This window comes from Marmota monax, unplaced genomic scaffold (assembly GCF_021218885.2).
Source record: "Marmota monax isolate L192 unplaced genomic scaffold, Marmota_monax_Labrador192_F-V1.1 WCK01_AAM20220418_F8-fsc00427, whole genome shotgun sequence".
Taxonomy (NCBI): domain Eukaryota; kingdom Metazoa; phylum Chordata; class Mammalia; order Rodentia; family Sciuridae; genus Marmota; species Marmota monax.
The window spans coordinates 160,472-304,650 of record NW_026693630.1 but is presented as its reverse complement, the minus strand read 5'-3'; the positions used below and the strand labels follow the sequence as shown (position 1 = coordinate 304,650).

The 144,179-nt window shown below is 37.0% G+C and overlaps 3 protein-coding genes and 1 long non-coding RNA gene across 8 annotated transcripts; 2 read left to right on the top strand and 2 right to left on the bottom strand.

Annotated features, from left to right (window-relative positions):
- The first annotated feature begins 29,764 nt into the window (after positions 1-29,764).
- Positions 29,765-30,641, top strand: Zfp42 (ZFP42 zinc finger protein). Its single transcript, XM_046459709.1, has one exon. The coding sequence runs from the start codon at positions 29,871-29,873 to the stop codon at positions 30,639-30,641; it is 771 nt and encodes a 256-aa protein (XP_046315665.1). The 5' UTR covers positions 29,765-29,870.
- A 5,921-nt stretch (positions 30,642-36,562) lies between these two features.
- LOC124103210 (uncharacterized) lies at positions 36,563-119,717 on the bottom strand. 5 transcript variants are annotated; one of them, XR_009228245.1, is made up of 6 exons: positions 119,573-119,717; positions 115,991-116,154; positions 88,693-88,816; positions 61,250-61,345; positions 55,317-55,387; positions 36,563-38,177 (listed from the first exon to the last, which is right to left on the bottom strand). It is a non-coding gene; the product is annotated as an uncharacterized LOC124103210 (long non-coding RNA). The 5 variants fall into 5 exon arrangements; XR_009228246.1 differs by lacking the exon at positions 88,693-88,816 and adding an exon at positions 61,739-61,795; XR_009228247.1 differs by lacking the exon at positions 55,317-55,387.
- LOC124103208 (nuclear transcription factor Y subunit alpha-like) lies at positions 112,042-115,728 on the top strand. Its single transcript, XM_046459708.2, has one exon. The coding sequence runs from the start codon at positions 112,239-112,241 to the stop codon at positions 113,193-113,195; it is 957 nt and encodes a 318-aa protein (XP_046315664.1). The 5' UTR covers positions 112,042-112,238; the 3' UTR covers positions 113,196-115,728.
- A 9,862-nt stretch (positions 119,718-129,579) lies between the features above and the next one.
- Triml2 (tripartite motif family like 2) lies at positions 129,580-140,235 on the bottom strand. Its single transcript, XM_046459710.1, has 7 exons — positions 140,047-140,235; positions 139,337-139,432; positions 137,324-137,518; positions 135,926-136,066; positions 134,654-134,676; positions 134,364-134,464; positions 129,580-130,124 (listed from the first exon to the last, which is right to left on the bottom strand). The coding sequence occupies exons 1-7, from the start codon at positions 140,233-140,235 to the stop codon at positions 129,580-129,582; spliced, it is 1,290 nt and encodes a 429-aa protein (XP_046315666.1).
- Between the last annotated feature and the right edge of the window lie 3,944 nt (positions 140,236-144,179).

The following is a 144,179-nucleotide window of genomic DNA, read 5'->3' as shown; positions in this document are numbered from 1 at the left end:
TCCTCCTCCTCCTCCTCCTCCCACTCCCCCCTCCCCATCCTCCTGCTCCTCTCCCTCTTCCACCCTGTCCTCCCCCTCCTCCTCCCCATCCTCCTCCTACTACTTCTCCCCCTACTCCTCCCCCTTCTCCTCCCCCTACTCCTCCCCATCCTCCCCTTCTTTTCCTTTCTTTCTGTACCAGGAATTGAACCCAGGGACACTTAACTACTGAGTCACATCCCCAGCCCTTTTTTTCTGTATTTTATTTAGAGACAGGGTCTTGCTGAGTTGCTTAGGAACTTGCCAAATTGCTGAGGCTGGCTTTGAACTTGCAATCCTCCTGCCTCAGACTACCGAGCAGCTGGCATTACAGACATGTTCCACAGCACAGGGCTAAGCTTTCCTCCTTTAAGTTCTATGGTCAAGTATTTTGGTCACAGTGACAAAAAGGTGACAAACACGTGTGATTTTCATGTTTAAGCCTACATTTTGTTTGTCTCAGTATCCCAGAACAAATTGAGGCACAATGTTTCATTAGGCTAGACAGAGATATTACTGAACATATAAAATATCAAAGATCAATCTATAGTTTTAGAAAATAAGATGAATATTAGGTTTTGTAAATTTGTATAAAAATGCTTTTTTACATCATGGCTATGTTTTTTGAAATAAGACTCATTCTAAAAATACCTAAAATGAATGTATTATTTATTTTAAAGAGGTGCATTTTAAAGTATTGTTTTTCATAAGAGCTTTAATATTTATAGTCATTAGATTTACAGAAAAGAAGGTTCACTCTGTGGCTGACAAAATACATGTCAGAGATGGGTTCTGATTAGTTCTAACAACAGTTAAGTCATCAATTACTTATTAAGTGGCATGCAATTGAGTGACAGTAAAGTATCTGGGATAGAAATTCTTCCCAAGTACTCTTCATTATCTACCATTACAGAAGTTCATTCACCACAGAGAATGTAAAGGTTTATGTGGCTCTTCCAGGAAGGAAACCTAGATATTCCATGTAAACATTAATCATAACAAACTGAGGTAGCTGTGTTAATATCAGATAAAGTAGGCTTCAGAACAAGCGATATTACCAGGGACAAAAATAAACATTATGTAATGATAAAAGGTTCAGTTTCATCAAGAAAATGTAGCAACCCTAAATCTATATGAAACAAAAGCTGATAAAAATGAAAGAAGCAAAAAAGTACACAGTTATTGTGGGGCTTCAATACTCATCTTAGTAATTAATAGAGCAGAAAGAAAATCCATAAGGATATAGACTTGAAGAGCAGTGTCTACCAACTTGACCGCATTGGTCCATACGGAAGTCTCCATTCAACACCAAAACACACATTTTGTTTCAAATGCACATGTGACATTCACCAAGATAGATTAGTAGATTCTGTCTAACTTTAGCTGGTTATTTAACACTGGCGTAAAAGGTTATTTTTTCACTGAACAGCACCTGGTGATCAATACCCTTGGATTCTATTAATCTTTCCCTTGACTATCTCATTTTCAAGTAGTATATTATAAGAAAAGCAAGTTTCAGACATGGCTCTATTGACCCTATAAATATCTAATAGCAAGGAGGCGTAAAAATAGCCTGTTGGACAATCTTAGTCCTAGAAGCCTTAATGAGTACTTCATGCAAAAGACAGAGGCAGTGACATTGGCTGATAGGTCAGTAGCCTTCCTAGTCATATCATGTTATGTAGTTCTCCTCCAGTGAGGATGGGATCACAGGATCCAAGAGACCCCTAGACTTAAGTGGCTACTCTGCCATGATTAAGATGTAGGTCTTAAGGAGTTCTTACATCTCCTTTGTTCAAAGCTTGTAAAAACCACATATTTTAAACACTGCTCATTATATCAATGAAATCATTTCCCCTAAATTCTTTATGCTACTTCAAAAATTTTTGTGGTTTAGATTTAGAAATTAATATTTGAAATCTTGACATGTCCAGTGCTCAAGGGAAGAATGCCAAAGGAAGGCAGTTTAAATGCTACCCAGCCATCCCTAAGGTGTAAAGTTCATTTACACTTACATATGTCACACTGTATACCGATTATGTTATATTAACTCTCATGAACCAAAAGCATATAAATCGATATATTTTAAAAGATAATAAATATTTTAAGTATTACTAATTTTTTTTAATCTCAGAATAGAATTAGGTAGGAGGGTAGGATCTCAGAGCAGTTAAATAAGTTTAAGATGTCAAAAGCAAATAAAAATTATATGATTTTAGGTAAACCACCATTGGGGAAAAAAATCAAACTTTTCCTTGACATTTTTTCCATCATCCCTTAATAACCATTCTCTAACTACCATTCTAGTTTTCCTGAGAACAAAGAGCAAACTGGCTGCCTGTAGTTAACACGACTTACCTCTTTTTTTTTAACATCTATTAAAATGCTGTGTTTGATAAAGGTTATGATGATTTTAAAATCAACATTGGTTCCACAGTAGAATTTAAATGATCTTAATTTTAGAAGAACTGAAAAAAATATTCTCATTGCATCATGTATTTGAAAAATCCTACTAACAAAAGACACATTCTTAGCTGCAATTGGGATCATCAATGTTTTCTCATTTAAGTCATGAAAAGTTACATCATTAAATTGTATTCACTTGACTGAGGCATTGACGAACTGTTCATCTCCCACATCCCAATTTAAACACCCACTCTCTGCTCTTCATTTTGTATATGCCAAGTTTAGTTCATCATTCAACTTCCATAAAGATTTATCTATTTATAAGGCTTGCCAAACTTTTCCAAGGATTTCCTATAGTGCTACAGACATATTTTTTTTGAAGGCTTCAATTTTACCTTAGAAATTCATATGAATTTAGTATTTAAATATACAATATACCAATGTTAATTTTGCTACAAGTGTTATTATTTAAAACTCAGATGACGTAAATCACCTTTATTGTGTGGCTTCAAACTCGCTGTTTCCCTGTGTGCACATAACCTAATTTGGAATCAGAAACTTAAGCAGATACACCTAAAAACAACTATTAGAGGTCATTGTCAAGGGTGAGACTGTCTCATAAACCTGCTATTTTTTACTTAAAGAGCCATATCATTCCATATCATTCTATTTCAGAAAGCCTATTTTAGCATACGAACTTTGGAAATGAACATTTGCTGCATCAATATAATTAGGAATAATTCCATATGGAAAACCCAATGCAAACAAGACTCTCTGGAGTTTCCTTCATTCCTAAAAAGCCAAACTATAAGAATCATCTCCCAGGTTTATACTAGAGGAGCCTGGGAAGTCATGAAAATAACCTCTGAATTAAAGAATCCATTGTGAAAAAGAAATGATCATTTAATGTAGCTTATTGTTCTATTAGGATAAGTAGCTTTCTTGGAAGTGGAAGCAAGAAATAACCGACAACCATGGGCTACAAAAGCTGCAGAACACATTGCAACACTATGTACCCATTATGCTGGAGATCAGGAGGGGAAAGAGGTTTCACATTATGGCTTTCCTTGTTTCCTTTTACTGTTTGTGCCATGTACATGAACGGTCCCTTTTAGAAAAAAAAAATTCACAAGAATTTTGTGACATCAGGAAAGAAGTAAATGTCTATTTTGTCTCATTTGTTATAATTTTAGTTTGGAGAGTCTCTCTCAGAAAACTCTGAAAAAGCTCTAAGTCACACTAAATCAAACTTCTTTGCCAGACGCTGCTTCATAAGTGGGCACCTACGTGCTTAGTCTTTGCAGTTGAAATGAGTGAAGTTATTCAACCATTGAAAGCTGTTAAGCTACCTACAATAGTGCATGAACTCCGTCTTATGAAAAAGGGAGGAAGAACAACACATGTCTTTATACATATATGCAGAAGCAATCTTGTGAAACCATGAATGCTGAAGACCTACAATGACCAGTATTATATTTATTGCACAAAATAGCAATGGAAATTGCAATGAAAACCCATGATAAGTTGCTTTCAATTTATTTACATCTTTTTATTCTAATTTGTTATACATGGCAGCAGAATGCATTACAATTCATATTATACATATAGAGTATAATTTTTCATATCTCTAGTTGTACACAAAAGTAGAGTCATACCATCCATGTCTTCATACATGTACTTAGGGTAATAATGTCCATCTCATTCTACTCTTTTCTACCCCCATGCACTCTCCCTTCCCCTCCCCTTTGCTCTATCTAGACTTCATCTAATACTCCCATGCTCCCTTCCACCCCCATTATGAATCAGCATCCTTATATCAGAGAAAACATTCAACACTTGTTTTGGGGGGATTGGCTAACTTCACTTAGCATTATATTCTCCAACTTTATCCATTTACCTGCAAATGCCATGATTTCATTCTCTTTTAATGCTGAATAGTATCCCATTGTGTATATATACCACATTTTCTTTATCCATTCATCAACTGATAGGCATCCAGGTTGGTTCCACAGTTGAACCATTGTGAATCATGCTGCTATAAACATTAATGTGGCTGTGTCCCTGTAGTATGCTGTTTTTAAGTCCTTTGGGTATAGACCGAGGATAATTCTTCACAAAATTTCATACAGATCTGTGGTACTTTGTTATGGCAACCCTGGCTGCCTGAAGCACCTTATGTTTGGAGACCTTGATATTTTTAGGGAAAGTCAGAGGAAAAGGATCGAGGAGAGGGATAGTTGGGTCAAATGGCAGTTCCATTCCTAGTTTTTCAAGGAATCTCCATACTGCTTTCCATATTGGCTGCACCAACTTGCAGTCCCACCAGCAATGTATAGCAGTGCCTTTTTCCCCACATCCTCACCAACACTTATTGTTGTTTGTATTCTTAATAACTGCCATTCTGACTGGAATGAGATGAAATCTCAGAGTAGTTTTGATTTGAATTTAATTTATTTACATTTGTTTTAGAATTATTCCAACTAATTTTAAAATGCATCCAATACTAAACAAATCAATCTAAACTAAACTTTTTTGGGGGCTGGGGATGTGGCTCAAGCGGTAGCACACTTGCTTGGCATGCGTGCGGCCCGGGTTCGATCCTCAGCACCACATACAAACAAAGATGTTGTGTCCGCCGAAAACTAAAAAATAAATATTAAAATTCTCTCTAAAAAAAATTATTAAACTAAACTTTTCTATCAGTATATACTGCACACACACATATTGTTTGAGGTAGATATAAGGCCATGGTACTATAACTTGTAGGGGAAGACTTGCAAAGGTCCTTTTGTCCTCTTGTAGAAATGGATTAAATATTTATTGTACAAGGACATTCATCAAAGTGAGTTCCAGTGCCTCCAAACAGACATTCAATCTTAAAATATTTCTAAATTTTAAATATTAAGAGAAAAGTAAGATAGCATTATCTCTCCCAATATAAACACATACACATACTACCACCTCCTAAGGTGCTGAGAGCCACTGCCAAGTCTGTATGGCCCCTGGCATTTTGCCAACAGTATTGATTGACAGGTGAGGCATTATTGTCCACCTCTGCCGCAACTTTTGAGTTCTCGCACTATTTTGGAGTTCTCGTGGGGATTTCCGGGGATTCCCCGAGAGTTCCCATTGGTTGGGGAAGTGCAGGAGGAGGGATTTCCGGGAGAGATATTTCCGGCTGGGGGTTCCTGGACAAGCCTCTTGGCGTTCGGGAGGATTCCCCTGGAGCTGTGTGAAGTGTTTTCCTGCAGTTTAAAAATAAAGTTTGTTCCTGCTTCAGTGGCTCGTGATTTGTGCCCAGCCAGACTGCGGCACTAAGGGAGCAAGAACTACCAAACTATAACAGTAAGTCACCTTATACTCTTAGTTTATTTGTTGGTATTGTTATTACACACTTACCCCCATTAGATGTATGCAACGAGGCTAGTGAAAACTTTTGTGCTGATCTTAAATATGAATAATATACCCTATGGCACTATCAACTTGACTGTGTGGATGTAAGTTTTATGGATGTGTAAGTCAAGCCTCTAATGATACAGGTGCTGATATAAGATGTATTTAGTCTGCCTTCCCACATTGGTATAAGATGCAACAGCTGAAACTTAGATTCACAATTTTCACATTCATGAATTGACTACATACAATCTGAATTTTTGTATATACACAAATCACCTGGATTTTGTTAAAATGAGGATTCAGATTCACCAGGTGTAGAATAGGATCCTAGATTCTACATTCTGATGCTGCTCAGTCTTGGACTACAATTTTAGAGCAAAGTTTTGGGTTCCTGAAGACTTATGACTTTATGGTCGCTCATACATTTCAAATTTCAAACGTAGGATTTTAAAATCTTGAGTACAGGTAACTGCATTGCCTATTCAAAATATGTTATGAAATGAGCAAAATGCTCTTAACAAAGCACAAGTAGAAACTACAGATAGAAACCACAGTCAGGCAGCCATGTAGAAACCACAAGCCTCTTTAGAAACCCTGACTTTGGGTAGAGAGGTTTTTGGTTTTTTTTGTTTTTTTAATCACACTCACCATGAAAATTTCATCTTCTGTCCCATATCTTCACAAACCCACTTGAAGCTTCATTGAGAATGGTTTTCTAGAATTTTCTTAACAATTTTTTTTCTTTTTTAGATGCCTTACATCCAGAAGGCAAAAGAGAAACAAAGCAAATCTCTAAGAATAGTCTACATGATGATGTAGTGAGAATATTAAAGTAGGTCTCCTTTGTGTAGGCTTGGTAGAAAGAGTGCATTCTCTGGATAGATGAATGCATGGCACCTCATGGAAAGTGAAAGGTGCTCTTTCATCACAGGTATAACTGACTCACAGCTTGAAGAGCTTGGTTAGATCTGAGAGGGATACAGTTGACCATCATCAGGGAAGTCTGTCAAACCTTTTCAGGTCCAACACTCTAGTGGGGCTCATACCAACAAGGAAATCCCATAAAAAGTGGACAGTAAATTAGAAAAAATTGTTCATAGGAAATAGTGTTGGGAAGTGAAGGCTATGACAGTGTTTGCTTATGGAGCTCCATTTCTCATAATTCTGCTTGGAAAATCTGTTCCTGGGTTCTTTACACCTGATAAACTATTGGCCTTGTGTTATGGGACAAATTGTGTTCTCACCTCCACCAAAATTCTAATTTGTTAAAGTCCTAATCCCCGATACTTCAGAATGTGGCTGTATTTTGCAGTAAGATATGTGAAGAAGAAATTAAGTTAAAATGAGGTCATGAAGAAGAAATACAGTCAACAAATATATAGAAAATGTTCAACATCACTAGTGATTAGAGAAATGCAAATTAAAACTACATTGAGATTTCATCTCACTCTAGTCAGAATGGCAATTATCAAGAGTATAAGTAACAATAAATGTTGGCGAGGATGTGGGGGAAATGGTAAACTCATGCATTGTTGGTGGGACTGCAAATTGGTGCAACCACTCTGGAAAGCAATATGAAGATTCCTCAGAAAACTTGGCATGGAACCACTATTTAACCCAGTTATCCCACTTCTCAGCATAATATTCAAAGGACTGGGCTGGGATGTAGCTCAGTGGCAAAGCATCTGCTTTGCATTCTCTAGTTCCAAAAAAAAAAGAATCCCACCAAAGGACTTCAAATCAGCATACTACAGTAATGCAGTAATACTTATAGCAGCTAAATTCACAACAGTTATGGAACGAATCTAGGTGCCCTTCAACAGATGAATGGATGAAGAAAATGTGGTACATATATTCACAACAAAATATTACTTAGCCATAAAGAAGAATGAAATTATGGTATTTGCCAGTAAATGAATGGAACCGGAAACTATCATGTTAAGTGAAGTAAGCCAATCCCAATAAACAAAGGCCAAATGTTCTCTCTGATATACAGTTGCTAACTCACAATAGTCAGGGGAGGGAGGAATAGAGGATCTCCAAATTGTACATTGGTGAGTGAGGGGAAGGGAGACAGAATGGGAATGGGAAAGACAGTAGAATGAATTAGACAGAACTTTTCTATGTTCATATATAAATACACGACCGGTGTAACTCCACATCAAGTACAATCACAAAAATGGGAATTTATACTCCATGTATGTATAATGTGTCAAAATACACTCTACTGTCAGGTACAACTAAGAATAAATAAATTTTTTTTAAAAAATGAGGTCATGAGGGTGGATTTTAACCCCATCTGGATGGTGTTCTTATTAGAAGAGGCAATGTGGGCATAGAAAAGGAAGAGCATGTGAAGACACACTGAGAAGACCAGACCTACAAGCAAGAAAGTGCCAGGAAAAAAGAAATAATCCTATTGACATCTTGATCTCAGACTTCTTCTAGCCTTCAGAATTGTGAGAAAATGAATTTCTGTTGTTTAAGCTGGAATCAATCTGTGGTACTTTTTTTTTAATTGCTTTTATTTTTTAAATAGATGACAACAGAATGCATCACAATTCTTATTACCCATAAGAACACAATTTTTCGTATCTCTATTTGTATATACAGTATGTTCTCACCAATTCGTGTCTTCACACATGTACTTTGGATAATGATGTCCATCACATTCCACCATCATTGCTAACCTCCTGCCCCCTGTCTTCCCCTCCCACCCCTCTGCCCTATCTAAAGCTCATCTATTCCTCCCATGCTCCCCCTCCCTACCCCACCATGAGTCAGTCACCTTATATCAGAGAAAACATTTGCCATTTGTTTTGGGGGGGCATTGGCTAATTTCACTTAGCATTATATTTTCCAACTGCATCTATTTACCTGCAGATGCCATGATTTTATTTTCTTTTATTGCTGAGTAAAATTCCATTGTATATATATGCCACATTTTTAATCCCTTCATCTACTGAAGGGCATCTCGGTTGGCTCCACAATTTTAGCTATTGTGAATTGTGCTACTATAAACATTGATGTGGCTGTCCCTATAGTATGTTGTTTTTAAGTCCTTTGGGTATAGAATGAGGAGAGGGATAGCTGGGTCAATGGTGGTTCCATTCCCAGTTTTCCAAGGAATCTCCATACTGCTTTCCAGATTGGCTGCACCAATTTGCAGTCCCACCAGCAATGTATGAGTGTGCCTTTCCCCCCCACATCCTCGCCAGCACTTATTATTGTGTGTCTTCACAAAATTTCATACACATCTGTGGTACTTTGTTACGGCAACCCTGGCTGCCTGAAGCACCTTATGTTCAGAGACCTTGATATTTTTAGGGAAAGTCAGAGGCAAAGTCTGGTGAGATCATCTGGTGAGTATGCAAGATACTTATACCCAAGAAAGGTCCTCTGTTCTCTCCTAGCCAAATTAACAAAGATTAATAGCAGTGGGATTGAAGTGAACAATCTGAAGCTTGCCCTTCTCACTTGTTATTTTCCATCCTTTGATTCAAAGACTATGGTCACTGAATGGGCTGAACAGTAAAGAAATGTCTTGCTGAATACAAAGCCCTATATTGGGGTTTATGTCAAGCAGGTTCTTAAACAGAAGGGATCTGGGAAATGGAGTATCAAATTCTATTTCTCCAACCTCTGCTTCAGAAAAGTTTTCAATATGCAGGGAGTGGCTACTTCTCCTTGGTCAATCTGGGATATCTGGAGAGGAGGGCAATACTCATTATTCATTTTTTATTTCTCAGCCGTTTAAGTCCATTGCTGCCAAGGAGAAGAGGGACTGACTAAATGACTTCTAATTAAAAATATAGGAAAGCTTAAAGTGACTTCATAAAGATGTCATGGCAATATACTACCTTAGTAAATCAGCCTAGCTCCCCAGATCTAAGCAAATAAGCACAATCTATTTCTTCTTGAATTTTTATGTTAGGATACGGGTTCCCCATCCACTCTAAAGGTCTACTAGAACACAATTTCAGTTCACACAATTTCAGTTCTTTTCTTCTTTCCCAAATAACATAATAATGTAAAACAATTTAAGTTTCTCCCCAGCAAGGGCAAAGCAAATCCCTTTTTATATATAAAGACATATAAGAATCTGACACTGTTTCAACAATCCTCATTCCGTGAAGCCTCCATTCAAGCGACCCTTTTTTCTTCCTTTCGCTGGGTATTTTCTTTGGTTCTCTTTGTGACAAAAAATTGACCTATTGCACGGAACCAAATCTGTCACTTTCTGACTCACCTTCTCCCTCAAAGTTACTAAAAAGTTTTGAGAAAATTCACAAAGCATCATTAAGCACTGAATTAAAACTCTCAATGAGGAAAAATGTGTTTTATTATAATCAAGTCAGAAAATAGATTTGTCCTCTACTTTCTATGTAATGCCAGACACCTGTGCTATCTTAGACTCATCACTAGACTCAGTGACGTCTGACTTCATCCAAGCTGCTTATTTTCACAAGGTGAAAATGAATACCACTGAAGCCCTGTTTGGATAATTCATCCCCTTAACTGGCTGCTCAGACTCCTCCTCCACCCTTACTCTCTGTCTTTACCTGATATCCACCCTGGTTATCCATGTTAGAATCAGCCATTAGTTATTTCTTCATTGGATCCAGCTTATGATTCATAGACATGATTCCTATGACACTGCTCCTGAAACTCAAATAGGTATATGAGTTATCTGGGCATTTTAAGAAAATTTAGATCAGTCTGGGTGCAGCCTGAAATTCTGCTTTTCTGACAAGCTCCCAGGGGATGCTGATGTTGCTAATCTGAGGTCACACATCATTTTAAAATATGCTGTTGGAGCCATCTCTGTAGTGTTTTGTGGGCTCCAAATAAAACTCTGGAGGTTAAATTATACTGACTACTTATGTACTATTTCCACCAAATGAATGGCCAAATCGGTCCACCAGAGAACATTTGTTGAATACTTTTCTTCTCCCATACTGGGGATTGAATCCAGGGCCACTCTACCCATGAACTATGACCCCAAACTTTAGATTTGTTTGAGAGAGGGTTTCACTAAATATCTGAGACAGGTCTTGAATTTGCTATCCTCCTGCCTCAGCCTCCAGAGTCACTGAAATTACAGGTGTGCACGACCACATGCAATTTGTTGAATTATTACAAAGCCCCTAGTAAGATATATTCATTCATCTTAGATTTGTAGATATTTTGTAAATCATTTGTCAATTAGAGACCTGGAAGACTTCTCTACATGCCTTTCATTGACTGGCAGTTGCCCATCAAAGTAATTACTGTCCCTCTCCATATCTCCTTATCATTAAGTTTTTTTGGGGGGAGGGGCAGGGGAGGGTGGGTACCAGGAATTGAACTCAGAGGCACTTCACCACTGAGCATCCACATCCCCAGCCCTATTTTTGTATTTTATTGAGAGACCGGGCCTCACTGACTTGATCAGTACCTCCCTTTTGCTGAGGTTGGCTTTGAACTCAAGATCCTTCTGCCTCAGCCTCCCCAGTGACTGAGATTAGAGGCATCCCCTCCACATCCAGCTCACCAAGTTTTACTATATGAGTTTTACAGTTCTCTGTAGGTGGGTTTCAGGGCCAAAGAGCTCTTTCAGTGTTCTCAGCCTCTAATTTATTCTGCTGGGGCAAGCTCAGAAATGGCTGTAGCTAGGCTCCCTCTTTCCGGCAGGCTATGCTATTGTTTTAACATGTAGTCAGGGCAGAGAACCGACCATGTTATGGTTAGTCAAGGCCAGAAACCCTCTGATTCAGCCTGTATACCCAAGGTCATAAACATGACCTTGTGAGTATGTGCCCCCTTATGTAACCTGTTGTCAGTGTGTCTTCTTTATTGACCTGCAAATAAAAAGGGTCTATGGAAAAGATTCAGGACAGAAGGGACTAATGGGGACAAAATGAGGACTAAAATGGAACTGGCTAGAGGCTAGAGGCTGTGGCCACCACTGAATAAAGCATGTCTACTATCCGAACTGCGTCTTCCCCCTTCTTCCACCTGTAGAACCCTGAATCTGTTTCCTGGGTCAGAGCCCCCTGCACAACATATTGATTCAACAGATATTTCTGGAGCATGTACCATGTGGCAGTTTACTGGCCTGGCCTGGGCACTGTTCGTGGACCTCCACAGAACAGAAGGCAAGTGTGGTTCACATTCCATAAAGGTAGCAGATAAGCAATGAAATCATAAAAGCAAATGATTTCAGAGAGACATGAGCAAATGTGAAAACAAAACAGCATAACTGGATAGAATCTGACTGAAAAGTACACTTCAGAAAGGGTGACGAGAGACGGCCTCTCTAGGAGTCAACCATGGGAAAACCCAAAAGAGCATTCTAACCATCTGATTTCCATGGTTTGCTATGTAGATGGCCTCCTTTCAAGTTGTACCTGTGTAGATGTCACTAATTGGGCCTGGAAATGCCACTTTGCAAATCCAGGGGTCCTCAATGATCTCCTCTCATCCACATTTTTAGCTCTTTACAAAAACAGGTTGATGGAGCAGGGGACAGTGGTGCAACCATGATCCCAGCTACTCAGGAGGCTGAGGCAAGGGGATTGCTAATTTGAAGCTTGTCTGGGAAACTTAGTGAGATACTGTCTCAATATAAAGATTAAAAAAGGCTCAAGTGGTAGCTGAGTGGTAAACACTCCTGGGTTCTATCCCCAGCACCCAAAACAAAACCAAAAACAAAAGATGAGCTGCCTGCTGGTTGACTTGTCAGAGACAAAAAGGGATTTCCATAACCTAGGAGAATACTGTATATAGAATATTTAAGCCCATTATGCATTCCTAGAAGTGAGAAAAAAAATTCTCTTTGATAAGCACTTACAGAGCACTTGTCACCCAAGAAACCATATAGGGAGAGAGATGAGATATGGAATATAGAGATGTATATGATATCCATTTTGTCATCAAGCTTACAAAGAAACTATAAAGTAAAATTGAAAAAGTGAGAAACTAGAAGTGCAAAGTGATAGGAATAATCACTTTGAAGAAAGAGTGATTCATTTCTCCTAGGAGAATCTGTACAACGTTCCAGTGAGAAGTTAACTATATGCCCTAAGCCTTGAAATATGAGACAGGAGATGCCATATTCATAGATGGCATTAAAAGCCATGGAACTGACTGAGATCAGTTAGGGAATAACCGAGGAAAGAAAGAGGCCCAAGGACTGAGCCCCTGCACAACCACATTAATGGCCTTGAAAATGAGGATGCATAAGAAATGCGAATTTTAACCATATCAAATGATGCATAGATCCAGTAAAATGAGAAGTGAAAACTGACCTTTGTGTTTAACCTTGTGGAGGTAATTGGTGACCTTAAAAAGAGCTGTTTCAGTAAAGAGGAGAATGGAAAGATTTATTGAAGTGGATTGAAGGGGGAAAAAATGCAAGAATTGAAAATTGGCGTGACAGATCAGGGCTTTTCAAACTTTAATGTCATAGTGAATCTTGGCAATCCTGCTGAAGGACAATTTTTGATTCAGTAGGTACAAGGTGAGACCTGAGAGACGGCACTTCTACTAAGCTTTCAGATGATGCTATGGTGCCAGTGGATTATAATTTTAGTAGCAAAAGGAGAGAATCTTTCAGGAGTTTACTATAAAAAAAGCATCAATGAAAGGAGGTGAGAGGGCAAAGAAACTGGAGGAGAATATGGGGGTCAAAAGAATTCGGTGTTTTTTTTTTAACTTTATAGTTATACATAGTAGCTGTATAACTACTATAATATAGTAGTTGGGTTCATTGCACAAAATCATACATGCATGGAATTGGATTTCAGTTCATAATCCCCCCCTTTCCTCTTCTGTCCTTCCGCTCCTCCCCCATTCTCCTTCTTCTACCCTATTAGACTTCCTTTTGCTATTTTTTAATTTTTATCTATTTATATGCTCATTTATTTATGTTTGATTGGTTCCACCTATGCATAAAGCTAAGGGAATCCGTTTTAAGATTCATTCTATCACCACAAGTGTGCTGATATGCCCATTAGAGCAACTAAGTTGAGAGGGAAAAAATAGTAGAAGATGGAGAGAGGAAAAACAATTCTTTAAACAATACCCTGAGTCGTCAAGAGAAAACGGTATTCAGTAATTCACAAATAGGAAGCCTAGGAGGGAAGCAGGCACTTCACCCTTATTACCAAGAGGTACTGCAAAGTTTCTGGCTACAGATGTAGATGAGGTGGAAGATAGAAAGCACAGAGGTTCTCTTCCAATTATTTTTTTATTTCTCAGTGCAATAAGATACTTAGCTGATAGGACTAGGAAGAACATAAGAGAACTTTAGAAAAGAGAGGGCAGTATAGCATTATTGTGAGAAAGTAAATGGACTAGGGAAGTTGTCCTCGACCCTATCAAACCCAATGGCCCCTTTCATAACACATTTTTTTTTCTTTTTCTTTTCTCCCCCATCTACTTTATTTATCTACATTTTGTTTTTTGGTGTGTGTGTGTGTGTGTGTGCGCTGTGTGGATTGAAGGCAGGGCCTTATGCTTTCAAAGCACATGTTCCACCACTGAGCTGTATCCTCAATGCATATTTTAAACATGCTTTGGATAATTGTGAAAATAAAATGATAGCTAACATAATTTGCCTACACACATATTTTTAAATTACTTCATCATAATATGGAGAAATAAACATAAAATGATTAATAATAAAATGACATATTACCATATTCAAATGTTCAGTGTGAGTATACTAAGAAAGCAAAAAGCAAAATAAAACAAAAGAAACTCTACATTTTCATGCCCCCTAGAGGGCGGTACTGCCCTTATTGAGAATCATACTCCTTGAAAAGATGGAGGAACCAGTGGAGATTAGTGACTGTGACTCCATGGAAAACTCCTTAGTACAGTTATGTTTTGTTCAGTTGCTTGGATGCAAACTCAGAGGAGGTAGAGTTAACTTTAACCAGTTACTTTATTGGCCAATAAAAAGACAGAAAATGGAGCAAGGAAATTTTGGTCCAGATTGACCATTCCCATGTGCATTTCCAAAATCCCAAAAGAGCTTTCAAAAGAGAGTCCTTTTCCCCTCTCTCTCTTTATATATATATAATCTTATCTCCTCTCTCTCTCTCTCTCTCTCTCTCTCTCTCTCTCTCTAATTTTTAATAAGATCATTTAAATTCATCTTTCAGTAAAACTTAACCTGAATAGACACAAAGATATTTAGAGCCTTTATTGATCCTATTTCTTGGGGAATAATCATCACTTTTACTGTGGATGGTACTATACAATATGGTATAGGAAGTGTTCTACCTTCATAAGATTAAAAAGAAATCTGATTTTGGAAACATATCTGACTGCAGGCATTTGAGATCCAGGGTTGTGATCTGTATATGTAAAGGAACCAATCAAATAATGAGCCACGGGATGTCAAAGATGGAGTCACTGGATTGAATTGAGCTGTGTGGCCGATTATTGAAGGAGAAGTGCTAAATATGAGCCAGAAAGATTGGAAGTGATGATCACAGAATTAAATGATTTTAATTGCAAATCTGAATGAGGAGCCAGTTATAGGTAATGACAAGTTCAGACCACGTAGAAGCTGACTGTGAAGGCCAGGCTATTGGAAGAATCATCCATGGAGATATCAGAATTAAGATTAGTCCTGGGGTACTTAGATATGAAAGCATCAAAGAGTAGTGGTGGTCAGTTTAGTCTGATAGCTTAAGCTTCAAAAGAGCTGTTTGATATGGAGTAGAGGAAGGAAAAAGAGGTCTGGAGTGAACAGTGGAGAAAAAGGACAATCCTTGCCCCATGGAGTAGGGTGATGCATGGGAACAGAGAGCGGCTGACCTGAGTGGACTCCACGGGAAGCCACATCTTCCAGTTTCTTAGAACTAAATTATGAAGAGTTTGAAGATTAAAAACATTTTGCAGCCAGGCATGGTGGTGTACACCTATGGCCCTAGAGGCTCCGGAGGCTGAGGCAGGAGGATCATGAGTTCAAAACCAGCCTCAGCAATTTACCGAGGCCCTACACAATTTAGTGAGATCCTGTCTCTAAATAAATATAAAAAGGGTGGGGGATGTGGCTAAGTGGTTAACCACCCCTGAGTTCAATTCCCAGTACCAAAAAAGAAAAAAAAAGAAAGAAAGAAAAAGAAAAACTTTGTAGATAATAGCTAAAATATGAGGCATAGAGGAGGAAAGATTTGGGAGTTCTGGAAATTCCTGAGATTCAGTAATCTAAGGAGATGTACATCTAAGGAGAAAGAAAGTTCAGTGTAGGGGGAATGGCTGGAGAGTTTCTCCCATGTGTAGTGACTGTGGTAAAATGGAATAATTGCTAAACTACCAATTACTATGCAAATGAGAGTAGAATTTTGCAAAAAGAACTAACCCTACTCTCAACTAGGGTTGAATAGTTAAGGGGCCAGTAAACTTTTTCCGTAAAAGGTCAGATAACAAATATTTTAGTTTCCATGTAAGAATTCCTCAGCTCTGGCACTAAAGAATAGTGCAAATAGTCATATTCAATAGGATTGAAACTGAATGGTTCAGTTTCAACCACATTTTATCTAGGGTTATGGGCCTTCTAATTTCAGACAATTTTCAATATCAAGAATTTTTAAAAATTTTTTGTTCAATCATTTAAAAATGTAAAAAGCTTTCCTAGCTCATGGCAGGCAGTAGGTCAGATATGAAAAAGAGCCATAATTTGACTACGTCTGGAATAGATTCATAAGTAGAGGGTAAAATGGAAGGAGAGGTTGGAACCAGATTAGTGAGTCAAGAGTTTGTACTTTAGAGGGATGGGGTAGTAAGCTTTAGAATCTATTCATGGGGCTGGGGATGTGGCTCAAGTGGTAGCATGCTCGCCTGGCATGCGTGCGGCTCGGGTTCTATCCTCAGCACCACATACAAACAAAGATGTTGTGTCCGCTGAAAACTAAAAAATAAATATTAAAAAATTCTCTCTCTCTCTCTCTCTTTAAAAAAAAAAAAAAAGAATCTATTCAAAATCAGAGGCAAAGGATAAGATCTCATCAGTGTTTCAAGAAGATAAGTGGTTAGTTGGGCACACTGGTGCATACCTGTAATACCAGCAACTCAGGAGACTGAGACAGGAAGACTGCATGTTCAGAACCAGCCTCAGCAACTTAGTGAAACCCTGATTCTAAATAAAAAACTAAAAGGTCTTGGAATGTAGCTTAGTGGTAAAGTGCCCCTGGTTCAATCCCTAGTACAAAAAAAAAAAAAGCTATCCCAAAACTCACTGCTAACCTTCACCCCACAGCCTCTATTAAAACGTCAAGACAAAAAAGCCTGATCAAATTATATTTCCTATCTTTCCTATTCTCTATACTACTAACAACAATCATCATATTCTATTTCCATGTGTAATTTCAATAACAATGAAAATACTAAGAAAAAGAAGAAAGGAAGGAAGGAAGGAAGGAAGGAAGGAAGGAAATGGTTGAAGTAGGAAGGAGGGATTGGAAAGAGATTTGGTGCCAAGTGTCAGTTTTAAGTGGCACTTCTATAGAGGAGTATAAATGCCCAGGGACTCCTTTGTTTGAGAAACTATAAGTGATCATATTGAAAAAAAAATATTAATATACAATTTTAGTTTCTTTCTGAACATACTGTGAGGAAGGAAAATATATCAACTTAACAAAAAGAGCAGTCCAATATCCTGAAATAGAACTGTGAAAACGCTTGCAGGCAGAGGAAACAACACTTGGAGGCCACAGAGACAGAAAGGAAAAGAGTATCAGGATCATTAAGGAGCCTTAACCAGCAGAGCTCAGACTTCAAGAACACGACCCAGGGATGCTGGTACAGAAACTACGTGTGTGGGCAGGGGGCGCAGGGCTCACACCAGCAAACAGCAGGGAGTACAAAGTCCAAGAGCATGATTCCGTGTAGAACCAAGGTAAACTTATTTTCTCTTGGATTTTGAGAATTGTTCTCTATGACAATTTCATAAAACAGAATTTTTCTTTGACTTTTATGACTGACCGTTCCAGGTGAAACCCCAGGGACCGAGGGAAGGAGTATCCCCATCCTAGAGGTTCCAAGCAATTCACACACAGCAAGGCACAGCTGAGACCCATTCCTAGGATTCCTGGGATTGAGCCAGCTAGAAACACTGCCAGTGCCCTACTGACCACAGTAGTTGTTCTTGGCTCCCTTCTAAGGTGAATATAGACACACCCAGAAACCTGCCATTGGGCGTCTAGTCCAGATTGTGTTCATCAGAAGGAAAACTTCCAGCAAAAGAAAGTCGATCAGATCAGTGCCTAGCAGAAAATTCACTAAAGCCTGGCTCCTTCCCTGTTAGGGGTAGACACAGTCCTTCAACAGTACTCTTCTCTTGAATTATTTACAGCCAGCTCCTCATTTAAATCCTACTTTAGCTTTTCCTCTTCAAATACTGCACTTCTAAATTGGAGCATTCAAATTTTGGGCCCTCTTTTCTATCTGTACCCTCCTGAAGCACTCAGCTCTTAAAACCATCTATAGTGAAAAAGGTCATGTTTCTGCACATGAAAATAATAAATACACCTTGGAGGTTTTTTAAGAACTCAACTGAGGAAACTCATGTACTTACAACTTAAACTGAGATTGGAACAAAGCAAAGCCAAGTTTGTAATAATCTGTGGCAAAGAATTGCAGAGAGAAGAAAGACATGCAAAAGTCTTGTCAATGCCTCTAGCATCACTGTGGAACAAGAGAATGGCTTGGCTTGAGCAGAAAAAGGAGCCAACTGAGGCTGAAGGGGGAGGCTAAGGCCAGATCGCCTGGTACTTTCTAAGACAGAAAGGCAAGTAAATTTCTTCTAAGGGAAATGGGAAGCCATTGGAGAAAATGGCATCACATCTGTCTTTCTAAAAGATCACTTTTACACTTTTTCATTCTATCAGTGGTGTTTCTTTCAGGTTTTTTTTTTTTTTTTTTTGGTACTGGGGACTGAACCCAGGGGCACTTTACCACTGTGCTACATTCCCAGTTGCTTTTTTTTTTTTTAATTTTAATTTTTTATTTTGAGGCAGGGTCTTACTAGGTTGCTTAGGCTCTCGCTAAATTGCTGAGGCTGGCTTCCAATTTATGATCCTCCTGTCTCAGCCTCCTGAGTTGCTGGGATTATAGGCATACACCACTGTGTCCAGCCCTATTCATAATTTTAATATCATTCAATTTATTTTTTTCCTTTGTATTCAGTACTTTTGGGTATTGCTGAAGAAATCTCTCCTAGCTCTTAATGTAAGATACTCTCCCAGTTTCCTTCTAAAAGTAGTACTTTTTACCTTTTACAATTATATCTAAAATGTATCTGGAACTTACCTTTTTGTGTATGGTGTGAGTTAGGGGTCAAGATTCCTTTCTCCCCCACTTGGAGAGCCGGTTGACTCAGCATTGTTTATGGAAACACCTGCCTTTTCCCACTGCTCCTTCAGATTGCTTTGTCATATCAGGTTACCTGTAGATATGTTTCTGGGCTCTATTTTATGATCTATCTGTCCTTCCATCATTTTAACAAACTTTATTTAAAAAGTTAAATGCTGCAAATTTAGAAAGATGGATGTTGCTAGAAAACAATTCTTACATAATTAATCTCAGCTTCACCGCTTCATTTTCTTGGTACAGGAGAATAAAACCCACCTTGAGTAAATCCACCTTGAAACCAGAAGGGCTACACCTTTTATTTATACATAAGGTAGATCACTTAAACAAACCTTCTCTAAAGCAGATTTGGTGGATTTTTTTTACGACTCAATAATATAAAATATTTATGTTAAAAAAAAAGACTGAGTGATTCATGTTCCCATATTTACCCTTTTAGATCCATTTCTAACCATACACATTAGCAAATTATATTTCTCACACTTTTTTGACTATAACAAAATGCTGATTGCTACCCATTAATTAGTTCCAACTCAGTTTGAGAAATGTCTTTAGATTCTAAAATTCCATAAAAGAAAAGAAACAAGCTAAGAAACAAAACCAATGGCTATAAAGGCTACACATAACTATGTGCCCCAGAGCTATTTATTTTATACATTTTTCTTTGCTGAAATAAGACCGGATCAGTATTACTTACAAGTTGATGTTCACAATTTATTCTCACCACTTCAAACATAATACTAACCTGAAACCCACCTGTTCTACAGTTTCCCTATGTGGAGCAAATAGACTTTATAAAATCTGGAGAATCCAATATGCCAGTGATTTTCTCCTGCAGAGATGTGCACTCTATTAGTTCTCCACTTAATTGCATCTAAAAGTAATGTTAAATAACTGGTTATGTGACATAAAATAAAATCCTTAAAGCCAGAGTAATTCAACATAGGGAGAGAGAGCATTGGGTTTCCAAAAAAAAAGTCTCTTTGAAAGATGCTATTTTCAACCTGAATCTTGAAAAAGGTATAAACCTGGAATCCTGAGATGGGGGTGAATTTAAGAGGGGGAGTGTTACAGGGAAGGATATTCCAAGGCGTACATTACATTTTCTGAGTTAGAACTGAGATTGGATTGTGCAGTTTATGTCTACAATTTAACTCGGTCCTAAATGTAAAATGATATCCTGGAACAGGTAAAAAGTACACAAGTAGAAAAACTGTTGAAATTCAAAATAGAGTCTAGAGTTTAGTTAGTAGTACAGTACATTTGTTAAACTCCTAGTTTTAATGAATGTATATAGGGGAAGCTGGGTGAATTATATATAGGAACGCTCTATAATATCTTTTTAATCATCTATAAATTAAAAAGGGGGTGGAGTATGAGAGATGATCTTAAGTTAGAACAAGCTCAGAAAATTACTCCAGATGAGCCTAATTTTAGCAGGTTCTTTAACTAAAAGGCAAGGAATATTTAGAGGAAAGGAAGCTACACAAATAGTTGACTTAGACCTTTCAGGCTGCTATAATGAAGTAGACAGGGTAACTTATGAGCAACAAAAATGTATTGTTCACAGTTCTAGAGTCTGGAAAGATCAAGGCACCAGGCGATTTGGTATCTGCTGAGAGCCTACCTCCTAAAGACAATACCTTCTATGTGTATATAGTATAGTAGAAGGGCAAAAAGCTTTTCTCAGGCACCTTTTATAAGGGCAGTGATTCTATTCATGAGATCTGAACCCTCATGACCTAATCACTTCCCAAGGCCATATGTCATTTTACTACCATCACACTGGGGGTTAGATTTCCATGCATGAATTTTGAAGGACACAGACATTCAGACAGAGCAAAAGTTTACTTTTTTTTTTTTTTTTTTTTTTTGGTACCAGGGATTGAACTCAGGGGCCACTAAGCCATATCCCCAGCCCTATTTTGTATTTTTTATTTAGAGACAGGGTCTCACTGAGTTGCTTAGCACCTCACTTTTGCAGAGGCTGGCTTTGAACTCAGGATCCTCCTGCTTCAGCCTTCTGAGCTGCTGGGATTACAGGCTTTCGTCACTGTACCCAACTATAGTTCACTCTTAAGAGGAAAAAAGAATCTTATGAAGTTGACAACAAAACAGCATTAAGAAATCAAAGTCTGAGAAGAATCTGACATAAAAACCTGTGTACTTAGGCCCACCACTAAACCCTCATAGAGAAGATGAAACATGATGATATTTGTGTGGCCATAGTTTTCACCTAAATAGCACAAACATTTGTGAAAAGGTGTGACAGTATGATAACAAAGTTCATTCATCTCAGTGTTAAGTAACAAACATCTTCCATTTAGATTTTTTAAAAAATTAAAAATAAATAACAAACAAATGTGCCTTAGCATGCCCTTTTAAAAACCATATTCGACTATCAAATTCCATGTAGAAATATATATTATTGACTGTGGGGTTCCTCTCATCCGGTGGAAACTCTAAAACTGAAGCCAGAATTAGACAGGCAGTCACTATAGATATGTAAATCGCATCCAGGAGGTCGCATCCAGGAGGCCAATTTTGAGTGAGTCCAGCAAGTTGGAGACTGTCCCCTGAGGCATTGAGATGTTAATTCCTTTAGAGCCCTTCCTCCATCCTTATCAAGAACCTCCCCCTGCTCATACCAGTTGCTAAGGTAACTTGTCCCAGGAATTGCCCCCCCACCCCCCAGAGAGCTATAAAGTTGTTAATTAATGTGTCCTGGGCTGCACCATCCTGCCCTTCCCCCTTCAGCTCATCTGTTCCTCACCCTTTGTTGGCCCTCCCACGGAGCATTTCCTAGGCCTGGTCAAATGCCTGGTCCACATAGGCAGTGAGGAGAAAGATAAGGGGGAGGAGGTAGAAGAACAAAGAAAACATAGAACATATAAAAAGGGTAGAACTAGGACACCAGCTATGGCCCCCTTCTCCCTCCTGAGAGAAGTCTAGGTTACCCCTTTATAAATAAACCCTCCTTTATATGCTTGCCTCAGCGAGCTTCTCTAATGTTCAGACTTCAACATGTGAGGGAGCAGAACTCGTATCAATACCACATTAATAAACTCTTTAAACAATTGACCGAACTTGGAAAAATTAACTTTATATTTAAATTTTGTTTGAGGATAGCAAGATTTGGGGTCTAAAGTCTGCTGCATAAATTTAATACTTGTGTGGTTTTGAATAAGGCATTTATCATAACTGACTTTCCATTTCCTCATTCATAAAGTGGATAATAACAATTCATAAGGTTGCTATCGGGATCAAACAAGTTTGAAAAAGTATTATAAATCACAGCAAATAATGGGAAGGATTTTTTAATGAAAAATACAACTGTGGAGTTTGTGAAATACTATACTAGACCACAATGACACATCTCAAAGAATTAAGCATACTAGGGCTCTAATCTGAGTTTAGCCAGTAAAATTTCGTTGTACCTCAGGGCTATCATTTGAAAATGCCAATGAAATTATAACAGTAAAGTAATAATAACCATTTTGAAAACACGATTTCAAGATAAAATGAGACTGTGCATGTAAAGCAATCAATTAATATTAGCTAAATCAAATGGAAATAGACTGAGTCCCGGTAATGAAATGATATTTTTCAAGTTTAAGGTCAATAAGCATTTGTGGATGATGCATTTTTTTACTCCCCCATTCCCATTCATCTTGGGGTACAGATATAAATTTTTATCATGTCTCCTAGGCTCTGGAGCTGGACTTGCTCCTCCTCTCCATACTGCCTCACTCTTCCCACTTCCATACCTAAATTTCCTTTCTATTGTCAGGGAGATTATGCCCTCCAAACTGTCCTGCTTCAGATCACAGCAGGGAAACCTTCCCAGAATCTCAGGATTTTCTCCTATTAGTGCTTCACATTACACCAAAGCCTTAGGCTCCTGGTATCAATGGATAGGTACATTTTGATATTTAAAACCTTGGTTAATTGACTGGGATCCTCTGACTGTCTTTATTTAAAATTTGGATATTTTGTTCATCAGGGACTTTTGCACTAATTTTAATTGTAGAAAATATGGAATTAGCCAGACATAGTGGTACATGCCTGTATAATCCCAGTGACTCAGAAGGCTGAGGAGGGAGGACCCCAAATTCAAAGCTAGCCTCAGCAATTTAGCAAGGCCCTAAGCACGCTTTCTTACTTTCTTTTTCTTTTTTTTTATGGTATTGAACCTAGGGCCTTTTGCATGGGAGGCAAGCACTCTACCAACTGAGCTACATCCCCTTCCTGGCCCTAGGCATCTTAAGGAGATCCTGTCTCAAAAAATAGAAAGGGCTGGGGATATGGCTCAGTGGATAAGCTCTTCTGGGTTCAATCCTCAGTACCAAAAAATAAAATAATTTTAAATGTGAAATTAAAATATGGTTAATTTTGATTACTGAGTTTTTTGGCATCCCTTAAATTTGCTGTGGATCAGCAAGTTACTGGCTTCATCTTACATTTGGTCCTACCAGTTTGGCCTGCAAACTCTAGGAGGCCAGGTATCATATCCCCAGGGCCTAGAACAGTGACCCACCTACAGAAGAAACTCAAATCTATGTAAAGTGAATTAATACCTACGTATAATTTTTTGTTTTCTAAATCTGAAAATATTAGTTTATAATACACATAAATTCTCAAAAATACAATTTTTTAAAAAAATGACCATGATGTTATTGGTAGAAGAATTACAATGGTTAATATTTGAGCAATTCAAAAACTTCTCAACTCTCTATACCACCCTTTGTGGTCAGTTTCAAAAAGCAGTATGCTTTTCTTTCACATTTAATTGGTCCCTAACTCATTTTGAAGAAACTAAATTTCCCTTGAGCTGATTTCATATGGTAGATGAGTTAATTCATTTTGTTTACTTTTTTTTTTTTTTTTTACCAGGGATTGATCTCAGTGGCACTGGACAACTGAGCCACATCACCAGTCCTATTTTGTATTTTTTATTTAGAGACAGGGTCTCACTGAGTTGCTTAGTGCCTTGCGTTGCTGAGGCTGGCTTTGAACTTGCTATCGTCCTGTCTCAGGCTCAGATTACAGGTGTACACCATTGCACCTGGCTCTGTCTTTACTTTTTAAGAGCCACAGAAAGTAGAGTCATATCATAATGGGATGAAAACTAATGTATGCATTACATTAGTAGGTGGATATAAGATGTAATTTTAGATTATCTAAAGGTGAGCCATGTCCTAAATAAACCAAGTGAGCAGAGAGGTTGTGGTAGGGAGAGGAGATTATAAATTATTCTGATTTTTGTGTGTACTATGGCAATAGTTAAGGAAGTGATAACAAAAGGGTGTGGTTCTAATGAAGTAGGCTGAAGAGAGGAGTGTTTCTGTTTGAGTAAGCCTGTCCATCCAGTAAAGAAAGGGACTTAGTGTCATTGCATTGAAAATCATGGAAAGAATGCTTTGCTCAAGATTCTTGGGTTCATTGAAGTTGTATTTCTTTCTTTCTTTTTTTTATTGGTGCATAACAATTATACAGAATAGTGCATTTCATTGTAGTATATTTTTAAAGGCATATAACATATTTTGATCAATTTTATTCCTGGTACTTTCTCTTGCCCCGCTCTCCTAACTCCTGGCCCCCTTTTCCTACCCTCCTGGTCTCCCTTCTATTTTCATGAGATCCCTTTCTTTCCTTTTTTCCTCTAGCTTCCACACATGAGAGAAAAATATTAAAACCCAGGCATTTATATTTTTATCACCAAAAAAGGGGGGGGGCTGGTGCCCACCTATGTGAGAATTTGGCCTGTGTGGTTTCTAAAATAACCATTGCGAGAAATCAAGAGACCAGAAGAGAGGTGGTTTTTTGTTGTTGTTTTTGTTTTGTTTTATTTTATTTGTTTTGTTTAATATTTCTGCCTTCAATCTTCGTAGTGACCCATGTCTATAATCCCAGCCAATCAAAGATTGATGCAGTCCCCGCAGCTCTGGAGGCTGAGGCAAGAGGATCGAAAGTTCAAATTCAGCCTCAGTAAATTAGGCTATCTCACAATTAAAAATAGAAAGGGCTGGGTTAAGCTCAGTGTTTAAGTGCACCTGGGTTCAATCAGCAGCATAACAAGGATTAAAAAAAGGATGATGCAGGAGAATCCCAAGCTCCAAGAAGGGGCTAATTTTGGCAATTTAGCAAGACATCTCAAAGTAAAACAGAAAAGGCTGGAATGTAGATCAGTGGTGGACCCCTTGCCTAGAATGTGCAAGGCCCTGGGTTCCCTTCCTACTAGGAGGGCTAGGTGGGGAGATGAATATATATACACACATGCATTTCTGCCTTCAGAAATTCACCTGTGAATACAATGTTTTCAGGTAAGGAGCTAAGGAAGTTTTATCTAAACTTTGATTTAAATGCACAGGATGCCTGTTTACTTAGTGGGGGATACTGTAACAGGGGTTCATGTTCATTTGATGCTTTTACTATATCCCTTGTGGCTTTGAAACTTACTTTTTTTCCCCCCAATCTTTTTTCCCCTAAACTACTTCTTCCTGATCTCTCATCTCTAACATCATTTTCTCTGGATCACTTCTTTAAAAGCCCCCTGTTAACTGTGAATGGGCAGAATCACAGCCTTTGGGACAGGAGTCCCCCGTGTTTCTCCTTTGCTAGCAAAACAATAAAGCTTCTTTTTCCTTTTTCTCCAAACCGTGTTATCGTTATTGGAATAGTATGGGGACAAGGACTGAACTTTGGGCAACAATACCAGCCAATAATAAATAGAAATTTCAAATACATCCCCATTGGAAAATCTTTTCTTTTGCAATCTCACAATTGAAATTGGTTCAAAAACAGAGAGCACAGGACTGCTGCCAGATAGGTGAACCACAGAGAAGCTTTACGTCAAAATTTAAGAGGTTTTAAATATTGATTTGGTTTTTGTTTTAATAGTGTGAGTGTATTTATACGAACTGTTAAATTTCAGTAGACCCTATCCAATGGTGAACATTGATTGACCTAAGCTTCCAAGTGAATTACTTCAAGGGATATAAAAGCCACTGGAATAGCTAAGGAAAAAAGAGATGGACAGAGACAGTCAGTTTATTTAGGACTGTTGGAGGAGAAGTGGAGATGGGGAGAGTGCAGGGAGACTTGTGGGTATTAGAGCAAACTTCCATTTCCAGGAATCAAAATTCCTCCTACGCTTGATTTGTATTCATTGATACCTAAAAGCTTAAATTTCATTTCACCTACGTTCACTCGTTCAATAGACACCTATTGAGTACGTACTGCGTGCTAAAGCCAGGCGATTGGGATTCAAAGGCTTTTTGGTGCCTGGCTGAGGCCGGGCCACCCGCAGCCACCCGGAAGAAGCGCTTTAACCCCTCCCGCCCCGCTGAAGATGACGGTGCTCTGGCGGGAGCCAGCGGGTATTTACCTGCAGGCCAGGTGCGGAGCCACACCCATCTCCCCGCCCTCCGTGTCTGGTTGGTGCTTTTCCTCGGAAATTCCAAACTAATGGGCTACACCTACTTTTCAGCCCTGTGGGTGTAGCCCATTTCACTGTGTCCACCTAAAGGAGGTCTAAGGGGTCTGAGAAGCAGAGCACGTGGCATAGTAGACTATGGTTGAGCAGGCAGCAGCAATTCCTTCTTTCTCTTACCTTTGAAAGGAAATGGAATAGAAACTCTTGGGAGCGCATCCTAGTTGCATGGGTAAGTCTTGTTTCACGAAACTTTTTTTTTTTTTTTTTCTGATATGGGTGCAGGGAAGGGGGATGTATTATAATGTACGAATGAATCGGGTTTATCTAAGTCCAAGCCTGTTTTGATCACTCAACTTCTACGGCTTAGACTGTTGACCGCTAGCTGTTTGGGGGACACTGGTCCTATACACTTTTACAAGAGATTTAAGGGAAATAAATACACTTAGAAGGAAGCCAATGAATGCCTGGTTGAAATTTCCTTGAAGTTGCGGTTTGTTTGTTTGTTTTAATTTTGTTTCATTTAATGTAAATATTTTATTCCATTATGGCGAGGTTTATTTTATATTAAAATGTTTAAGTTATTGATAAGACAGTAGGTCTATCTTTTCCTTTCTTTCCCTCCCCACTGATTTTGAGAAATAGCACTACCATCCACCTCAATCAATTACTTTAGCAACCAAAAAAACAAAGAAAAAAAAACCCCGCGACAACAATAAAACCTAGGACAGCTCATTTTCGATTCTTGTTTCTCTTACGCCCTTTATCCAATCCACCAACAAGCTTAAAAGGTCCTAAAACGGGCACACGTGGTGGCTCCCGCCGGTAATCCCAGGGACTCTGGGGGCTGAGGCAGGAGGGTCGCAAGTTGTAGACCAGCCTCTGCAATTTAGTCCCTCCCTATCTCAAAATTAAAAAAAAAAAAAAAAAAAATTAATAAAAAGGACTGAGGATAGAGCTCAGTGGTAAAGCGCCCCAGAAGAGATTGTTCTATTTTCCCACCCTTCCTGCGTTTCAGACCCACCTCCACCCAAACACCCAGCATCAGTTAGATGATTGAATTTCTTAATAAATTATTCTTCCACTCTTGTCCATTCTCCATACCGCAGCCAAAAGTAAACGGTTAACCTAAGCAATGGTTCTTGGTGTGAAACCCCTTAAGGGTTTTCTTTGGTTTTGATATGCATTGCAAATTGCTTCCCACAAGGTTCTGCACTCTCCTTCCCAACCTTAGCTCTGACCACCACCTTCTTTGCCCACCGGATTCTACAGCAAACACAGCTTCCTTTCTCCTCCACCCTGCTGCGTCCTGGGCTGAATACTCTTCCAACCTGTCTCACGGGACCGGGACCACCGACACCTTCTTTCTTTTTCAGGTCTCACTCTAATGTCTCATTCTTGGAAGTTTTTCCAGACAAAGTTACTTTTTTTTTTTTTTTTTTAAATCATTTTGATTGATTACTGGGGATTGAACCCAGGGGCACTTTACCACTGAGCCACATCCCCAACGCTTAGGGCATCACTGATTTACTTGGACTGGCTTCAAACTTGTGATCCTTCTGTAACCTACCAAGTCACTGAAATTACAGGTGTGCACCACTATGCCCACTCTGGTGGGTGGTTTTTGTTTTTTGTTGTTGTTGTTGTTGTTTTTGTGTGTGTGTGTGTGGGTGGGGGTTTCCATACCATTTTTTTTCTCAATTTTTAGCTTGTTTCATTTACCATTGGCTGCCTTTTATCCTTCCCACACGGATAAGAGGAAAGTGCTATGATGACCATGGACTTAATATCCTTTTCAATTCTGAGTTCAGCACTTAGAAAGATATTGAGTTCTAAATATATGTGAATTGACAACATCTTGTGAAGTTTTCGGGTCATTAAGTATTAATGTTTGGTATTCAAATTTTGTCCTCATCTCATGTTTACCCAGTAAGTTTTTCCTATAGTTATTTCCCCTACCTAGAAGTGGATGCTTGCCATAGTAACCATTTTTGATAATACATTGGTAAATTACCATTTCAATTTTATGTCATGCTCACAATCATGCGTGTTTTTGTGAAACCAGTGTAATGCTCAGAGACATGACAAATAATAATTAGCCCAGAAAAAAGTAAGGTCTATTCTTGGATGCTGGTAAATTTATAAAATACCTCTCTGATCTCTCATTAGATGTCTTTCTAGTTAACAGCTTGCTTCATTGATAGCCAACTTTTTTAAACTAATGCATTATGTGTCTAAAGCTCTGAATAAGTTTCTAGTAAATTAATTTTCTCAGATGAAAATTAACTCACCAATGCAATATCTAATGAATATTTATAAACTCATATTTTTTTTTTTTTAGTACAGTGCTGGAACAAGACCAAAGAGGCCTTTGCTCTCACAGAGCTTACAGTCTAGCAGGTAAGACAGACCTTAAATAAACACCTGCTTCCTGTAGCAGGAAGTAATCAACAGATAATCCATAAAGGAATGAGATTGGCTGAATAAAACAAAGAGAGTCTTGAGTTCTCTCATGGGCTACAGTTTGCCTACCCATTGGGGGTGAGAGGGTATGGTTATCAGAGAACATGTAAGTGTAGCATTCTGTAATTGGAAGGTGAGCTCTGGGCCAGTGTTTTAAGGTCATTTTCTGAGGATGTCTCTAATATTAGAATATGTTCCAATTCAAGATTATTATCATGGAGCTCTGATCCATATGAGATAGGGAGCTAGTGAATGCTGAGCTAGGGGCATCTTTATGTACTCCTTCATCTCCTTTGAGTTTTTAATCAGTTGCTACCAAACACCTCAGTAAAGGTTTGCTTGCTTGGCTCTATTTAAGATTGCAAACTTCTACTGAAGAATCACAAACAATATGTAGACAAGAGTAGGGCTAGAACCTTAATGAGTGCACAATAAATATTAGATGAGTCATTAAGTCAGAAAATTTATAGGGTACCCAGATAACCCATCTTATTCCAGGATGCATTTTCTTTTTGGGGGGTGAGGGGGTATGGTTATCAGAGAACATGTAAGTGTAGCATTAATTGTAATTGAAAAGTGAGCTCTAGGTCAGTGTTTTAGGTCATTTTCTGTTGATGTCTTTAATATTAGAATATGTTCCAATTCAAGATTATTTTCATAAAGCAGGTGTTTGGTGAAGATTACTATTACATGGAAGTGATTGATACTATTTCTGGTGCAAAACTCCTGGACGGAAAGGTGTGCGTAGAAGAACCCTGAAAAAAGTTGAACCAAAGCTAGGCAGGCAGAAATGGAATCCCCCAGCAGGTCATGGGCTGACAATGACAAAGACCCTAGCTGTGAGCTCAGCCTTCTGGCTATTGGAGAGGATGATTTCCAGGACTGTTACATAGAATGCCTACTCAGAGGGGAGTTTTCTGAATCTATCCTGGGAGAAGATTCACTTTTTAAGTCCTTGGACTGCCTGGAGAAAGGATTAGATCAAGACCTTCCCGAGCAGATTTTTGAAGCAGACTCCCTTCTTGAATCTTCTTTGGAATATGTGAAAAAGGGGACAACACCAGAGCTTCCTCAGCAGACCAGTGAAGAGAATTCACGACTTGGGTGTTCTGAATACGGGACAGGCAAAAAGCCTCCTCCCAAAGAGAGACCCTGCACCAGCGACATAGCAGATCCGAAACAGCTCACAGGATTTGCTAGAAAGAAGAGAGGAAAAAATACACGCCAAAGAAAGCCGAATAACAAATCTTCCCCGAGAAGTCACATCCCTGTTCCTGGTCCCAAAGATCACGTGTGTGCAGAATGTGGGAGAACATTCTCAGAGAGCTCAAAACTAAAAAGGCATTTTCTGGTTCATACTGGAGAGAAGCCCTATCAGTGCACCTTTGAAGGGTGCGGAAAGCACTTTTCTCTGGACTTCAATTTGCGAACGCATCTGTGCATCCACACTGGGGAGAAACGTTTTGCGTGTACCTTTCCAGGCTGTGACAAGAGGTTTGTTCAGTCAAATAACCTGAAAGTGCACTTCTTAACTCATTTGAAGACAAAGCAGAATAAATGAGGAAGAAGATGGAAAATAAGCCTCAGATAGAATATAAGCTTTAATGAAAGAGTGGGGACAAATATCCTCGTGGGCTATTATTTCTAGGTAGGATCTTTTAAGTTAAAATTGCAACCATAAAAGGCATGGTTTTAGTGTTACTAAGATGCTCTTCTACTTTGCAATGCCATTTTAGGAACATTGTGTATTCTAGTGTATTTCCAACAGAGAGATCAGGTATATTTACTTCAAAAATGTAATCCTCAATAGCTATTGGATTACTGGATGTGCAACTTGTTTTCATGTACTATACATATGAAGATAACTTAATTTTGTAGTTTCTAATTGTATAGTTTTTAATTTTCAAAAATATACTTCATGATTTGTGTGGTAGTCCTAAATAATGAATATTGTGCAGTAGATAAGTCAACAAGTGAGGGGATATTCTTTAAAGCTAAATATAGCTTTTGTTTTCATCATTGTATCAAATTACATTAAAATTGTATATTTGAGTGGTTATTTGATAGTGTTAATCCAATTGAATCCATCTTTAGATATTTCAAAATAAAAGAACATAAAACCCTACAAGTGTGCTAAATCTGGGTTCAAAAAATCAGAACAGCTTACATTAAAAAGAGATATAATTTGGGGTGGGGATATAGCTCTCAGTTGGTAGAGTGCTTACCTCATGCATAAGGCCGTGGGTTCAATCCCCAGCACCACCAAAAAAAAAAATTGAGATAGAATTCACTTGTCCTTAAAAATAAGCAAAACAGTATAAAGGTTGATATTTGGTATTGGTGAAGCATGTAGTTGACCTTACCCTCATACATGGTAAGGTATAAATGGTTACAGCCATTTTGGAAGATATTTTGCAGGTGTGCTCTGTTAATTTCCTAGGGTTGTCACAGCAATGACACAGACTGGGTGGCTTTAACAGTGGAACTGTATTATCTCATACATAGTTTTGGAGGCTCTCAATCCAAAACCAAGAAGGTTGGCAGAGCTGATTGCTTCTGAGGACTAGATCTGGAAGGGTCTATTCCAGGCTCTCTCCTTGGCAAGTTCACATTCTGAGGTACTGGTAGTTGGGACCTAAAAGTATGAATTCTGAGGGGAACACAGAATATGTGCAATATTTCAGCCCCAATATTTTTTATTCCTAGGAATCTGTAGAAATATTTCCACTAATGGAAGAAGGTATTTGTTCAAGGATATTAACTGAATCATATTTGTAATAGTAAGTTCATAATTTTAATGTCCATTAAGAAGAAACAAGTTACATAAATCATGCCAGATTTTTTTTTTTTTTTTTTTTAAACCCAGTAATAAGATCTGAACACAAGTTTTCAATGACTGTAGGCAGGCACTCCTAACAAACACTTTGAACTCCCAGTCTGGCAATCAAACTTTGAAGGAACTCCCTACATTAATATTATAAATAATCAGGTATAGTTAAAATGTCCTTTAATATTTAAGATACCTGGAAATTATGCTAATAGGTACATAAATTTAACAGCTTTCGGGGGGGGGGGGAAGGCACAGTGAATAAATAAATGAATTAACTTAAAAGACTAATAATCTTGATTTTATCAATGCCAAAAAGTAAGTATTTTAAAGTAAAAACAAAAATTAAGCCAGGTTCAGTGGTGCACACCTATAATCCCAGTGACTTGGGAGGCTGAGGCAGGAGGATCATAAGTTTGATACCTGCCTCAGCAATTTAGCAAGGCACTGAGCAATTTAGGGCTTAAATTTTGACTTCAGTATGAGCTAGTTACTGGGGACTTATAGAATTTTGCTTTTTAATTTATAATATATTTGGTGTGGATTTTCTACCATCACTTCTGTAGCAACGTGGGTCTTAAGTCTCTAAAAGAACATTAGGTACATAATCCACTCACAAGTTTAGCATTTCCCTAAAACAAGCACCTGAGTATAGAATTTAGGATTGGAATTTGGTATTTAATCAAGATGATGAAGCATGTATGTTTGTCTAGTTTTTGCTTTGACAGCAGTGTGTTTGATTGGGTCCTCTATGGATTTCAACTTCATAGTTGCATAAGACACTGCATCTCTGAAGGCTAAACAAAGAGCAAGCAGATTTTAGGCTGCAGGATCTTGAGAACTGAGACCTAAAGCACCAGGAGGGATCAAGACAGGATTCCCCTGTTGAGGTTGGTTTACTTTTTTAGACTCCTCTTTCTGGAGTGTCTACTTGTGTATCTGGATTTCAGGGTTTAGTTAAATCCTGATTTGGGAATAGAATGATACTTGACTATCCTCCTAGCCATCTTGTCTTTTCTTTCTCCCTCTGCACCCCCCTTCCTCCTTTCCTCCTACCCTTTGTTCCTTCCTCCCATCCTTCCTTCCTTCCTTCCTTCCGTCTTTCTTTCCTTTCTTCCAAAGAGAAACCCTAAAACTGCTGAGAATGTAAGAGGAAGAAGGTATGTTGACCTGACACAGTGGCACATGCCTGTAATCCCAGCAGGTTGGGAGGCTGAGGCAGGAGGATCACAAGTTCAAAGACCGCCACAGCAACTTATCAAGACCTTTAACACATTTTGAGTTTATTTTTGTGTATGATGTGAGGTAATGGTCCATTTTCATATTTTTGAATGTGGATATCCAGTTTTCCTAACAGCATTCACTGAAGAGATTATCCTTTGCTTACTATGTCTTCCTGGTGGCCTTGGCAAAATTGGTAAACATGCTTGGATTTACTTCTGGTCTTTCAGTTCTCTTTCATTAGTCGAAGTGTCTGTTTTTATGTCGGTTCCCTGCTTTTTTGATTACTATAGTGTTTTAATATAATTTGAAATCAGAAAGTGTTACCTCCAATTTTAGAGTTTTTTGTTCCTGTGAAAAGTGCACTGATATTTTGATAGAATTGCAATGAACTTATCTGTTGCTTTTTCTAGTATAGATATTTTAACAGTATTAATTCTTTTGACCAGAGAACATGAATACTTTTCCATCTGTCTTTTTCAATTTCATTCAGCAATGTTTACAGTTTTCAGTATATAGATCTATCATTCCTTTGGTTAAATTTATTCCTAAGTGTTTTATTTTTAATACTCAAATAGGATCATATTCTTTGTGTTTTTTCTCAAATACATTATTATTCATGTAAATAAATGTAATTGATTAAAGAAGTGAACATCTTAGAGACCATCACTTTCTTATTATTAATATGTAAGCCACAGTTAGTAGACTCTTAGTAACTTATAGATTGATTAAATGTGTAAAAATATGGTTTAATTTGTTTTTTAAACCAGTAAATTATGCATAATTCAAAATGGCTAATGAAAGAATTACTAGTCTTATTTTTATAAATCTGATAAGTCTGAAAACTGAAATAAAGGTGAACAACTATTAGAGTAATACATGCTTAATAAAAGAAAAATGCTACAGATGTGTTTGTGCATATATATGTAGGCACATATTTACTTTATTCCGAGAATTTTTGTTACATCTTTTTTGGTCATTTTTATCAGTAGTGAAAATAATCTTAAATGTTGTTATCTTTTTTTTTTTTCTTATTCCTCTAAAAGAAATAGGAGAGTCTATAATTAGTTTAAAATGTATCATACTACTCACATCCTACTTTAAATCAATTTTTCGGATTTCTTCTATGTGCACAGGTCTTCCAACCATGTCTGACTTCTGCTTTTCACCAATATACGTTGGTGCACATAGGATTTCTAGCATTCTATTCAATAGCAGATTTGTCAGATTTTTTATTATTTTCCTCCTGGGTATAAGCATGTGCAGAAATCCGTGTGTGCTCATGTTTTAATTACCTGATGCACTGGCTTTGACTGAATAAATTGCATGATTACATCCTACATTGGACACAGAACAGTGCAAGTTATATTAAAAAGCCATTATATTTGCAACTCTGAACAAGAGACTATAATTAAAAAGCAATTGGATGAAATTAGCTTTAAGAATACAAGAGTTTAAGCAAGATTTGGTAAATGAACATTAATGGTTAACATGTGGTTTTTATTAGGTCTTTTGCTTTTTATTCTCTCTGACCCCAGAGTTGAATTCCTTAGATGTCAGTAGACCAGACTTGTAGAACACCTGTAGAAAGCTGTGCTTTACCATATGGAGAAAGTTATATCCATAAAACAAGCCAATGGAACTTTTGTGACTTTAGTAAATCAAAGGTATTAGGTAGGCTACAATGATACCCTGGGCATTAATAAACTATTCTTAATGCTTCTAAGATCTTAGTTGTATGTCATAAAATGCATAGTACACGCTCCTACAACTCAGAATGCTGGTCATAAAACACACATATACAAATCAAAGAAATAATAAAATTGAGAGAATTTTGATTACCATCACCACTAAATAAAAAAATTGCACACAATATGCGTAATAGCACCCTATGATCTAAGAAAACCATATGTTTCAAACTGTTGAGGACTTGGCATGGTAGTATTTTTGTATGTGGAAAAGCTTTGAGTTTATCAAGTATATATGCTAATAGATATTACATTTATGGCATATTATAGGTGGCTACAAATTCTTTGCTATTCCTCCAGTTACAAGTTGAAGTCTCTGGATATGTAAGCTTAATTTAATTATTCCACAGTGTATTTATAAATTACAATATCACTTCATACCCCATAAATTTATACAGTTATAAATTATCAATTTACAATAAAAAAGAAAAACTAAGTTGGGGCCTATTGTCCTTTCCCTGCAGTTTGGTCTGGTATGTGACTGCTTTGATCAGAGCAGAATGATGTAAATAGTGCTATAATAGTTATATCAATTCTAAATTCTAGGCCTTTGTTTTGTTTTCTTTTTTTTCATACTGGGGATTGAACACAGGGGTGCGCTATCACTGAGCTACATCCCCAGACCTTTTTATTTTTACTTTTTTAGTTTGTGACAGGACCTGGCTAAGTTGCCTAGACTGGTCTTGACTTTGCAACCATGTGTCTGCCTCCCAAGAAGCTGGGATTACAGGTGTTGTCAGGCCTAGCTTTTAAGAGGAATGGTGCCTACTGCCATTTAAGAAGTCTACCCTAAGACCACGATCCTGAACAAGATCCAAGCCACAACTGGAGGCACTGTAGCATAGGATGTCATGCATGGTGAAAGGAGGGAGGGATGGGCCTCAGGTAGTGAGGTCCCAGACAGGAGTGTGGGAGTCACTTCAGAAAGGTCATCCACCCCCAGTCACTCCAGATGACACCACATGCATTGGTGACAAACTTCCCGAATGGTGCCTTCTGAAATGACTCACACAATGATGGACAAAATAAAATGGGTTGTTTTAAGTCGCTTAAGTTTTGGGGTTAGTGTGTTATGTGGCAATAAACAACAAGAACATAAACACCACTTTAGTTTTGTTATATGAATTTTATAGTCCTTACTTTATATTTGTGTGAGCATATGTATAAATAGATAGATAGATGTAAATAGATATTACCATAAAACTACATCTAAATTCAAAAGAAATTTTCTTTTTTTTTTTTTTTTTTTTAATTAATTTTTATGGCCAGGCCCAGTGGCTCATGCCTGTATTCCCAGAGGCTTGGAAGGCTTCGACCGGAAGATCACGAGTTTAAAGCCAGCCTCAGCAAAAGTGAGGGGCTTAGCAACTCAGTCTCTAAACAAAATACATAATAAGGCTGGGGATGTGGCTCAGTGGTCGAGTGCCCCTGAGTTCAATCCCTGGAACCCACCCCCCAAAAATTTATCTTTATCAGAGCATTATAGTTATATATGGTAGTTGTGTTCATTTGATATGTACATGGAATTTGATTTCAGTTCCTGTCCCCCACTTTCCCTGCTACTTCCTCCCCCATTTTCCTTCCTCTACTGATCTTCCTTTCACTTATTTATTTATTTTTGATTGGTCCTTCCTATTTATACATCAAGTTGAAATTCCCTGTGTTATATTTATATATGCCCTTAATGTGATTTTGTTATATTCATTTCATATTTCCTCTCCTTTCTCCTCACTCCCCCTCCTTTTTTAGACACTCATGGACCTTTATTTTGTTCATTTATTTATATGTGGTGCTGAGAATCAAACCCAGTGCCTCACACATGCTAGGCAAGTGCTCTACTACTGAGCCACCACTCCAGCTACTCCTCCTTTTTGATTTCCTTCTTCTACTCCACTGATTTTCCCTGTATCTTTATGATATTCAACCATCTCTTCTTTTTCCCTTATTTGGTCTAGCTTCCACATAAGACAGAAAACATTTGACCCTTAATTTTCTGAGACCAGCTTATTTAATTTAGCATGGTGTTTGCCATTTCCATTGTTTTCCAGCAAATGCCATAATGTCATTCTTTTTTATGACCCAGTAAAACTTCATTGTGTGTGTATATATATACCACATTTTCTTTTATATAATTTTTTTATTACTTATACATGATAGTAGAATGCATTTTGACACATCAGACATAAATGGGGTATAACTAACTTCTCATGCTTCTGGTTGTACATGATGTAGAGTTAAACTTTTGTGTAATCATATACGCACATAGCATAATAATATTTGATTCATTCAAGCATCCTTCTTACTCCCAAACTCCCCCCTCCCTTTTCACTCCCCTCTGTCTAATCCAAAATACCTCTATTCTCCCCTAGCCCCTCCCCCTTCATTCATCTATTGTTGGGCATCTAGACTGATTCCATAATCTGGCCACTGTCAAAAGAAATTTTCAATTATGTTTGGCTTTCCATATCAACAGGTTTTGCACCAATGAACTATGAATCAGAAATGTAGCTAGAATTAAAATAGTAGCATTTGCACTGACTATGCACAAACTTTACAATGTAAGTGCTTTGAAAATAGTTATTATCCTGGGGTATAATGCTATGTTGCTAAGATGTAAGTGCAAGAAAAAAGTCAATGCAGGTATCTTTTTTTTTTTTCTCCTTAGTGCTAGCAATTGAACCCAGGGGTGCTTTACCACTGCTGCATCCCCAGTTCTTTTTATTTTTTTTATTTTTAGACAGTGTCTCACACTGTTACTGAGGTTCTTCCTAAATTGCTGAGGCTGGCCTCAAATTTGCAATCTTCCTTCCTCAGCCTTCTGAGTAGCTGGGATTACAGGCATGCACCACCATGTCTAAAATTTTTTTCAATCTGGAGTTTAGTTAATTCTGCAGATTCACAACCTATTGATATGGAGGGCCAATTGTAACTTGAAATTTGTATGATAGAGTTATTTTCAGGGTCATGTACATTAGTGTAGCACATTACCTCTTCAAAGACCAGCAAGTCTGATTAATTTGTTGCAATATCTAAGGAAACTGAAACTGCCTTTAATAAAATTAAAACTTATCCCTAAAAGTTAGTGGAGGGAGAATCTCCATTTGGGAAGAATAGTTTCTCGTCACAGAACTGGTTCCGTTATCCTGGCTGGAGTTTTGGAGGGATCCTTTAACTTCTGATGCCACCAACACTGTCCTTTAAGGGCCATGCTCCACTTTAACACTCTGACCCATGCCAGAGCACACAGCTCTTCCTTTATGCTTAGGCATAAAACCAAAACGAGGCTGGAACATTTCAAGACCTTATAAAAAGCAAAAATAAATAAATAAATAAATAACACTATGCAGCTTGTTTTCTCAGGTCTCAGACTCAAGGAAGATCTACCTATTTCACATTCAGGGTTTAGAGAAAAAACTCCAGTGATTCGTGTGTACCTGAGACCTGGCATGGGTTTCTGAGGACTGTCCTGTTCTCCCCAGGTTACGCAGTATGTCTAACCTTACCATGAAATGTGACACATTTCATTTGTGTTCTAACAGTAAAACAACAACACTAAAATGTATGTAAAATATGTACAAGTATAATCTTTACTGTCTCTTAGTTGCCTGGAGGGGTTAAAAATATTGGAGCAGGTATTTAACTAGAAAACCTCAAAAGCTGTCCAAAGGGCTGAGGTTGTGGCTCAATGGTAGAGCACTTCCCTGGCACGTGTGGTGCACTGGGACCCACTCTAGCACTACCTTAAAAAATAAATAAATAAAATCAAGTTTTAAAAAATTCAACAGCCTTTCTTTAAAAAAAAAAGAAAAAGAAAAAGCTATCACAATTGGGGGTGGAGGATGGACAAAGAGAGAGAACTTTGTAGAGATGGGCAAGGAGCAGAGTTTGAAAGCTTTATAAGCCATCTTAAAGGGATAGAACTTTGTCTCATAGTCAATAAAGCATGCAGAAAAGGGATTAAGCAAGGAAGTGACATGATCAAATTCAGTTTGGAGAGGAGTCATCTGGGAGGCAGGGATGAGGATGGACTGGTAAGAGGGAAAACAGGCAGCTGCTGCAATAATCCAGAGGAGAGATGACAAGTCTTATTGGACTTTATATTTCCAGCACTGACATAGAACACAATAAATGATTAATGGATGTTTAAATAAGTGGTCGACTAGACATAACTAAAAGGATTTCCAAGCAGCAATAAAAACAGAAAAATGACAGATGCACTAAACTTAAAGTCAGTGATGCACAACAATCAGAGGACAAATAATCCAATTTAAAAATGAGTTTTCATGGGGCTTAAATGGACATTTATCTAAAAAAGATATATAAATAGCCAATAGGTACATGAAAAGATGTTCAACATTATTAGTCGTTAGGGAAGAGCAAATCAAAGCCACAATGAGATACCACTTCACACTCAACGAGGATGGCTATAATCAAAACATTGTTGGTCAGAACATGGAGGAATTCTACCTGTCATCCACAGCTGGTAAGAGCTTAGGCATGTTCCAGGATTCTGTCACTGAACAGAAGCTATGGCATCCCTATAGATCTGCATTCTCCACACATAAAGACTTTCTTACAAAGGTTAGCACTCTTTCATTGCCACATATATTTATATAAAATAAAAATAACATGCAAAGAATTTCATGATGTTAAGAATTTTACCCAGTTGGAAATTTTTGGCTCATTTCTGAGAGAGTAAGTAAAGGTGAGACTCAATGAATGCTCCCTTGTCCCAATCTGTATTGTGGAGACCTTCAAGATGGTCTTTGTTCCTGTCATTCAGGTACATTGAGAGATATTTTCTAGATTTAGGAAAATGCTTTTTCTCTTTGTAGATCTCTGGACTAGGGGATACCTAGTTCACAGTTGCATTCTTTATAAGAGGGACCAGAAATACAGCATAAATATGCTAAGTACTACAACCAGGAGCATCAAGAATGGCAAGATAACAAGATGCAAGTTTTTACAATTTTATTTTTAATTGACACATTCAAATTGTATATAGTTATGAGCGTGGTGGCACACACCTATGATCCCAAGACTCAGGAGGCTAAGGCTTGAAGATCACAAATGTGGGTCATCAGCAGTTTACTGGGACCATGAGCAACAAAGGACGACTGTCTTAAGATAAAGAATAAAAAGGGCTGGAGATGTGGCTCAGTGAACTGGTGCCCTGAGTCCATCCCCAGTACCAAAAAAAAAAAAAAAAAAAAAAAAAAGAATTGTGTATAGTTATCATGTACATCATACAACACATGAAAAAGCTAAATCAAGCTAATTAACATATATATTACCTACCTACTTGGCTTTTGCTACATGTGTATATGTGTATATGTGTGTGTGTTGAGAACTTTAAAAAGTCTCCCCTCATGAATTTTCACAAATACAAAATTTTTTAAGAACTGTATCACCACGTTGCATGTTAGATCTCTTGAACTTACTGCTCCTACCTAAAATTCTATGACCTTTGACCAACATCTAAGGCAACCCTCCCCAACCTATCCCCTCGGAACCTCCTTTCTCTGCCCTATTTTCAACTATGAGTTTAGCTTTTCTAGATTCCACATGCGAGTGAGATCATGGTGTGTTTGTCTTGTTGTGTCTGCGTATTTCACTTATGTTCTCCAAGTTTCTCCATCTAGACACAAACATCAGGATTTTTCTTCTTTTTCAAGGCTGGTTCGTATTCCACTGGATATATGAACCACATTTTCTTTATCCATTTATCCTGTGGTGAATGCTTAGGTTGATCCCATATTTTGGCTATTATGAATTATGTTTCAATGGCCATAGGAGTGAAGATGTTTCTTCCACATGCTGATTTTATTTTTATTTTTTTGATATATACCTGGTAGTGGAATTGTTGGATACTATGGGAGTTCTATTTTTAATTTTTGAAGGAAACTTTTCTGTCTTGTATAATAGCTGTATTAATTTACCTTCACACCAAGAGTGCACAGGGATTTTCTTTTCTACACATCCTCAGTGGTACTCCTTTTTTGTCTTTTTTATAATAATCATTCTAACAGGTGTGAGATGATATCATATTGTGGCTTTAATTTACAAACCCATCAGTCAATTCTAAGTCTTCTTTTGAAAGATACCTGTTAAGATACTTTGTCCCCATTTTAATTGTTTTTGTTGTTGGTGTTGGTGTTGGCGGTGGTGGTTTTCTACAATTAAACTGAGTTTCTTCTGTGTTTTGGATATTAACCCCTTATCAGATGTATAGTTCGCAAATATGGTCTGTAAGCATACAACCAGCAACATCTCCAGCGACAAGATAGCATGATATAGATTTAAAATATCTCAAAGTTAAAATACAATTGGAAGACTCTTTTAAATTGCAAGATTATTTCAATGTAATAATGCTGACAGATGATAAATGGATCTTTTTGCCATATTTTTATTGATGCATTATAGTTGTGCATAATGATGGGATTTGCTGCTACATATTCATACATGCTCAAAATATAACAACATAACTTGACCTATATCATTCTCCAGCGCTTCCCCTTCCCTCTACCACTTCCCCTTGATCTCTTCCTCTATGCTACTGAACTCCCTTTAATTTTAACCAGATCCCCACCCCCCGCCACATACACACATTTCTCTTCTTTTCCTTTCTAGTTTCCACACGTGAAAGGAAACATATGACCCTTGACCTTCCAAGTTTGGCTTATTTGCTTAACATAATGTTCTCAAGTTTCACCCATTTTCTTTTATATGATAAAATTTCATTCCTCTGAATGGCTGAATGAAATGCCACTCGTGTAGATAGACCACATTGTCTTTGCCCATTTATCCATTGGTGGACACCTAGTCTGGTTCCATAGTTGAACTGTTGTGAATTGTGCTGCTATTCACATGGATATGCATGTATCACGAGAGTATGGTGACATTAATTCTTTAGGATAAATACCTAGTGTCCTAAAGCCATACCAAGTGGTATGCCTGGGTCATATGATGGTTCCATGACTGAACTTTTGAGGAACCTCCATACTGATATCCATAGTTGGTAGTAATTTTTAATTCTACCAATAGTGTAAAAGTGTTCCTTTTTCTCCACATCCTCTCTAGCACTTATTATTATTCATATTCTTGATGGCTCTCATTCCAACTGGAGTGGGATGAAATCTCAAAGCAGTTTTGATTTGCATTCCCCTGATTGCTAGGGATACTGAACATTTTTTTCATATATTTGTTGGCCATTTGTATTTCTTCTTTTGAGAAATGTCTGTTTGGTTTTTTCACCCATTTATTGATTGGATTATTTCCTTTTGGGGTGATGACATTTTATTAGTTCTTTATATATATCTTAGATATTAATCTTCTGTCAGAAGAGAAGTTAGTAAAGATTTTCTCCCATTCTGTAGGTTCTTTCTTCACATTCTTAATTGTTGTCTTTGCTGTGCAGAAGCTTTTTGATTTGATGTCATCTGATTTATTAACTCCTGGCATTATTTCCTGAGCTTTAGTGGCCCTATTGAGAAAGTTGTTGCCTGTGGCTATATGTTGGAGTGTTCATCTATGTTTTCTTCTAGGAGTTGCATAATTCTGGTCTAATTCTTAGGTGTCTGATCCATTTTAAGTTGACTTTGGTGCAGGGTGAGAGATACAGGTCTAGTCTATTCTTTTACATATGGATAATCAGTTTTCCCAGCACCTTTTGTTTAAAAGGCTATCTTTTCTTCAATGTGTTTTTGGCACCTTTGTCAAGGATTGGATGACTAATCTTTGTGCATTTGTTTCTGTGTCCTCTGTTCTGCATCATTGATCTATGTGTCTGTTTTTATGCCAGTAACATGCAGTTTTTGTGACTTTAACCCTGTGGTGTAATTTGGCATTTTGATGACTCCAGTATTGTTTTCTTTGCTTAGAATTGCTTTGGTTACTCTGCATCTTTTATTCTTTCAAGTGAATTTTAGGAACTGTTTTTTTCTAGTGTTGTCATTGGTATTTTGATAGGGATTACATTGAATCTGTATTTTGCTTTTAGTACTATGGCCATAATAAATGGATCTTTAAGTCATAGTAAATTACAGGAAAGAAAGAAGCTATTATTTTTATTTTTATTGCTATTACTATCACCAATAGCTTTATGACAGTATTGCTAAAACTATGGCCTTTACTTTCAAGAGAATTATAGGTGGTTATTTTACCTTTGGACTAGATGATAAGAAATGCATTATCATTGGTAAAATGCTTTGAAAACAAGACCTATGGGAGCACAAAAAGGCATTTCATGGGCAGAATTCTCTCCAAAAGTCCTAAGTCCCGTTACTTCATAATGTGACTATGTTTGGAGATACGGTCTTTAAAGTAGATAAAACAGGCTATTTAGGGTGGGCCCCAATTCAATCTGGCTAGTGTTCTTTTGAGGATAGGCAAAACAGTGACCAAATAAAAGAGAAACACACTAAAAATTGACTAACTGGAAGGAGCCATTTTGGTGAATAGACTCTATCAACCAAACCAATGAGTTTCACCAGAGGATTAATACATTCAAACTTGCATTTTATATCAAACATTATTGTTTGACCTATGGATGTGAGTATACAAGAAGTAGGAGAAATATCTATTCAGGAAAAAACTTGGAGAGAGATTAGTTTGAAAGTCAGAAAGTTTGAAACTCTAAAAATGATAGCCGTGGATAAAGAAGATAAGGAGGAGAGAACAGAGTAAGAAAGTGGTTAGATACCAGGAATAGACCATGGCCAGGATCTGGCGATTCTCAGCTGTGTATAGTCAATGGATTATGATGTGATTGAGATGGAGACCAATAATGCAGAACAGAAGCCAGAAGGAGAGATTACATGATCATTTAGTTTATAATAAGAATTATTTTGAAAGGCAATTGTACATGTTGGGGGGAAAATCACCATGAAAACTAAGTCTAATCAAATTTGACTAGGAAAGTGAAGAGTTGTATAGAACTCAAATTCCAAAATGTCATGGATTCCTTGAGGAAATTTAACTCTTATCTTACAAAATTAGTAAGCACAGAGAGGAAGACAGTGTTTTAACAAGTGAAACATAAGGGGGTTTTATTACATTTTGAGCTCCTCAGCCGGACTGGTACATGTATGACAAAAATAAAAACTTGTAGACACATCAAGGTTATTTTCTCCCTAGAAGTCAAGCATTTCTTTGCAAGAAGATGAACGTGGTCAGGAATGTCCAGCCAAATTTTGGAACTAATTAGGCTTTGAAAGGCCTGCTATCTAGAAATTTCTGTAGCCAAAATATAACCATAGCTCTAGAGTAGCTGACAAGCCATTTATTAGAACAGCAGCCCACTAATGCTTCTCCTTGTTTCAAGGTTACATTATAAATCAACTTCGAGGGGCAAAAACCTTGGAGGAGACCTGTAGGAGGATGAGCAGACAACTTAAACTATAAAAAAAAGTCCTAAAGTGCATGTCTTACTTACAGAAAGAATGAGATTTGAAAGGATGATAATTAACAGAAATTAACACAGCTGGTATCCAGCAAGTTTCAATTGCAAAGATCATATAAATTGATTTATAGTGTTCCCATGTGACTAATGAAGGTGGATCGGTGACCATATTGTTCTAAATGATTGCATTAGAGAACATTATTACTTTCAAGGAGCTTGCATTAATAATAAAATCATTATCACCAAAGAATAAACAAAATAACAATTTTCAGGATCCATATTTGAGATCTTAAAAACACATATTCCATTACTAAATATCTTTCCAAAAAAAAAGTGATTAAAAAGAAAACTCTGAAGAAACACCCGTTCTGCTCTTTATTTTTCCCTTGGAAGAAAGAGGGGATTCAAAACCTTCCTGAAGTCAGCACTTAGAAAGGTTAATTATTCATATAGCACAATGAAGAGGAAGCCTGGATTTAATTGGACACATGCTTCTCACATTTAAAGACAGGGGAGTAGATAATGATGTCCCTTTTGTGTCCTTCCAAAAGAAATATGGGGAACTGATAATGTCTCACATAAGTCTTAAAGGAAGAAAATGTAGACCATGCACTTTTACAAATCACTCATTAACAAACAAGCTCCGAAGAAATGTGGTCTCCATAAAACGAGATCCTTTCACAGGGCTTAAATATGGTCAAATTTAAATATCTTAGAAACTGATTAATTTGACATCCTTAACCTCCAGAGATTAAGGGGGAATTTTTATGTATAAAGCATTAGCTAGATACAGAGGCTTGTGGATCAAGGAAATAGTGGAAAGAAATTTAAAAGAAATGGGTCTCAGAACATTCCATCAATGAATCGTGATCCAGATGTGTACAGAAATAATGAGAGTGATTTTCTTTTTCTTGAAATAAATAAACTACATTATAACTACACAAAGACATAAATTATACCTTTTTTTTTTTTACCTCTGTTAAACCAGTGCCTAGTGCAATGTCTAATACTAGTAGTAAAGTATACACAAGAAGGTATAAACAAGAAGGAACATATTCTTAAAATAGAGTATGAACTTATTCATTTGCCAGAATTTTAATGCAAATTCTTTATTGAAGTATTAGATACAGAAAAATGTATACATTCCAAATGTACTTTATACTATATATAGAAATGTATACATTGTGAATGTGCTAAATGTACCAAACCTCCTTTCAGACTTTACCCATCCTCCCCCAAAAAGGTAACTATTTTTTGGACCCCAAACACTATTTTTACTGTTGATGGCATCTGTGAAGTTTCTAGGATTTGGGCTGTTATGAATATTGCTACAATGAATATTCTTGTTAAAGAACAAATGTGTCCATTTCTTCTGTATATATAACTAGAAATAGAATTGTTCATTCTTTGTATATAAATATGATGAGCTTTAAAATGATATTTTCAAATAGCTTCCCAATGTAAGGGAGAAAACTCCTCTGGAGAATTTTTATAAGTGATACATAAGAGTTCTTTATCAGATTGTGTGTGTGTGTGTGCACATGTGTGTTTATAGCAAATATATGAATATCTTCTCCTACTTGGTGACTTTGACGTAACTATCTTAATGGTATTTTGATGAATAGAAGGTCTTAATATACTGCAATGATTGCTTATGAAATTTTGGTGGGTATTTGATACCTAGTAGAAATTGTATTGGATATTAAGAATAATAAGAATGAATTGTAAGAGAAATATTTTTCCTGAAAGCAAACAGGTTTATGAGCTAAACATGAAAGTCAACCTAAAGAAATCATTAATATACAATTTTTTGGTCCATAACAAGATGTAGTACTTCTTCACACCTATAATTTTTTAAAAGCTACAACATGCAGAGCAATTATGACAGGAAAGTTATAAAAATGGAAGCAACAGTTGTGAGTTCTGTCAGCAATAGAGAGCAAGCACTGTGCACTCCTACAGTGCATTTCAAATTAATGTGTCCACAATACAAACCCTTAATCTTTATCTCCAAACCTACTTCCTGTCCGTGTATTCCTTCTTTAAATAAATGGCACCAGTTATGCAGATCAGAACCCTTGGAGTCATACTTAACTTCTTTTCTTTGCACACTCCACATCCAATCTGCCTTTAAAAAAAAAAAAAAAAAAAAAAAAACCACAGATTCTGCTGGGCAGGTGGCACATGCCTGTAATCCCAGACTCAGGAGTCTGAAGCAGGAGGATCACAAGTTTGAGGCCAGCCTCAGCAATTTAGCAAGACCCTGTCTCAAAATGAAGAATAAGGACTGAGGTTATGGCTCAGTGGTAAAGCGCTTCCATAGCACGCATGAGGTACTGAGTTTGATCCTCAGCACCACATTAAAAAACTAAACAGCCAGGCATGATGGCGCACACCCAGTAGCTCAGGAGGTTGAGGCAGGAGGATCACAAGTTCAAAGCCAGCCTCAGCAAAAGCAAGGTGCTAATCAACTCAGTGAGACCCTGTCTCTAAATAAAATACAAAATAGGGCTGGGGATGTGGCTCAGTGGTGAGTGCCCTGGGTTCAATCCCCAGTACAAAAAAAAAAAAAAGAAAAGAAAAGAAAATCTACACTCTGATCAGTCATCACACATCAGTGGCTGCCATGCCAATTCAAATTGCTGATTGTTTTTCCCTCTTTCACGTTGACCTCTCATAGTCTCCTCCTCATAGAGTAGTTTGAATGTTAAAGGCATTAATTAGTCTCTCCTTGGCCTCACACTTTCTTTGGGAATCCCAATATATTTGAAATAAAATCTAAGGTTCTTGGCATGGGGACCCAGGTCCTGCATGACATGGTGATAACCTATGGCTCCAACTCTATATTCTATCCCTTCCCTCCCCACTGACTGGCTCCAGTCCACTGGCCCTCTTACCCGTGCCTTCCCCTGCCAGACGGCTGTCCACCAGGCTCTGCGTCGCCCACCGGTCCATTCACTCCTCCAGGGTTACCCCCTCATTTTCCTCTTCCCCACTCACTAGATGAAAAGCTACTCATCATCTCTACTTCAATGTCTTACATGCTTCTCAAGCTCTACTGAGCCATATCTTCCCATCCTAAATCCACTCCTTTCCTGGTCACACTCTGACCTTCCATATTTATGTGTGTCTTTGTTTTCCTGGGATGTTGTTTATAAGAAGGTATGTTTTTATTTTTTTCTGTTGTCTTTTTTTTTACAGTATTTCACATTACTAAAAACAGTGCTCAGCACCGAGCAGCTCTCAGTACGGACTGACCAATAAAGGAGACAGGCCAGAGTCCTCACTAATCCCAAACCAGCATGAGCTAATTAGTTCATAGTCATAGAGAGCAAGAGAAAACCCAGAAACTATGGATTCTTATTGCTTTTATTGTTGTTGATTGATGACAATTTAAAAGTTTTGCTAAGAAACAGCCCAAACTGAACACAAGAAAAACACAAAATCTTTAACTCCTTTGTGTCGACAGAAAATGGTCATTAATTAGCAAATAGAGTCAAGAATTATTTTCTTCAATCTCAAGCCTTTTTCTCACACTATGCATAAGCTTGGTTGTGCACTGCTACATTATGATAACTAGCTTAACATTTCCAATATACTGACTAATAACATTGTCTTAAGTCCTTTGAAATTCAATAGCTTCAAAACTTCCAGAATGTTCTTAGTGATAGTGCTACTCTTTATAAATTAATCCAAAAGGTTTGTATTATCCTCTGAAACAGTTCATTCATTTATCCTCTTTGAAACATTTTGTTCCCTTGATAACTTTTAGAATAATAATAATAATAAAAGGAATGAAAAGAAAAAGAAAAAAGAATTCTGGTGGTTTGCCTCCTATTTGGAAGCCAGTTCTTTTCTGACTTCTTCACTTATTTCCTTGCTCCAGGACTCAGTCTTTGGACATTCTCTTCCTGGCCTACTCTCACTCTTTGGTGACCTCATCTAGTTTCCTTCTTTAAATGTTTTCACCATGTGATGATATAATGCCTCCCTTTTTACTGCTGACTCATCATCTCTACTTCAATGTCTTACGTGCTTCTCAAGCTCCACTTAGCCATGTCTTCCCATCCTACATCCACTCTTTCCACAGTTTGCATTTTTCTTCTCCTCCCAGACTTGTCTGTCCATTCTGATGAAGTGCGGTCCCACCTCGGGGCCTTTGCACTCTCTGTGCCCTGTCACTTTTGCATGCAAGAACTCCTCCAGACATCTACCCACTGGTTGCCTCACAAAACCTTCATCAAGGTTTTGCTCAACTAAAATCTTTTAAGCAAGGACTTATTTGATAAAATAAAGACCCCTACCTCAGCCATCACTCTAATCCCCTTTTCTGCTTTACTTTTCTCCAAAACTGTCATAACCACCGAACACACAATACACTCACTTATTTATTTATTTTTTGGTTTGTTGTCTACCTCTTTTCTCTGGAATATGAGTTCCTCATGAGAATTTCCACGAGGTCACACATTTTTATTCATTTACATATGCTTTATGAGTTCAGTAACCTTGTTTGGTTCCTTATCATAAGTACCGAGGAGAGAGCCTGGCACACAGTAGGAATGCAACAAATATACACCAGGTGAATAAATGAATTTCCTGAATTTTTTTCTGGCAATCTGTTAATGAATAGTCTGAAATTAAGATATAATACTACAAATACAGCCTGGCAAGAGCCTATAGGGAAAAAAATATATATCCCTATCTGCTTATTGTGATTCTTTCTTATAGATGACACAAAAAAGAACATTTGTTCTTCATTAGTTGACCTTTGGATATTTAAATGTTGTGACCTTTGTCGATGTGTCCTTGAGTCAAAATTGTTAATGAAAAACTGTTCCTTCTATATGAAGATCAAACCAAAATTCATTCAATATTTTAACCCTGTCTGTATACTTTAGTAAACTCTAGTTACTACCAGATACAAAATGCACCATCCATGTCTTAACAATTTTTTAAAATCTAATGAGAGAAATAACAAGTAACAATCAAGGCAGTGATACAAAACTGCACTAGTAGTCATTATGTTTGTTACTGCCATACATCAAAGAAAACAAGAGCTAGTTTTATTCCAAACATCTTGATGAAGCGCTAAAACTTATCAATTTTATGAAATTCCAACCCTTGAGTTCACATTATGTTATGTTTGATAAAACGGGCATATGCATAAAGTATACCTGTTGCATATTCAGATACAATGGTGTCTTGAGGAGAAATGTGTATGGAATGGTTAACTTGAGAACTGAAGTTGCATTTTTATCCTGGAATATAAGTTTACTTGAAAGACATGGTTGTTCAGATGTTGGTCTCTCTCAAAAACCCATGGGCAGACTCTTAAAAACAAGTGAAGTGGGCTGGGGATATAGCTCAGTTGGTGGAGCACTTGCCTTGGGATGCACAAGGCCCTGGGTTCAATATTCAGCACCACAATAAATAAATAAATAAATAAATAAATAAGATAAAATGAAGCAAGCTCCAGTCATCTCCAAGTAAACTGCTGACTCTTTATGGTCAATGAGGAAATATGATTTTTCACAAAAAAATTTAAATTTTGGAAAACTTGAACCTGCCACTGTGAACTTGATAACTTGTCCCTGCATAAAGGCTTTTGGATGAGATTAATGATGCCATTCATTAATGGGATTTTTTTTTAAGATTGTCTAACAAAATTGTATCCATATTTGGAAGATCTGTTTAACTCAATGAACCAATATTTTCAATGCATCATATTATAAAATTATGCATGAGAAAAATCTACTCCATGTGTGAAATATGCAGATGGATTTAGTATAAAAAGGTACAAAATGTTTGTCAAAACAATTTTAGGATATACAACACAAATAACATTTAAAAAAATCTATACCTGTAGAATTTTGGTGTAGATTCAGAGAATATCCACAACTGTATTAAAGTACCCCTCTCTTTTTAAACTATGTATCTGTGTGAGGCTGAATTTTCTTCATATATGCGAATCAAATACACCAAAATAGATTGAATGCAGAAATAGATGACCATTAATGCTCATTCCTACTTATGAGTCTTGATAACTCCAACCTTTCTAGTCTAACTAATAACCCCTAAGTCTCTCCAATTAAAAAAACATGTATTCAGAGAAACACATTAAAGGACACTTAAAGGAGATAGTCAGCTGAATCAGTAACCATGGGGTGAGGGGTAGGAATTATACAAATAACCTGGTTTCTTCGAAAACTAAAAAAGGACAAGACTGCAAAGATTTAATAGGTGGTGTCAATTAAATAGGACATGTAAAACTTTGTATTTAGACTGAAATAACTCCAGAAAGACAATTCTGAGATTATCGAGAGATTCAAAAACTGATTAGACATTAGATAAGACATATAAATTTTTAATTGTCCAACATACACAAATACTTATGATGCTTTAAAAGTCCTTATATTTTAATAATACATATAATTTTTCCCTGTTTTTGAGAGGGTACTGGGGGTTGAACTCAGGGGTACTCGACCACTGAGTCACATCCCCAGCCTTATTTTGTAATTTCTTTTAGAGATAGACTCATTGAATTGCTTAGTGCCTCACTTTTGCTGAGGCTGGCTTTGAACTTGGGATCCTCCTGCCTCAGCCCCCTAAGATGCTGGCATTACAGGCATGTGCCACTGTGCCTGCCCATACCAATGTTTTATAGGTAAAATTACAATGTCTGGATATTTTTTTTTAAGAGTCCAACAGGCAACAGGTGCCTGCATGAAGGTAGAGCAAAGGGATGAAGATTGAACTTGACTTGTCATGTGCTGACCACCTAGTAGTTACAGCTGGGTGATGGGTACCCAAGGAGGGCTCTTTTTCTAGTTTTGAATGTGTTTAAAATGTTTTGAATAATGAAAGATATTAAAACCAAAAAGAAAAAAAAAGGACTCCTAGAATCAGAAAAGAAACGCCATTCATATATTTGGCATTTGTGAGCATTCTGTAATACTTATGATTGGCACAAAATATAAAATTGTCATGCTTTCATTGCATGAGACTTCAAGATCTTTGCATCCTGCTCTCAGCCAGTTTATATTCAATGCTTTTGAGTTCAGGAGGTCAAACAGTGTAAAAAAATTACAGGTTCCATCGGGTCTTGTGACAGGATGAATAAGACTTATCAGCTGTAATAGTGATTAGGATGGGTACAATGACAGGCACATATAAAATGAACAGGTCTAATAGCTTGGTTCTGAGAGGAAATTGAATGTATTCTTTGCTCAAGTCTGTGGAACCAGGGACACGGAACAATATCTGAGGCAGAGACTTTATGGTCCACACCATCCTCCTTGCCCCCGTGAGCCTGGGCAAACATTCATTTTCCTTTTTACATTCAGAAGTTTATTATACAAATGGTCTGTCTCCCAGTAGCCGACAAGAACCAGACAAGCTTAAATCCTAAGAAATGGCTCAAGTCAGAACACCCATTTTTTATGATGAAAAAATAATTTATGCTATACAGTATGTAATCTGCAACTATAAAGAATGGTTCTGAATCCATGTATATACAACAAATTAAATTAACTTTCACACAAATTAAAACTCTTGACATTTATTTCATATGATAATATATCTAAATTACACTCATAGAGAAATATGTTCAAAACTATCTAAATTATTTTACTTTGGCTTTGTGGCCTTAAAATATGGCTGCCAACCATTCTTCTGGTCCCTGGGAAGTCACTCTTTCAAGCAAGAGCATTTCCTGTCTGAGTGAGTTTGAGCTGTACTGTGATTTGCATCTAAGAATAGAATGCTATGCAGGAGAAATTCTAGAGCTTTTGAGCCCTTTTCCTTGTAAAAGAAGGAACAGTATTTTACTTTTTCCCCAGTTTTTATTTCTAAGGAAGTTCAGTCTAAGCTAGCAAAGAGAAACCTGGGGAATAGTGGCCCTCTTGTGTGTCCATAGCTGAACTTCCAGACAAATGCAGCAGAACGAAAACCCACAATCTAAGCATTGTGGAGCAAAAGACCCACCCAGGTGAACCCAGTCCACCTTCAGGATCATGGAGGGGGAAAAAAAAAATCAAATTTTTGTTTTAGGTCACTACTTTGGAATTCTTTTTTCCCCCTCAGCAACTGATAGACACTTTTTTTTCCAAGGTAACTTGACCACTGAACTAGTATGTTTGAGTGTGGGCCTTTTTTGGGTAATGTTTTATTTTGGTCAAAGGTTAAACTCAGAAAATTTGCAAGAATAGGAGAAGGAACTGTATTTACTCTTTTTTGTTGTTGTTGTTCTCTCTCTCTCTCTCTCTCTCTCTCTCTCTCTCTCTCTTCCCCCCTTCTCTTTCATTTTTTTCTAACTTATTTTTAGAATAAGTTAGAAAGATCATGCCCCTTTGCCCCTGAACATTTCAGTGAATATTTCCTATTACATAAACACAGCATGGATATCAATTTTATTTTATTTCAATGTAAATTTTATTTCAATGTAAAAAAAAACAACAACCTATTATCTGATTCATAACCCACATTTCAAATTCTGTCCACTTCTGAGAAATGTACTTTATAGCTATCACCTCTCCTCTTTGTGTCGAGGATCCAAAGATCATGACAACAATTATAATTTTTTAAAATTCTCTTTTTATACAGAAAATTTCCATAGACTTTCTTTGTGTTTCTTAACCTTGACATTTTTGAAGAGTATAGGCCAATTATTTTGTAGAATATCTCCTCATTTGTGTTTGTCTGATGTTTCCTTATGATTAAATCGGCTTGTACATTTGGGGCAGAAATGTAACTATTGTGACATTGTGACCTTCACTGTGTATCATATAAAAGGCACATGATGTTGGTTTGTTCCAACTGGATGTTATCTTTGACCCTCAGTTAAAGTTTATCTGTTATGTTTCTCAATGGGCAAGTTACTGCTTTTCCTTTGATAAGTAATTTGTTGGAAAACACTTAGTTACTATAAAACATCTTTTTCTTTATCAAATTTCCACCTAGTAGTTCTAACATCCAATGCTGAAAGGAATGTATTGTGTATCCATATAGTAATGATTAGGGATTAAGACATTTGTTGAAGCAGGATGTTAATTGAATCCTACGAATAAATAAATCAGAAATACATGGCTTCAATTGTCTGTAAAAATGTTTACTTAGAAAATAGTAGAAAATGTACTTCACAAAATTAGTTTTATTGAACAAAATGTACTTGAATAAAAAAAGCAATTTAAAACATTCAAAAATTAAAAGAGAAGTCAGCGTCACCCAACCGTCCTAAAAAGACATTTAACTCTCAGCATATTTTCTAATCCATTTAACAATAAAAAAAAAAAAAAAAATCTGACCACGGAAAGAGTGAAGGAATGTTAGTGTGTGAAACATGTGGAGGCAGAATTTACAGAATTGTAGTCTGAACTGAATCTAAAACGAAATTAAAAAGCAGTGATATTGTGACTCCAGACAAGAACACATGTTCAATTGGCAGTAATGGGATGCCTATCACCTACGAAGCACTTTGATACAAAAGCATATTTATATGCAGCATTCTATTTTACTATCACAATCTTATAAGGCATTTGTTATTAAACTTTTTTTCCTTTACATAGAAAAACTCCTAGGAGGCTTGTTTACCTAACAATTCATTATTTCTATGTCCCAGGTACCGTACTAACGTACTGGGAACAGAGTTGGGGACATAAATATGGCCCCTCTTACAATCTTAAGCAAGGCAGATATGTAAGCAACCAATTATAACCCAGTGTTGAATAAGCTGCAGGAATGCAGTCTGTGCAGTAGGCTAAGAGAAGCGCATGCACCAGACCCAAAGTCTCCGGGGAGACTTCATTGATAGAACATCCGATCAGAATGAGAAATGAAAGGTGAGTAGGAGCTGAGTATAGAGGAGTGGGTGGCATTAGAGGAAAAGAATCTCAAATATTCCAGAGGAAACATTTTCAAAAGTCCTAAGGCTAATCAGTCATTTTCTTTAAAACCAGAACATGTAAGACCAGGACAATGGGGGAGGGGGCAGCAATGGGGGTCACAAAGGTAAACGGGGTAAGTAAAGCAAGAATGCCTTGCAGTCTGTACCGAGAGCCCACAGCTTGATTAACGTGGCTCAGAGGTTGCACTTATCACCTCAAGAAGGTTTTGATGTCCCCAGTTTACATTGATTTTAGTTTGTTCATTTCAAGATCAAATGATGGCAAGTTTCAGCTGCATCCAGGATGGTATGAATCATTAAAATGCTGAAATTACTCTTATCAGTTTAGTCAGGTCCTGGCCAGAAGTTCACTAACCCAGCTGAAACCTCAAATACGATGGTAATTTGGTTTGAGAATGAATAATAGATTATGTTAATACAGATGGGGACTGGATAATGAGAAACAAGCTTTTTAGGGGTTTATTTGTGAATCGAAGTGAAGCAAGGAAATTATTTTAAAAGAGAAACTGATCCTAAAATTGTTCTTTGGAGTCTTCTTAATATCCCATAAATTATAAATTCAGATAAATACTATAAAGACTTTGTATTCTAAAGAGTAAAATTATTTCATAATTCTGATAAGTGAAAACTACAACTCTCTCACTTAAGAAAATGGTTCTCATTTCCTTCTGCAGAACACAGATACTATTAGCCATCCCTTAATGAGCAGTCACTATATGCAATTTCTAAATTTAAAAATTTCCACCACCATATATTACTAACTCAAAAATGTAAAATGTAAGTATCACTTACAGAGATAGAGAAATGAGGCCCAGGAAGATAATAAATTGCCCCAGAAAACACAGCAGGCAGACTGCACCGATTTGGTCCTCATTTGGTGGTAAAACATGTGAAGGTTTTTACAATCCCAGTAAATGTGTACACTTATACCTTTTCCTGTGGAAATGCTTATAATTATTAAAGACTACCCCGCATCCCCTTTATATCTGATACATGGCGCAGGTATTGCTTTATGTTCCTAAAAACCACTCTGTACTCTGTACCATATCTGGCCTAAAGGGTTTTGGAAATGGCATTTTTCACCTTGTACAATTCATCTATCAGGGCTGGGGATGTGACTCAAGCGGTAGCGCGCTCACCTGGCATGCGTGCGGCCCGGGTTCGATCCTCAGCACCACATACAAACAAAGATGTTGTGTCCGCCAAAAAGCTAAAAACTAAATATTAAAAAAAAACAAAAAACAATTCATCTATCAAATAGTAATTAATATGAAAACCTTAATAATTAACTTAGTATAACCCTTAAAAGCAAATGTAAAATCTTGCATAAACATAAAGAAATTAGAAAATATCAAATATGACTTAGCGCACGTTTTAGAGCTAATTATGTCGCTCCTATCAAATTCCACCTCCCATCCAGGTGGCCACCCTCTGGGGTCATCTATGTCTGTGGCTTATCATCTAGAGTTTAGTGTACTTGGAATGTAAAATACTGAACTAAGCAAGAACACACGACAAGGCATCCTGTTTGAATCTTTTGCCTGCAATTTAATGAATTATGTGACCCTGAGCAAATTACCAAGCAACTCTGTAATGCTGTGATAATAGTTTATGCCTCTGGGTTATTGTGAGGATTGAATAATAAGATAATGTGGGTCTTTACACCTGGCCCCTTGGTAGGCATAAAGTAAGTGCAGCTATTACTAAGCCATATAATTATCCATAAGGATACTCTTTTCTATCAAAGCAATAATACAGATCTGATAAATGCCTCCTAAAAGCTAAATATGCTAAAATATATACAAGATGTATAAATGACATGAAAAGTATCTTTAATGCTTCACGAGATAACAGCCCGTGCATTGGTGGGACTTACCTACTGGAAGGGTGGGTGTTCGACAAGGACTTTTATTATGCAGCTTTGAAATGACTCTAAACACATTATTTGCTACATGACATATGTTTTGCTGTGATAAGAACATGGAGTGTAATCCCCCTTTCCTTCAGAATGTTACAACACACCTTATCAGACCCCATATGTGAATTATTGGCCTCAAATACAGGTCTCCAAAGCATTTATGATTTCGACAGACCCATTGAGAGCCCAGGCTATGGCAGGGCTACTCTGTGGCAGGATTCCAGCAATCCTGCACATTCTCCCTGGCCAACACCAGCACCGCTTGCTGGCTGCTAGGAACCTTGTGTGTTACCACAGTTGTGTGCTGGGTTGGTCAAACTGTCTCTTCCAAGAACCTCCCAGAGAAAGATATACCTCAAACTTTAATTATGCTTTATCTCCACCGAGGCCTGTTTCTGTCCTAATTGAACAGCTAGACTTTAATAATTGCACACTGTATAAAATTGAAACTCACCATGTGGTTAATGCACCTCCTCTGTGGAGTGTATTCCCTGTGAGTTTTATTCTCATTATTCTCCACTGCTTTAAGCATTGTCAAAAAAAAAAAAAAAACTTTGGTAATAAATTGTCTGATTTGTGAAATCAAACTTTGATCATCTCCTTACATTAACTACACAAAACACTTTTTAAAAAGTAAATTAAAATGAATGTTAAAAGGTGATAAGGGCTATGGAGAGGAAAGAAGTAGAACTGGCTTGAAATAGGTGTTAAGGGAGTGGGCACACACCAGTTCCAAAGAAAAAAGGGTGGGAAATACAGGCCTCATTAAGAAAATGACATTTGATTTGAGACTTAAAGCAAGAGCCTAGAGGATAGCTGTAGAGTATTCCAGGCAAGAAAAATCCAAAACAGAGGCCCTTAGGCAAGAACTGCTTGGAGCCTGAGATGGGGGAAGGCCAATAGATTCAGAGAGGGGAAAATGGTGCAGATTCACAGAGGACCACGTGAGATATTTTAAGAACTTCTAACAATTTCTCTGGCTGCTATGTAGCTGTGTTTCCATTTGAAATACTTTTGGTCCTATGTATCCATGAGTTCCATTCACACAGATCAGCCAACCCGTGAATCCAAAATATTAGAAAAAAAAAATTGTATCTGTGCTGAGTGTGAAGAGAAGTTTTTTTCTTCTCGTTCCCTAAATAATATGGTAAACTACTATTTACGTATTGTTTGCATTGAATTAGATATTACTAAAATCCAGAGATGATTCAAAGTGTGCAAGAGATGTACATAGGTTATTATGCAGGTATAATGGACATGTGCATCCTTGGTTTATCCTGAACCAATTCTTTCTGGATACTAAGGGCCAACTCTATTAGGTCCAAGAATCAGCAAACTTTTTATAAAGGATCAGATAGTGTATATCTTTAACTTTATGGTCTGCATGATCTCTATTGAAGTTACTTCACTCAGTCACTGTACTATGAAAGCCATAGGCTATGTGTAAATGAATGAATTCTTCTGAGTTTCAATCAATAAAACTTTATAAGAATAGGCAATGAGTCACATTTTACTCCTGGTCAGTTTGCTAATACTTGTTTTGATTTAACTTATAAACACATTTTTTTTCCTCCTCTGTTTTCTTCTGGAAGTGTTTATGATTTTATTTTTACATTTGGGTCAATGACTCACTTTGGAATTTTTTTTATTGTTAGCTAAGAATTAAGAGTATATGTGTTTAAATCTATTGGTAACCTAAGTATTTAGCACTATTTGTTAAAATAATAATTATCCTTTCTTTTTAACCTTAGAACTTCTATCAAAAATCAATGGATTGGGGGCTGGAGTTGTAGCTCATTGGGAGAGCACTTGCCTAGCATGTGTGAGGCACTGGGTTCAATTGTCAGCATTGCATATAAATAAAATAAAATAAAGTCTATTAAAAACTAAAAAAATTTAAGAAAAATCAATGGAGGGCTGGGGATGTGGCTCAAGTGGTAACGTGCTCACCTGGCATGTGTGGGGCTCTGGGTTCGATCCTCAGCACCACATACAAATTTTATTTTATTTTATTTTTTTATTTATTTTTCTTTTTTTTATTGGTTGTTCAAAACATTACAAAGCTCTTGACATATCATATTTCATACATTTGATTCAAGTGGGTTTTGACACATAAAAATTTAAAAAAAAAGTAAAGATGTTATATCCACCGAAAACTAAAAAATAAATAAATAAATATTAAAAAATTCTCTCTCTCTCTCTCTCTCTCTCTCTCTCTCTCTCTCTCTCTCTCTCTCTTAAAAAGAAAGAAAAGGAAAAATCAATGGAATGTGTGAATGTCTCTGTGTGTGTGTGTGTGTGTGTGTGTATTTTAGACTTTCTGTCTGTTCCACTGATTGATCTATCTACTCTTACACAAATAACACACTGTTTTGATTACTATAGCTTGATAGAAAGTCTTGATATAAATTAATTTAAGTCCTTTAACTCCATTATGGCTGTTCTATATCCTTTGTATTTTCATCTGTATTTTAGGACCAACTTGTTAATTTTGACAAAGAATTCTTTGCATTGCCTCTATGGATCAATTTGGGGGAAATTTTACTCTTAAACAAATATTTCTTATTAGGATAACAAAAGTACAAACCTTAAAAGTAAAAGAAATTGACAAATTGCATTTCACCGAAATTTAAAAGATACAAAATGTAAAACAAGCCCTGATCTAGGAGAGTACATGTAAAACATATACGTAATAAAGGACTTCTGTCCAGAATTCATAAAGCATTTTTTACAATTCAGTAATAAAACAAGAACAACCTAATTAAACACTGGGCAAAGGATTTGAATATTCTATTGAATATACAGTTTATGAACTGGACATGATGGTGCATGCCTGTAATCCCAGGGACTTGGGAGGCTGAGGCAGAAGGATCGCAAGTTCAAGACCAGTCTCAGCAAGTGAGTGAGGCCTTCAGCAACTTAAGGAGACCCCTTTTCAGAATAAAATAAAAGGCTGGGGATATGGCTCAGTGGTGAAGCATCCCTGAGTTCAATCTCTGGTACCAAAAAACAACAACAGCACAATTCACTAGCAAATACTTTATGACAAATAAGTACAAATAAGTAGTTGTTGGGAAAATGCAAATTAAAATCCCAGTAAGCTACCATTACACAGCCAATATCATAGTCCTTTTTCAAAGCTGACAATATCCACTTTTGACAGGGGTAGGATGAAAATATAGCTCTCTCAAATTGCTAAAGGGACTACAACTTGAAAACTGGGTAGTTTCTTAAAATATTGACCATGCCCTCCTGTAAGACCCAGCAAACCTACGTGGGGTACTTGATCGACTGAAATGAAATCATGTTCACACAAAGACTTGCACTGGGATGTTCATAGCAGCTTTATTAAAATTCCAGCCCCAAAACTCGACACGATTCGAAAGACTTTCAACTGGTGAATGAATAAACCCATGGCAGCATGTACGCACAATGGATTACTGCTGTGTACACACAAGGGACAGGTTACTAGCTCATCTCACAGTCTTGGTGCATCCCAGGGCATATAATAAGTGAAAGAAGCCATGCACAAAAGGGCCCATTGCTACACAGTTCCATTTAACTAATATAGATGCTAGAAAAGGCAAATCTATAGTGAAAGGAAAGCGGATCAGGGTTTGGAAGATGCTGGTGGTAGTGACATAGTGGCGGGGAGGTCATGTGAGGAGGAATCTGAGGACAGTTTGAGAGGTGATGGGATTCTTATTTTAATTTACTGTTTACATTTGTTGAAACTCACCAGATCAATATTAATATTGATGGAGACTTAGACCAGAGTGGTTGTGGAAGGAGGAGGAGGATGCCTTTCTTAACCTGGGTTAGAGAATGATCCTCTCACTGGGAAAATCCATATGGCCTTCGGATAGTCCAGGAGTCAAGAGGCCAGACTTAGAGGCAGACTGTGCTCTGGTTTGTAGAGAGTCCTGCAAATCACTTGATCAATGTCAACTCTTCTTTCTTAAAATCAGGTTCAAGAAACACTGACTCAAAGGAGCACTCCAAAGAATTCTTCCCCCAAGCCCTAGAAGAGCACTTGGTCTGCCTAAAGCTCTTTATCTCAGAGGAACAGAATTCTGTGTTTGACCAGTTACTGAGCCTTCCCATCTTGAACATGAACCCGAAAGTTCTGATTGTTCTTGCACTTAGATCCATCCTACCTTCAACCACTGTCCAGCCTGGCTAACTGGCTCAGCCATGCATAAACTGGTACCAGATAAATCGTGTTCTTTCTCTATTATTAACTGTGATCAACTCTAAATATCATAAGCAGACCAGGATATTTCTTAAAAAAAACAGACTCGTTTTGGAACAGTTTTAGACTTACAGAAAAATTGAGAAAGAATACAGAGTTCTTATTTACCTCACATCCAATTTCCCTTATTATAAACATCTTACATTTGTATTAGTACATTTGTTACAAGGAATGAACCAATACAGATAAAATTATTCAGATTTCCTTAGTTTTTACCCTATGTGCTTTTTTTTTTCCATTGTAGAAATCCATCCAGGATACCACATTACATGTGGTCCTCCTGTTGTCTGAGGTTATGCTTGGTGTGAGAAATTTCTCAGACTTCCCTTGCTTATTATTATTGTTATTATATTGGTGATGGATTGAACCCTTATCACTGAGTCACATCTCCAGCCCTTTTTATTTTTTTATTTCGAACCAGGTTTCACTAAGTTGCTGAGGCTGGCTTTGAACTTGCGATCCTCCTGCCTCAGCCTCCTGAGTTGCTGGGATTAGAATTGTGTGCCAGCTTGCTCAGATTTCCCTTATATTTGATGGCTTTATTTTTCAGAGTATCGGTTGTGTGTTTTGTAAAGCACTTCCCTAGTGGAATTTGTCTGCAACTTTTTTCATGATTAGACTAGAAAATTGTGTTTTGGGGTGAAAACCATTTCGTATGATGAGTGCATACTGACCCCCCACATTTGATGTTGGCCTCCATCTCTGGCCTCATTGACTGAAGCACTATTTGTCAGATTTTGTCACTAAAGGTTCTTTTCCCTTACCATCTTCTTTGAAAAGAAGTTAGTTTGTGCAATGCGTACTTAAGGATTGGAGAGTTCTGCTCCCTCTCTACCCATAGTAATTGAAAAATTGAACACCTTTAGGCATTCGAAATCAGCCAAAAAATTCTGTTTTCTTACCTAATTTTATTGTAGTGGTTCCTCTTGAAGTTGGATGATGCTATAAATTCCCGATCCCAGCCCACTGCTTCTGATTTAATAGGTTGAAGGTGAAGCCTGGGGAATTTAACAAATGTGCCTAAGTGATTTAGATACAAATAGTCTATCATCTACTTTTAAAAGCTCTACTTTAATCACCTGCTAATGATGATTACTCTGAATTGAAACCTCTTTACTGACTCTGGAGCTATTTTTCCCTTGATTATAGGTTTTTGTCATTAGCTTCCTGTCAGAGTCGGGGTGGGTCGGGGGAGACTTCTCTCTGCCCTCATCTGCCTGCTTAACATTCAAACTAGTTGAACCCATTTGGCAACCACACAATTTATTCATTGCCGGTGAGGAAATTCAAATGGAGCACCCAGCTTTGTTTTCCCTTGCTCCACTTGACCAAAATAAGTCCCAAATATGTACAGAAAATTTTGAAAACTATTAAGGAGACACTCTACTCACAGCTCCTAGAAGTAGCCAAATCAAGGCTATTGTCAAAAAATGCTTCTAAAAATGGACCTGAAAAAGAAAAGAACAGAAGATGCATACAAGAAAAATAGTAGTTTCTTCAAAGTAGAATAAGGGAATGTTTGGGAAACTCACAGAATTGGGTTCTCTCTCTCTCTCTCTCTCTCTCTCTCTCTCTCTGATTTTTTTTTTTTTTTGATACCAGGGATTGAATTCAGGAGCACTCAACCACTGAGCCACATCCCCAGCCCTGTTTTGTATTTTATTTAGAGACAGTGTCTCACTAAGTTGCTTTGTGCTTCGCTTTTGCTGAGGCTGGCTTTGAACTCCAGATCCTCCTGCCTCAACCTCCCAAGCCACTGGGATTACAGGAATGCACAACCATGCTCAGCCAGAATTGGATTCTTAACTGGCCTGTCTTTCTGACTAGCTCTCTGACCTTGGGAAACAGACATAACTTCTGCAATTTAATTGCTCATCTGCAAAATATGAACTATAACACCTGCCTTATTTTAATTTGTTTGGGTTTAGGATATGTGAGGATTTCAGAATTAAAGTCTCACACAGATATGAAGGTTTCTTTCTAAAACAGACTTAACATCTTTCCAAACATAAGTATGGAATCAAAGAACTTAACCCTTTAGTTTTTAATATCACCATGATTGTATGCACACCTAAGTTCAGAGAACAGGTTGAAGAAAAAATATGCCTCTGATCTTCCAGTCGATAGAGAAATAGATTAGGAGGTACCATATACAAAACTGCATAGGGTAGTATTCCTATTATATATTATAGTTTAGGTGCTTTACAGACATTTTTTTAACAATATGACATTTCTGGAAATTTAACATTGGCTTTTTCAAAATGGAGACAATTACTGCTGCATTTGAGAAGTGGAAAGCTGTCAAGTCTTTGGTCCCAAACTCTATAGTTTTAAATCCTGGTGCTGTTATTTATGACTGGTGACTATGAGCAAATTTCTCAACCATTCAGTTTTCTCTGAACAGTGGAAATAAGAACAGTATTTACATCATAGTTTGTTTGTGAAGTATCACCGTCAGCATGTGGAACAGTGCCATGTAGATGTTTCTTTTCTTTTTTTCTTCTTCTTTCATTTAATTACTATCAATTTTAGAGAATGAAGAACAAATGATCAAGTAACTGGACTTCATCAAGGGAGAGGGCAGGATGTGAAACTTTTAGAGGTTGTTTATCCCTCATTAGAGATGCTTGGGATTAGAACTGTTTCTGATTTCAGACTTTTTGAATTTTGGAATATCTGCATACACTTACCGAGATACCTGGGAGATGGGACCCAGCTGTTAACAACAAAAAATTTATTTGTTTCATACCTTGTTTTGCACTTCTTACACATAGCCTGAAGATAATTTTATATATAATATTTTTAGTGCATTAGCATTTTAACTGCAACCTGTCACATGAGGTCAGGTGTGGAATTTTCCACTTGTTATGTTGGCAATCAAAAATTTTAAATTTGAGCATTTAAATTTTGCATTTTCATTTTGCAGAATAAAAATATTTTATTGATTGAAATAGAAAAATTCCTAGTTAGTTAGAAATGAACTGGCTGTTTCTGCTTAAGATTTTTTTTCCTGTTTGCCGAGTTGGGTTTCAGTTTGCTTGCATAGGTACCCAATTTGTGAGAGCAAGCTCAGTCTAATGGCCTCCCAATTAATTTTTAACAACACCTGTATAGAACTACAACCAACACCTTCTGACATGATTTCAAATATGCAAATTCAGTGAGAGGCAGAATTAGTTTACTAATAATGATGAAGAACAAAAGACACATTTTATGTGATAGTTTCTTTTGTATATGACTACAAAATCATAATACAAATGAGGTAACAAGCCCCCCATTTTTAATAATGAAATACATTTCACAATATAAAATCTATGTCCAAACCTAAGACTGAATAAAAATTCAGGTATTTGAATCTATTCTGCTGGATGTATCATCTTTATATATGTGTATATGAATCTCAGTTCAGTTTTCTATTAAATAAAGTGATTATTATGAGGTCAATGTATTTTTGAATGCAGGGATTCTGTTGAACTTTTGATTTGATATCCATTAATGGTAAATTAATATTCTGGGTATCAAAGATATTTTCCTCTTTTGTATCTCATTTATGCACCATACTAGCTGTGTTCTAAAATTCAAATCCATTTAATATTAGGCACTTTCTGCTAATTTCTAGAGCTGCATTTATTTCATTTATTTATGTATAATAGTTTGATTTTTGATATATTTACTTTAAGAGGCTTAATATTTCAATGACTTAATTTTAAATAGCTTGTGATATAAAGAAACTCTTTGGTTAATTTTATGCTGAAGTAGGCAATATTTTTGAACAGTAAAATTATGTTTGTTATATAAATTGTCTTCTCCAAATAATCTAACTTTTCTTTTTTTTTACTATGCTTTTTTTTCCCCTGAACTTTTATAAATTAGGGGAAATGGGAGGGCCATTTAGAATTTTGTTATGCATTTGTATGTTCAAGTGTACTTTAGGTCAAATTCATTTGTGCACATCAACATTGAATGAAGGTGAAAAAATTTTATTTTATCACAAAGCAAAACTAAAATATCTTTCACATTGCTTCATATTTACCAGGAAAGTTACAGAGTTCACTGCAAGTATGAGTATTACCCAAGGTTTTATTTTGCTTAACAAAGCTTTTCTCTAAAATAGAGCCAAGGGCAAATCCAAGTACTGTTTCAAGATGTAAGGAAAGATAAATACATGGTTATACAATAGGAACTTTTTTGTTCAGAGGAAAACCACTTTTAATAGAAATGCCATGTTAAGAAAACAAAAAAATATGCTTGAACCACTTCTATTCCTAACAATGTAGTTTGGAAATTCCAGATTCGTCTTCCTGTATTTATGAAGACTTACATACAGATGCAGAGAAATGCACCATTGGCTACACATTGAAATAAATATAATATTGATTTTTATTATTTATTTATTTATTTATTTTTGGTACTGGGGATTGAACCCAGGGGAACTTAACCACTGAGCCACATCCCAGCCATATATATATATAATTTTAATTAGGTATATAAGACAGCAGAATGCATTTTGATTCATTGTACACAATTGCAGTACAACTTTTCATTTCTCTAGTTCTACACAATGTAGCATCGCACCATATGTGCCGTCATACATGAACCTAGGGTAATGATGTCCATTTCATTCCACCATCTTTCCTATCCCTATGCCCCCTCCCCACCTCTCCCTTCCCTTTGCCTCATCAAAGTTCCTCCATTTTTCCCATTTCCCCTCCATTATGGATCAGCATCCACTACTCAGAGAGAACATTCGACCTTTGTTTTTTTGGGGATTGGCTTACTTCACTTAGCATGATATTCTCCAACTCCATTTACCTGCAAATGCCATAATTTTATTCTCTTTTAATGCTGAGTAATATTCCATTGTGTATATGTACAACAGTTTCTTTATCCATTCATCTATTGAAGGGCATCTAGTTTGCTTCCACAGTTTAGCTATCATGTGTTGATATTTTATATAGAGATCTGGTATTGCTGAATTGCTTAGGCCCTCGCTGAATTGCTGAGGCTGGCTTTGAACTCGTGATCCTCTTGCCTCAGCTGCATCCAAATTTATATTGATTTTGAAGAAGAGAAAATGAAGTAAATGTGCACACTCACCTTATCTTATGTAGAGGAGAAAAAGCAGCATCTCCTACTTATCCATTATAATGTGCAATGGCCAACAGCCCCATGACCAAGACAGATTAACAAAGCCAGTGTGGTGCCACACTCCTATAATCCCAACTAGCTGGGAGGCTGAAGCAGGATTGTAAATTTAACTGTCTCAAAATAAAATATGTAGGGCTGGAAATGGAGCATCTCTGAGTTCAATCCCCAACCCAAAAAAAGGAAAATTAAGAAAGCAAAACACATTTATTTAATGTAACTGTTTGCATAAAATAGGGGTCTTTGCTTCCAAAGACTCAAAGACCAGGAAAACTATTTTTATGGACAGTCACGCAGAGATGACTGGAGGACAAAAGGGTGTGACCTAGTGTAAGAAACTGAGGGAAACTCAATAAGGCCTCTTTGTTCAGATTCTTCTGGGTTTAGGCCAGAATCCCTCTGCAATGAGGGTCTCATGACCTGTTGCCACAAGAGGTAGGTCCAGTAATTATCATCATCATTAGTATCATTTTTTTGTGTAGGAATCAAACCCAGGACTTCAAGCATGGTGGGCAAGCACTCCCACTGAGCTATACTCCCAACCCAGAGAATATATTTATGACCTGTTTCAGAGGTGAAAGGCAAAAGGTCAGAGAATGATCTTCCTGCTGCTGCAGCTTTCGCAATTTCCTTCAGTTTAAAACCCTCAGTACGCCAAGCTGCCATATGTTGGGTAGCATGTCCTGCACCTGTCACCTAGAACTTCCTACAGTTAAAACCTTACTAAGGTTTCAAAATGAGTTTTTATAATTTCTTTTTCATTACCAACAAGCCCCGAGGATGAACAAAGTCATCTGAAAAAGTAGGAACCAGAAAATTGAAAGTTGTCCTGGGGATTTGGCTCCGTAGTAGGGCGCCTGCCTAGCATGTGTGAGCCCCTTGGGTTCAATCTCCAGACAGACAGACAGACAGACACACACACACACACACACACACACACACACAAACAAATGCTTTCCAAAGCCAAGACAGTAATTCATGCCAGTGCTGTGTTCCATGCCATGACTCTGGATGCCAGATGGGATGTTGACCTTCAATATCTTTTACTCATCAGCAGTCTCCCAAATCCTGTCCCTCATGCAGTCCCCAAAATAATTCTGCTACTCTCTGATTACCCAATGTCATACCTTGCCAAGGCTTACTCTCTTTTAGTAATATTCTGCTTTTGATTTAGATTTTCTCTAGTTCATAAACTATTAACCTTAAGTTCATTTTGTGGAAATGTTATAGTTCTTACCTGACCTGCTATATCAAAACTTTTAAGTCTCTAATTTTAAACCCAAGAAAAAATATTCAACATGGAAGAGATTTTAGAGAAGCTGGGCTGGGTTGAGGGAGTATGAAACTGAGGTCTGAAAATGAGTCCCTAAGTCCTTTAAGGCATATCACATGAACCAGATTATTCACATTCATGTAAATGAGCTAGAACCCTTTTTATTTCCCACTCTAGAAATTCAAGAGAAAAAAAAATACAGCAAGGATAACCACTTGATTTATTCATAATATAATCTCGATTTTGCTCACTTCAGTGTTTAGTAACAATATACTGATCTCACAGTTGATCAAGAACAATCCTGGTATTGCCACACTGAATTTGAGAATGGATCATGATGTCATCTGCTCAAAAGTGGCTTTACTACCTAGTCCTACACCATCTTTAGAATTTTTGCCAGTCACTACTCTCCTAATCTGTGTGATGGATGTACTGTTGGACAACACCACTCATCTTTGGGTCTCACTTTATGGTAGAAAGTAGACAGTGGCAGTAGTCCCCAGCCTACCAGCTCATGAGGTGTGTAGTAGAAAAGGAATATATATATATTTTTTCACATCTTAGGTTCATGGCTAAGACCTGTGTAACAAATGACAGGTTAACAAGAGGAAATTGTACACATTTATTTAATGTAAGTTTTATGAGATACAGAAGACTTCAGATATAAAGACTCAAACTGGGAAACCTGTGAGTTTTTTAATGCCAGGTTTAATGAAGAAGTGGGTAGTCAGGGAGAAGTACAATTGAACAAAGGAGTATGACCCAATGGTAATAAACTGGGGGGACTTACTGAGGCTGTTTGTTCAGATTCTTCTCTCTGTCCCTGTGTCTTCAGAGATAAGGACATTCCCTTCTGCCAGGCATGGGGAAGTCACCTCTCACATGAGGATCTTATGTCCTGCTTCAGGGAAAATGGATGTAGGGTAAGGTTAGAGAGACCTTCCCATTAATGTGGTTTACTCAGATGCAAGAGCCCTAGTTTGGGATGGCTGTCCTGCACTCCACTGGGTGTCATTAGCAATTATAATTACAATATGTCAGCATATTTTGCCCAGTCTCCTCAATCTGCCCACTGGGAATGAAGCTGGATTCATTTCCAAGAATTTTTGAAAGCTCCCAATAGATAATCAGATGGTCTAAAAAATTTCTGACACAATTGAATAGCAAAAAATAATTTAGACAGGCTATGAAATATTTATTAATAATTGCTGTATTATATAGCAAATTGAACAGTATTTTTAATATATAATCATGACATAATTGAGGGCCACTTCATTTAATGAGAAAAAGTATATATGCTTAATTTTTGTAACTATACAAACTTCCACGGAATATTACCTTAGTGTTCAAGAGTAGCCCACAAATGCATCCTCTCTGGGCATTGGCAGGTTTCCTCTCTGTCTCTTCTGGCTTCTACCACTTAAGTTGCTGCTTCTCTAAGAGAATACTTTCCCACCCAGGCCTCAGCTCCCTACCCTGCAAAACCCTGTGATAGCTAATCTATTCTTGGCTCCCTTTAGTCCTCAGAGTATAGGAACCACACTGGGTTTCTTATAGAATCCAGAGAATGCCCTCCTCCATTGGAAGTCTCTGATCCAAGCCATTTCTATTCCTCTCCAGGTGATCACAACAACCCCCTACCATCATAAAAGGGATGAAGAAAAGTCATGATAATAAATAATCAACTATTGTGCAGAAAGGAGTGATATCAACTCATTTATGTCCTAAGACATGCACAGACACTTTAAAAACCCTTTTTTAAATAGTCAAGGCTTTCCACTACCTACCACTTTCAAGTCTTTAAGAATTATTTAGTTACTCTATACCATGGTTTTATTATCTAGAAATTAAAGATGATAAAGTATATACCTATTTGAGAAGATGATAAAGTATATACCTATTTGAGAAGAAGGCTATGAAAAAAATAAAATCAGATTTTAATCTTCTAGTGGGTCCATTCCAATTCATCATCCCTCCCCAGCCCTCCCACTTTGGTACCAGGGATTAAACCCAGGAGCACTTAACCACTAAGCCACATTCCCAGCACCCTGCCTTCCCACCTTTTTGTAATATTTTATTTAGAGACAGGGTCTCACTGAGTTGCTTAGGGCCCCGTTAAGTTGCTGAGGCTGGCTTTGAACTCACAATCCTCTAGCCTCTCACTCGCTGGAATTACAGGCGAGTGTAAAAACCTTTATTAATTTTTTTAATAAAGTTAAGAGTAGAAATGTATTATAAATCTTCAACGTACCATCCTCAGCTTTTCATTTAAAATCAATGTTTTAATATTACCCCCAAAATAGATAGTCAATTAAAAATAAATGTAAATATTGGCAAAACTCTTTGTTCACTGTGCAAAGTGAGAGACTTGTGGTGAAGAGGAGTTTGGAAAAACATGCTAAAACAAAAAAGCCTGTAGCCATTTCAAGTCTCTTTTCAGGAGTTTTCTCTGGTGTTTTGCCATGTATGCTCCTATGTCTGGTACTAAGAAAATGCCTTGGGTAGTAATAAAAATGTGGAGTCTCAGACTTTATCTGAAATATGTTATATTAGAATATCTAGGGTTTTCTGCAACTGATGGTAATTTGCAATTTTCAATAAGCTCCCTGATTGATAATTAGAAGCCTCCGAGTTTAGGGCTGGGGATGTGGCTCAAGCGGTAGCGCGTTCACCTGGCATGAGCAGGGCGCTGGGTTTGATCCTCAGCACCACATCAAAATAAAATAAAAAAAGATGTTGTGTCCACTGAAAAATAAATATTAAAAAATTCTCTCTCTCTTTAAAAAAAAAAAGAGAAAGCCTCCAAGTTTAGAACTACTGTTCTAAAAAGATGATCACACAAGTGTGAGAAGTTAGTTATTGGAGTGTTGTTTATAACACAAATTTTGATACCATCTACCTGCCTAATAAAATCACATTAGTTTTAACACCACCTAGAAAATATACTTTGTGTGTGTGTGTGTGTGTGTTTTACTGGAAATTGAACTCAGAAGTGTTCTGCCACTAATCTACATCCTCAGTCATAATATATGTGTATATATATATATATATATATATATATATATATATATTACATTTATGGCAAACATTTTAATAATAATATTTTCAGTCAGATGCAGAGGTATACACTTGTAATCCCAGTGACTCAGAAAGCTGAGGTAAGAGAATTACAAATTCCAGGGTAGCTTTCTGAGTCACTGGGATTACAAGTGTATACCTCTGCATCTGACTGAAAATATTATTATTAAAATGTTTGCCATAAATGTAATCATGAGGAAACAAGTAGACAAATGCAGGTTTTTGGGTTTTTTTGGCGGGGGGGTTGTTTTGTTTTGTTTGTTTGTTACTTTGGTATTGGGAATTAAACTCAGGGGCACTCGACCACTGAGCCACATCCCTGCCCTATTTTGTATTTTATTTAGAGACAGGGTCTCACTGAGTTGCTTAGTGCCTCACTTTTGCTGAGGCTGGCTTTGAACTTGCCATCCTCCTGTCCCGAGCTGCTGGGATTATAGGCCTGCACCCAAATGCAGTTCTATAGATATTCTCTAAGGCAATGCCCTCATTTCTTTAAAAATGTCAATGTCATGAAATAAAAAAGACTGACAGTAATGTAAAAATTTTGTCCATAGAAATGCAAATTGTGGGCTGGGGATATAGCTCCCTTGGTTCAGTGCTTGCATCCCATGAAGAAGGCTTGGGGTTCAATCCCCAGCACCACACACACACACACACACAAGTAGAAATTGTGTCCCTTGAAATGCCATTGATTATTAGTGTATGGGTGTCAACCAATTCCATTCATTTTTACTCTATTTGTAAATGCATTTCAACATTCCTTATTTGGCATATATGTGGTGCTTCAAATGTTCCTTTGAATTGATTGCAACATAATTTATGCTTCCTTCATAAATTGTTAAATAAAATCTCGTTTGCATTAGAATCACTATTTATTTATTTATTTATTTTGGTACTAGAGATTGAACTTGGGGGTGCTTAACCACTGAACAAAATTTGTAGCTCTTTTTATTTTATATTTTGAGACAGGGTCTCACTAAGTTGCTAAGGCTAGCTCTGAATTTGCAATCCTCCTGTCTCAACCTCCTGAGTCGCTGGAATTAAAGGTGTGTGCCACCACACCTGGTGATTGTATTCTCTTTTAAGACTAATCTTTTGAATTTTTTTTTTTTTTTTAAAATGAGCATGTACAGTTTTATAAGAATAATAACTTATTATTATTTTAGTAACATTATTTTTAAGCAGAATAGACTATTGCACAAGAATTTGAAATTTTTGAAATATGCTGTTTTCCTTATTTTTCTTTTGCTAAAAATAAGTTTTCATTCCAAAATATATAAACAAATACACATACATATATGGTTGATATACAAAACAAAGCTAGAAAATAACTTAGATATAAAATATGTAAGATAAAATATATGATATAAAATAAATAAAACCAGGAACTTTAAATTACCTAAATAGGACTTCAGTAACAAAGCCCAAAGCTAGAGTCCTTAAGCAGAAAACATTGAAAAGAAGATTATACAAAGGTGCAAACACCACTGAAGGCAAAAACTGCTTAAATTATTTTGGAGTCCTTACTACCTAGAACAGTGACCTATGTTCTAAAGAGTGTCAGTTTTCTAATGCTACAAAATAAATTGCACAAAATTATTGGCTTTAAACATAGTAATAATCATTATTTATTATCCCACAGTTTCTGTTGGTCAGGAACTTAGCACAGTGGAGGTGGCTGGTCTTTGTAGCACATGGGGATAGGGTGGGGGGTGGGGTCTCAGTAAAAGAGGACAGGCATGATGAGATCCTCAGAATGTTAGAGTGAGGATCTGCTTCCAAGTTGAATCACTCATGTGGCTCCTATACTGATGCTGAGAAGTTCCTGGCCGTGTAGGAACCTCTCCTGTAGGACTGATAGACTGTGCTCAGGACAGGTGGCTGACTTTCCTCAGACCCATCCAAGAAAGAGAACCAAGGGGTAGCTATCTTTTCTATGTCCTACCCTCCCTTCCACTACTTTCTGCTCATTAGACTTGCTAATTCCAGCTACATTTAGCAGAGAATCGAGCTCCCTTTTTGAGGACCTGTTTTTAAAATCATTATAGGAAATTTGAGCAAATAGTTAAGTCTACCAGTGAACAGAAAAGATGCTAGGTTTCAGTTCCATAAAAGCCATTATCTGTGCCATTTATTTAACTATCTACTGCTTGTCAATATATTGATGTTTTAAATCTTTTAAACTAACTGCCACTAAAATTAATTTGAAAGTTTACTTATTTATTTTTTATGGTGCTAGGGCTACAACACAGGGCCCCATGCATGCTAGGCACACCACTGAGCCACACTCTGGGCTCCTGAAGGTTGAATGAAAGATTTAGAGTCAAACAATGGAAGTGGAACTTTACTTTTATTTATTTATTGCAGTGTTGAGGTTTGAACCCCTCATGCATGCTGTGTGAGCATTCTATCGCCCTCTCCACCAAAATTTTAAAAGGATGAATTTGGCAAGGACGAATAGGCTGGGGAGAGACTAGAGGTGAAATAGGCTGTTTCAAGGCTCTTATAATAGTTCAGAGATTCTTAAGTAAAAACTAACATGACTAGGAATAGTGATGGATGCCTGTAATCTCAGCAACTCCTGAGGCTCAGGCAGGAGGATCACAAATTGGAGGCCACTTGGGACAATTTAGTGAGACCCTGTCTCAAAATAAAAATTAGAAAGGGTCAGGAATGTGGGTCAGTGCCACCACTGGGTTCAATCCCCAGTACAAAAAAAAAAAAAAAAAAAAGGAAGGAAGGAAGAGAAGGAGGGAGGGAGGAAGAAAATTATTAAAATCTTCAAGAAAGAAAGAAAGGTTATTATTAAAAACTACAAGTTTTACAATTTGAATTATATTTCTTTCTTTCTTTCTTTTTTAGAATTTCGTATTAGGGATTGAACCACCAGGGGCACTCTATCACTCAGCGACATCACCAGTCCTTCTTATTTTTGAGATGGGGTCTTGCTAAATTGCTGAGACTGGGCTCCTGTTTGTGATCCTCCTGCCTCAGCATCCCAAGTAGCTGTGCCACCACACAAAGCATTAGAATTTGATTTTTAAATCTGAATCTTAAACTGTTGGTATAGTTTCCATTCTTTATGTTTGCTGAAAATTTCAGTACGAATCATCAATTTAACTGGATCAAGGGTAGGTTACTAGAGAAAAATCTGATTTATTAACTGTGACTGTCTAGAAATACTAATCTTCATTTAAGGATTTTAGAAAAAAAGTTAATATCTAGAAACAAAGCTCCAGTAAAAATATTTACTAAATAGTAAGCGAGATACTGAGTAATCAGATTCATTTGTGAAAATAATTTAGAACAAAAACTTGGCAGGAAATCTATAACTAGAGAAAGTATTAAAACAGTCCCAAAACACATGCTATGACAACCTCCCTATTTCCGCTAGTGAATGAAAATGTGTGGGATATGTTAGTAAAGAGACAAAATGACTTTTTAAAAATTTTAAATGAATACCAAGTCTAATAATCTGAGCTGTCAGGAGGATACGCTGAAGAAAAGGGGCAAATCTCTCTAAGAAGATGTGATGGAACTGTTGAAAGATTGTGAGGTTCACTTGACCCAGCTCCCTCCTTAATCTCCTCCAATAAAAACAGAAAAATTACTTTTACTTGAAAATTATTCTCATAGGTGAATCTGAAGTACCTTCCTTTTCAAGCCCTACTGGAAATAAGCAAATAAAAATTGTGGTAAAAACAAACACTTTAAGGAGTCTAATAAGTGCAGAAAGCCATATTCTTCAGTGATAAATGATAATACATAAACCTGGAAGTAGATAGAGGTGGCATTGATGATGATAATGAAGTCAGTGTTGTAAAGAACAGGGGTTTTTGAATAATTCCTTTAAGAAAATGTTATGAGTATACTACAAGTTTGGTTATTTTTTGGTCTCCATTTACTCTTTTTTATTTTTTCTTTAACTATTGGTACCAGGGATTGAACCCAGTGCTCCACCCCAGTTTTTTATTTTGAAATAGGGTCTTCCTGAATTAAGCCAGCTGAGGCTGGCTTAGGAACTTGGGATCCTCCTGCGTCAGCCTCCTTAGTTGCTGGGTTTATAGGTGTATGCTGCTGCACCAGGCTCGTTCCTTTAATAGTTCAATAGTTTTCTTCTTTCTTTCTTTCTTTCCTTTTTCCTTTTCTTTTCTTTCTTTCTTTTTTGTTTTTTTAAGTGCTCGACCACTGAGGAGCATCCTCAGCCTTTTCTAATCTTTACTTTGAGACTGGGTCTTGCAGAATTGCTGAGACTGGCTTGCAACTCTCCTCCCTCAGCCTTCGGAGTCAGTGGGATTACAGGCAAGGGTCACTTTGTCTGGCAATTATTTCTATTTTATTCAAATGATTATGTGTAGAGAAACTGAATTGAGTAGTTATTGCTGAAATGAGTCCTGTTTTTTAAGTTTGCCTTAAAGCTAGGCCTTAGCCATTATTTTCTTATGTTAAAAATTAGCTTATAAAACTATCTAGTAATTCATTAATTTATTTCAAAATCAGAATATTATCCTTCCCATTCTTTTTGTTTATGCAAATACAACATGTTACGTATTCTCCATTCTATACTTTGCATTTTCACCTAATAAGTGTCCTGGAGTTCTTCACTATTAGACCCGTGGGAACATCCTTATATTTATGCAGCTGCTGCCTACATTTTTTTGTGGACATATCATAATTGCTCACCAGATCCCTACCAATGAACATTGGCACTTAGACATTATTTCTTACTGTAATAAAAAAAAAAAAAACTTTACTTCTGACTTCTCAAATTATATTTTTCAGAGATCACAAAAAAAAATAAATTCAAGCATGCTTAAGACCTCCTTAGAAGGAAATTTTTCTTAGTTCAATATACTGAATATTTTTTGTTCAGTAAAACTGTCTTTTCTATTCAAACTTTATCATTTATTCAAGATAAATCTATCAATTCAATCCAGTGTGATACAAATTTAACTTTCTCATAATAGGATCAAGATAGAATCAAACAAATAATACTTCACTACGAGCACAAATTTAAAAGGATTTTTGAAATAGTTTTTGTAAGGCTAATTAGAATTGCCAATTAAAATCATTTTTTAATTGAAGTGTTTTTTCTTTTTATAAACCATTTTTCTTCTTTGATTATTCTTTATAGCACAAAACATAATCAAATATTTGTCAATTAAGTTTGGTTATCTGATTAGAATAAACTTGTATATATTTCTCTAGGTTTCACCAAGTTAAAAGGGTTTAATAAAAAAATCATCTTTCTTCATAATTTCAAATTAAATTATTAAAATTATTAAATTATTAAAATGTAAATTACATGCAACTCAATTTTTAAAGCCCAGTTACAGGGTTGAAAGTTTATTATATTCAATGAGCATTAGCATAATATCACCAAAATATTATTACAAAGATACTATTTTTCAAACTCCTATATAGACAAAAGCTCCTATACATTTAAATATATTTGAAGCAGACATGAATATGAATACATACATATAACGTGCAATTTGTAGACTGTAAATATTAATATTTAATTTCTCAATGTGAGTACTCAAATATGTAAATATATACATAAAACAATTTCAGTTGCCCTTATATTAAAGATTATAGTGATTTTTTTTGTAGAAATGTGTTTATATATATGGATGTTCTTATATTGGGATGGTACATGAGAAGATGGTATTAAAAACATCTGTCCCCCACTGGCTTAAGTAAAACATAAACCTCCATTTCCCTTTTCTGCAATTCAGCATACGCGGTCCAGATTACTGTGGTAGGTCTACTTCATGTGGTTTTCAGGAATGCAAAATCCTTCCACTCTTTCATTCTCAGCATCTACATGATTAAGGCTGGTTTATTAGTCAGGGTTTCCAGAGAAACAGTTCTGTTTAAAATACATAAAGACAAATGTAAAAGGAGATTTTTTTTTTTTTTTTTTTTTAGGAATTGGCTCATGCAATAAGGGAGGCTGAGGACTCTCATGATGTGCTGTTGGCAAACTGCAGAGCCAGGGAAGTCTGTGGCATTGTTCAGTCTAAGTTCAAAGGCCTGAGGCCCCAGGGTACTACAGGTGTAATTCTCACTCTAAGGCTGAAGGCCTGAGAACTGAGGAGGGGTGAGGGGATGTAAACCCTGAAGTCCAAAAGGCCTGAGAAGCAGGGGCACCTATATCAAAGTGCAGAAGATGGATGCCAGAGTGTTATGGTGGAAATATGAGGTGTCCCCTAAAAGTTCATGTGTGAGGTGATGTAATAATTTTCAGAGTGAAATGATTAGATGATGAAAGGTGTCGCCTAATCAGTGGATTAATCCACTGATGGGAATTGGATAGTAATGGTAGGTAGGTGTGGCTGGAGGAAGTAGGTTGTGGGGGACATGCCATTTGGGATTTATTTTGTCCCTGGGGAACAGAGCTCTCTCTCTGCTTCCTGGTTGCCACGTCCTGAGCAGCTTTCTTCGCCATGCCCTTCTACCATGATGTTCTGCCTCACTTCAGGTCCAGAGATATGAAGTTGGCCAACCATGGACCAAACCTCTGAAACCTTGAGCCAAAATAAACTCTTCCTTCTTTGAAGTTGTTCTGATCAGGTCTTTTGGTCACAGCAATGAAAAAGCTGACTAGTACACCCTGCTTGAGCCAAGAGCGAATTTGACCTTCCACTGCCTTTTTGTTCTAGCCTGTTCCTCAACAGGTTGAATGATGTCCACCTGTATTTGAAGGCAGAGCTTCTTTAGGCAGACTACTGATTCTAATGCTAGTCTCTTCTGGAGATACTATCTCAGACACACCCAGAAATAATGTTTCACCAGCTATCAGGGCATTCCTCAACCCAGTCAAGTGGTCACGTAACATTAACTATCACATCCAGGTTGCCACCTGCTTTAGTGAGTGGGGAAGTAAAATGAGTGAAAATTTTGTCCCACAGGTGTCAGTAGTTACTTTCTCTCCTATCACCTCGAGAAGTACTTAGTAGCCTGGCCATATCTAACAGCAAGGCTGAGCTTCAACATAGAAGAAAAAGAAAATGAATTTTGGTCATCTCCCTGAGGATATTTTATCTTGTGTTATTACTTTATAAACATGTATACATGAACAATATATAACAAAAGAATTTGCACCATTCCCTGGTTTCCTGCTACAGCTAAATGCCAGAGATGCCAAAGAAGTAACAATGATAGAATGGCCTCTCTTTTTTTCCCCTAAATTTTTTTGGGGGGAACTGGGGATTGAATTCAGGGGCATTTGACCACTGAGCCACATCCTCAGCCCTATTTTGTATTTTATTTGGACACAGGGTCTAACTGAGTTGTTTAGTGTCTTGCTTTTGCTGAGGCTGGCTTTGAACTTGCGATCCTCCTGTCTCAGCCTCACAAGCAGCTGGGATTACAGGCATGGGCCACCATGCCCAGCCCACCTAAATTTAATCTTGCATACAAGTGCAACATTTGCTCTTGGTGTTTTCTATGTGTGTAGGAGTGTGTGCTCTTGTGTGTTTTGCTATGGAGAAATCAAAACACAGAAAATTATACCCCATTTGATTCAAATGTATGATATGTCAAGATCATTGTACTGTCATGTGTAAATAATAAAAATAAATAAATAAATCGATAGATAAATAGAAAGAAGAAAATAGAGACAGGATGAGGGATGTAGCTCAGGGATGAAGCATGAGTTGAGTATGTATAATGCCCTGAGTTCAGTTCCCCAGCACAGGGGGAAAAAAAAAAGGAGGCAAGATCTGTGCTGACCGCTTGGTTGCCTGATCCATCTCATTTCATCTTCTCCCGCCCTTGGATTGTGCTTCACAGGCGTTCTCGGGCAGGTGGACTTAGACTCCAACGAAATCACTTTTATGTGTCTCCAACTTGCAGATTACATATTGTGGGGTTTCTCAACCTCCACAATCCCATGAGCCAATTTCTCATAACAAGTTCCTTTAACACAATGAAAAGTGAAGATATCTCTCTTCCTATCACCCAGTTTCATGGATGGTCAAAGTCTGCTCTTTTATTTTTTATTTCATCATTTATACGAAACCCCTCCCCCCTTTTGTTTTTGGAGTATTTTTAAGAAGATTTTGGACATTTGTCATCTGTAAATATTTTTAATATGTATCTGTAGCAGACACAGAAGATTTAAAAAACAATCGCAATACCATCATTCCATCTGAAAAGAGTATAGTAATTTACTCTAAGTGATCTTTTCTATAAACATTTTTATCATTAAAAAAATTTATATCATTTTCACGAATTCTTGTCAAGACAGCAAATTATTACTACTTTTTCTGTAGATATATACCTAGGAAACAGGCAAGCTAAGAGAGGATTGAAAGACACTATACCATGGAGCCTTCTTTCCTACTCCAACCCCCAATGCTGTGACCTCTCAGCATTCTCAGTCCCAATGATAACAATTATGAATTAACTTTTGTATATAATTTATATTAGATTTGTTCCTTTACTACTGAAGACTCCTTGAAGATAATGACTATTTATAAAGCTTTGCATTATACAGAGTCAAGCTCTCAATAATTGTCATCTTTAAAAATTGTTCAAAATATCTCATTTCCTTTATTCCTAATTGTTTACAGTAGTATTTTAAGACACATACAAGAAAGAAGGGTGAAATCAAATATCCATTTTTAACTGGGAGATTTATGTTTATTTTTATCAGCAGAGAAAAAGCATAAAGCCTTTCTTTCTTTTGAAGGGAAAGTTTAATATTTGCTTTTTAGCCAGAGTGAAAAATGGACATAGAAAAATGACAACATCAAAACACCCACATCAAAATGTCAAGTACCCACTGCAGGATACTAGAATAGGGAATTACTGAGAGATTGTTGGTTGCGTTTCTCTCTCACTCTTGGTCAAGTAAACAGCGAGGGCAGAAAAGAGAATCTGGAAAGATCTTTATTTTAAAAGAAAAATATCCCAAATAAATATGACAGGTGTCTTCAGTAAGCCCCTTCCATTCAGAAATAATAGGAGCTTGCATGATTTGCATTTTTAATATAAAGTCCAAAGGAAAATTTAAATAATAGATTATATCAGAGGCCATCTAGTTAAGGGTGATTATGGCAAGACTCTATGGGGAGAAAAAGGTTCATAAATGTTTTTAATAACTACAGGTAGGAAACAATTGTTTTAGCCAAAGTTAATAAATAAAAACATGACTCCCATATAGCAATGGACCAGGGAAATTAGGATATGATGTATTAATGTTGTTAAACCATCTCCCCTATTTGAATGTTAATGTACATGCCTACCAAATTAAGTACAGGGTATAGTCCTATTGATTCTCTTAGCTCTAGCTTTATTCCCTTTTCCTTTATTTATTTTTTTCTCTCTTTCTTTTCTTTTGTTTTCTTCCTTTGGTACCAGGCATTGAACCAAGATACGCTTAGCCATCGAGTCCCATCCCTAGCCCTTTTTATTTCTTTATTTTGACACAGGGTCTCACTGAGTTGCTTAGGGCCTTGCTAAGTTGTTGAGGCTAGCTTTGAACTTGTGATCCTCCTTCCTCAGCCTCCCAAGCCTCTGGAATTACAGGCTTGTGCCACTGCGCCTGGTGCCTTTTTCCTTTATTTTTAAACCTTACTTCACGTAACGTTGATGTTAAGTGGAGGTATTGGTAAAATTAGCTTCAGTCAGGAAATATCTCAAAAACAATAATCAAAAACAATACTCATCTTTGGCCAATGTCTGGATAGGCATATTTTCTGGTCTGGATCTAGAAATGTTCCATGAAAAGCTCGTGTTTTGAAAGCATGATCCCCAATGCAACAAGGTTCCAGGGTGGGACTTTCAGGCACTGATTAGGTCTGAAACCTTATTAGTGGGTCAATGATTTTTCTTTCTTTCTTTTTTTTTTTTTTGTACTAGGGATTGAACTCAGGGGCACTCAACCACTGAACCACATCCCCAACCCTATTTTGCTTAGACACAGGGTCTCACTGAGTTGCTTAGCACCTCACTTTTGCTGAGGCTGTCTTTGAACTCAGGATCCTCCTGCCTCAGCCTCCAGAGCCACTGGGATTACAGGCGTGCACCACCGCACCCAGTGGGTCAGTCCTTTTGATGGAACAATAATTTGAACGGATTACTGAGTGGTAAGTGTAGGTATGTGGGACATGACTGAAGAAGTAGGTCACTGGGGGATGTGGCCTGAGACTGTGTCTATCCCTGGTGCTCGCTCGCTTTCTCTCTCTCCTCTCTCTCTCTCTCTCCTCTCTCTCTCTCTCTCTCTCTCTCTCTCTCTCTCTCTCTCTCTCTCTCTCTTTCTTTCCTTCCCAGCGGCCCCAAGCTGAGCAGCTTTCCTCCACCATGCACTTTCACCATGATGTTTTGCCCCACCTTAACCAAAGTAATGGGCTCATCCAATTGTGAACTGAGACCTCTGAAACCCTAAGCCTCAAATAAACTTTTCTCTCTCTAAAGTTGCTCTTGTCAGGGATTTTAGTCACAGCAACAAAAAAGCTAACACGATATACTTTGTCAGACATAAAACTCATATTTAGAATGTACTACTGAAAGAAAAATTGCTCATGGAATCAAGGAGGAGAGACTTTTTTTAATGAGAGGGTAGATACTTTCAGTCACTTTGTTTAATTCTTTTTCCACCCCTTTTGGGACTCCAGATTTCTCCCATGACTTCATTTATTTTGAATTGGTATATTTCCTTCATGCTTCTCCACTCCTCTATTTTTATGTCTAGGCATATCAGTGAAAGTCAAGTGTGTACTTAATTAAAGGCATATCTACATTCAGTGCAAGACAAGGTGGAAGACATTTGGAATCTAATTCTATTTGCCAAGTATTTGCTGAGTGATCATGAACAAGTTATCTAATTTCTATGATTCTGAATTTCTTTTTCATCTATGAAATTAAGGAATTTGATTAAACTAACTATAAAGCATTTTCCTTTTCTTAATATTCTACCAATCCTTAGAAACTCATATCTTTTGGGGGAATCAGATTTCTTCAAGATTTCCTTATATTGCTCACGAGAGATTAGAAGTTTCCTTATTACCGTCTTCATAAGAATTTGATCAACTATGGAACTCTATCTCTGACAAGGTTAGCAACTGCTCAAAACTTACTCGTTAGTACATTTACTGCAAGATCTCAGAAAGTTTTTGGTAAAAATCACAGACCTATTTGGAAAATCTTCCAGTTCATAACATTTTTTATTCATCTAAACACTGATGAATCTTGCCAAAGTCTGATTATAAAATAGAAGAAGGCTGAGTGTGTGATAATCTGCTATTCAAAGACCACCATCATTTTAGTGATATTTTTGGATAGGTTCTGTCCTAAGAACATAAAAAATACATTCTTAAAGTTTTACTTAATTGTGAAAGGACCATGCTAATTAATACCATCAAATTGCCTTTTTATTCTGCTAATATTTAAATTTTATGATGGAAAGTTTCTAGACTGTAGCAGTTATTATGATTATTAGTTTTTTTTTTTTAAATTCTGGCTGTATTATTTGGCAGGAGTCAGATGTTGTGGCCGTGTCAGTTTTGAAAATCTTCCAGGCACAAACAGGCATTCCACTTGCTGGCTTGGTTTACCTGGCCACTGGTTGTACAGCTTACCAGGCTCAATCTTGTCATTTTTGGCTGAAAGAGGTGGATTTTCACCCACATACATGGCTTTAGCAATATTTGCTGCTTCCAAGCATGGCCAACTGCTAATTAATTTTTTAAGAGTAGGTAATACATGCATTCACACAATATAAAATTTGAAAGACACATAATAATTTAGAATGAAAAATAAATCTTTTTATACAATTCCCCCCAGATATCCAGTTCCCCACCAATTCACAAACCTTTGGTAAACTGAGACCACTTCATAATTCTTTATTGTTTTCTATCATCTTGAAGTTATCATTACTGGAAACTGTGTCTTCATTTTCATCTCTGATCTGTTTTCCCAAATAGGTCACATTGTCTTAAATTTCTGTGACTACTCTTGATTTAAGATGGACTCATATTTCATTTTATGACTAAAGGTCAAGGTGCTGTTTATGTAATATTTCCTGTCACTTCTTCATGAAATGAACTGTATCAGAACTGAAGGTGAATATATTTTTTTTCCTTTGCTTGGAAGCTGAGTTAGTTTTCAATATTAAATACAATCCTGTGCATAATGATAGTTTGGTCTACAACTGACCTCATATAGAATTATGATCTTGTAAAATTTTGTTGCTGACTGACATTGTAGCAGTCTTCATTTAATGTTCACAAGTGAAAATTGCCTAAGGACACATTTCTCAGACTGTAACCTTTTGTTAAGTTAGACATGTAAACTTCTTATTTTAAATAGTTTTAGATTTACAGAAACATTGTTAAGATGGTACATTCATGCCACACTCAGTTTCCACTATTGTTAACATCTTATGTTATGATGGAACATTTGTTGGAACATATGATGGAACTTAGCTAAAGGCTAAGATCAACATCTTACTAATAACCAAACTTCACACTTTAGTCTATTTCACAAGTTTTCCCCTTTTTTACTTTTTCTGTGTTGGTTCCTGAGACGATACCACATTATGTTAAGTTGTCATGTCTCCTGTTTTGTTTTTGTTTATGATAAATTGTCACAAGATTTTCCTTGTTTTGATGACCTCGACAGTTTTTAGGAGTACTAGCCAGGGGTTTTGTAGAAATTATTTCAAATTTTATTTGATATTTTTCTCATGAATAGGTTAGGATCCTGGGTTTGAGGGAGAAATACCACACACTTGCAGTACTATTCTTACATTCCATCAAAAGAACATGCTATCAACACAATTCAAACGATGACATTAACCTTGATGGTCACTTGCCTGACGAGGTGTTTGCCAATTCTTCCATCATAAAATTACCCCCCCACACACACACATCTTTCCATTCTCTACTCCTTGAGAACAAGCTGCTAAGCAGAACCCACACTAAAGGAAGAGAGCAATTAAGCTCTATCTCTCGAGGGAAGGAATTATTTACATAAATCATTTGAAATTCTCTATGGGAAATTATTTCTTCTCTACCATCATATATACTCTATTTTTTCTATAAATAAAAAGGGCTCCTTTTATGTCTATGAGAAAAAAAAATAATACCATATAAACATTTGTAGAGTCAGGAGTGGTTAACTAGGGATTGAAACCAGAGGTGTTTTAATACTGAATCACATCTCTGGCCCTTTTTATTTTTTATTTTATTTTGAGACACAGTTTTGCTAAATTACATAGGGCCTCACTAAGTTGCTGAGGCTGGGCTTGAACTTGTGATCCTCTTGACTCAGCCTCCTAAGTCTCTAGAATTATAGGTGTGTGCCACCACACCTGCCTCCATCTAAACACTTTTATCTGAGAATAAAAATGAAGAATGTAAATGAGAACATTTATTTGACTAATATGGATTGGATGTCTTTTTTGTTTTGTTTTGTTTTGGCCAGGGAATTGAACCCAGGGCCTTGTGCATTATAGGTAGGTGTTTTACTACTGAGCTACATCACTAGCCCTGCATTGAATATTTTTATATGAGCTCCTGTGTTAGTCACTTGATAAACACAATCTGACAAATAAAATGCTTCCAGTGATGTTTATAGTCTAATACATATCGTAATACAGTATGACTGGTGATGAACTGAATGTGTGTTTAAATGAAGAGCCTATGGGACCTCTACATAGGAGAAGCTTAGGATCAGCAGACTTCTCAGAAGGAAGGCAATATCACACAATTTAAATTATGTTTGTATAGATCTTTATCTGATAGTTCACAAAGGTCATCTGTTTACATGGATTTACATTTCGGAGATGGTAGTGGATGACAAGAGTATAAATAAGTCCCTCCTAATATTATAACTTTGTGGTTTGGTGACATGATTTAAAATAAAAAAAGAGAGTCTTTGGAGACCGGCACAGATTTTTTAACATTAAGGTCACCCCTGGGTGCTGTCTGGTTTTAAATGAAAACTTTGATTCCTTGGACTTTGCCTTTTTTATTTTCTAAGGATTAGGGGGAGTACTCGGTAAAGGCTTCATGGGTTTCCCATTCCTCATGCATGCTTCTTTTCAGTGTATTTTTGTATCCTTTGCCATCAAAAGGTCATGTGACCTGCCTTTTGCTAACACGATGAAGAGATCTTAAAACAAGCAAAACCAGAAATCAATACAAAACTTGTGTTAAGGTTTTTATCCTTATTGCTGTGGAACCCTGCTGTCATGTGAACCAATTTGGGTTGTCTTGCTTGAGGATGAGATGGGAAGAAAACTGAGCCACCCTTGCAAATTCTCAGCCCCTACTTTGCAGTTGAATGAGTACATCTTAACCTGCCCCAGCCAGTCCCACAGAACTGGCAGCAGGCAATAACTGATGAGCTCACCTCACTCAAAACAAGAGAATAATTGTCCTGATCAGCTCAGCACAAACGGATAATCTAAAGAATCCTGAGCTCAGTAAGTAATTGCTGTGTTAGGATCTGAAATTTTCAAATGGTTTATTATGTATCAGTAGATAACCAATTTAGTCATATAAACATCTAGAATAATGGTGTGAATTTTCCAAGTTTCAGAGGTGATGATTTGTTTTTTCTTTGAGAGCTTAGATTGCTGTATTCACCATCATTCTGTTTAAAATGAGAAGGGTACTCCCAGTAGCCAATAGCCTGCCCTCAAAGTTTCCTTCTTGGCCATCTGTTCTACTACACAATGTTGACTATTGATTTTTCAAAGTCTGATGACTACTCTTGTTACCTACTTTCCTATCATCAAACAATTGTGTATGTGCATATTCTGGGTAGGGATTACTTTCATACATATATATTTACTTTCATATTTTTAAAACCTGTTTTCTGTGATGAAATTGACCTGGCTGTTTTTCTCGAAAGATGAGATATGGTTTTTCTGACCCTCATCTGGAGGACAAACAATTCTGACCTTGAAAGTATCATGGACAGTCACAGTGACTAGAAGAAAAATTTCTGTGATTTTTCTCTGCAACAATAAGGGTGACTAATATCAAGGTCTTTCCAATAAAAGGAAAGAGCACAGCGGGTGATTTCTAACCCAAAGAATAACATGTATCTAGGACCCAAAAGGTAAATACATTGTTCAGTGTATCTGTAAACATCACTGGGTCTTTATTGGGGTTACACCACCTACAAAAGGCCACATTCTGAATCCTCTGGAATTAAATTGAAGGCTTAGGATCCAAACCCCATATGAAATTGGCAGTTGTGGCATAGTGTATGATCAATCCATGAACAGAACAGGTGAGAACCCACATATCAAATGAGGTTTCTAAGGCTGTCAATGCTTAGAATATTGTTAGAGCTGTTTATGGGGATCTCCATGAGAATGACAGCTTCTCATTACATGTAGACCTCAGGGTGGGATGTACCCCAAGATGCAATGAGGAATTCAGCCCTATAAAGACCAATGGCAGAGGAAAGAAGAGGCCATTCCATTTTTCATTTTTCCTGTAGAAGGAGGACATTCTTATTTCTACTGTGGTAATTGTTGGGAAAAGTATAAACGGCAGCCGTACCCCGGAGAAAAAACCCCAACATGGCACCTAAGGACCCCTTCTTCCTACCTTCCTCTTTTCTGCAGTGGCGCGAAAAGTTCCCGCCCCTGTGAACTCTCCTGCCGTCGCCAATTTCAAATCTCCCTGGCGGGAAACAGCCCCAATAAGAACTAATTCCTGGGCTCCGGAGCTAATATCTGAAAGAACTTGCCAATAAACGGGTGGCCTGCCATTTATCTAAGCCCTGCCATCTCCCCCTTAGTTCTATATAAGCACACAGCCTTTTGCAATAAAATTGGAATTCTCCCGGCGAAGTGTCTTTGCGTGGGGAATTCTTTCAGTAATCCTGGGAGAAAATTTCCAGTGACTCTAGTCTTTCTGGAAACAACACTATCTAATGGTACACAGTTAAAGTGTGTCCCCATTTTATGTCAACTAAACAAACCTTAAAGGACACATTTACATCTATAAAGAGGGTGGCTTATGTATATTCCCCCTTCCACCTCTGTCCCCACTGTCAAAGATACATAAACACTCAACGACTAATTACGAAAAGACATTTTTAAATTTTTAGACAATAAGTGAGACCAAATAAGTCAACAGGGTTATAAAATTTAAATATCACTTTGCTTCAGAAATCTAGATTCTCCATTATTCCATCCTGTTGTGTGTTTATGTTTTTTGCCTGAGTTTATTAGCTAAAAGCAGAGTTTTTCTTTGAATAAAAAAAAAGAGGGATTTCCCTTCCACTCCAACAACAGTTAGTTTAAAATGGTTAAAATTCATTATGTGCCTTTTGGAAATTGAGAAAAGTGATGAATGAGGGACCAAACCGGTTCTGAAAACTAATAAACTAGAGAGGGAAGAAATACAACAGGTATAGACTAAGAATAGATATGAAGCTTATTCTACCCTCCCTGTAACAATAAGTTATATTACTCAATGCTAATATTATGTTTTAATTTATCTGAGCTTATGTGAGTCTATTTTAATTTAAATATAAATTCAAAATACTTCTTAGATTATGATTTTTACGAAGAGTCTTAATATTTAAAAATGAAACCTAAGAAACAATGTTTGGGATATTAGCTGTATAAAGAATTTCATACTCACCAATCAGAAAAAGCACATTAATCTAAAAAATTTTTATTTTCATTGTAGATGGACACAATACCTTTATTTAATTTATTTACTTTTATGTGGTGCTGAGGATCGAACCTTCTGCTTTACACATGCTAGGCAAGCACTCTGCCACTGAGCTACTACCCCAGCCCCAAACACATTAATTTTAGAACACACATGGAATATTAAAATAAAATATGGAGCCAGGAGTGTTGGTTGGTGTTCCAGTATTCCCAGCTATCAGGTGGCTTAGGCAGGAGGATCTCTTGGGTCTAGGAATTCAAGATTAGCCCGGGTGATATGGGGAGACATCCTCTCTCAGAAATAAATGAATAGAATAAAACAAAATAAATATGCCTGTGTATTAGAACACAAAGAAAGCCTTAAATGTATTCTGAAGATTAATATTTTATAGATTATGGCCTGTAAATAATATAAGAATTTTAAATAATTAACAGATGATTAACATATCTAAAATATTAAACATATGCTATTAAGAAATCCCCAAGCAAAAGAATTGCTATTTTAAAGAATATAGAATTAAACAATAAAAAAAAAAAAATGTCAACATTTGAGAAAATAACCAAAGCACTGTCTAGAGGAAAGTGATTTAAATTATGTTCAAAAATAAGAAAGAGTGACAACAAATGAGAACTTGACCCAGAATTAATTTTAGTTAATTAATATAATTAATTTAGTGATACTGATTTATAGTCCATACAAAAAAGACAGGACACATGCTTTTCCCTTTTCCTTTGTTTGGTGGACTTTTGAGTGACACCTTGGCTAATCTAACAATTCTGTCTCCAGATAAAGTATTATGTGTTAGTTTTCACTTCTTTTATACTTTTATTTTAAAATTTTTTTAACAAACATAAACTAACTTTATAATCAGAAAAATACTTTTGAAAATGTAATCAGGTGATAAAGATATTTGCAACTTAATCAAATTTGTCTGACCTTCTGAAGTATCAAAACTTTTGTACACATGTAAAAAAAAATTTTTTTTTTTTGGAATAGCTTGTGAAGTATGAATCTGGGTTGGAATCTGGAGCTTTTTAACCAAAGAGTAACACACTGAAGTTAAGACCTCTGTTTAATGTCATTTTCAAAAAAGTGGCACCTCTTGTGCTGGGGCATCAGTTCAATACTCTGAGGACTGAACATCCTTTCCTGGATCACCAACACTGCTTCCTACACAACCTGTGTTTTCTCTAAAGGGTTCCCATCCTCACACAGGTGACACCAACAATACTCAGAGGTTATAAAATCTGACAAATCACAGCTGGAGGTGAAAAGGCTTTGGGACTGAAAACTATCAAGAGAAATTGGAAATGAAAGGCGAATGCAATTATTTCATTTAATTTATAGCTAAATTGTAATGGGAAAAAAAAGTCCATAATAGGAATACTTTAAACATCTCTGAAGACTATCCTTATAACAATTGGTAGTATCATAGTACTATATTACTACGAAGTATTACTAAGATTTTTTTTTGTCAATAAGACATTAAATTTAATAAGTCAGTGAAGTTATGACTTTTTGGAAAATAATGGGAGAGTTTTTCATTTTGAATTTCAAAACTGCTTCAGTTTCCAGGAAGCTTTTTTTTGTGTATAGTGTGTGTGTGTGTGTGTGTGTGTGTGTGTGTTTAAGGTGATTGTTAGTATTGAGTTATTTTCCTTTCACTTCCCAGACAGGGCTGACAGATGGAAATTGACCAATTGACCAAAAGTAGTCCAGCTTCTGTTGATTTTTTTTTCTTTCAAATAAAAGGAAAAAAAGAAAGAGAAAAGGAAAAGAAAATATTTTCTATACACAGCTTGCCCAAGTAATTTATTCACAAGCATATGCTGAAATATTTCTGATTCTCAAAATAATTTTTTCCGGTATCAGGGATTAAACTCAGGGGCACTCGACAACTGAGCCATACCTACAGGCCTATTTTTTGTATTTTATTCAGAGACAGAGTCTCACTGAGTTGCTTAGTGCCTCACTTTTGCTAAGGCTGGCTTTGAACTCGCAATCCTCCTGCCTTAGCTTCCCAAGTCTCTACAATTACAGGCGTGTGCCACTGTGCCAGGCTTGATTCTCAAAATAGTTTTGACTTTAGAGAAGTATATGGAGATCAAGCAGATCCTCAATTTTTTTTCTCCAAAATTTTTATTTTGAGAATGTTTAACCTACAGAAATGTTGTGAATAGTTCCACTGAATACTCACTTTTATGGACTAAATCTTGTCCCTCCAAAATTCTTATGTTGTAATCATTTACAACAGTACCTCAGCATGGACAAAATATGGCTGGAGATGTGGCTTCCTGGTTGAGTGCCCCTGGGTTCAATCCCTGGTACCAAAAAAAAAAAAAAAAAAGGAAAGAAATCAATATTGACATTGATGTACAGAAAAGCTCATAGATCAGAAAACTTGAACATCACAGAGACAAAGATTACCATAGTAAGTACAGAAATAAATATGAAGAAAAACCAAAGGAGGACAATAACAACAAAAAATTTGCACTGTCTTGGAGAAATGGTTTCAGTTGAATAATCACCATCATTAACAAAATAATAATTATTATATTAGGAGCACACCACTGACTAATGGTTATTGTTTCTCAAAAAACATTTTCTGGAAAGAGCTTCTGATGCATATATTTTTTTCTTATAGGCTTTTTCTATTTTGGTGACTTCCTAATTTAAGATCAGAAGTATACTGACAGCTGCTTAATTTCGGGAGAATGCTCTTCGCTGTCTGTGTATTCTTGTAAATGACACCTTCTGTTAGCCTGCGGGAACTGTGAGCTCCTTACATTTCCCAGCAGTGGATTGTGCCCTTCCCTTTGGGAAGCACTTAATGAGCCATCTACTCCTGGAAAGGAACCCAGAACACAAAGGGGCTTCTCATCCTGCTGACAGAGCAGTTTCCACAGCACCCAACGATTTCTGGTTTTCACATCCGATTCGCTTCACCTTTAATTAAAGAACGTGCAATTGGTTTGTTTCCTTTTGATTTGAGTCTTCTTCCCCCAAATCAACTTAAGGCCCTATCTCTTCGTATTTACTGAAGTCAGGAACATGGGAGTTAGCTTTTCCTTTTTTCACAGATAGTCTCGAGGTGTTCAGCAAAAACTGCCCTTTCATTCAAGCATTGCTGGGTTAAAGTAGATGTAGTTTGATCAAACTGAACAACTAAGTTACGTCTGGCCAAATTCAGATATGACCCACACAGCCATCTTTCCCATTCTTAGGTGTGATTCTTAGAGACAGCCATGCACAAAGCTACCCTCCTTTTATGTATTAGCTCAGTTGCATACTCAACTGCATAGGCACACAATGATCTCAGGCTTCTGAGGACTGTGATGTTGGGGCTCAGCCCCCTCACAGCATTTCCCAAAGAAGCTTCACTATTTGTCTTTCCTACTCTGATTTCAGTGAACAGTTGGAGAGTGATCTAACCAACATTTAACCGTCTATACTTATGTGACTTCTTTGCAGTTTAATGTAATAGAATTCACTTCCTGATCTAATTCAGTTTTAACAAAAACAAATAGATTTTTTCTACTTCAGTGAAAAGAAGAATAAAATGCCTACATATGCTTATATTTGCTTATCTCTGTGGGCTGTTACATTGTATTCTATCCTAAGGATACTAGTCTTTTGGGAGAATATACAGAAATTTAATGGAGTAATTAAGGTAATAAAATAATGAGGAATTTAATTCAACACAACATGGAGATTCATCACAAGTATATAGCATAGAATATCACACTGACATTTACAAACTCCCTGATAGGACACAAAGCACATTTAAGTTCAGATACACTAACAATTTTAGTTAATTGATCTGTAGGAAATGTGAGAAACAACATTCTTAGATCATTTCTCTTTTGCTCTCAAAATAATCTGTATTTCTATTTAACTAACTTGCTCTCTCCCCCTTTTTTTTAGCTCATTGCTCACGTAGACTTATCAAAATGACCTCTAGCCTTGCCAAGCAGGGTGGTGCACACCTGTAATCCCAGAGGCTCGGGAGGCTGAGGCAAGAGGATCGCAAGTTCAAAGCCAGCCTCTGCAAAAGGCAGGTACTAAGCAACTCAGTGAGACCCTGTCTCTAAATAAAATACAAAAAGGGCTGGGGATGTGGCTCAGTGGCCTGATGCCCCTGAGTTAAATCCTTGATACCCCCCCCCCCAAAAAAAAAAGACCTCAAGCCTTGGAACACTTCCAAAATGATGTCACAGCTAATGTCTGTTTTCCCTTTTATCTGTCATCTCTTTGCCCTGCATAGTTTGTCCCTGTTGACTACATGACCCTCGTTATTAAACCCACCTCCCTGGTTTCTTTGTCTCTAGTGGACTCCTTGTTTCCCCTTATTCTATTATTGACCTTTCTATCTCCATGGCTCCTTTTCTGGTTTTTACCCTGCAAAGCAACCCTTCTTTCTGTGGGTCTCATCTTGGTCATTACATAGCTACCTTTTGTGTGAGTAAAACTAAAAAATAAGTTTCAATGAAGAACAGTCTGCTTTGCTTTTGACTTATTGTCCTGCTCAGTTATTTCTACGTCATGAGATCACCCGAAGCTGAACACATCCCAAAGACAGCGTGACACTTATTCTTCTTTCCATTATGCGTGGATTACCTCAGAGTCAACAGGGCTCAAACCTTTAGAATCCTGATTGAAACCTGTCCTTTAAACCTCTACACTCAAGTTCAGATCACTCTAATGTGGACTGTCTTTAGGCCTCTTGCTTCACAACTACACTACCACCTTCTCAGTCATCTTCCTGAAACCTGCTGCAATAACAAATCTCTTTCCAGTACTTGTGTATGATGTTGGAGACAACCCAGGACCTTGTGCGTGCTAAGCACATGTTCAACCACTGAACTGCACCCCCAGACCCTTTAATCAAATTTAATCAAATTTAGTTTTCAGTTTTAAATTTCTAAATCTAGTATCCTTTATTTGATCTCTAAATTTTAAAATGGGCTTTAAGATTTAGCATCCTAATTTTTAAAAATTTGTAATAAAAATAATGTTAAATGCAGTCTACTTACACTTAAAGTTGATGTAAAATGAATAATCATTTTTTAATGTTTGCATTTTCTTATCAAAAATGCAAGGTTAGATTTCAAAACCAGCAAGAATTAAAATAATTATTTAATAATGTGTGTAGAAGAAATAAAAACTAAGTGATATTATTTTAGTTCTATTACATGAATTAGGTTTGTCTTATGAGACTCAATGTTTTTTTTTTGACAGTGCTAGGGATTGAACCCAGGACCTCACACATGCTAGGCAAGCCCTCTACCACTGAGCCACATACCCAGTTCCCAAGCCTTAAAATTTTTATAGTACATACATGTACAATATAAACCCAAGGTAAGTAAATATTTTATCTCCAACAACTACAAAAGTCCCAAGTAGTTAATAAATACACAATAAATATTTTGACTCAAATGGTCATAAAATTCAACAGTTACAAAATGACATAAAGTACAAATAAATTTTTTTTTCTGTCACTCTAGATACTCAGTTTCTACCCTCAAAGGTAGAAACCACTTTGCCAGGTTCTTTTGCAATTTTTAGATATATTGTAAGCCCACCTAAACGTGTGTGTGTGTGTGTGTGTGTGTGTGTCTGCATAGATACATATGTGTTTAGGTGTTTGTGGATGCATGTGTGTATATACATACATACCATAGCCATCCTTTTTTTCTCCCCTCAAATGACAACATCTTATACACATTTTCTGTGATTTACTTTGGCATTAACTAAAATTTGAGGGTAATTTCATATTAATTTTTGGAAAACTCTCTTCCTTATAAACATAACATAGTATTCCTTTGTAACCAGGTCTTGAATTCCTTGTGTAACAGATTAGTCTGTCCGTGGTGTTTTTGGAATTTTGTACAATGTTGTGATAAATGAGCTTACATGACTTCTACATATAAGTGTCTGAAGGATAATGTCTGCCCTAGTTCTTTTGGGCTATTATAATAAACAAAATATCCAAGAACAGAAACTACAAAGAATACCTGAGGGAAAAAAATGTTATAAAGAACAGAAATTATTTTCTCCTAGTTCTGGAGGTGGGGAAAGCCAAACATTCAAGATCAAGGCCATTTCACTTGTCCAGTGATGGCTACTGTTTACTTGCAGGGGATCCCTTGATGCAACATTCTTGATGGGGAGAAGGGCAGAAGGTGGAAGTGTGAGTGAGCTAAAAGCTGAGTAAAGCCCCTTCTATATAGGACCTGAACTCCTTTCGTGAGGGATGGAGCCCTCAAAACAGAGAGTTTCCACTTTTTAATACTATCGTGTTGACCACCAATATGTTTCATTACCTGAATTTTGGAGGAGATACATTCAAACAGAAATATTCTAGAAGTAAAATCACTAAATCAGGCACTGGGATTGTGGCTCAGTGGAGAGCAATTGCCTTGCACCTGTGAGGCACTGGGTTTGATCCTCAGCACCACATAAAAATATAAATAAAGGTATTGTGTCCATCTACAACTAAAAAGAAAGAAAGAAAGAAAGACAGACAGAGAGAAAGAAAGAAAAAAATCACTGGATCAAAGAGTAAATGCATTAAAAATTTTAGTGGATATTAGTCAATTTTCTTCCTAGACATTACACTGATTTACACTTTCATCAACAATGTGTAAGAGCATCATTTTTCTTCCAACTGATCAACACATTGCTACCAAATTTTAAGATCATTGTGATCTGTAGTTTAAAAATGTTACCACATTGTAACTTTAATATTATTTACTCTAAACACACACAAAATAGAACTTATTAATTATTCTTACACTTTGAAGACAGTAATGATTTCATTTCTATAATTGTCAGGAACTCCTTCTCACTACCATCATGTTTTCATTACTATTTTGTGCTATCCCATAATTTCCAGCATTACATACTCTCCTTCATTTTTACCTTGCTAGCTTTGCACTTAAAATTCTCTCTTTCTGAATGACTTTCTCCAACCTCTCCTTAAACCATCAGAATCTTCACACTGGTGCACAGAATATCTCCAGGTGGTGGTGGTGGGGAAAAACTAGCAAATTTCTGGGTAGAAGAATTGAGAAAATGGAAATAGATTTGGGAGAAACTTACTTTTCATTACAATGCCTTTTGTAACTTTAAAATTTTATACTGGGACTGGGTTGTGGCTCAGCAGCAGAGCGCTTGCCTAGCAATGTGTGAGGCCCCAGGGTTCGATTCTCAGCACCACATGAAAATAAATAAATAAAATAAAAGGTATTGTGTCCAACTTAAAAAAAAAAGAACAAAATTGGAGGATTCACAATTCTAAAAAAAAAAAAAAACTAAGTTTATATGTAACTTATGTATAAGCAAACACACACAAATACCCACGCATTGTGAAGTCACATTCTTGTCTTTCAAAATATAGTTTGAATGGAATTTTCAGCTGGAAGTGATTCATCTTCAGTGTTCACACACATGAAGATGAAGTGTATGCATCATACACTTATAAATTTATAACATACATTTTTATAGAAAAGCAAAAGTATTCCATTTTTAGCTTGCTATCTTCTTGATTGGGAATCTGTGTCTGATTTGTCTTTGAGTTCTGCCAACACACCTAGCACATTCCTTAATCAATGTAGGTATTCAAAAACTTAATTCATTTAGCAAACATTTATTGAGCTGCTGTTCTGGGAAAGTGTCTTGGTAATCACTGGCAATAGAATTTACAGTCATAGTCCTTGCCCTTAGAGATCCCAGTTAATGATGAAGATAAACACGGAGATAAATAATTCTAATAGGTGCAATTTAGAGACATGTAAAGAAGGGAAATAATGAACATCAAATAATTTTCTACCTCAGCATTTCCCAAGGATTGAGTCAAGCAGCACATTCTAATGATGATTTTAGGTGATCATCAGTAACACTTTTTTTATTAGATAATAATTTATTGCAAGAAATACATTACAAAACTAATAATTTTGTGGAGATTAATTTAGTGTGAGGTTCAAGTAGATATTTAATTATAAGAAGTCAGTCACCATAAAAAAAATTAAGTAAATAAAAGTCTATACAGAATACAGCTACTGGAGCCATGTAAAGCAAAGATAAGACAGAAGTTTGGCCAATTTTGACCTGTCATTTGTCAACAGGGTACACATTGCCTTGGTAATGATTCTGATAACTAAACATGAGAATAGCTTTCTTGTTTTGAGGGTTTACTGTGTATCAAGCATTTTCTTATGCACTTTATAATATCTCATCTTGGTCACAGTATTCCAAAGAGATACATATTTTCTTGAGGGAACACAGGCTTAGAGAGTTTAATTAAATGACTGATTGAAAAGTTTATTCTGTCATTGTTTTGCAATTGTATCCCCTCAAACCAAGTTGCTAAAGGTTTGTGACCTCATAAGTTCTGAGTTCGGGGAGAACAAACAGCACATAAATATTATGAGCACTTATGCAGAATGACTTAGGTGAGAGGCAAGATCTGAGAAAGCTTCCTCCAGGAAGTGACGTCACACTGTGCTCTAACAAATGAATAGGAGCTGCTAGGGCATAGGCAAAGGAAACTTCAGAAGGAGGATCCTGAGAATCAGAGGCCAAGTGGGGTGTGACACAAAGAACTTCACAGTCCCACTATGACTGGACAGTACCTATGTTTACATAGTCCTTTGCCAGGAGTAGGCATCAAAATACAGGGGTTTTGCCATGCTCATGTGTCAAGAAATGTTATCACAGGGTAGACTTAGTTCACAATCCACACCCCCTTCTTTTTGGGGGACTTGAAAGGATTTGAACCCAGGGCCTCATGGCATGCTGGGCAAGCACTTTACCCCTGAGCCACATCGCTAGCCTGCAATTCCCTTATTATGAACATCTTTTCATGAGGTTATGAACTACTATTTACATTCCTTTTTCTATAAATTCTCCTATTTTTTGTCATTCATTTGAAGAAGATTCTTACCAATTAAAAATTAGTCTTGTGTCTATGAGATATTTGTTTTCTAATTTGCCATTTATCTTTCTTTCTTTTTCATGATTTATTTTTGACATATATAAAGTTTTATTATATTTTTAAAGTGGAATCAATTGGTATCATTTGGGCGTTTTGAGTTTAACATGGTTTTGAAAAGTCTGATACAATCTAATTTACAAAAATATCCTTTTGTGTCTATTTTAACACCTTTATGGTATCAGTTTTCAAGTTAAATATGTGATCATTGGGATTGGTTTTAATACAAAATGTGAGGTAGGGATATAATTAGACTTTTTCCTTCAAATATTTCCATTTGCTCTGATACCATTTGTTGAATAATTTGTCTTTTCTCAGGTGATTTGAAATATCAGCTTTATCAATAACTGAATTCCTACATGTATTTGATTCCTTTACTAGACTCCCTATTTTATCCCATTAGTGAGTCTATATATTTACATGCCAATGACAATTTTTAATTTATTGTTTATATTGTCTTAATGTATAGTAAGACCGATCATCTGCATAGAGTATTATTCTATTGTAGAATTTTTCTAGTTATAGGTTTACTTTTCCATGTACATTTTAGAATCAACTTCCTAGATTTGAGGACACAGATATGTTTAACCTGATTTAAATATTACACAATGTATACATATGTATCAAACACCACACTTGCAATCCACACCTCCTTCTTTTTTTGGGCTTGAAAGGATTTGAACCCAGGGCCTCATGGCATGCCGGGCAAGCACTTTACCACTGAGCCGCATCCCATACCATTGAGCTTTATCAATAACTTTATCAATTAATGGCACCCCATTAATATGTACAGAATTTATATGTTAGTTAATTAATAAAATAAATGATAAAACACCTTTCTATTTTTAAAACATCCTATTAAAATTTTTACCAACCAATTATAGATGCAAAGGAGGGAGTGGCTATTTTAGGTAGAGTATTCCAGATCAAAGGGATGGTAGGTGTCAGGGTTTACACTGGAATGAAAATCACATTTGAACAGCAGAAAAGAGCTGGTGATGCTTGGCACAGGTGACAAGAACAGAGTTAATGGCTGTGTGGGAATTGGGATAGGGTATGGGAGACCAGACCACATTGGCTCTTATAGGCTATTGTAAGACTTTGGGTTTTATTCTGAATGAGATGAAAAGCCACAGGTAGATTTACAGCCTAGAATTATCATATCTGAACACTGAATTTTTGTTATCTTCTAGAGTTCTAATCAATTCATTTCTGAGTATCTATCTGAAAGAAATATTCAACCCATACAGAAGAAAAAGAAAAAGCATCATACAAAGAAAACTGCAGCACTGTTTGTTACAGTGAAAAATTGAAAACTAACATGCATGTTAATACAGAGATTAATTTAAAAACTCTGTGCTATACTCATACCATACAATACTAAGAAGCAATCAGAAGCACAGAGTTACGTTTGAAGGCACAGGAAAAAATAATAATACAGCTGTTATCTTGAAGGTGAGGTGGTACAAAGGGAGTAGCTGTTTTGTCTTTTGGAACTACTCATTGAAATACTCATGGGTCAAGTAATGTGAAATTTGAGATTTGGCTCAGAGAACCCCTGTAGGGCAGGAGTTGGGGGGTGGTGTGGAGGGCATTGAAACAAGATTAGCAATGAGTTGGTACTCACAGAGACTAAGTTACCAGCATATGAAGATCCATTTTATTTCTCTTTCCACTTTGATATGTTTGAAAATTCCATAAAAGTAAAACCAAATAAAAATAAAAAGACTATAAACTCATTAAAGATTGAAAAACAACTGAAGCATAGGAGTCAGGAAATTACTCTACAACAGCCTTGTCTGTTGCTTTATTGGGCATTTAAGGCACACTCTTATTGAGGAAACATTTGTAATAAATGTTTTGATGTACTAGACAATCAGGGTTCCGAAGATCAAATGAGATGATCTGTGTACTTATTTAGCCTAGAATTTTCAGTAGATATAAACCTAAAAGTTTTTTTCTGGAAGTTGATTTTATCACTTGCAATGTATTATAGCAATTTTTTTAAAAAAAATCTATCTACCTCTCTCTTTTTAAATATTTTTCTTTCTGTTTAACAGCCATGTACTGATGCATAATTATTTACACATTGTCTTATTGACACTTTCTCTCTTATAATAATATTACAATGGCTGTCTTATAATACATATTTGTACACCTGCTTAATTATTTCCATGAAGTAAGTCCTAGAAGTGGGCTTGCCGCATCAAAATCGATGCATTTTTAAATAGATTTTTTCCAGTTTTCCCTTTTTATACAAATACAAAGTTTGTATTTTTATACACAATCTTCAGAAATTTTGACAATGCTTATTTTCTCATGGGTTTACCAACAAGGCATTATAAATATCTGCACATATTAAAAAAATTATTCTCTTTATAATGCTTTAATTTGTACTCCATGTGTTATTAGTGGAGGTAAGTACGTATTTATTGTCAATTTTTATATCTGTCATGGTAAAACACCTTTTCATGCTCTTTACTTTTATATTACACTGGTCATCTTTATTCCTTTGTTAGAGCTCTTTACATTAAGACTATTGATACTTTGTCACATGTTGCAGAACATTTTGCCTAGGTTACCATTTTTCTTTAATTGTACATAGTTTTAAATAGTCCAACTTCTGTTTCATAGTATGTAGGAGTTATGGGATGCTAGAAAAACCTTTTTTTGTGTGTGCCAACATGATAAGGCTAGAGCTGGGGCTGGGGCTGGGGTTGGGGCTCAGTGGTATAGCACTTGCCTAGCATGTGTGAGGCCCTGAGTTCAACCCTCAGCACAGCTAAAATGAATAAATTAGAACAAAAATTTTAAAAATTATGAGGCTATTTAAGAGTATTTTTTTTTCCTGAGTCTCTTTTACACTGTTGGATTGATTTGTTTGTATTTCTGTCTTTCATGCATCTGGAATTTACTATTCGGTGAGGATATGCATTTTATTCCTAAAAGCATTACCAACTATCACAACCTGCTTACTGAGTAATCTATTTTCTTTATCTGGTTGGGAGTCTCCGTTTATTATTATTTTTTAGATACTTGATATTGGCTATTTTTACACATTTATTATTCCATACATATTTTAGAAGCATTTGTTGTAATCTAAGAAAATTCTAAAGGAATTATATTTGGAATCACTTTAGAAATTAAGTCAAAATTGGCCTTTTTCTTATACCAAGTGTTCAGTATAGGAGCATAGGATGTCTTCTCACTTTTGAGGTCTCTTGAAGCTTTATTATTAACTCCCATGAATCTTTCACATTTCTTGTTGATTTCTAGGTATTTAATAATTTTGAGGGTTTTTAAAAATTTCATGAAATCAGATCATTTTTGCTATCTTATTTTTAACTTAATTACTACAAATGTAACGTACATAACATGCTGTGGATTTTTGCACACACAGACGCACACGTACATATATATGAATGGAGAAACAACTAACAAGGCAAAGGGTGAGATAACGATGAACTTTTAGATACATTATTTTATTTACACATGTTCAGAACTCTATGAGCTTCCAGTTCTAGATACATACCCAAGAGAAACCATTGCATGTGTCCACCAAAGACATGCACCAGAAAATTATGGCATTTTCATTAATAATAACTGAAGGGGCTGGGGCTGTGTAGCTCAGTGGCAGAGCGCTTGCCTAGCATGTGTTAGACATTGGGTTCGATCGTTAGCACCACATAAAAAATAAATCAATAAAATAAAGGCATCTGTCCATCTACAACTACAAAATAACAACAACAACAACAACAATAATAATAATAACTGAAAACTAGAAACAATCCAAATGTCCACTACCAGGAGAATAGATAAATCAATTGTGGCTCTACACAAAGGCATACTGCACATAAAGCAGTAGCAATAATAAAAGTCCTACTAATAAAAGAAACAGCATGAGAAATATCTCACGAATACTATCTTGAGCAAAAGCTTCATATAAAGCAACACATTCTCTGTCATTCCATTTATGTAAAGTTCAAGAAGAGGTGAAACTAGGGAGGTTGGGGGTTGTCTAAGAAGGTGTTAGATGACTTTGGGGTACATGGGAAATTCTTCTGAATCTTGATCTTGGTGGTATTGTCACTGTCATACAAATATGTAATAGTGGAGCAGTACATTTAATTCTTGTCTACTTTATTCAACATAAATTTTACCTATTTTAAAAATATTAAGCTTCCTAATAGGCTTATGCATATTTAGTGACCAAAATAAAAGTAAAAATGAAAACAAACAAATAAGTAAATAAATAAACAAGCAACTAAGAAAAAATAAAGTCAGTTCCCGCCTGACTTCTCATAAAAATCCACTCATTATTATAAGATTCATTCTAAGCACTGATACATTGAACTGCTTTATCTGAATAGCCTCTGCAACTCCACTCAGCACATTCCCAGGGGACCTTTCCTTCTACACTTGCTGTTTCCTATGGGCCCAATATTTCTCTTCACGACATTTCCATCTCCCAGGCTCTCAAGCTAAAAGTGACAGCATCACATTTTATACCTCACAACAATTGCATATCACCTCATATCAATCTCTTAGCTCTTTTTTACTAACACCATCTTTAAATGGACTACAAAAATAGCCTTCTAAGAAGATCCTCTTCACGCAACCTCTGGACCCAACGTATTTTGCAAAATGCTGTCAGTTTAATTTTTTAGGAAAGTGATTTCTGAAATGATGGACATGTTCTAGAGCTGCATTAGCCAGTATGGTTGATACCAGCCACAGTTGCTATTGGGCAATTGGAATGTGGCCAGTTTGGCTGAAAAACTGAATTTCTTACTTCATTTCATTTTAATTGATTTAGATTTAAGTACCTACATGCAGCAAGTGGTTAATGTGTTGGTCAGATCAAATCTAGAAGTCAAATTCTGATCTGTTTCTCCCTTGAGGTGGGATTAGATTTTGCATATTCACCAATTCTAGGCCTGAGTTATTCCCTTAAACACAAACATTTGCATTGTGGACTTCTTCAAGATGGATTTGTTCTTTTAGTACTCCTTCAGTAATTGAGTAGTTACACTTTTTAAGGCAAGCACTTTCTCACTACTGTGCATAGATCTTGAATAACTTTTAAGTAGATGAACTCTATTCTGCAGATGCAACAAAAGTTTCCAATCTTTTTTCCTATTACCTCCATTTGAAATGCACTTTACAGGAGACTTCATCCCAAATGGTAAAACTATTTGTCACTAAAACTAGGTTATACTATCGATATATCATATATACAAATATAGTATATCACATATGTCATACATATCATGTATACTTTTATATCACATATACAGATAAGCATACTTTATAAATATAACTGGATCTAATCAAAACATGAGTAATTCACTTCTGGTAAACCAACTTGGCTTAGCCATATAGCTACTAGAATGATTTGAATTTGCATGGCCAGAGAAGGATGTTTATATCAAAATATAACATGAAATTAGTTGGATGCAAAATGCTAACTATCCCAATCCTAATTTAATTTGAATGTAAAATATGTCTATATTCATACAGGAATCAATTGAAAGAAAATATATTAAAATATTACCATCAATGTTTTCTTTCCAGATGACAGTATTTGATTTGTTCAATCCAAATTTTCTAAATGATTATTAAGACTCTTTTAAAGTAAAAATGGCGTATTCAAATCCCACAGTGTATTTCCAAAACTAGACATTACAAAATTCTGAATTAATAACTGTTTTCTGAAAAATCTATATCTATAACATCACTCAAAGCAGAAGTCTTAAGGTTAAGATTTTACACTGGTCCTACTCGAGATTCTCAAAGAAGAAAAATGTGAGGCTCTACATAAAGCCTCAAATAATGTCAAGTGTAATTCTACATTCTATTTTGTTTTTAAATTTTAATCATCATCATCATCATCATCACCATTAGGGGTTGAACTCAAGGGCAATTTACCACTGAGCCTCATCCCCAGCTCTTTTTTCTATTTTATTTAGAGACAAGGTCAAAGTTGCTTAGGGCCTCGCTAAGTAGCTGAACTGCCTCAGACTCAAATTTCAAGAATGAGCCACTGTGCCCAGCTACTACATTCTATTTTTAAAAATGATCACCAACTACAAAATTCACAGAAGGGCCCATGTCAAGGTACTACTTGAAAAAAGGAAAAGAAAATTATCCACTATTTTTATGTTAAAAAACTGTTTTATGTTTAAAAAAACTCTTAGTGGGGAGGAGAGTCCTATACATAGCACAAAACACAGAAACTGTAGATGATTTAACTACTTGGCAAAAACTACAAGAAACAACATCAAAACAAATTAATAGGACCAGGGTTGTAGCTCAGTTGTACAGCACTTGTCTCACACAGATGAGGCCCTGGGTTCGATCCTCAGCACTACATAAAAATAAATAAGTAAAGGTACTGTGTCCATCTACAACTAAAAAAAAAAAAAGTTAATACTGTAAAAACTCTGTAGCCAATATCATGGACAAAAGAATAACTTCCTTAATCTATAGATACATCTACTATAAATCTAGAAGGTCAGATAATAAAAAAAAAAAAATCTAGAACTAGAGTAAAATTCAAAACAGTGTTTGGATTTGAGGAGCAGAAAGAACTTATGCTGCAGAAGTCCACAGAAAATTTTGTGGACCCTGTAACCAAAAAGATTTGTTCTTACTGCGGCCTGAGGAAGTCAAATGCTGAGAGACAGGATGATGGGGGAGGAAGGGATTATCGGCTATAAACCAGCAAGTTGGAAGATGTGGACCCTGTCCCAGGAAAAGTCTTCTTTCTTAGGGGTTAAAAGTACATGGAGTTTCTAGGGATGGGCGGGGGGAGGCATAATAGATAGGTGGGTAGCAGAGTAGTTATAAATTTCAGGTGATTGGCTTTTCTGATGCAGGGGCTGCTGTTTTTTTTTTTTTTTTCTTTTTTTTTTTTTGGTGCCATTTGAACCCCAGGGCTTTGTACATGCAAGGCAAGTACTCTACCAACTGAGCTATATCCCGAACCCAGGGTTGCTGTTCTTTGTAGGTGGCCAGATGTTCCAAGTACTGTTAACACTAAAGAAAAGGCATTGATTAGAAAGCCTTCTGACTTTTTTTTTTTTTTGCTTCCTTTTCTCAGTAAACTAGCGGGAGACTAATAATATGTTCCCCAGCTGAATGATCTTCAAAATTAATGAACTTAAGATCAACTAAAAGCAACTGGATCTCGGTAAAATGTATTTAATTTCCTTGGTTAAAATACTAGTCATGTTCTATTTCTCTCTCATTCTTTTTTAAAAACTTGAAGTGTAATAGTTATACATAGTAGTTGGATTTGTCCTAGCATTCCATTTGTTTTTAAACTAGATGGTGGTCTGGTGTGATGGCGCTCACCTGTAGTTCCATCAACGCAGGAGGTCGAGGTAGGAGGATTATAAGTTTGAAGCCAACCTCACCAACTTAGTAAGGCTCTAAGCAACTTAGGCAAGACCCTGTCTCAAAGTAAAAAGTAAAAAGGACTTGGGAGGTAAAGCACACTTGAGTTAAATCTCTAGTACTAAATAAATAGATAAATAAGTAAATAAAAAAAATAAACTAGATGATGGATTCAAGTATTTTATTATTATTTAGACTTTCTGTGTGAATATAGGTATGTGTGTGAGTAGACATGCATATTGAGATAATGAGGCATACAGGTAGATCCCCCATAGGCAGACAGGATAAGGGCCTCGAAGAAGGAAAGTGGCGGGGGGGATGGGAGAAGAACATCATGTTATTCTGGAAGGACAACATACCCATTACTTGCTGCCCCGATAGCTTCAACCACAGTGGTCCTTGTAAATACAGTCCCTGCTAATCACCTATGCTAGGCCATTAGATATGCCTTTAAAAACTCCCAGGGCAAAGAGCCCACCAATGGTACCCTCCCTTGGAACACTCCCACAATGTGGGAGTCTTTCTCTGCTTTACATAAATAACAATACTTTATCCACTGCTTGTCTGTGGATCTTATTCCTTGAATTTGCAAGACAAAGAACCCATCTAACAGTCTTGGAGGAGCATTATGATGTCTTAGTTCATTTTGTGTTTCCATAGCAGAATACCCAAGACTAGGTAACTTATAATGAAAAGAACTTTATTGGTTCACAGTTCTGGAGGCTGGGATATCTAAGATGAAGGGTGTCAGCCCCTGGTGAAGGACATCTAGAGGGTAAGAGAGGAAGAAAATAGAACCTACTTCCACAATTGTGGCAAAAATACATTCATGAGGATGGAGCCTTCTGACCTAATCAATCCCCACTTAAAAGTCCAAACTCCTAATACTGTTACAAGGAAAATTAAATTTCAACATGAATTTTTAGAGGGGATAAATAATGAAAATTGAAAGCAGATTATTGACAGGGAACTTAATATATAAAACATACTAGTATGCTTTTTGAATATACAAATAGCTGTAACAAGAAAATAAAAAAAATGTAGAGCTAAATAAAGGGATTCCATGATTATGTTACTTTGGAAAAATATATGGAAAAGTATGCTATAATTGGCCTATTAAAAAGAAATATGCACATGCTTGTATATTTACAGACTCTGGAGAGGGATATTTAGTTGAATGGAGGAGTAGACCCGGGGAAGTGTGCGCATTCAAATGATAAATTTTAAAAACAAGTTTCCACATAGGCTTGTAATTTAGCCATTCAAGCAAATTAAGTGCATCTTGTAATTATACATAGGACAATTCCAGTTACACAAATTAAAACCTTAACAGAGGAAAGGGAATTGCAAGAAATACTCTTTATCAAATTAATTATAGCTGTATTTGGGTGATGGAACTCAAGGGGGATAGTTTATCTTTCTTCATTTTCATAATGACAGCTCACTCGACACTTAATAACACAAACTTTCAGTGTTTTTCTTAAGCTATCACACAGTTATCCTGACAATATTCCAAAGAAGATAGTGTATTCCTTCCTCTAACAAAAGGAAAATATTAATTGCTTTCTTAGGTCATTCAACAGTGATCAGAGTCTTTCATGGCCTATTGATGAATCAATTGCAAGTTACCTCCTGTGATTACTGAAACCACATAGTTCTGTCTCAGGCTTTCTCTGGTAGATCAGAATGATTGTGAACTAGAGTGACTTTCTTCCTGGGGATGGGTAGGGTAGGAAAGGAGACCTATTATTTTACATGGGGACTTAAGCTGGATTTTGACATTGCCTCTGAGAATACTGTGAATGTAGCTCCCCAAATTTTGTCCGATCAAAACCAGAGCCTGAATATATATGTGTGTCTGAGTACAGATAGTGATAAAGGAAACGTGGCCAAACAGAAGGTATGTAGATGTTCATTAGAATCCTTTTTCAACTTTTCTGAGGTTGAAATGTTTTCAGAATAAAAAGCTAAGGCTAAAGAAAGAAAGAGAATAAAAGAAAGGGAGGTCTGTCCAGGAAATCTCTCCAAACGGTGGAAACTTAAGATACGAAGTTTCCTAAACTCAGCCAGTTTATAGAATCAGAAGCCAATTGGGAGTGCAGTTGGGTGAACAGCATCTTTGGTTGGTACCACCAACCAAAAGAGTGGTACTTTTGTGTCAGACACCATTGTTCCTTCTCTTTATTTTTCTTGTAGTATTTTTATTACTGTAGTCTTTGAGAACCATCCTGACTACATATTACCTACATTAGCTATGTAGTCCTTCTATTACAATATTACCATCCACTTAGTACCTTAAAAATACATATTTGTCATTTAACACATCAAGAATCAGGAAAGAGTCAGCTAGATCCTCTGCAAATATTCTGCTATAGATGAATGTTTGTGTTCCCAGCCCCTCCAAAAAAAAATTATATGTTAAATCCTAACATCCAGCTGGGTGTGGTGGTGCATGCTGGTAGGCCCAGAAGCTCAGGAGTTTGAAGCAGGAGGACTGCAAATTCTAGGCCAGCCGGGACAACTTGGCAAAACCCTGTCTTGGAATAAAAATTTAAAAAATTTAAAAAGGACTGGGATGTGGCTCAGTGATAGAGTGCCCTGGATTCAATCCCTAATACCACAAGTAAATAAATGAACTTCAAATATCTTGTGTGATTACACTAGGATGTGAGGCTCTGGGAGATGAATAGGTCATGAGGGCAGAGCCCCTTGTGAACAGGAATAATAGCTTATGACAGAGGCCACAGAGAGGGTCTTTTCCTCTTCCACCATGCAAGGAGATGGTGAGACAGTGGCCACCCTGTGCACCGGGAAGCAGACCTTTGCCAGACACTGAATCTGCCAACTTCTGGATCTGAGTTTTCTATTTCAGGAACTGTGGAAACATTTTGTTGTTTATGAGCCCCTCAGTTTGTGGTATTTTTGTTATAACAGTTCAAACAGAATAAGAGAGTGATAATCAAGGTTTCCAACAGTTACCTTCTGAAGCTTGACTGGGAAGGATTCCCTTCTGAGCTCAACTGGTGGCTGCAAGTGCTCAGTTCCTTGCAGGCACTTGGACTGAAAGACTCAGGCTGTTAGCCAGAATGGCCCTTTTCTTTGTCCAAGCCAGCAAGGGAGAGAGTATTCCAGAAAAACAGATGATACAATCACAGAAGCAACATCATATTTCTTCAATGATGTTTTATATGTTAGGAGCAAATCAGATCCCCCCCCCACATTCAAGGGGAAGAGATTTCATAGAGCATCAATATCAGAGTACGGTAGTCATGGGCCACTTTAGAGGCGATCACCATACCTCTAACAAAAAGAAGAGGGTCCAAAACTCCATTCAAATTGTTGAGTATTATGCATTTGTGATGACATTTTATATTCTCAGATCCATCTTGAAAATCAAGGTTTGCAGACTCTCCATTGATTGACTCATCATTGAGGATCCCACACATTTTAATAAGTATATCCCATGTGCCAACCACTGGGGTATTGTTTGGAATACAGACTCTAAGACAAACTCCAATTCTAAAAGAATAATGCTTCTATTTGATTTGACCAAGGATAGAAAAATGCAAATCATGGCTGTGATTTTACAAATCTTTTTCTGAGGGAAACTCTTCTTAGCCATCTCTAGTCCTTGAAATCCTTAAATTTATCCAGGATATCCTCAACCTTCTTTTGACAATGAAATAAGTAATTCCTGTAAGATCTTGATTCTGGGAAAGGGCCCAATTAGGGAGAGGGCAGGAAACCTGTCAATACTGAAATCAGAAGTTGGCATCCATCAAATGGGGGCCCATATGGATATTCTGTCACTGGTGTCAGTTTTAGTGGCTATGAGAACCATCTGGGGACCTTTAGTCTTCACATGTCTAGTATGTTCCAAGCACCAAGCACTTCAGTATTATTGGTTCATTTAATATTTTCTAATAACCCAGTGAGACTATCACAATTCTATTACTTACTCTTTTGCAAATGAGGTTCAAGAGGGCTGATGTGCGTCCTTTAAGGACTCATAGCTTATCAGGAATAGAAGGGACACAGCTGACTTTGAGACCAGGCACACAGTCTAGCCATGTGTTCCTCTGCAGACTCGGGTACCAATTTACTCGTGAGGAATGTGGTAACTCATGCTCCAGCCTCCTGAATGGGTCCTACTTTAAGTGAAGAAAAGGATACCCCGCTTTCTTTGTCAGCCATATTTGTCATTTACTAGAAAGTTCAGATAGAAATTAAAATTGGACATAAAATTGGACTGAAATCCTCTCCTAGTGCTTTCTCCACTGATGATCATTTAGAAGAATAACATTTTTCAAGAACCTTCCAAAGCTCAATGATACTCTGGTGGAAACTTTATTTTTTTTTCTTTTTCTTTTTTTCTAAGTGATGTCCATAGGTATTCTATCTCTTTAGAATGAGGTCGCCATTTTCCTCAAGGTTACTTGTTAATTCTGACCCTCTGGGCAGGACCATTCTAGAAGCTCCAAGAGTAAACAGTAGTCTCAGTGTCCCTGGGCCTTCCTTATCACAGCTTCCCAGAAGAAAGTTGTCTATTTTTTTTTAATCCCTCAAGATGATTGTTTAGTTATATTCTGCCACAAGGACATTCTTCTTAGAATCTCAAAGGTTTACACAGGACTAAAACCCCACCAGATTAACATTTAAAAAAATTTTTTTTTGGTTGTTAGGATTGTATTTGAAAGTCCAAATAATAACTTTCTATTTCTCCTGGATACTAAAGTGAGGATTTGGCCACAGTGGGCTCTCCCCTCCCCCCACCCCCATTTGGCAACATCCTCTCACAGTGGGAAGCTCTCTAGCACATCCCACTATCAGGGCTCTGCTTGGTGCACCTGTTCCTCAGACCTGGGAAATTTCCACTCCCTGCTCTGGATGTGCTTACTCAGTGAGGTCTAACAGCACCAGCAGCACTGAGGCCTTCTCAGAAATGCAGCATTTCAGGTCTCGTTTCACACTTGAGTAATCAGTCTACATTTCAGCAAGAGCCCAGATGATCTCATTGCAGGTTAATGTTTGAGGGAACCTAAATACTTCCAGTCTCATCTTTTTTCATCACATACCCAAGTGCAATTTTATATTCCCACATCATTGAAATCCTGGTGAATTTCCTACTCAGAAGGGCTTTTCTTCTTCTTGTCTTTGTTGCTTTGTAATCCCATCAGCTTGGGAGGCTGAGGCAGGAGGATTTCAAGTTTAAGGCCAACCTCAACAACTCATCCAGGCCCTGTTTCAAAATAAAAATAAAAAAATAATAAAAAGGGCTGGGATGTGGCTCAATGGTTAAGTGCACCTGACTTCAATCCCTGATACCAAAAAACAAAAAAAAATTTAGAAGTCATTTGGATTCCTCTAAGAAGACTTTTCAGAAACTCACTGCTCTTTCCCCACTCTATCCTCCTGAGCAAGGTAAGCATTCCTCCTCTCTGTTCTACTAATAATTTGCTAATAATATGATTCTCCAAGATTGCAAGTTGACTTCTATAGATGTCTAGATTTTAAACTTTTTTTTTTCTTTTTGCAATACTGGGGATTGAACTCAGGTGTAATCTACCGTTGAGCTAAATTCTCAGCCCCCCCTTTTTTTTAAGACAGAGAGAGAGAGAGAGAGAGAGAGAAATTTAATATTTATTTTTTAGTTTTCGGCGGACACAACATCTTTGTTTGTATGTGGTGCTGAGGATCGAACCCGGGCTGCACGCATGCCAGGCGAGCGCGCTACCGCTTGAGCCACATCCCCAGCCCAGCCCTTTTTATTTTTTATTTTGAGACAAGGTCTCCCTAAGTTGTCAAGCTTAGATTTTGAATTTCTTGTGAGCACGAAGAATGTTTTTTGGTTTTGCTTTTGTGCTATAGATTGACTCCAAGGCCTTGTGTATTCGAAGTATGTGCTCTACCTCTCCCCCACTCCCTTGCCCATGGAGAATATTTTATTATTCATTTTTCTAGCATTGGGTTCTATATCTAGTTAAATGGAAGCCACCTCCCCCACCCCCCAAAAAAAAGGTTATATCCATGCCTTAATTTCTGGGACCCATGAACATGACCTATGAAAATTGATGGTACCAAGATGAAATCATTCCTGTTAGATCCAGACAAAATTGGAATAAGGAAGTAATTAAGAGGGAGTGCTCATGCCTACTTACCTGAGATAAATACTGTTTCAAGAACTTTCTAAAATCCTACAAAGATTCCTTCCTGTTCTACACACAACCATGCTTTGTATGTACAGGTTTCTGCAACAGGGTTTATCTTTAACAGTCTTGAAGACTGCAAAACGCTTGCTCAGAAGCAGCACCTCCAATGAGTTGGCTGCCAATTCTGCCTCAGATCTCCAAGACCAGTGAACTTGGTATCCTAGTAACTAACAAAGTTTTCCCCTCTTAGCTTTAAAAACTTTTCCTTGCCTCAGCTTCCTTGAAAACACTCTCCTACTATATACTCCCATTGCAGTGCTATTCTATTTCTCAATAAACTTAATCAATCTTTAGAGAATCTCTGTAATTTCAGTTGACAGGCCTTTTGTTGGCAAAAGGGTCTTTACAGATATAATTAGGTTAGAGGTCTCATTATGAGACCATGCTGGCTTATCAGGTGGGCATTAAATCCAATGGCAAGCGTCCTTACAAAAGGCACACAGCAGAGAAGGGGTCTCCTCCATGTGAAGACAAGGATGAGTCCAGTGAAACACAGTCACAAGGAACTCCCGAAGCTACGAGAAGCTTGAAGAGGCAAGAACTTCAGAGGGAACGTTCTCCCCTGTCAACACCTTGATTTCATGCTGCTGGCCTGAAAATTTCTGTTCTCTTTAATCTACTCAGTTTGTAAGACTCTGTTTTGACAGGCAGTCATAGGAAACTAAGTGCCTAACATATCATTTAATAATTTTCTAAGTGCATTATAGAAGCTGCCAATCTCTGAGCACCAATTTAGTCACCAAGCATGTTTGCAGATGCTTTGAACAGGTAACCTGGAGATTGGGTGGAAACACGGTTTGTGAAAAAGGGTATATAGATGCACAAAAGAGAATGGAAGCAGAGGAGAAGGATGTTTGTGTATTACACATTTCCCGCCCCCCCCCAAGGACTTGACTAAGGGTGAGGCTCTGAATAAATCAGATAGACAAGATGATCTACTTGTGCAAGTTGATCTGCTTTTGTCAGCTTCCAGCCTGTGCTGGGTCAAGGACTCATGAAATCTTGAAACACTAATATCATCATTTGAAAAGAAGAACAAGACATGGGCCAAGGTCAATGAGTCAAAGAGCAGTTTAAAACTCTTCATGTTTATCCTAATTGTATTCTCCTGTATAACTTTCGAGGACTTAGAGGACATGGTATCTATTATACCAAACGAATATTTAAGTTCAACAAGTCGTTGGCATTTTTTTTTTCTGAAAAATGAGTAATGAAATCGAATATTTTCTTAAGACTAGCTCCAGTAAGCAGAAATGAATTGGTAAATGTTTAACAACCAATTGGGGTGCAGGTCCTAATTTACAGGGGTCACTGATTTCTCTAATGTTAATACATCTACCATTATTGATCTCAGAGTAAGAATGGGATGTCAATATGGTAGGAAAATTCCTGAAAATTTAACACTTGTCTCTAGCAGGCTCTGGCACAGAGAGAAAAGGGAGAACTAACACCAAAGAACCATTGCAGGTTGACATTAGAGAGGCCCACTGACTTGAAGTGGGAGAGAACAAGGACAGGAAGAGGATGAATAATGCTTCCCGCCAAATGATCCACCCAAGTAACACAAATGGGAGTGAACCAAAAAAAGAAAAGAGTAGCACCTCTAATAGGGTTTCATTGTGTGACACTCTACCTCTACACACACACACACACACACGGATACAGAGTAAAGCTCACACCATGTTGCTTTCTTTCTTTCCGTGTATGACCCAGGAAGCTGTAAGGGGCTGTTTCCCACAAACTGATAGGAAACATTTTCTTTCCTAAGAAATGAAAACTGCAATGAACCTAATGTCCTACCCAGGTATTAAGGAATATTAAGAAAAATCAAAGTAAGACCCAAACCACCTGGAATAGCCTGATTATCAAGAGCAAGCGGGTGCTCATCAACCTTTGTTTAGAATCCTTGACTCAGCGCAATCACCAGTCCCAAACTAACATCTTAAATTTTGCCCAGTTCTATGCCTTTCAAACCCCTGTTTCAATGTCACCAGGCACAGGCTCTAGAACCTTATAGGTACACTTCACTAGCATCCCATTTCAACCTTATTAGATCTTGCTAAGGGTGTTTTCCTATTATTGCTGTAATCCTAATAAATTTGGTTGCTTTCCAGCCGTCTAGCTGTGGCAATAGGTGGTCATGACAGTTGTAGGAAATCTCAATAAAAACCGCTTCACCTCTACTTTGCATATCTTGTTGGATGGAGGGTAAGGTTTTGAACTACAGCTATCACCTTGTGATCAGTGTGTTCAATGATGGGACCAAAGGCTGAGGATGCACAGTGGGATGGATGAGTGGAGGGTAGCAAGCATGGAAAGAGCGTGGATTAGAAAACAGCCACAATTCACGAACCTCCAGTCTTCCTGACCTTCCCCTGAGGGCTTTGGAGGTTTTGGTGCTATTCTGTTGCTCAGTATTGTTGTGGCAGGAGGACAGAATTTCCAGTGAGCCTCAGATTGGCAAGAAGAGCAGGCAGAGGCCATACTGATATGGAGGCATAAACTGTTCATGGCAGCTTTTAGAAACAGTGAGAAACCTCACTGGAATAAGGTGGCACCCAAAGTAAAAGCACATATCCTGGTGCCATTGAGATTCTATACAAACCAGTGGTTTGGTGGGTCTCAAAAGTTTAATTTTAAGCCTGGTGTGGTGGCGCATGCCCGTCATCCCAGCGGTTTGGGAGGCTGAGGCAGGAGGATCATGAGTTCAAAGCCAGCCTTAGCAAAAAAGCGGGTCGCTAAGCAACTCAATGAGACCCTGTCTCTAAATAAAATGCAAAATAGGGCTGGGGATGTGGCTCAGTGGTGGAGCACCCCTGAGTTCAATTCCTGGAAACTTCCCTCCAAAAAAGTTTAATTTTAGGTTGAACCACAGATTTATATGTAATGTTTATATATAGTGTTTACACAACTACTTGGTAAAATACACAGTAGGGTTTGTTCAGGTTCGCCATTTTGCGAGGCAGCGGCAGTGGCGGCGGCAGCGGCGGCTGGAGCCTCTGATTGGGTTTCGGGGTCCGGTACTGGAGCCAATCAGCGCGGGCAGCGAACCAGGGGAGCGAGGCACGGAGTGCACCACCTCACAGGCTTCTAGGCTCTCCAAAGTGAAGCTCACTGTGGACAGGATTCTATCTGGAAGGGGCCATGGAACAGTATACGGCGAATAGCAATAGCTCAACAGAGCAGATTGTTGTGCAGGCTGGACAGATTCAGCAGCAGGTCCAGGGCCAACCATTAATGGTGCAAGTCAGTGGAGGCCAATTAATCACATCAACTGGCCAACCTATTATGGTCCAGGCTGTCCCCGGGGGACAAGGTCAAACCATCATGCAAGTACCTGTTTCTGGGACACAGGGTTTGCAACAGATACAACTGGTTCCACCTGGACAGATCCAAATCCAGGGTGGGCAGGCTGTGCAGGTCCAGGGACAGCAGGGTCAGACCCAGCAGATCATCATTCAGCAGCCTCAGACAGCCGTCACTGCTGGCCAGACTCAGACTCAACAGCAAATTGCTGTTCAGGGACAGCAAGTGGCACAGACTGCTGAAGGGCAAACCATTGTCTACCAGCCAGTTAATGCAGATGGTACTATTCTCCAGCAAGTTACAGTCCCTGTTTCAGGCATGATCACCATCCCAGCAGCCAGTTTGGCAGGAGCACAGATTGTTCAGACAGGAGCCAATACCAACACAACCAGCAGTGGACAAGGGACTGTCACTGTTACATTACCAGTGGCAGGCAATGTGGTCAATTCAGGAGGAATGGTCATGATGGTGCCTGGAGCTGGCTCTGTCCCTGCTATCCAGAGAATCCCCCTACCTGGAGCAGAGATGCTTGAAGAAGAGCCCCTCTATGTGAATGCCAAACAGTACCACCGTATTCTCAAAAGAAGGCAAGCTCGGGCAAAACTAGAAGCAGAAGGGAAAATTCCAAAGGAAAGAAGGAAATACCTGCATGAGTCTCGGCACCGTCATGCCATGGCTCGGAAGCGTGGTGAAGGTGGACGATTTTTCTCTCCCAAAGAAAAGGATAGTCCCCATATGCAGGATCCAAACCAAGCTGATGAAGAAGCAATGACACAGATAATTCGAGTCTCCTAACCCCAGGCCATATGATGGAGCTGATCCAGGTCATATTCCTTGCCGATGTTTTCCACTGTTCCAGGAAATTGATCTACTCTTCCAATGGGACACTGACGATCACTTCTGCCCTTTTCTACAGGACAGAAACCACTTAGTTTTTAATAAGTGGCTCAGTATTATAATTGCAGCAATGTCTGGCAAATTGAAGTTGCAAGCCTTTGTCTCACCCTTTCAGTCAGGACCTATTTTAGACTGTTTAACATTTGACATTTCATGGATTAGGATGATACAAGGAGACACTTGCCAGCCCAGCAGTATACAAGCACTTATGTTGACTGGTGAAGCCAGCCAGCCATCTCAGCAGGGAAGAACATCCTTCTCGACCTGAACTGCAGTCAGGGAAGCCGCAGCTCATTCCTTCCCATGGAATCTAGATAGCATCCATCCCTCTGGTGGGGGATCTCAGGCTGACCAACTGAATAGACACTTTGTATTCAGATGGCCTCTGAGCAAGAAAGTTCCATACTGTGATATGAAAACAATAAATTCTCTGAGATACAGCCATCTAATCTGTGGTAATAATAAGAATCTCTGTGGGTTCATATTTTTGGACTCTAGGGATAAAGTGATAAAATTTTGAAGAAGCTAAAATATACATTGCTGAATCTCTCTTTTTAGCTTTGACAAGTTGTGGTCTGCTTGTCTCTGTTAACAGGTCATCAGGACCATAGGTCTTGCTGTGGCTACTTTTCAGACAATATAGAGGGTCCTGGAACTGGAAACTGCCTTTCCTAAGTAGAAAACAAAACTTTTCAAAAACTTCTGTGCTGATGCACTGAAAACATCTGTAGTAATTCCTAAACAGAGAGGCAAATTACAGATTTTCAAGTGTAGTCTTTTTGATGACATTTGGGGAATAGAAGAGTGTTTCAGTCTAGGAAGAAAGAGAAAGAGTAGTCTACCTATCAGGTGTTGTCATAGAGCTTGATTCTCCTCCAGTGGATGAGTACCTGGAATGGATCATTAAGATGAAGAGACTAATTCACATTTATTCTAAAACCTTTTTACAAGTACTGCCAGGGAGAATTTTGAGATTGAGTCCTTGACAAAGGGCCAGGAAAGCACTATTCAAACACACTGTCCTGGACATAGTCCAGGTTACCTGCTATAGCTTGATGTGGATGTTGGCCTCATTCCAGCAGCATTTTGTGCTGGCTCCAGAGAGCAGACATTCTTATTCTTCCCATGGCAGCTGATTCTTTGGTGCCATTTGCATTTGTTTTCCCCTTTCTCCATAGGCCTTGTGCAGAAAGGTTTTCACACTGCACCCATACTATAGGAATAAACTACAGTCTGGAAAAAAGTAGAGATGCCTGCAGGGTCAGGAACTGAGCCACAGTTGCCAGAATGAGTTGGACCTCAGAAATCTATTTTCCAGGTGTTGAACTCTGGGAGACAGAACCAAGATGATATTTCAGAAGAGTTGGCTGCCTTCTCTGGAAACAAAGAAGGAAAATCCAATAATTCTGAAGACCATTTGGGGTTGTCTTAAATACCAAGAGTAAAGATTGCATCCTTGATATCACTCTAAATGCATTAGGACAGAAAAGAAACCCTTTGAAGAGAAAATCAGAGGGGGAGGCCATAGTAAAGGTAGAAATAGAGGTATAGAGCTATGCAAAGGAAACTGGAAGTGAAATATCTTCCTAGATCCGGGAATCTAGTAGTTTTTCCTGCTTTCCAGGTGTCAGAGGGCTGACTCTTTGGTAAGCTCACTCGAAATTTCTGGCTCTTTTATGTTTCAGAAATTAGACCACCCCAGTTTTTTCAGATAACATTAAAGATGATGAGGAATTTATCTTGGGGTTAGTTTAGGAGTCTAAGATGGAGAGTTTAGAGAGAGATTCCTCAGACCTAATTTCTAGTGCTGAAGCCAATGGTGGTTCTAAAATACTATTTATTTGTGTCTATAAGTTTGTACATAGTAATACCAACCTCATTGTTACTGAATTTTTCATGGAGGGGGGCAAGTTTGACTTTTGTTTGAAATGAAATGCATCAGTTGTCATTTTGTCACTGCATTTCAGATAGCTCATGACCCTTTTATAATGGTTATTTTTTGCACACCATAATAGCCCACAAAGTGGGAACAGGGGAGTTGACCTTTGGATTTTTTTTCCTTTATTACTAATTATTCTACTCATTTGTCCTTGTGACTGCAGTGATGACTTCAATGATGCAGAGCGAACAGATGAATGAATAATTGGTTTGATGCATAGTTGTGTCACTTCTTGAGAGCTTTTTTCTTTTTTTGCAGGATAATTGTAAATGTATATATTTTAATTGCACTGGTACATTGAACGTGTCAGTGTCTATGCCACTGGACCAACAGCATTTTCTAGCTACAGGGTGCCTAATAATGTCTTGATTTTCCTTTGGGGCTCACTATATAGGTTTTCTCCCAGCTGTAGGGGGAGTACAGGCTATCAATCATTGATGTCATTGCAATTGTTATTTTTTAAAATAAATTTATTAAAATACTAAAAAATGATCTGAAAAAAAAAAAAAATACACAGTAGGGCCATTCTAGAAAACAATAACGTACTATATATTTAAAAAATCTGGAACAAATGATTTTTGAATATTTTCAACATAAAGAAATGATAAATGTTTGAGAAGATAGCTATGTTCACCCTGATTTAAACATTATACAATGTATACATGTATTGAAACCTCACAGTACCCCATAAATATGTATAATTTTTTATGTATTCATTTAAAAATAAATTTAAATGAAAAACATTCATACATACGGTTTAGTTTTGTGAAATTTCCATTCCACAGCAATTCTGCAGTGTCTGGTACCTGTGTGCAGGTATAGGATGTGTCTGCAGGACCCTTCTTCAGTTGAGGGGAAAAACCATCCACCATCAGGTTTACTGTTCTCGTTCTCCTACTTCAGGGTGCCTGGGCTGTTCTATGTCCCAAAGAGAATACTCAATTTATGAAACAAGTATTAATGAGCAGTTTATTACATTAACTTTAAACATTCATACTAATTATCACCCATTCACATTCAAACTATTGCTGACAACTTGTTTACAGCAACCAAGCTGTAAACATTAGCCCAGTCATTTCACACAAGTTTAAAGAGACCTCTCAGGATCACTGGAAGACAAAACTACTCAGCAGGTAGTTTACCACCGGCCCCTGCACCAAATCCCAGTTGGAACATCTTCATGCCTTTGTTGTTACAAGAATAATTTTCTATATTAGACTGTTTTCATTTTATGAAGTTTCCTCATAAGTGCTAACTTTTTTTTTTTTTTTTTGGTACCCGGGATTGAACTTGGGGGTATGTGACCACTGAGTCACATCCCCAGCCTTATTTTGTATTTTATTTAGAGACAGCTAACTTTTTTTTTTGGTACCTGGGATTGAACTTGGGGGTATGGGACCACTGAGTCACATCCCCAGCCTTATTTTGTATTTTATTTAGAGACACGGTGTCACTGAGTTGTTTAGTGCCTCACTTTTGCTGAGGCTGGCTTTGAACTCATGATCCTCCTGCCTCAGCCTCCAGAGTCGAGGGGATTACATGAGTGCACCATCGTGCCCGGTAGTGCTAAATTCTTTTACCTGTAGCAATTTAAATACTTTATTGATTTATTTTGACCAAATTCTTTATTTGCCCAGGATTTAAGTTGTTTGAAGAGCTCTCTGGGCCTTCACTATCTTGCCTTTTACTGGCTTACTTTTACTCCCTAAATCAGTGATGTTCCTCTATTTTTCTTACCCTTTTCTCTGGAAGTATATAGATTTTTCCTACAAGAGTTAAAGGTTTGATAACACCTCAGCATATTTAAAAAAAATCTTTCGTAGGATGATTATCATAGAAATAATCTGATATTGCCGATAACCTCCAACATTTACATTTTCTTGGTTGTCTAAAAGAAACACAGCCCATGATTTATTCATTTTTCATTGCTTTGAACTTAATTTACCTTTATGAAAAAATACATACAATTTAGTTACAAGATCAGACAGTGCTATAAGGTTTATAATTAAAGTATCAAAACAAAACAAAACTACAAGTCCAGGTCTCTTCTCCGACCTCCTGCTACAGAGACACAGTCATGTTCAACTTTATTTCTTTAAATAGAATTTACATTAGATTTCTTAGCTTTTTAATTTTAGATAGTATCAGTAGCTTCCTCTTATTATTCCTCACTCCCTACAGAGCTTTTCTTCCCATATCATTTCAATAGATTGCAGAGTACTTGATTAAATCTTTTTCTATGGTGTACTTTGTGAGCAAGAACTATTTCTCAGCTGAGCAAAGACACTCTTCACTGATCAACAATTCTTATGTAGTTAACAATTGTCTCATTTTCCTATGTTGTTTTATCTCTTTCTTTCTTTCCTTTCTCCTTCCCTTCCTCACTTCCTTCCTTCCTTCCTTTTTCTTTCTTCCTTTCTTAATATTCAAACACAAATTTATCTCTCAACTTTTCTATGAGGCTAGAAAGCTTTTCTTGATATAGTCAAACATCTATCAAATGATGATTTCTATTTATTTTTTTCCTGCAAGGAATCTTTTCATGAATCTTCTATATTTGGTTCTAATTTGGGACAGCTGTTGCCATCATTCTAGGGATTTCTATCTTTCAAGCATAATTTTAGTAATCACTTTACCTTTTTCCTTTCCTATAGGAGCTATAATAAGCAGAATTGGATCATGGTTAAATATGATAGGCACACCAGAAAAGTCTGTTTTATTAAATGTCTATCATCCATTTGTTTACTTGTCTTGCCAGTAGTAGGAACTGAACCCAGGGGTTTTCCACTACTGAACTACATCCCCAGAACACACACCCTCTCCCTTTATTGAGGCAGGGTATTGTTAAGTTGCCAAGGTTAGACTCAAACTTGTGATCCTCCTGCCTCAGCCTCACAATTCACTGGGATTACAGGTATCCACCACCATGCCTAGTGTGCCTATCACATGACGCAACAAGCAGACAGTTCCTGATAAGAACCCCAAAGCCACGCTGCCTCATCTCCCAGGGATCTTTGTTCTCTTGTGTAAAATAAATGCTAGGTATATGTGATCACTTAATAAATATTTGTCACTCTTCATTCAAAGTCGTTGCCACATGGAGTTTATAATCCAGAGAGAAGACAAATAATAATAACAAATAAATAACATGAATTCAGATAATGAATATTACTGTAAAGCAAATAATGTAGACTGAGAGGTAAAAGAATGAGAGAGTAAGGACTAGAGAGAATTTTAGGGAAGCATTTTGTGGAGGTCAGACTGAGGAAGGCTAGAGGGAGAGTTAAGGACGTGGAAGTTGGGGAAATGGAAATGAAGGAAGATAAGAGCTTGGCCTGCTGTGGGAAGAGGGGAGACAATAGGAAAAGTTAGGGTTGGAACATACATTGAAGGTAGCGCTCGCAGCATTTGTAGGTAATTTGGACATAGAACAGGAACAAAGCAAAGGTATCAGTGATGACTCTCCAAAGTACATCAGACCAAAGGGAGCACCTGAAGCCTGCAGAGAACACGAGGTGCCTTAGAGGTTGGCCATTTGGGAATTTGATTGGTTATAAGAGAAGCAGTGGAGAAATGCAGCAAAGAAATGTTGAATCGAGGGTCAATGAGCACCTTACAAGCTCTGTATTAAAGGATGGTTTTGTTTATAATAGATTTGAGAAGAGATAATTGCAAGCAATGAGGGAGGCTAGGGCAGGGCACAGTGGTATACACCTGTTATCCCGGCAGCTGGGGAGGCTAAGGCAGGAGGGTGGCAAGTTCAAAGCCGGCCTCAGCAACTTAGCAAGACCCTGTGCAGTTTAGTGAGACCCAGACTCAAAATAAAAAATGAAAAGGGCTGGGGATGTGGCTCAGTGGTTAAGTGGGTTCAATCTCTGATATGAAAGGAAGGAAGGAAGGAAGGAAGGAAGGAAGGAAGGAAGGAAGAGGGAAGGAAGGAGGAAATAAAATAAAATAGATTTTCATTTTTATCAAGCAATTCACCATTGACCACGATTTCATATTAATATATTTACCTTGGTCAATAGCAAATGTATAACAAATTATTATTTTAAAATTGACATGCAATATTTAAATTCAACTCTCTTTCTTTTTATTCATCCTACCATATCCATCTATTGCAAGACAGAATTGCTCCTTCTACTAAAAAAAAAAAATTAAATTCCCTAACAAAATCAATAAAACATGGATTGGATCAGTAAGACATTCTTGGATGGATTTTCACACATATTTTTCATACACATTTGGAAAGAGGTTTTGGTCTTAAAGAGAGGAAGTATGACCTAGTCCCCCTCTAGACCCCCAAAGTTTTATAGCCCCAGAAAATTAGTAATACCTCTGCCTTTTTCTTCTACAACAAGTAATCGATTCCTCCAGGAAGTCAAGGACGGTAATTCTCAGAGGAAATTCACATGATGAATTTCTCTCTGGACTAACATTCACAGCTATTTGAAGTTCTGAGTCTCAACATCAGACGTAGGAATCACTTTTAGCATTAAAACTTCCACAGGCCAAAGGGCAATGATAAGAGTTAAGGAGATTGCACAACAGGGACCTTTACCTCCATCAACCACCCTCTTGGTCAAATAGAAAATCCACTAGTATCTCTAGTATCTGAAATGGCCACTTAGTTCTCCTATCTGAAACAAGAAACACAATACAGTGTAATCCTGAGCTGACTGAAGAATGTTTCTTCGGATGAACACAATGCTCATTAAAACACTCATTTAGGAAAAAAATTTAAAAAATAAAAACAAAAAAGCTCATTCACATAAGGTCATAATCTATTTTTTAATTAAAAAATTTATTACACAAATCTGTAAATACATTTCTTGAAAATAGTTTTATATTACATTTCCTGCTTCTTTGGAAAACGTGAATTTCATGTTCATATCTTGCCAGCCCTCACCTCCCCCTATCTTCCCCGAGTCGACCTTAGATATCTGACTGTGAAAGGTTTTAGGGAGATGTAATCTGTGTGGGTGGCAGGAATAAAGAGCCTGTGTTTTCAAGAGTTTGAACTATGACTACATGGTGATTTTGAGCATATTGTATCTATTTCATATGTCTCAGTAAAATAAAACAAAAGTATCTAACTCTTAGGGTTAAAAAGCCTAAATGAATGTAATGAAAGTATTTGGAGGGCTGGAGATGTATCAGTGATAGAGCACTTGCCTACTATCTGCAAATCCCTGGGTTCAATCCCTCGTATTGCAAATACATAAATAAATAAATGAATAAACAGAAGAAGAAAAGAGAGAAAGCATTTGGAATCTTACCTTAGTAAATAGCAAATGTATAACAAATTATCTTATTATTTTAAAATTGACATGCAATATTTAAATTCAACTCCCTTTCTTTTTATTCATCCTACCATATCCATCTATTGCAAGACAGAATTGCTTCTTCTCATGTGAGGGTAAATTTTCAATTTCACACTTGATTCTCTCCAGGGCAAAAGTTCCATTCTCTTATGTACTTTCCAATTTGTCAAGACACAACTAAAATGCAACTTTTTTCATCTTTTCTCATCCCTCCCATGTGCATTTTAACTTTAATGTCCCACCTACAACGTTTGTTATACCCTAATTCAGAAATCTGAAAAATCAAAGCTTCAAAATCTTTCCCTATTCTCCATAGATTCTTTGTCCTCTTTATCCTGTAATGCTTTTGCTTGCTTTATACAAGATCAAAAGCATTAATTGCATTGTGTTCATTTATCTTTCCCTCCTTTAGCCATTATCTTTTATCTATCTAACAGACTATTTCAGCCAAACTGCCTTGTCTTTCCATTGAGGGAAAAAGGAGCTGGTCTACATTAGTCTCAGTGTGAGACGTCCTGCACCCCTCCCCCTAATGCTTACCCCAGAAATGTATTAGTGCAGCTGTAAAGAATCTCACAGTTTGACTTCTCTGTGTATTCCTAGAGCACTTTTTCCAAGTTATAACTACAGAACAAGATTGGATTTTCTACTTGATCAATAAATTTGTGGTCCAAGATACATTTGTTCCATACAATGTATTTTAAATGTACAGTTATCTTCTCAATGTATTGGGACAATCCCAGGTGACCAATATCACTGGAGGCATTTCTTGATAGTCTGAGATTCCCTAGGTCTTACTTGGCACAGGCATCCAAGATTTACAGTTTCTTAAAGCTACTTCTAGATATCTAACCATATCAACTATTTTCCTAAAACAGTCATTTGACCTTTAATCCCAGAGCCTGGGGAGGCTGAAGAAAGAGGATCGCAAGTTTGAACACAGCCTCTGCAATTTAGCAAGACCCTGTCTTAAAATTGAAGAGAGAGAGAGAGAGAGAGAAAGAGAGGGAGAGAGAGAGCTCAGTGATAGAGTGCCCTTGGGGTCAATCCTCAGTATTGCCAAATCAAAACAAAACCCAAACAGCTATTTGATTGGCAGTCCTAGATCAAAGCATGCATCTTGTCTGTCACTGAGGATGAATGCAAGGCCCATCAAAATCTGCATCCTAATTAATAGTCCATCTTTGTATGGCTCTGCACTTTAAAACTTAAGATTGCTTGCCACACAAAAGACTATATCCATTGAACTCACCAGCCATTTTTCTCTATTTGTTGTTTCTTACTGACTTTCTTCTTGATCTTGGCTACAGATTTACCAAGAGAGTTTGGAAAAATAATGTCCCCCCACCCCGCAGATTCTGATGTAATTGGTGTGGAAGTGTGTCTTGAATATTAGAATTTTTAAAAATTAATTAATTTATTTATTTGTTCTAATTTGTTACACATGACAGCAGAATGCATTTTGATTCATAGCACACATATGGAGCAAAATTTTTTATTTCTCTGATTGTACACAAAGTAGAGTCATACCATTCGTGTCTTCATATAAGTACTTGGGGTAATGATGTCCATCTCATTCCATCACCCTTCCTACCCCCATAGTCCCTCCCTTCCCTTCCCTTCCCTTTGCCCAATCCAAATTTCCTCCATTCCTCCCATGCTCCCCCCCCCACCCCCATTATGAATCAGCATCCTTATCAGAGAGAACATTTGGCATTTGATTTTTTGGGATTGGCTAACTTCACTTAGCATGATATTCTCCAACTCCATCCATTTACCTGAAATGCTGAGTGATATTCCATTGTGTATATATACCAGTTTCTTTATCCATTCATATATTGAAGGGCGTCTAGGTTGGTTCCAGAATTTAACTATTGTGAACTGTGATGTTATAAACATTGATGGGGCTGTGTCACTGCAGTATGTTGTTTTTAAGTCCTTTGGGTACAAACTGAGGAGTGGGATAGCTGGGTCGAATGGTGGTTCCATTCCCAGTTTTCTAAGGAATCTCCATACTGCTTTGCAGATCAGTTGCACCAACTTGCAGTCCCACCAGCCATGTACGTGATATGCCTTTTCCCCAACATTCTCACACTTATTGTTGCTTGTATTCTTAGTAACTACCATTGTGACTGGAGTGAGATGAAATCTTAGAGTAGTTTCGGTTTGCATTTCTCTAATTACTACAGACGTTGAACATTTTTTTTTTTATATTTGTTGATTGATTGTATTTCTTCTTCTGAGAAGTGTCTGCTCAGTTCCTTAGCCCATTTATTGATTAGGTTATTTGATCCTGGAGATCTGATGTACATGTGGTAAAGATCTGCTCCCATTCTGTAGGCTCTTTCTTCACCTCACTGATTGTTTCTTTTGCTAAGAAGAAGCTTTTTAGTTTGAATTCATCCCATTTGTTGATTCTTGATTTTATATCTTGCGCTTTAGGAGTCTTGTTAAGGAAGTTGGGGCCTAATCCCACATGATGAATATTTGGGCCTACTTTTTCTTCTATGAGGTGCAGGGTCTCTGGTTTAATTCCTACGTCCTTGATCCACTTTGAGTTGAGTTTTGTGCATGGTGAGAGATAGGGGCTGAATTTCATTTTGCTGTATATAGATATCCAGTTTTTCCAGCACCATTTATTAAAGTAACTATCTTTTCTCCAATATGTTTTTGGTGTCTTTGTCTAGTACGTGATAATTGTATTTCTGTGGGTTTTTCTCTGTGTCCTCTATTCTGTATCATTGGTCTACAAGTCTATTTTGGTGCCAATACCATGCTGTTTTTGTTACTATTACCCTGTAGTATAGTTTAAGATCTGGTATTGTGATGCCACCTGCTTCACTCTTCTTGCTAAGGATTGCTTTGGCTATACTGGGACTCTCATTTTTCCAAATGAATCTCATGATTGCTTTTTCTATTTCTATGAGGAATGTCACTGGGATTTTGATTGGGATTGCATTAAGTCTGTATAGTGCTTTTGGTAGTATGGTCATTTTGACAATTCTGCCTATCCAAGAACAGGGGAGATCTTTCCATCTTCTAAAGTCTTTTTAATTACTTTTCTTTAGCATTCTGTAGTTTTCATTTTGTTAAAAAAACAGCAACAACAAAAACTTCTTAGATGACTTCAGGATAGACAGAATTTGCAGGGGCTGAGGAAGCAGTTCTATTTGCCTAGCATGCATGAGGCCTTGATTCAATTCCCAGCACTATTAAAAAAAAAAAAAAAAAAAAAAAAATAGCTCTCAAACAACTAAACAGAAAAATTTGAAAACCTACTGTCATATATGAATATTGCTTTTACACCAACTGTTTTCTGGGTTGAATTATGTTTTCCCCTCCTTCCAATTCTCCCTAAAAGAGATAAACTGAAGTCCTATATCTCAGAATATAACTTTATTTGAAAACAGGGTCATCATTGATTAAAAATGAAGCTATTTTTTTTTCTTTATATTTGTGTGGTGCTGGGGGTCAAACCCAACCTTTGTGCATACTGGGCAGGCATTCTATCACTGAGCCATAACCCTAACCCTAAAATGTAGCATACTGTAGGGTCGATCTCTGATTCAATGTGACTGGTGTCCTTATTAAAAAAAAAAAAAAAAGTTCATTTGAAAAGACAGATACAATGAGAGAATACCAAGTGAAGACAAAGACAAGGGTAGGAAGATTGTATCAACAAACCAAAGAACACCAAAGATTGCCAGAAACTATCTGAAAATGCGAGACACAGAAACAGTCCTCAGAAGAAACCAATTTCAGAGGTCCAGACTCCAGAATTTCAACACATTTCTGTTGGTTAAGCCACCAAATCTGTGGTCCTTTGGAACCTCCAGCAACTGAATATGCCCTATACCTGGTAAAATCCTTTTTTTTTTTTTTAACCAAATTGCTAGGGTCAAACCCAAGACCTTGTGTATGATAGACAAGCACTCTACCACCAAACTACCCCTAGCACAGGTACACTTCCTCTCCAGAAGGACCTTGATATCCCATCAGCCCACAATTTATCACAGTATCTTTTCTTATTGCTTTCCCCCACTTTCTTTCAATATGTATTATTATTTATATACCAGGGACTGTTTGGCATCAGGAGATAAAAGACGAACAAAGCGGACATTCTTATGAAATTTACAGTGTAGTAGGGGAAGAAATTGAATAATCACTCAAGTGCACATAAAATTCCTAAGGCGCTTTGTATCTTAAGAGGTTGTAACTGGGGCAGAGATGTTTCAGGATTAGTGCTTTTAAGGATGTCAAGGAAGGCTTCCTGGAGGGATAATACTTTGGCTATGATCTGAAGAATGAACTGAAATTAGCAAAAAAAAAAAAAAAAAGCAGTATGGGAAGTAGATGTGCAAAGCCTTTGTAGTTACAAAATGTCACTGGGCACCAATGATTCAGAAGGCCAGCACTGAGTCAAAGCATCATTCTCGATGGCTTACAAACAAGAGCCTCATACAAATAAATATGGACTTGTATCAAAGATTTTATTTAATTCGGTAATCAGTAACATAACCAGTAAAAATAGAGAACTTGGTTGAAGTAGAAATGAGAAGCAGAGGTTTATATATATCATCAGGAATACAAAAGAAAGTTAAAAATCAGACTGCTTAGGTTAAACAGAAAACTGGTTAATATTCCACAAGGCAATAAAACTAAAACCTTGGAGATTCTTTCCCACCAAACAATTCTATAAGTTAACATGCAACTTCACAGGGTCTGGGTTCTCATCAAATGACAAATGACAAAGTCAAACATAAGTACATGCTGCTTGAGAACTTAAATAATCCTTGTGCGTTTGTTAGACAATGCCCCAGTGTGACATTGGAAGCATGTGCTGCATTCTCCTTTGATTTTTAAGGAATTCTAGTTTAAAAGTCAAGTTTCATATTTGGGAGAAATTCAATGTCTGTCAGATAAGGCAAGGAACACAGGCAAGGGGTCAGATCATATAGGACCTGAGGACAAGTTTTGTTTTATCCCAGGACCACTGAGAAGCCACTGAAGGGATTTGTGTGATGACATTACCTGATTCATAATTCAAAAAGCTCACTCCAGTGACAGTGCAGAGACGTCCAAGTGTGAGCAGTGAAAAAATGGAGAAACCAGGCAAGTGGAAATGGAGATTTGTTCTAGACAGCAGTAATGACAGAGAAAAGGAGGCAACTTTGTGAGTATATTGGAAAGTTACATTTCTAGGGAACACAGTTTGACAATCGGGCTTAGAGCAAAGTTTTTTAATTTGTGTCATTATTGCCACCCCCCGCCAGGGACTTTCTAGACCTTTCTTTCTAACCACCTTTCCCCTGTGAAATTCCACCATCACAGATGTAGTGAACATCTCTTTATGTACCAGACCCTTGTGGAGGACACAACCATTATTGCATGTAAGATCTTTCTCACCTCCCATGAACCAATTTCCCAACCCTGTTGGACATAAAGTATATGCATTAGAAGCAGATTTAAGAGCTAAAAACATATATTTAGGAGTCATTAGTGAGGACACAATAATTTAAGCTGTGGCATGAGCCTTAAGACAGTTGAGTGACAGGTGAGGTCCTAGGAAGGAACATCAAGCATTTATGGGATATTAGTCTAAAAGGAAAGGCAGCAGCCACAATGGTGTAGGGGAAATGAGAACAGTGCTGTGACCTAGGGGTCCAGGTGAATTTCTTGAGGAGCAAGGGAATAATAGCACTGACTACTGCTGAGAATTTGAGTAGTGTGAAAATGGAATATGGTCCATGGGACTTAGCTTTATGAAAGCCATTATTGAGATCTGTAGACAGAAAAACAGGGGCAGAAAGCAGATTGCAGGAGTTCAGGAGCAGATGGCATAAACCAACACATACTAGAGCATATTTTGGCCGTTCTTTTTTTTTTTTTTTTTTGTAAATAAGAAGTGTAAACACTCCGCAGTCATTGGAGAAGATGCAGAGTTCAAAGTGGGTTTTTAATTAGAGATATATTTGTTTGTTTGTCTTTACAGTGCTGGGATTGAACCCAGGCGCTCATTTTTCCAAATGAGAAGGCTAAGCAAGGCTAAGCAAGCTCTCTGCCACTGAGCTATACCCCCAGACTACATTCTCTTTCCTGAAGTCAAATTTGGAGGATCCTAACTCAGAGATAGTTTGACTATTAGTGAGAAAGGAGGAACAATCTGCATCAGGGATCACCAACCATTTTTTTTTTTTTTTTGCCCATCTTTTTCAATAAAGTTTTACTGGAATGTGTCATGTTCATTGATTTAAGTACAGCTAAGGGCTGCCTTTGCTATACAGCAGTGACTAAATGTCAAGAAGGACAGAATGGACAGCAAAGCCTGAAATAAGAAAATTCCTGCCAACCCCTGATCTTTAGCTATTATTTCCTAAAAGCCTACAGAAATTTGGAGATGATACAAGGTAAAAAAAAATGTTTTATTGCAATAGAAAAAAAATAAAAGGAGAAATAATCTGGAGAGGTGATGGAGATTTTGTAGTTTGTAGTTTAAAAATGAAAAATGTTGACTGTTGGACTCTTCAGAACATCATCCCTAAACTCTGCTGATCAAACAAAGCTTATAAATTAGATTTTTTGTAGCAAGAGAAAACACAGTCCTGACAGTTTTATGGTGTCTCAAAATGGAGAAATCTGGGAAAGATATTTATAGGGCTTAGAGCCTGGGCTGGGAGGACTTAAAGGGGAGCCTGCAGGGTGTGGAACTAATGGGAACTAGGTAGTTTTTTGGATATTATGAAAGAATACCAAAAATGTGTAAAGTTATAACTAAGGTCAATTACTAATAGTCTATAAGTAGTTATTAATTATGATATCTATATATTAAGATCAATGTGATTTTAATTTCCCATTAGTTTCAAATTCAATATTCTAAGACAATTGACTGTTAACAAATAACTTGCAGAGCTATCACTAGATGGGTAGGACATTTGGAATTTCCTGAACTTTTACAGGTAATGGTGTTACAGTGTTCTTTCTAAGGACTGGGTTTTCAAAGTAGACTATGCTCAGTTTTTATACAATTGTCTTTTTTACTCAGGGTTTCTCAGCTTCAACAATACTTCCTTTTTGATCCAGTTAATTCTTCGTCCGTGAGGCTGCACAGTACATTATAGAACATACAGCAACATCATTATCCTTCGCCCACTAGATTACAATAGCATCCCCCACTTTCTTGAAGTTCCAACAACCCAAAAATGTCTCCGGACATTGGCAAATGTTCTGGTGGAGGGGGACACAAAATGCCCCCAGTGAGATCCTCTGGTCTAGTTTACATTTAGTCTAGATTATTATAAACAAGTTTAAGAGTTGAGGGTTTTATGGCAATGGAAATGTTCAATTCAATTTATTTTTTTCAGCTGATAATTTTCAATAGATAGACGTAGAGAAGTAAATACATAGAATTTTAAACATTCATCACCTGGATGCTTGTTACTAAATTCTCTCACATTTCTCTGTACATTGAATCATCATTTTCTTTTCCTCAGGATACTGGGAAGAATTTGAGGACCAGTGCACTGAATTCTTAATGTTTCAAAGAGTCACCTCCCTTCCAATTCATGTAATGTAGCTCCCTATTTTACAGCAGGGACACTTTTCCCAAGTTGTCTTGTGATCTAGTGTGAAGATGCACAAGGACTTTTTCTAAGCTTACATACTTACCAAAAAAGAAAGAAAAATCCACATCTTAGAAGTTAATTTTGAAAATCTAAGATGATAATTTAAAAAATGGTCTCTAAAAAATAGGCAAATAAGACAGAATAACTACCCAGTCTGCCATTCCTCCATGGAAGTAATTTCTATTTGATTTTGGATCCCTCTTCTTCTACCCATCCCAAAGAGCTTGGCCTCTAAAATGTACCTGAGTCTACCTACAGAGGGAAATACTAGAAGTAAATATTCTGCTTTCTTTACTTCCTGTTGAAGTTGGCTTACATTTTTTGAGGAAATTTGAGTAAAACTGTGTTAGCTAATTGTGCTTATCAGAATTAGGAATCAAATCCCTATGCAATAGAATTCAGGAACAAGCTTGCTTTTTGATATGAAGATCTGGATTTAATTCCTCATCCTCATTACTTACTAGGTTCTTAACAGTTGTATGACTTTAGAAAAATTAAATCCTGTCTCAGTATCAGTTCTACACTTGAATAATAAGATTAGGATACACTTATGGGTTGTTAAAAATAATAAGGAAGATGAAATATGCTAAACCTTTCACATAAAAATCCTCTGTAAATATTTTTTATTATTTTTGCCATTACATAACCCCTCTGAGCAAGAATGAAGGTAGGATAAAGCATTTTTCAGTGAATCACCAAATAAAGAAAGATGAGAACAAATACATCATTATTATACTCATGAATTTCAAAGCACCATACTTTCAGAGTTCTTTTAAGAAATTTAATTCTCAGAGGTAGAAAAGAATAGTTGAAAAAATATTCACTTTTTTTTCCTGAAACTTGCCACCCAGATAAAATATCCAAGCAAATTATTTTTTTTGGAATGACAAACATTAGGATGTCTTGGTACTTATTGTCAATAATAGATGTCTCAATGTTAGTAGGAATAAGTAAGAGGATGTCATTCTCAAATCTTCCAGTCTTCATATGCCAATACTAGACACCCTCAAATCTTCCAGTCTTCATTTCTGATCATACTGAATTTCATAAATATTTTCAGAATATGCTTAGAGTCCCAATCATATTACTAAAGACACAGACTATGTTCGTCCTATAATTTCTCAATTTTATGATGCATATGCATTTTTTTGTTCTGATTTTTTTTAGTTAATATCTATTATTCATAATTCAGCTTAAATGCAACCTTTTCCACTTAACAGGTGTTGAAAGTCTCATTAATGAAAAGGCTCTGGGGCATTATATTGGATCCCAGCTCATCAAAGTCTTCTATTGGATCGCTCTGTATAAGTTCTTTCACACAGTCTTGCTCTTACATTGCTGGTCTCTTACGATCTTGGATTTCACACAAGAGAAGATTAAGAGCAAACGGTGACATTTCAGGAAGGAACACGAGGCAAAGAGATAGTGAGCGAATCGGAATTCATGTCTCCATTTGGAATACAAAGAGAAAATATGGGTCTGAGAGCTCCTTGGAAGGTGAGAGAAGAGAAATTATAAACAAGGGATCGCTCTGTCACATTGTAGAATGATATCTGCCCATACTCATAATCTAGGAAGACTCCCACTTTAAGCATTTGCTTTCTCAAGCAGACCTTTTTTAAAGGGGGAAAGACCCAGAAGGTGTAATTGGTCCCCATCAAGGATCCTGTGAGTAAGACTTTGGAAGCTTCAGGCATGTTGCCCTTTCTGTCTGCGGAGTCCTCCGATATGCCCAACTGCCACCTGGTTGCCTTTTCCACATCGACCTCCCAGTAGTGCCTCCCTGAGGTGAAGCTTTCCAAACCCATCACTGTAGCACTGAAGTCCAGTCTCCCTGGGTGGCACGGTACACCCTGCTGGAGATTTCCAACTCTCACTCTTCTCAGGTCCTCAGATAAGACTAGGCAGGGATGAGCTGTTTCAGGATCCAAAGTTATATGTCCTACAGGGAGAGAGAAATGAGTTACCCTAGGGGCTGAATCAAAGCCAATGGTGGAGACATGACTTCTGATGGCAGACCCTTCCTAACAAGCAGGCATGAGTCTCAGGCACAGACAAAGCAGAGGCAATTTAGGGGATCTCAGGGAAAGGGACCTCCAAACTATGCTTCAATAAATAGACAACATAGAAAAAAGTCAATAAAACGATACATAGGTACACAGTCTACCTAGACAGACACAATACAATAGAATAAGGAACAATATAAATAAGGAACCAAGGAGAGGTTTGGAAGTACCTTCAACCCTGAGGCTGTACAACTGTCCTGATAATCAGTCCCACCCAGACTTCACCTGGGATCCAACCCTAGCTCAATAAAGATCTTCTCTATGCTTAGAACAACCCAAAGCACCACCGGTGTCTATTAACAGAATAGTTCATTCATGGTTCTTTCCTCTATTCATCTTAAATATCCCGTGTTATGTAAATTCCTAAAATTGCTGACGTCAGGCACTCAACATTAAGTAAATCAAAGAACATATTAGCAAAGAAAACCTATGAAAATCCTCCAGAAAAATGAAGCTGATAATGAGGAAGCACAATGTAATTCCTTACACTAAGGAAAGTGATACCTGCCTTGTTCATATCTCGGACTGCCCTGTATCTCTTTCTGCTCAACTCCCAAATACTTTGATTTTTCAGGAGTTGGTCCTGAAATGTCCTTCTTTTACAATTTGTAAAATGGTGTATTCTCTTCCCTAAACGACCTCAGCTAGCCTCAGTATTAAATGTGTTCTGTATGTGCATAACTCACTCTGTAAACAAACTGACTAGTTAGATATAACACGTGAATTTCAAACCTAATATACCCAAAATGGAACTCCAGCTCCATCCCTTCTCTAGTCTTTACTTCTCAGTTAATAGAACCCTTGTTGCTTTAGTTGATGAAGCCATAAATCCGGAGAAGTCTTGTATTTCTTATTTCCTCTAACATCTAATGCAGCAGCAAGTTCTGTAAGTTCTATTACTTAACTTCAGTAAGTTAAATTAACTTAAGTCCCTGGTCTGGCAGCCTGATTCACATTATTAGAGTGGTCTCAAAAGCCACATGCCTTGAACAATAAATTGCAAGTTGTCCCAGACTCTTAGTATCTCCAGGAGACTGGCAGAAACAATGCAAATTCTCTCTGCAAACATACACACCTTTATTCATGGCTTCAAAGAATTTCTAAAATAATGATGGAGGAACAAAGAGAAACTTACTATCAAAAATAATAAGCACACATCTGCAAAACAGAAAACTACAATTGAGTGAGACTAGCAGAAATAAATCTGTAAGGAATTTTAAATAGTGGAATTTATTAGGCAAAGACTCTAGAATAACTTTGTTTGCTATGTTGGAAGAAAAATAAAATCTTAAAAATATCTATAGATTGTAGGGGCAGGGGTGTAGCTCAGCGGTAGAGAGCATGCTTAGCATGAGTGAGGCTTGGGTTCAATCTGCAGCACCCCTTCCCCAAAGCAACCCATCATCACCAAAAAAAGGTCTACAGGATGTAGGGAACTAAGCCAGCCTAAATCTGACAGAGGATCAAATATATTATCTAGAAATCAAAAGCAAAAAGTTAAAAGCTACAATGGATGATTACAAAGTAAGCTACAAACATGACTCTATATGTAAAATTCTTAACAAAATGTGATCACATTGAATATTACAATATATAAAATAGGTAAAACATCATCACCAAGGTTTACCCTGCAAATGCAAATAAGCATAAACTACATTAAGAAAATCAACTTCATAAAATACATATAATATTTATATCCTAAAAACTATAAAATATTAATGAGAAAAATCAAAGAACTAAACAGATGGAAACCAAAAGTTGGTGCATGTCTATAATCCAGCTTCTCTTTCTCTCCTCTCTCTCTCTCTCTCTCTCTCTATATATATATATAGATAGATATAGATAGATATAGATATAGATAGATATAAATATATATATATAGAGAGAGAGAGAGAGAGAGAGAGAGAGAGAGAGGGAGAGAGACAAGAAGACTCAATACTGTCAAGAAATCAATTCTCTCCAAACTGATCTACACAGGCAATGTAATATCAGTCAAAATTCCAGCAGTCTTACTTTGAAAAAGTCAACAATAAATCTGTAGGGCATGATGTAATGTGGGACATGTTGCATCAGAAAACAGGAAACTTAACTTGCTGTCTGCTACCCGCTTCCCAGTCCTGGGGCCACCTGTGGCTAAGAGAGCACCTAGTGATTAGCCAGAAGGCATAGCCATGGGTTGTGATGAAGAATTGGACCACCTCTAGGATAGGCTCAGAACCCTTCTGCCTCCACAGACAGCTCCTGTCTCCAGTTACTGCCTGTAGGATGGGTGTAGATGTAAATTCTCCCCACCCTGCTGACCTTTACCCTGATTGGCTCCTGTACATTATATTAGCTGTGTGCATTTTCTCAATAAAGGAGATCCTGCTTTGACTGTTCTCCCTGGCGCATCTGATTGTCCTCCGGGGAGGGAGGGCGTACTCCCCAATCTCTCCCGCAGGTCAGGAGGGAAGGGGGGGGCGACCTAAAAACCCAGACATAATAAATAAATAAAAAAACCTAGGATGCACAAAATTATTTTGAAAAAAAAAAAAAAAAGATGATTTGGAGAACTCACAGTACCTGCATTCAAGACTCCCTATAGAGTTATCCATCAAGCCAAAGTGTTATTGGCAAAAAGACATAATGATCAATAAACCTATTAGAGTCCACAAATCGGTCTGGTCATATATGTCAATTGATTTTTAACAAACATGCCAAGTAAATTTAATAGAGAAAGGATAGTGTTTCCAGCAAATGGTACTGAACAGAATGGATGACCACGTACAAAATAATAATAATCAGAGACTAGGGTGTATCTCAGTAATAGAGCAGATGCTTAGCATGCTTCAGCTCAATCTTCAGCACCACCAAAACAGAAGAAAAGAAAAGAAACAGAGGAAAGAGAAAGTTTGAACCATTTCTTAAGCCACATATAATTATTAACTCCAATAGACCTAAGTGTAAAACCTAAAACTATTAAACTTCTAGAAGAAAATCTTCCTTGGTTAAGGCAAAAAACAACACAAAACAGAAAAATCATTAAAAAAATGATGAATTGAGCTTTGTTAAAATTTAAAACTCCTATTGTTCAAAAGACATTTTGGGGAAAATTAAGAAGTGATTAAGACCATTCTATGAGAAAATATATGAGAAACATATCTGGTAAGCAATAACTAAATAAATATATGAAGAAATTCTAAACTCAATAAAATATACAACCCAATTTAAAAAATAGGGTCAACCACAAGTTGGTGCATGTCTATAATCCAGCTACTCAGGTGGCTAAAGCAGGAGGATCCCAAATTCAAGGCTAGTCTCAGCAACTTGGTGAGGCCCAGCACCAAGATAAAATGAAAAAAGACTAGAAATGTAGCACATTGGTAAAGTTGCCTCAGGGTTAAATCTCTCAGTACAGAGGGTGGGAGAACTATAGCTCAGAGATAAGAGTGCTTGCCTAGAATGCAAGAGGTCCTGAGTTCACTCTCTAGTACAACAAAAAGAAAAAAAAAAAAGGAACAGTTTGGAGATCTACTTCACAAAAGTAGAGATACAGAGGGTAAGGATAAATAAACACATGAAAATATACCCAATCATAAGTTATCCCAGATATGCGAATTAAAATACCCGTCTATTAGGGCAGATGTAATAAAAGAAATTGATGTTACCAAATGCTGGTGAGGATGAAGGGTGGCTGGCTCTTTCATAAAATATAAGTGAAAAATGGGAATGAAAAATCATACAGGCAACATAGAAAACAAGCTTGGAAATCCCACTCTACTGCACTGTGCTAAGAGAAAGAAGGCTGACCGCACACTGTATGACTCCATTGATGAGACAAGTGGGAAACACGGAACTAAAGGAGCAGGCTGTATCATTTTGTTCCATGTTGAAATTTCTCCCCCAAACTTTCAAGTAGCAGAATCTGCCTGTGATGATGTTGCAGAGTTGAGAAAATGATAAAGAAACTGCAGAGGAAATTTGCATATTTTTCCTGGTAGTTATCTAACAAGTACAGCTTAGTAAGCTCTTTAATTCTTAAACTTCTAGAATTTACTTTTATTGATGGTAGGACACTAACTTGATTCTCAACTGTAAAACAGAGTATCCTCTACTCACGGATCCTGTCAACTTACTTTGGAGCACTGGTAGCATCGGGTTCATTCCTCTTACTTGGCATGAACTCAGGTCTGTGATGCGAGCAGGCTCAAGGCACTGGAGCAGTAGTGACTCACTCCTGTTTAAAAAAGTGGCAATCTCAGTTATCTCCAGGCCCCTCCATCTAGAAGATGGATCTCATTACGTTCTATCAGTTCATATGACCGCCTCATCTCTACCCAATGTCCTTGACCCCCGTGTGAGCTCAACACACCAGACTCCTGATTCTGACTCAAAATTTTATATTGTTTTCAAAATGCAAACTTACCTTTCCAAATAATACCTTGCATTCTAGGAGGAAAAAAAGAGACAAGGTTACTACTGGGTATTGGAGCCACATATTTTGTGATATGTGCCCATGAAAATATCCTTTCTTGCAATATGAACTTGCCCCATAATGCGTTTTTAAGCTGTTTATTTTTAAACAGATATATAAAAACATAAAAATTATACATATTTGTGGGATATCAAGAATGTTTGACACATGTATACTTTTTTTTTTTTTTTAATGGTACTGAGGATTGAACTCAGGGGCACTCAACCACTGAGCCAAATCTCCAGCCCTTTTTTGGTATTTCATTTAGAGACAGGGTCTTGCTGAGTTACTTAGTACCTTGCTGTTGCTGAGTCTGGCTTTGAACTCAAGATTCTCCTGCCTCAGCCTCCTGAGCCCCTAAGACTATAGGTGTGTACCACCTTGCCCAGCAACATGTATACGTTGTATGTTTAAAGGAGGGTAAACATAACTGCCTCTTCAGAAATGCATCATTCCTTTATGGAAAAGACATTCAAAATCATTTCCTCTAGTGTTTTGAAACATGCAGTCTATTATGGTTTTCTATAACCACCATATTGTGCAATAGCATGCAAGAACATATTACTCCTATCTAACTATAACTTACTGCCCACTGATTAAGCTCTTCCTGACCATCCCTCCCACCATTCTTCACAGCCTTTGGTAATCACCACTCTACTCTTGACTTTAAGGAAACCAACATTTTCAGATTCCACATGAGTGAGTATGTGGTACTAGTCTTTCTGTGCCTGGCCTATTTCACTTAACATCATATGATCTCTAGTTCCATCCAAGTTGTCCCAAATTACAGAATCTCTCCCTTTTTTCATGCCTGAATGGTATCCCATCTAGTATATGCAACACATTTTCTTATCTACTCATCAATCAATGGACACTTAGGTTGTTTCTCTTTCTTGACTATCAGTGCAATAAACATGGGAAGGCAGATGATACTTTGACATACTGATTTTATTTCCTGTGGATATACACCCAGTTGTGAGATTGCTGGATCATACGACAGTTCTGTTCTTAACTTCTGAGGAACCTCCACACTGTTTCCCATAATGGCCACACTAACTTACATTCCCAACAAAAGTGCACATAATGCTTTTGGCAGCTGGAAAATTCGCCTCCGTGCATTGTTGAAGATCATTGGATGCTGTGTTCTGGAAGTGACCCCTATTAAATACTGTCTACGTCTCACTTCTCAAATACTGTAATGAAGGGTGTTTTCCAGAGTCTTACCTGGAGCAGTGTTAAGGCAGACTCCGCACACTTGTTCTTCAGCTCTGAGGTGATCCTTTGGAGGCTGCAGAGCTGTTCAGAAATCTTGACTTCACTCTCCTTCAGTTTATTCATGTTCTCTCTTCCCAAATAGTGCAGTCTCTGTAGAAGCATTCCTTTATTATTATTCAACAACTGGAATTTTTTCTTATTTACTAATTTGGCCATTTTTTTAAAAAACTGTTATTCTTCCTGCCAGCTCACACACACACTAAAGTAAACAAGACCATGATATCCTTCTGTGTCAAGCAGGGCAGCTGTCAATAGAAACTTAGGTATGATACCTAACATGTTTAAGTTGAGGCATGTGTGTGCACATAGTGTATTTACTCAGGTTAATAATATGTATATTTGGGGCTGGGGATATAGCTCAGTTGGCAAAGTGCTTGCCTTGCATGCATAAGGCCTTGGGTTCAATCCTCAGCACCACAATAATTAAAAAAAAAAAAAGTATTTTCTTTTACTATGGCATTTTGTTCAAAAAAATTTACTATTTCCTTCATTAAATTAAAATTCACCAAAATTACTATACTTTTTTTACAGATTAAATTACTTCAATTAATAAGATTAGATAATTAGCCAAAATATCACTTTTCCTTTTATTCTTCTAAATGTACTCCACCTAGTCACCTATGCACATTATTAAAACAAATGATGCTATATCATACTCTGTTGCTAATCTGACACTTTCTTTTTTCTTGAAGAATATTCCTCATCTGTACACACAGAGCCATGGTATCCCTTCTACAGGGTATTGATTGATATAGGTTTTATTTAATCTCTTAGTATCAATACATTCCAACATTAATATTAATGCCTACTATTTATCAATTGCTTAAAATGTGCAAAACACCAGTTAATGAGCTTTCTGTAGAATAACTCACTCAAAAAGCAACAATGCTAAAATTTAGAGGCCACTGTTATCTCCATTTTGTAGTTAAAGAAACTGAGTCAGAGGTTAAGCAACATGTCCAAGGCCACCTAGGAGCAAGTAGATGGCAGAGGACAAAAAGGAACCTCATTGAACTAGCTTCAAAGGTTAATTCTGAACTATGACTTTGTACTCAAACTCACTTTACATGTTTCTTGATTCACTTGTCTTTTCATATGGATGTAAATTTATTTGCAGTATAATATAGTAAAATTTATATACAACTTATAGGCATATTTTATCTTATCCATGTGCCTTTCTTATATACATGTGAGGATAAATTCACAGAAACAGAATTGCTATACACACACACACACAGAAGACATCTGTAGTTGTCACTAGGTATTTTACTCTAGTAAATTGACATAATGTTCAGGTCTTTTTCTCTTTTCCAAAATACTATGAGGATGTTATTTTTAATATCTCACTTGTAGCATCTCCTGGGACTTCTCCTCCAGCTCTGTGGCAAATCTGTTCAAATGATTCAGACTGACTCCTCTTATGTTTGAGTCACATTGGTATCTGTGCAATCTCAGGAAGTTCAGATCATTCTCTTCACTCAACAACCGGAACTGCATGCTATATTCAGACTCAATCATCGTTTTAAAATTCTGCTCCTCTTCCTGCATCAGATATTGATAGGACAGATTTCAGGTTAAACATGACAGATTGACCACAAATAGAGATCCTATTTCCATCTCTAACCACAATAAAAAGGCAAGGAAATACAAAGGAGAAGGGAAGAAATAAAAGGCATAAATCCAAAGAACAAAATAAATTTGAGATTAGTTAAGAAATCGACATGATCTTAAAACACGAAATGCAGATGAAGGAAGGTTACCTGGTTTCAAAAGCTACAGCAAATACAACTTCTAAGCAAAGAGGAAGAGACTGGGAAATTGGAAGGTGGTGTCAATGCTTGGGATACGGAGTGTGAGAAAAATGGAATCAAGGGTGGGAGACACCAATGTTTTTAGACTAAGCCATTGGAAGAATAGAGTTATGAAAATGTAAAAATATAGATAAAATTATGGAAAGGTTAGATCCCAAGGTGTATATACAAGTAACTCAGTTTGGGATACAATAAATTTGGTTTTGATTTGTCCATTAGACATGAGAGATACATAGGAAACTGAACATGAAGGCAATTCTTCTCTTCTATCATCTCCAACTGGACATTTATATTCTCTAAGAACTGTGTGTGAGAGAGAAGACTTGCAGTCTGAAAGTCTGGAACAAAATAGGGTTATGTATGGAGACACAGTTGGACATCAGTAATGGAATGTGCATAATATGGTGGTTTGAATAGCAGTTCTCAAACTACCATTCAAAAAACTTCACAGTTTATATGGTCACCAAAAATACACGAGGTGGTCATCCTCCTACGTCACTGTTATAAACCTTGTTATTAATCTATTTGATCTTTGCAAATGAGGACTGGAAACGCCATCTCACTAACATTTTAATAAAGTTAATTTGTATTTCCTCTTACCATGAAAAAAGTTCGGAATCTTTTTGTGTGTTCAAAACATATTTGCAAAAATTAAGACACACAACACACACACACACACACACACACAAGGCTGGACACAGTAGCACATGTCCATAATCCCAGTGATCTGAGAGCCTGAAGCAGAAGGATTTAAAGTTCAAGGTCAGCCTCAGAAATTTAGCAAGCTCTGATCTCAAAAACAAAACAACAACAACAACAACAAAAAAAAATAACAAAAAAGGGCTGGGGATATATTTCAGTGTTAGAGCACCCCTGGGTTCAATCCCCCTACTATGGGGAGTGGGAGCAGATGCACACACACACTAAACAAAGAAACAAAGCCAATAACAAAAAAGGAACAACATCAAAAAGAAAAAAAAAAATTGTAATTTCTTTTCTACAAACTCTCATTTTTCTTTCTCTTTTAATTATATAAGACAGTGGAATGCATTACAATTCTTATTACACATATAGAGCACAATTTTTCATATCTCTGATTGTATACACAGTGTATCCACACCAATTTGTGTCTTTATACCTGTACTTTGGATAATAATGATCATCACATTCCACCATCATTAATAACCCCATGCCCTCTCCCTTCCCCAAACTCTCATTTTTCTACATTTTTTTTCTATTGTCATATTTTCTTTTTGACTTTATTTATTTTGTGGCACTGAGGATTGAACCCATGGCCAAATGCATGCCAGGCAAATGCTCCACCACTGAGCTATATTCCAGCCCCTTTATTTTTATCTTGACAGAGTTTCACTAGGTTGACCAAGTCTTATTGACTTTTAAGAGCTCTTTATACATTAAAATATTGGCATTTCCCAACCCCCATGTACTTCAAATACCTTTTCCTGCTTTTGACATTCAACTTCATTTATATTATTTGCTATTCAATATTATTAGTAATTTTCCCCCAAGAATGAAAATAAGCACTAACCTGAATCACCCTCATTCTTTCTTGCTCATCAGTCAATATGCTCTTAGCTACGTCAAGTTTCATTCTCAATGTGTTCAATATTTCCTGGAATAATTTCTATAGAGAAATAAATAGCAGAATTCCAAGTAAGCTAATTAATTGCTCTAGAATGAGATCCTATCCATAGACAACTAAAAGGGTAAGCCATCTATTTGTTAGCTTTAAAGCTGAAGTTTCAATAAATATGACATTTCTTTTTGTCTTTTTTTTTTTTTTTTGGCACTGGACTTTGAACCCAGAGGCACTCTACCACTGACCTACATCTCTAGCTCTATTTATTTATTTTTTTCTTTTTCTTTTTTTAATTTTTTTTTTTAGTTGTAGATGGACACAATACCTTTATTTTTTTATTTCTATGTGGTGCCAGGGATCAAACCCAGTGCCTCACGCCTGCTAAGCAAGCGCTCTACCATTAAGCTACAACCTTGTCCCCTTTATTTTGTATTTTGACATATTGTCTCAATTAGTTGCCCAGTCTGGCCTCTAATTTATGATCCTCCTGTTTCAACCTCCAGAGTTGCCGGTATTATAAGTGTGTACCACTATACCTGGCTTGGTATTTCTTAATAGATATTAACTAAGAGAAAGGTTTTGAAGGATCAGAATATCTGTCCAATCAATCAAAAGGAGGAGTTGACCAGGTATTGTTTTGGAATTTGCACAAAACTTACCCTGTAATTCTCAGCAGCTTCTTGTATCCCATATACTACGTGATTCTTGTGCTCCTGGGACTGGAAGCACTTGCCGCAAAGTGTGACTTGGTCATTGTCACAGAACAGCTGTGGTGGTTCCAGGTGTGTCTCACAATAGGCATCTTCTCTGATATTGTGTTGTAGCTGGGGGTTGAGCTTTTTAGACATCCTGCTTTGCTGTCCCTAGTTGAAGATAAGGCTGCTTATTTCTGATGTCAAATAATTCCCTACCTCCTGAACAGAAAATGATGGACAGGCTTCCTCTGTTTCTCGAGCAGTCACACTTGGGAACATCAAGGTCTACAGTGAAACAAGCATCAATGACCCAAGAAGGTAGTCCAGGCACACAGAGCAGGTTGGTATACCCAGTCCTCCTCAAATCCAGCAAACCTTTGCCAGCCACATGCTTGAGGAAGGAGATTTATTATGTTGGGATTTACTATATAGAAAGGCTGTCCCAAGTTTTCTGACAATCTTAAGGAAAAGACTGAAAATTAATTACAAGCAACAGCATAACAGTCATTTACTGGGGGTAGGGTGTCTCAGTAAAAAGCACAATACAAATATGCAGTACATAACTAGGGTGAGGCAAAAACAAAGCACCTGTTTAAGCAGTGCATGCTGGCCCTGTGCTCAGCAGGAGCCAGGAATTGAGGGTCTTCTTTGAGTAACTCTTAAAGGAGAGGAGCCTAGGAACCCAATTTAAGGAAGCACTAAATATCAGACTTGCAGAGGTGCATAGGAGCCTGGGAGTTAGGTGCCTCCTTAAATTTTTACCTAAGTGTCCCACCTTGCTTGACCTTAGAACTGATCATTAAAGAAATCTCACACACACACACACACACACACACAAAAGGGACATTATATATTCTCCTACTTTGTTTTCTAGGAAAATGATCAGTGATCTGATCTCCTGCATCCCTATTCCTGAATTCATAGGATTACCTTTGACCAACATTTTCACATTTTCTCTGGAAGTATTATTCTAATGTTATTGTTAAAGCATATTACCTCCTCAATTTTGGAAACTCTTCCCCAATGAATGTCTTAGTTTCCTTGTCTAAACAAGCCATCGTTGGGTGATGTCATAACACCAAGTACCAATTTCTCAAAATCCTCCCTTCTAGTCACATCTGCCCCTATCTCACTTTGCTAACTGGCTCTTCTGACAGTATGATAGGTCTCAGGTCTCCTAACTTCCTTTCTTCCTTCTCTTCTGTCCCCACTCACACTCCATTTTTTTTTTCCATCAGCCAGATCGTCTACCTTTTCATTTTTTTTCTTTTTGATTTAATGTAAGATATTAAAAATTTATAATGCTTAAGCAGATTAACATGATACTCATTTTTTTTTAAATTTTATTTTATCTAGGTATATTTTAAACAGCTTTCAAAGTATGGTTTCCAAGATTTTATTTATCTTTGTCATTGAGCTGACATTCCTACAGATGGTAGATAAAACCACTGAATTTTACCATTAAGTGGTGCTAAACAGTACTAGAAGTCTCCGTCTTCTTCTTTTTAAAATTCTCTATATACCTGTGTATTCCCAGCTTTAAAAAAAAGCAGGGGACTCATTTTATCATTTTATTTAAGAATAGCCTTATGTCCTCAGATAAAAAGAAAATTATTAAATCTTGACATGTGGAGTCTATTTAATATTCTTGGTGACAATTGGAAAATTCACATAAAACCATTCATGCCATATACAGAAATACAACAGTTTTCTCAAGAAAACACAATTTGTGGTTGTTTGAGATTCAAGTTATGCTAGATAGTATTGGGGGTTTTCTGTTTGTTTTTTCCCCTCAGTACTAGGGATTGAATCCAGGGGCCCCCTACCTCCAAACTATGCCCCCAACTCACCCCACCCCTTTTATTTTTAAATTTGAGACAGAAAGCAAGGTGAAGCATGCCTGTAATCCCAGCATCTTGGGAGACTGAGGCAGGAGGAAATGAGGTCAGCCTCAGCAACTGAATGAAACCTTGTCTCAAAAAATAAAAATAACTGGAGATGAAACTCAGTGGTACAGAGCCCCTGGGTTCAATCCCTAGCACCAAAGGAAACAAAAATCTTAATAAATTGCTAAGTGTTACCTTGAATTTGCAATCCTTCTGCCTCAACCTCCAGAGTCACTGGGATTATAGGCCTGATCCATCACACCTGTCTAATAGATAGTATGTGTAAATGACATTCTTTTTTTTTTTTTAAAGAGAGAGAGAATATTTTTAATATTTATTTTTTAGTTTTCGGCAGACACAACATCTTTGTTTGTATGTGGTGCTGAGGATCAAACCCGGGCTGCACACATGCCAGGCAAGCGTGCTACCGCTTGAGCCACATCCACAGCCCAACATTCTTAATTTTAAAGAAGAACTGAGCTGAACAGGGTTATTTCAGAACTGTTAATGTACAAGATGTTTTCTCACAATGTGACCCCATCATTTCAAAGGGAAAAAAACCAAAACACCCAAAACTAGGAGTATTAATTTTCAATCATTAAATTAGATCTTTCAGGTAAAAATTATTATTTTGAACAATTTGTATTTATCACTGAAAACTTGACATCTTCCCAATAGTCAGCTTTCCTCATAAGATTGATGGTGATATTAACAAATGTGATTTTGGTACTGTATAATAAAATATGTCAAAATTTGGAAGATCTGCAAACTCAGAGCCCATATTTCCAAATGACTGATACATGCTGTTAAAACTTTATGCTAGGGTAAAAGAAAGGTTCAAGCTATAAGACAGATAATAGATTCAATGTTAACAGCGCAATTTTAACTAGTAGAAATACAGAAAAACAAACCAACAATTATCTGAAAATGCTATTAGAATGTTCTCACTTTTCCAAATATGTATCTGTGTGAGGTCAGACTTAATCTAACAACCCAAACAGCAATATTGCAATAGACAGAATGTAAGGGCTGAGAATGTGAGTTGGTGCTAGAGGGCTTACCTAGCATGCCCAAGGTGCTGCGTTCAACCCATACAATCTCACAAAAACATATAATAGAGCTGGGTGCCTTGGTGTCCAGCTGTAATCCCAGTGTATCCAGAGGCTGATTCAGGAGGATCGCAAATTCAAAGCCAGTCTGAACAACTTAGTGAAGCCCTCAGCAATTTAGTAAGACCTGTCTCAAAGTAAAAAATAAAAAGGACTGGGAATGTGTGAGTTTAATCCTTGTACCAAAAAAGAAATAAGTTAATAATAATAATAAAATCCAGAAGCAGACACCAGAAAACAGATGTTCTGATAAGACATAAATTGAAGGGGTTTGCAAAACAAAGAAACTACACTATTCTCAAACTTGTTTCAGAAAAGTTTATTAAAATGGTTTTCAAAACACACTTTAATAAATTAATATATAATTTAAGAACACATGTACTTTCTAACATAATTAGTCAAGATGTCATAAAAGATTTATTCAGAAATCCTTCAATTATTTGGGTGCAAAAAGGTTTTGAGACCAAAAAGTTTAGAATTTTGACCTCAAAGTGCAAAATCCTCAGAAATGGGATTGTTGATGCATCTATAATTAGTTTGGCAAATTATAGTTTGTCATTTTCTCATATAAGGGTCATACAAATCTGCACTACAAGCAAGCTGTGAAAGGAACAAAACTTTGGGTTTTTGCACATTGGCTAGGTGAGAAGTATAATCTTTACGTATTTTCAAATTACACTTATTATGAATATTCCTTTTTTCATATGCTTAAATATCATTTTCTTCCCTTTTTTTTCTTTTTGCTGTGAACTTTATTTTTGGTCCTGGGGATTGAACCCAGGGGTGCTTAACCACTGAGCCATATCCCAAGCCCTTTTAAGTTTTAATTTTTAGTTAGAGACATGGTCTCACTAAATTGCTTTGAGTCTCTGAATTACAGGCATGTGTTACCAGCCCAGCTGCTGTAAACTTTAATGTCCAAGTCTTTTACCCATTTTCTTTAATCAAGTTTTTGATCTTTTTAAGTCAATTTTAAAGATATTTATACTTCTGAAAGAGTATCCACTTTCATATTATATGAACTGCATTTTTTTCCTATTTATTTGTTTTTGAATATACTGTCCATCTTTTTTATCCATTTAGGTCTTTCAGCTCTCTGGTA

Bases quoted from the DNA above. Each gene is read 5' to 3' on its own strand.
- Zfp42 (XM_046459709.1), top strand. From the start codon at position 29,871: ATGGAATCCCCCAGCAGGTCATGGGCTGACAATGACAAAGACCCTAGC.
- LOC124103208 (XM_046459708.2), top strand. From the start codon at position 112,239: ATGGAACAGTATACGGCGAATAGCAATAGCTCAACAGAGCAGATTGTT.
- Triml2 (XM_046459710.1), bottom strand. From the start codon at position 140,235: ATGTCTAAAAAGCTCAACCCCCAGCTACAACACAATATCAGAGAAGAT. The intron at 134,677-135,925 runs GTAAGACTCTGG...TTTTCCTCCTAG, and splicing joins CTGCCTTAACACTGCTCCAG to AATGCAAGGTATTATTTGGA. The intron at 130,125-134,363 runs GTAAGTTGACAG...CTCTCCCTGTAG, and splicing joins GATGCTACCAGTGCTCCAAA to GACATATAACTTTGGATCCT.